This window comes from Notolepis coatsorum (genome assembly GCF_963971535.1).
Source record: "Notolepis coatsorum genome assembly, chromosome: 5".
Classification (NCBI taxonomy): Eukaryota; Metazoa; Chordata; class Actinopteri; order Aulopiformes; family Paralepididae; genus Notolepis; species Notolepis coatsorum.
In genome coordinates this window covers 159,423,701-159,567,879 of record NC_140169.1, presented here as the reverse complement: position 1 = coordinate 159,567,879, position 144,179 = coordinate 159,423,701, and the positions used below count along the sequence as shown (strand labels likewise).

General features: G+C 43.8%; 1 protein-coding gene across 1 annotated transcript; it reads left to right on the top strand.

Annotated features, from left to right (window-relative positions):
* The first annotated feature begins 38,114 nt into the window (after positions 1-38,114).
* Positions 38,115-115,847, top strand: hat1 (histone acetyltransferase 1). The gene is made up of 11 exons (XM_084315261.1): positions 38,115-38,175; positions 44,782-44,853; positions 44,997-45,072; positions 50,738-50,858; positions 82,174-82,350; positions 85,230-85,351; positions 85,931-86,035; positions 87,915-88,021; positions 110,825-110,976; positions 114,169-114,285; positions 115,675-115,847. The coding sequence occupies exons 1-11, from the start codon at positions 38,169-38,171 to the stop codon at positions 115,843-115,845; spliced, it is 1,227 nt and encodes a 408-aa protein (XP_084171387.1). The 5' UTR covers positions 38,115-38,168; the 3' UTR covers positions 115,846-115,847.
* Positions 115,848-144,179: the final 28,332 nt, after the last annotated feature.

Sequence of the window (144,179 nt, the reverse complement as noted above, 5' to 3'; positions counted from 1 at the left end):
GCTTCTGTCACGGGGAACCCGATTTATGACAGGGTATGAGTTCTCCATTCAGCAGAGAAAAAAACGCAAGGTCCCCCCCAAAAAAAAGGTGTGAACGTGTGTGTGTGTCTGTTTGGCTCAATGGTGATTAGAGCTGTGAAAAAGGTCTAATTCAAATGTTTTTTTTCAGAAACGGCACATTACTATCAGTGTTGGTACGTGCAGTTTGGGGATAAGCAGAGGTGTCAAAAGGAGGGTGCCTTCACAATTTAATATCACGGTGGAAAAAAAATAAAAGAGGAACTATGTCCTCACAGGCAGAGGTTACAATGGCTTTAGAAACCCCTACTATTATAGATTTCTCAGAGGATGATCAAAACAGTATTATTTCGATGGAGAGCTTTAATAGGCTACTAATAAGGGCTAGCATTGGTGGTATGTGTATAGGAGGCGTTATGGGGGTATGTTTTTGTCTTTGGAAGGTGTGCGATATTATCCATGATATAAATGGGGGCGTTGTATAGAAAAAAAAGCTATATATATGTTTCTGATTGTGACTGATAGATCCAAGAGCATAATGGCTGACAATATTTGTACACCGGTTATACACACAGCTGACAGACTTGCGCGTATTAGGGCACTCTTGAGGGCACGTGCAGATATGGACGGGGCATTTATAATGAAGTATGGCCTACATCCGATGGAATATTGAGTCTGGAATATGATGGCCGATTAGACAGAGTGGTGATATACAAACTGGGTCTAACTGACTTCGAAGGCATTGGAGAGAGGCCAGAGCTCTATTTAAGCGAAAGAGAGTTCTGGCAGATAAAAAAGAATTCTTTTGACGCGCTAGACGGTTTGGCCGTCAGAAAGCTCAAGGAGGGACAGATAGTCAAGCTGTTAACAGGCTCCAGTGACTTAGAAAGTTATTTTGTATATTACACAGCACGTATCTCTATACATAACAAGCCCGGCGTTAGTGGGGTGGGGGATATGACCATTTTCAAGAGGTATGCATTTGGGGCCGAGAGTGTTCTATTTACTGTTCCGGTGAACACGTGTTTAGAATGTCTTCACACATGTGGAGCTGTCACAAGCGAGATGTTAAAGGTGCAAGCAGATATGGATCATTTGAAAAGACGTCTCTTTCCATACAACGAATCAGAGGGAGACGATACCAAAGGTCCTGGCGAGGGTGTGAAGGAAGGGGCGTGTCAACCATAAAAGACCCTTTAAAAAAAAAAAAATTACAACTGACTTTAAAGACTGATCATGGCATCCTTCTACAATGGATACGAGTTCTACACTGGATACGAACTGGAGTCTGCTGAATCCGACTCACCGCTACTCTGCATTCCTCTAACGATGAATACCTGCGAAACACCTGATCTGTCATCACAAGACACCGTAGCCGATGGAGCGGCTGGGGACACACAGCCTAATGGCCAATGGCGGTCCCACACCCCCGAATCTGGTTTTCCGCAAGACATGCCTGTCACAGAGAGGAGACGACTTACAATACTCCCCGTTGTGGTTGACGAGAGAGCGGGATTCCTAGATCATTTAATGATTGCCAGCATTAAACTACTTCTGGCCGAAGTGTTGAAGTGCTGTGTCGATCAACATCTCATCGAACAGTGTTAGGGTTGTACCATTCAGCACCCGAGTCAGCGTCATCATGAATGCTTGTTTGAACCCGCCTTGTATTACATGGTCAACGAAGCGGCACTACTGACTATGTTATGGAGTGGTGAACTGATTCCTACCATTAGCGCCCTCCTGGGCCGGCTCTGTTTAGCCATTCCATCCCCACTAAGAATGCAAGGAATCTGCGAGGGGCTTCTCTACGAGTTTCAGTCATTTAAGAATAGCGAATGTCTGAAGGATTTGATTAAGGAAATACACATTGATTACCCTGAGATTGATACTGAGGCAGTCTATGATTCAATACTTCTCTTCATGTCCACTGTGCCAAAACTGGCAAAAGTCTATAGAGTGTGATTTGTTTATTTCTGAAAAAATTAAATGGTGTGTTTTAAAAAAAGAAATGTCTCTTGCCTAGTTATTCACTCATGTATTATAATCCCAGGGGTGAGGTGGTTTGAAAATATGGATGGCATACTAGCTAAAATATATTATGACCCTGCAAATCCAGGTTCGTTTGGGGGTGTCGAACGCTTGCGTAAGGCAGTGGAACTCTCTACAGGCAGTGATGCCACAGATTACTTGTAAAAGTAATCTGATTACTGATTACTGATTACTCCTTTAAAAAGTAATCTAAGTTACTTTACTGATTACTTGATTATCAGAGTAACTTAGTTACTTTGAAAGTAACTAGGTTACGAAGTCATCGTCGTTCCCCCAACAGTTTTTTTTAAACGCTTTATTGAAAGTGCATAAATTGTTTTTAACTTGTTTCTCTGCACATAACGTAAATTGTTAAACTAGTGCTTCAGCTTCTGTACCATCAAGTATGGTAAAGCAACAGTCTATGATGCTCACAGCATTAGAGCAGCCAGCCAGTGGTTTTACAAAACCAGTGTATCACATCTAACAAATGCAGGCTGAACTATTCAATTATATCAACTGTAACTATTAAATTGTTTTTATAAATGTCTCTTTATAAACATACAATCAGTCTCTCTTTAACATGTAAATTAACTGTAAATCTGGCAAATAAGAGCTTTTGCTCTGCCACCATCAAATATACATTAATCAAAAGGGAAAGAAACAATCTCTCTCTTTTTCTGCTTGGCTGGTGGACCTCTGAGTCCTCCTGTACCTAGTCGAAGCGTCGGCTAGTGTTGTGATTCCAGATGCTTTCAATGCAATTGGATGTGCTGTTTTTAGCGGTAGACAGTATTTTGTTTCCTCCGCATATGAATGTTTTTTTCACTCGGCTTAGCTGACACAAACGTGAAGTAGTGACTGAGGCTACGTTTAGACGAGCGTTTTGGGATGGAAGTCTGAACAGAAACCCCGTAATTTTGCGTTTAGACAAGCGTTTTGGGGTGGAATTCTCCGTGCAAACGAGGCTGTAACGACGGAGCCCTGTTGTCACACGATTGGCGCATATGTCACATGACGTGCTGTGAAGACCCGCCCTACTCTGCCTCTGATTCGCAGACTGTGGATGGGGAATGTGATTGGACCAAAGCAGAGTCACTCACAGACAGAGGGTCCAGTCACGCCGCGGGACACATTCTTGTGTAACCCTTTCACTGCCACACGACGTCACTCCCAAATAAGAAAAACAGCTCAAAATGTATTTTTGACTGTCGAAAACGAAATAAAATACTGCATTCCGCCTGCATTATGAATTTATGATGAGATAGTAACGAAATAGTAACGCACAGCCACTTGGACAAGTAACTGCAATCAGATTACTGGCTTTTAAAGATTAACGCGTTAGATTACTATTTTCGGGGAAAAGTAATCAGATTACAATAACGCGTTACTTAGTAACGCGTTACTGGCATCACTGTCTACAGGAGATAAAGTAGGAATAAATGATATTAAAACCTGGTTATCAAAACAGGATAGCTACACTCTACATAAGCCTGCTAGAATACATTTGAAGAGAAATAGAGTATTCGTACCACGGCCTCTTTATCAATTTCAAATTGATTTATGTGATATGCAAAGCTTAGCACAATACAACGATGGTTTTAAATATCTGATGACTGTAATTGATGTATTCTTTAAGATGGTTTATGTAAGGCCTTTAAAAAATAAGACAGGTTTAGCTGTTACAAAAGCCTTCGAAAGAGTTCTAGAGGAGAGTCAAATGGCAGTAAAAATACAAACGGACGAAGGTAAAGAAGTCTATAATAAACATTTCAAAGAATTGATGCATCGACATAACATACACCACTTCGCAACTGGAAGTGAATTGAAAGCAAGCGTTATCGAACGATTGAACCGTACATTGAAGGACAGGATGTGGAGATTTTTCACAGCTAAAAATACTTTTCGTTATATTGATATGCTGCCGGATATGGTACAGAGTTATAATAACACGTTTCACTCCAGTATTAAAATGAAGCCTACAGAGGTCTCTAAAGATAACATACTACAGGTATTTCAGAACCTGTACGGAACAGTACCTCTAACGCATAAAAAAAAATAGATTTAAATTTGATATAGGCACTACTGTGCGTATATCTCAATATAAGTCTGCCTTCGACAAGCGCTATGAGCAGATGTATACGTACGAGACGTTTATTATAGAGAAGCGTTTAGCCTGTCTCCCTGTTGTGTATGTCTTAAAAGATCAGGATGGTGAAAGGGTAAAAGGAGTTTTTTACGAATTGGAGCTGCAAAAGATTGTGGAAGGTACGAATAAAACATACAAGATAGAGAAATGTATTGAGAATAAAAGGATAAACGGCAAGATGTATACGCTGGTAAAATGGATAGGATGGCCTGCGAAATTTTATTCTTACATCTTAAAGAGTACTCTCAGAGCTGTATGAATAAGGTCCTTATATAATCCTATACTTTTTTAAGGACGGTAATCATAATTCAGCATATTAACACGATGGAGGGGTTCTACGTTACGCTCCCTTCCAACGCGTGCATGTCTGTGTTCCCCAATAATAAGGCTTCTAGTTTCAATATTAATCTGGCTAAGCCCCTCCAATTAAAAGGTGATTGGTTAGTTGGTCTGGCAGAGATAACATACCCTCATACATGGTATAATTTGCCCCCCGAGTCCGCATATTTTGAATGCAGACATCTAAAACATCATCCCGACATGTTGGTTGAAACAATAAGGATAGGCTCAGGGGGTTACTATAAAAATACTAAACAATTAATAAAACTAATCACAGATAGTTTACGCACGACAGGTGATAAAAAGGCGGGGCTCCTTTATAACGAGATTACTAATAGATGTGAGTTTACGGGGAATGGAGTGTACGAGGTGAGATTCTCTCCAAGGCTATCTTATGATATAGGATTGAAATCCGATAAATGGGATCTGGGTTCTGGTGTATATAATCTATTCATATATTCTAATCTGTCAGACTATCAACTCGTAGGGGATTCATACGTTCCTCTATTATCTACGGTACAAATCAAGGGAACATATGGAGATTTGATAAACATACGTTATGATCGTGTGCATTATTCTAGGGTATCAAAAACCGATATAAATACTATTCAAATAGAAATCAAGACAGACACAGACCAGTTAGTCAATTATACCTACGGGAAAGTGATAGTAAAATTACATTTTAAGCCCTTGGACATAAACGTGTAATAAAAAAAAAAGATATTATGGACCCACACATCCATCCTAACCGTTTCGTTAATTATTATGTAAATCAGGTGGGACACGGCTTAGCTGGATTTGCAGGGGCACCGGTGCAATACGGTCGTGGGATAGGTTCTATCTTCTCAAGATTATTCAAATTTGTTATGCCTTTTCTTAAAACAGGTATTAACATAGCTAAACCACACATCAAGACCGCGGCAAAAAATATAGGCAAAGAGGTTTTAGACGACGTCATCCAGAAGGTCACCACTAGGATGGGTGAGCAGAGAGGTGCCGGCTATGCTCAGAGGTCATCGAAAAGAAGGATACCTCCTGGGTGTAGAGTGACAGCTATAAAGAATAAGAGATCTTATAAGAAGAAGCAGGTTAAAAGAAGAGGTCTTAGTCAGAGAAGACGACCGACGAAGAAACGTGTAAAGGATATATTTTAAGTGAAACATGATCCATCAACGCTCCCAAGAGTGCTCTAGATCGGAGTTGGATATATTCACGGCCCCTTATACACAATTATCGATCGAGCAAAGTGATTATATTGAAATATCCCCCATAACAGCTCTAACTAGAGATTCCCCTATAGCAGTGGTTCTCAAACTTTTTACACCAAGTACCACCTGAGAACGTAGCTGGCTCTCCAAGTACCACCATATGACCGGCGTTAAAATACCGTCTATTCAGCTATGCACAGTTCACGCAGGAGGCAAATGTATTCCTAATACCATTATTTATTGTTAACTTTTGTCAGACACAGCCACAATGTACAAAGGGATAGTACTAGAACTAGCAAACGCTTCCACACAACTCATACAATGCAAGGGGCATTGAGAACATAATAACTAACATTCTCACATAGCAAGTGAGAAAATGAAGAACAACTGTATTTCAGCAAATGTACTTAATTCTCTCTCTATCTATCTCTCTCTCTCTTTCTCTCTCTCTCTCTCTCTCTCTCTCTCTCTCACTCTCTCTCTCCCTCTCTCTCTCCCTCTCTCACACAGCAAGCAATTGTCCGTCATTCTCTCTCACACTCACACACACACACACACACACACAGACACACAATTATTTTGTTACAAAAACTTAATTTCCTGCATCCTGGTGCAGGAATTTTTGAATTTTTACCCTTTAAATGCCAGTGTTTGTGATGGGCATCACAAATTATTGTAAAAAATAAAAGAAAACACATATTCAATACATTTTTGAATGTTTACCCTTTAAATGCCAGTTTGTGTGATGGCATCACAAATTATTGTTAAAAAAAAGACAAAAAGTAAAATATTTACAATATATCAAATGCAAAGTAAATTTTTCTGGGGGGGATTATTACAGGCTAGGCATGTGTCAATGATTAGCAGCAACACATATTTTGATGGATTTTTTGTAATGTCAGATTTAACACCAACTATTTTCAGAAAAGTGGGAGTATTTCATTTTTTATCTGACATTACAAGAAATCTAAAAATAAATGGTTATGATCAGGGCTGAAGTTGAATTAAAGATTTATGACTGTTTAGACTGCATTACTCTCTGTCACAGTGATCTTCTGGTTGTTCCCCACTTAGATTATCTAACTATCGTGCTGCCGCAACCAGAAACACTGGCCTGGCCTGCTTCTAAGTTCAGTGGCCTGACTGTAAAAAAAAAGAAAATAAATCTTTTTTTTAGCTTTTTTGGAAATGTTTTCAAGTACCACCAGCAGTACCACCAAGTACCACTAGTGGTACGCGTACCACAGTTTGAGAACCACTGCCCTATAGAATTTAATATACCAGGTCAAGGAGAGCGGTACTTGGATCTCAATAATACATTACTATATTTAAAGGCGAAGATCACCAATGGCGATCTAATTTGGCAGCCAATGCGGATGTCTCTATAATTAATTATCCATTAAACACAATCTTTAGCCAAGTAGATGTTACAGTCCAGGATCGTTTAATCAGTCAGTCTAGTTCTACACATCCTTATAGAGCTATGATTGAAACATTACTGAATTATTCTCCCGATAGTTTGAATAGTCAATTTACCGCTGGTTTATTCGCTAAAGATACAGGCGGGGCCATGGAAGATGTCCGTCTAGGAGTCGACGGGAGAAATAAAGGCTTAAAAACCAGGGGGCTGGAATGCACTCTATCGCGAGAGTTTCATCTACTGGGTGGAATCCATTCAGATATATTTTCTAGCGATCGTCTATTATTAAATAAAGTTGATTTAAAAATAAAACTAACTAGAGCTAAAGACGATTTCTGTATAATGTCTGCGATCGATGGCGGGTTCAGACTACATATTATTAATGCGACCTTATTCGTAAAAAAAGGTTGTCGTATCCCCTGCTGTACAGTTAGGCCACGCAACGGCGTTACAAAGGGGAAATGCACTATATCCATTAGCACGTATTAATGTAAAAACATTCTCTATCCCTATTAACTCGAGGGTTTCGACCCACGAAAACATCTTTCTGGGCTTGCTACCGAAATACGTTATACTCGGTTTAGTTGAACACGAGGCTTATAATGGTACCCCCAATAGAAATCCATTTAATTTTCAACATTTTGATTTAGAATATGCAGCCTTAAGTCAGGACGGTCGTCAGATCTCATCAAAAGCTTATCAGCCACAGTTTGCACAAGGAAACGCGGTGAGGGAATACTACAGTTTATTTACAGCCACAGGCCGTCATCTGAAGGATTCTGCTCTGATTTTTGATCGAAAGGATTTTCTAGAAGGATATGGCTTATATTATTTTAATCTCGACCCTGATGAGGACGGGTTGGCCTCATCCCCCGCTGCTACAGGGAATCTACTTCTGGAGATGAGATTTCAAGAGCCTCTACACACCACTGCGACTCTGATTGTATATGCTTGTTTTGACTCAATTCTCGAATACAAACGTTATGTTCATCCTTGTTGGGGTCTCGTTTTCAAGGTGTATGGGCCTGTGATGAGTTAAAAAGCTATTTACAGAATACACTGATTAGACCCATCTATTTTATTGTTAATACAGATCCTAGCAATAAACCCGGGGTGCATTGGCTCACTGTGAGTCTTGATAACGAACGAGAGGGTGTCTTTTTTTATTCCTTCGGGCTTAGTCCAAATTCTAAAGCATATCCTTCACACATCAGAGAATTTCTAGAACAAAATGTTACAGAATCCTATTATTATTCAACTCGTAGAGTGCAGAATGAACTCTCAGCCTATTGTGGACATCATTGTGTATATTTTCTATGTCAACGAGCAAGAGGATACAGTCTGAACGATATCATATTTAAACATTATACAGGGGACACTTTGAGAAATGCATTAATGTTTTGTATTTAAAAAATTAAATAAAAAACAACAACAAAGAAATACTTTCAACATGTGTGTTTTATTATATTTGTTACATACATTCATTTAACATTCTTAAACTACAACAATAATGAAATACTTTCAGAATGTGTGTTTTATTATATTTGTTACATACGTTCATTTAACATTCTTAAACTACAGCACGCTTGTCTATGGATACCTCTGCATTTTAATATACATTTCTTATATTTTAAGACAAATTTACTGACTAGGAGGTCATTTCTCAAAGTATCTCCTGTATAATGTTTAAATATGATATCGTTCAGACTGTATCCTCTTGCTCGTTGACATAGAAAATATACACAATGATGTCCACAATAGGCTGAGAGTTCATTCTGCACTCTACGAGTTGAATAATAATAGGATTCTGTAACATTTTGTTCTAGAAATTCTCTGATGTGTGAAGGATATGCTTTAGAATTTGGACTAAGCCCGAAGGAATAAAAAAAGACACCCTCTCGTTCGTTATCAAGACTCACAGCGAGCCAGTGCACCCCGGGTTTATTGCTAGGATCTGTATTAACAATAAAATAGATGGGTCTAATCAGTGTATTCTGTAAATTGCTTTTTAACTCATCACAGGCCCATACACCTTGAAAACGAGACCCCAACAAGGATGAACATAACGTCTGTTCAGATTAATATTGAAACTAGAAGCCTTATTATTGGGGAACACAGACATGCACGCGTTGGAAGGGAGCGTAACGTAGAACCCCTCCATCGTGTTAATATGCTGAATTATGATTACCTTCCTTAAAAAAGTATAGGATTATATAAGGACCTTATTCATACAGCTCTGAGAGTACTCTTTAAGATGTAAGAATTAAATTTCGCAGGCCATCCTATCCATTTTACTAGCGTATACATCTTGCCGTTTATCCTTTTATTCTCAATACATTTCTCTATCTTGTATGTTTTATTCGTACCTTCCACAATCTTTTGCAGCTCCAATTCGTAAAAAACTCCTTTTACCCTTTCACCATCCTGATCTTTTAAGACATACACAACAGGGAGACGGGCTAAACGCTTCTCTATAATAAATGTCTCGTACGTATACGTCTGCTCATAGCGCTTGTCGAAGGCAGACTTATATTGAGATATACGCACAGTAGTGCCTATATCAAATTTAAATCTATTTTTTTTATGCGTTAGAGGTACTGTTCCGTACAGGTTCTGAAATACCTGTAGTATGTTATCTTTAGAGACCTCTGTAGGCTTCATTTTAATACTGGAGTGAAACGTGTTATTATAACTCTGTACCATATCCGGCAGCATATCAATATAACGAAAAGTATTTTTAGCTGTGAAAAATCTCCACATCCTGTCCTTCAATGTACGGTTCAATTGTTCGATAACGCTCGCTTTCAATTCACTTCCAGTTGCGAAGTGGTGTATGTTATGTCGATGCATCAATTCTTTGAAATGTTTATTATAGAATTCTTTACCTTCGTCCGTTTGTATTTTTACTGGCGTTTGACTCTCCTCTAGAACTCTTTTGAAGGCTTTTGTAACAGCTAAACCTGTCTTATTTTTTAAAGGCCTTACATAAACCATCTTAGAGAATACATCAATTACAGTCATCAGATATTTAAAACCATCGTTGTATTGTGCTAAGCTTTGCATATCGCATAAATCAATTTGAAATTGATAAAGAGGCCATGGTACGAATACTCTATTTCTCTTAAAATGTATTCTAGCAGGCTTATGTAGAGTGTAGCTATCCTGTTTTGATAACCAGGTTTTAATAACATTTATTCCTACTTTATCTCCTGTAGAGAGTTCCACTGCCTTACGCAAGCGTTCGACACCCCCAAACGAACCTGGATTTGCAGGGTCATAATATATTTTAGCTAGTATGCCATCCATATTTTCAAACCACCTCACCCCTGGGATTATAATACATTAGTGAATAACTAGGCAAGAGACATTTCTTTTTTTTAAAACACACCATTTTATTTTTTCAGAAATAAACAAATCACACTCTATAGACTTTTGCCAGTTTTGGCACAGTGGACATGAAGAGAAGTATTGAATCATAGACTGCCTCAGTATCAATCTCAGGGTAATCAATGTGTATTTCCTTAATCAAATCCTTCAGACATTCGCTATTCTTAAATGACTGAAACTCGTAGAGAAGCCCCTCGCAGATTCCTTGCATTCTTAGTGGGGATGGAATGGCTAAACAGAGCCGGCCCAGGAGGGCGCTAATGGTAGGAATCAGTTCACCACTCCATAACATAGTCAGTAGTGCCGCTTCGTTGACCATGTAATACAAGGCGGGTTCAAACAAGCATTCATGATGACGCTGACTCGGGTGCTGAATGGTACAACCCTAACACTGTTCGATGAGATGTTGATCGACACAGCACTTCAACACTTCGGCCAGAAGTAGTTTAATGCTGGCAATCATTAAATGATCTAGGAATCCCACTCTCTCGTCAACCACAACGGGGAGTATTGTAAGTCATCTCCTCTCTGTGACAGGCATGTCTTGCGGAAAACCAGATTCGGGGGTGTGGGACCGCCATTGGCCATTAGGCTGTGTGTCCCCAGCCGCTCCATCGGCTACGGTGTCTTGTGATGACAGATCAGGTGTTTCGCAGGTATTCATCGTTAGAGGAATGCAGAGTAGCGGTGAGTCGGATTCAGCAGACTCCAGTTCGTATCCAGTGTAGAGCTCGTATCCATTGTAGAAGTATGCCATGATCAGTCTTTAAAGTCAGTTGTAATTTTTTTTTTTTAAAGGGTCTTTTATGGTTGACACGCCCCTTCCTTCACACCCTCGCCAGGACCTTTGGTATCGTCTCCCTCTGATTCGTTGTATGGAAAGAGACGTCTTTTCAAATGATCCATATCTGCTTGCACCTTTAACATCTCGCTCGTGACAGCTCCACATGTGTGAAGACATTCTAACCACGTGTTCACCGGAACAGTAAATAGAACACTCTCGGCCCCAAATGCATACCTCTTGAAAATGGTCATATCCCCCACCCCACTAACGCCGGGCTTGTTATGTATAGAGACGCGTGCTGTGTAATATACAAAATAACTTTCTAAGTCACTGGAGCCTGTTAACAGCTTGACTATCTGTCCCTCCTTGAGCTTTCTGACGGCCAAACCGTCTAGCACGTCAAAATAATTCTTTTTTATCTGCCAGAACTCTCTTTCGCTTAAATAGAGCTCTGGCCTCTCTCCAATGCCTTCGAAGTCAGTTAGACCCAGTTTGTATATCACCACTCTGTCTAATCGGCCATCATATTCCAGACTCAATATTCCATCGGATGTAGGCCATACTTCATTATAAATGCCCCGTCCATATCTGCACGGTGCCCTCAAGAGTGCCCTAATACGCGCAAGTCTGTCAGCTGTGTGTATAACCGGTGTACAAATATTGTCAGCCATTATGCTCTTGGATCTATCAGTCACAATCAGAAACATATATATAGCTTTTTTCTTCTTCTATACAACGCCCCCATTTATATCATGGATAATATCGCACACCTTCCAAAGACAAAAACATACCCCATAACGCCTCCTATACACATACCACCAATGCTAGCCCTTATTAGTAGCCTATTAAAGCTCTACATCGAAATAATACTGTTTTGATCATCCTCTGAGAAATCTATAATAGTAGGGGTTTCTAAAGCCATTGTAACCTCTGCCTGTGAGGACATAGTTCCTCTTTTATTTTTTTTTCACAGTGGTATTAAGTTGTGAAGGCACCCTCCTTTTGACACCTCTGCTTATCCCCAAACTGCACGTACCAACACTGATAGTAATGTGCCGTTTCTGAAAAAAAACATTTGAATTAGACCTTTTTCACAGCTCTAATCACCATTGAGCCAAACAGACACAGACACACACAGTCACACCTTTTCTTTTTGGGGGGACCTTGCGTTTTTTTTCCTGCTGAATGGAGAACTCATACCCTGTCATAAATCGGGTTCCCCGTGACAGAAGCTGAATCCAGTACTTTCAAGCCATCCCATTCGCTATCTTCATGCCCCCCTACTTGGTACCCAACTCCATCTTTAGACACCCCTTGCAGAATCGTGTGTTTTGCAGAATCGCATAGAACCAACAGTTTGACATTTCAGTCGCTTGAGCGAACACACACACACACACATTTTCTACACACACACACACACACACACCAGATTGACAGAGAGGGGGAGATATTCAGTCTACTGAGAGGTAGACAGAAACAGAGGGGAGAATGCTTTCTGCTCAAACCATATCACTTGTAAGAAAACATTCTCTACTTAAACAGATACATTGTATTTTCTTAATTCCTCCACACAAGTGTCTAAACACTCTCTTGCATTTATCCAAGAAAACACACACACACTTATTCTTAAGACTTTTGGAATACTTATTGTGAAACTATATTCTTAACACTTTGATCGCCATGGTTAAATTCATAATTTACCACCCCTCGCCATCTCTATTTGTCTATGGAGAAGTTCCCCTTCTTTGCAGGGCTATAACTTTTTAAATTGTATTGCTAAATTGACATTATTATGGCCCATTCAATGTCCTATATCTATTGTTCAGGGTGTAGCAACGTTATACTTTTTCATTCACATATTCATACTAAAATATGGTCTAAAATATAAGTATGTTTTTATCGTTTTCTGCAGCTTTCTCCAGAACGTGATTTATAGCTCCAAATGCATTATATTGATGATGAAATACAGTTTGATAGCAATCGGCGCGAGATAAAAAATTTCAACTGGACGTGGTTCTAGAAGTTACTACGTATCATCTGATGTTGACCGGATGGGCGGGGGGTCGTTTATAAAACGTTATATCATTCATCTAGTGTGGGTGATATGATCATCAGAGCAGTTAGTAAAGAACACGTTGGAAAATAACGCTGGATCTTACCGTATCTTCCTCGCGCCGTTGGGCGATGAGCGTGGAGCAGAGATATTCCTATTATGGGATGTCGAAATACCCGATCCATCTCCAGGTTGTATAATAGTATATACGTCCAAATCATGTTGTTTGTCGAGTTATTTGCACCGATCGGTGTTCACTGTGTCAAGATGGAGTCCTGCTAATGATAGCGAGTGCCCGGACGAAATATGGATGAGCACCACTTCATCCACATGACTTCCTGTTGGGCGATCTGCCGATCGGCCACCAGATGGCGCTCTTGAACCGTTAGAGAGTTGAGTGGAGCTCATCAGTATATCTCAGGTCCCCGGAGGAGAAATATGATTTCGATCACAGATTTTTGAAATATTGATATCAAAGACGTGTTACGCCGTCTTCGGCAGAATGAGCATGGCGGGCAATGACGAGTTTCGGCGTTTCCGGCGATTAAAGTGTTAAGATACACAAATACATATTCTTAAATGTTTAATCTGAAAACCTTGGAATACACAAATACATATTGTGAAAACCTTGGAATACACAAATACATATTGTGAAAACCTTGGAATACACAAATACAATCTGAAAATAAAAAAAAAAACGTTTATTTCTGAAAAACTTTTATTTTGAAAAAAAATCTGAAAACAGAAGTACCCGCCCTTATAACCCCTCCCCTTCCGTAACCAGATGTCCCTCCCCTCCTAAACCGGATGTCCCTCCCTTCGAAACCGGATGTCCCGCCTCCTTGAATCCTCGACCAATCAGAGGGCTCAAAAGTGCCGTATGCAGCTTCAATCAAACTAAAAGGGGCGTCGCTACAATCAATCAAACTTTCCTTATAAGGTTTGACAGAATGTGCATCTTTAATCTCTCTCTATCGTACTTGGCTTATCGCGTCCCGTTCTTAAGCCTATCGAGATACCTCATCTCATGTACCTATTGTACCTCCATCCACGAATAAAAAACAAATACACCCACACCTGCCGGGTCCCGCCCCTATGGAGGCGCAGCCTACAAGACAGCGGGCCTGGTCACCAAACACTCTTCCTCTATTTTCGTTCCCATCATAACGGATGCAGTGCACCTTATGTTAACTAGTTGTTATGAAAAGATTATGAGGAATTGCGTAATGTTGAAAGTTACCGGAGGTTTGCTTACCCCTGGCATCTTCGAGGCATGTTTTCAGCGACATGTCGGGCCTGTGTTGATGTTCCTCGTCTGATGGCAGCAGACCAAGGATCAGCTGTGCAAGGTTGGCTATCGGGCCAGCTTGTACACAGGTAGGCCCTGTGTCATCAGGCATGGGTATTAGTGTTAGTAATGCTGGGTTGTTTTGTTACACAACCATGTTGTGTGTCGGCGCCAGGGGCGGGATGGTTTGGTGAACGTTTCACTGCAGTGAACGGGTTCCAAACGATCCTGGAAGCGTGCTGTTAAACACCTAATGCTAATGCTGCATGCTGATGCTAATGCTACATGCTAACACTACTGCTACGCTGTTCTAATGTCTCCGCCGTGGGATGTTGTCGCTTTCCCTCCTCTTGCCCGTCAATGAAGGTCAGTCGGTAGCTGATGTGGGGGTTTTGCTGAGTCCTATTTACCTTTTTTACGGGTAAATGGGTTGAACAACAGGGTAGGCCGTGGCTAGGTAGCCTAGCTAGGTAGCGTTACCCCTGTGTCCCGGCGGGGTTGTTGAATGGTGTCCCCACCTGGGAGCCGATGCTTGAAGCTCGGCGGGTAGCAGTAGAGCTATACTACTGCAGGATGGGACTTAACGGCGGCCCGTGTTGTGGCTCAGCTGACTGTTTTCTGTCCATAGTAGCGTTGAACGCTATATGCTATAGTAGTGTAGTGGGCTACTGTTTTGTTCTGTCGCTCTGCTATGAGAAGGTCTGTCTTTGCTACAGCTTTCTCTCCTCTCAACCATTTCATGCTGACGGTCAATCGGTGTCTACTGGGGGAGTAGCGCGGGGGGGCTTTGTTTACCTTTTTTTTTTTTTTGGTAAATGGGCTAAGCCAGGGCTGGTGTGCTGTTGTGAATATTTTGAATGAATGCGGGACTGGTTAGCTCTGGTCCGCCTCCCCTTAACGTTGTGTATATGGGCTTGCTCATTCTACAGTATTTTGTGGTTTAGTTATTTTATTCATTTAACCCCTTCATGGTGCACACCACAGTGGAGGTTGCTGTTTGCAACCACCAATGGTGCTCCGTGTTAACATCAGTCCTTTGCTTTTGACATATTGAAACAGTGCCCCGCCCGGCCGACGCCATGGGTGGGTCGGCCTGGCGAGTGGCTGGTGGGCTGCTAAAGCCTGTACTGCCACGGTATGGAATTGGCAGCGATTAGAACTGTGTTCGAATTGCTGTTTTTTCGATCAAAAAAATGGTGTCTGGTGGCGGGGCCTTGAGGGCCAGCCGACGTCGACACATCGCGCGAGGTTGTTGACATTATTAGCTTTGACCTAGCCGCAAGCTATAACCGCTCAGGGTTCCCCTCTCCGCAGGGGTTTTTGGTCTTCTGCTGGAGAGCGGGCGGTATTGTCCTAGGCCCCACAAACGCCTCACACCGCGCAGCCAGAAGAAGAGAGAGCACGGCCTCGTCAGCGGCGATGACGAGGCCCTCGACAGGCGGCCATGTTTTCCCCCCGCCAGAGGTATCCTGGGCGTTGAATCGACAGGTGTCCACAAGGCCGACAGCCTTGGCGGCCGAGGGATCGGCCATGTTGGATGGGCTCGGCTTGAACAACAAGCCGTCACCGTCCTGCCGCATTTCATAATGACCGTTGTTCTTTAGCTTGATGCCCTTCTTCATTTCCGACATGAACCGTAGGTCCTCTTGAGATATAGGGTTGGCCTCTGCCGCTCTTTCCGAGAAGTCGGCCTCCAGCCTCTTTAGTACGTCTGTAGGTAGCACAACTTCTTTGATCTGGGTTCTATTGACATAGTGCACTTCCCTGGTGAGCCCTGCCGAGGCCGGTAACCCTGGCCTCACTTGCTTCACCCGGATGTGGTGACTGATTCCGATGGTATCTCCATAGTGGAGCCCCGGGGTTCCATACCCCACCACGCTCCAGCCTAAGTTTGTTTGCACTGCAAACGGCTGGTGGTCCTCCCCCGCCACCGTGACTAGTGGCCGGAGGGCTTGAGGGCAGTTGTAGCCAATTAGCAGGCCAACATCACAGCGTTGTTCCGGCGCGATATTCTCTGCTAGATGTGCCAGATGAGACCATGCCTTCGCTGTCCCTGGGGTGGGAATATGGCCTCTGTTTGCCGGGATAAAGTCTCTTGAGTAAGTCACTGGCAGCGGAATTAGCTTGGTTGACTGGAATCCTCTTACTTGTAGGCCAGTTAGTTTCCAACAGGGCACGACTGTGTTTCTGGAAGCCACGGCCAGCTGCAGCACCACCACGGCAACCCCAACTGCAAGCTGCACCACAAGCAAGGCAAGACCGGTACCAGGCGCCACTGCCAGCGGAAGCACAACCAAGGCAAAACCAGCAGCGGTCTCCACTGCTAGCTGTAGCAGAAACAAGGCAAGAAGACAGATGTATCGCACTCCTCGATACACAAAGTGACACAACCTCGATCCGCGAAATGACAGCAAAGGCTCTCAACACAAAGGGTGAACCAGGTCAGCTAAAGATCTCGACAATAAGTGAAGGGCACGATGTCGGTAGAACACCGATCAAGGAAGTTGTGTTACCTGCAGATGACATAAAGATGCTGGAGCCTGACATTGCTGAAAGAGCGTCAGAGGCCATCCCCATCCCCCAAGAGAATCTAAGGTTCCAGTCGAAAATGGAACACATCAAGCAAAGCACAGAGTCTACACAATGGAGGTATGTGGCGGCAGAAGAGAATCCAGCCGACCATGCCTCAAGAGGTCTCACAGCAGAGCCACTGATAGCCTCTAACTGGGTCACCGGCCCAGACTTGCTTTGGCAGAAAGGGTTACCAAGTGGAGAAGGCAAGGTGGGAGAGATAGCAAGCGATGACCCTGAACTTAGGAAGGCCCAGGTGCTCACCACACGGGTGAAAGAAGTCTGGCCGCTGCTAGCGCGCGTACACAAGTTCTCAGACTGGTCCAGACTGGTGAAAGCTATCGCCAGACTCCAGCGCCATGTGAAAGAAAGGAAAGGTCACCAGCCAAAGTCCTGTGAAGCCACCAGTCTAGAGGAAAGGAGAGAAGCGGAGCTAACCATAATCAAGATGGTGCAAGAAGCAACCTTTTCACAAGACATACAGTTACTCCAGAGTCACCAGGAGACACCAGTCAAAGGCAGAGCCACTAATCTGCACCGGTTAGGTCCATTCCTTGATGACCAAGGCATCCTCAGAGTTGGCGGCCGCCTAACGCACGCTGCCTTACAGCCACAGGGGAAGCATCCAGCGTGGGGTTTGCTGTAGACTGGAAGTAGAGTACTCCTCTTCCCAGTCAACGGTTGGAGGGCTATGGGCATCCCTCTCAGAGCGTGTTGTCAACACGCTCGGGAGGTTCCGTCCTAGGACGGTTACGGCGCTGTCTCACGTCATGTTTTTCACCGACGCCTCCCTCGCTGGTGACGCGTCGGGCCAACGCAGTAGGGGGCAGCTGGCAAACCATGCTGCCCGGTCTGCGCTACGTTCAATGTGTTGGTATTGAAAGCGGTCCTTCTGGTCCTCAAACGGTGTTGATCAGGACGGACAATACGACGTCAGTGTCGTATATCGACAGACAGGGAGGAGTACGCTCCCCCCGTCTGCACCAGGCGGCGGGCGGCTGGCTATGGGCGTTGAAGGGGATGTCTTGTTCAGCCACCCTCTTGTGAAGCGTTTCCTGCTTGGCGCTCGACGCGTTAAGCCGGTGCAACGCTCTTTGGCTCCGAGTTGGGATCTTCAATTGGTCCTCGGTCGGTTGTCCTTGGCCCCGTTTGAGCCTCTTGAGCAAGCGCCGTTGGAACAGCTGTCGTTCAAGACTGCGTTCTTGCTGGCCGTCACCTCCGCTGAACGCGTGGGTGTGCTTTGTGCTCTCTCGGTACGACCAGAGTGCCTGTCTTTCGTTCCGATTGCGGTGCCACTCTGCGGCCTAATCGCCTTCGTGCCTGTAAATATCCGGAGTTCTTCCGCTCCAGGGATATTGTGGTTCAGGCGTTTCATCCGCCTCCTCACGCTAGTGAGTTAGATGCGGGCCTTCACCTGTCATGTCCGGTCCGTGCTTGGGAATGACCTCAGCCGTACTCAGGACCTCGGGGTCACGATCAGCTTTTTGTCTGTCACGGTGGTTCTCAGGCCGGTAAGGCACTATCGAACAACGCCTGTCCCATTGGTTGTGCGAGGGCATTGCCCTCTGCTACACGTTGGCTGGGCTGAATCACCCTGGGGGCGTCAGGGCGCACTCCACTCGTGGGGTGGCTGCCTCTGCCGCTCTGCTGGGTGGGGCCTCGGTGGAGGACGTCTGTGCTGCAGCTTCATGATCCTCCCCGGGCCCCTTTGTAAGGTTTTACCTCATGGACATGACCGGGGGTTCTGTCTCCCAGGTGGTTCTGGGGTCTTTGGCCTTTCCTGCTTCCCGTCCGTTGGTAGGGTAGCAGGAGTGTGTGGGTATGGGCCACAGTGTGTTAGGTCAGACGTGGTTCCGCCTGTGCTGTGTGTTCAAGGGGTTCTAGTTCCTCCTTGCTCGCACTCCGGTGGAGTTGACTGCGCCCCCCCCCCCTTCATTAGGAAGGATGGGGTGACGGGACTCCCCAAACCCCTTGATGTGGGCTTACGGGTCCTCAGGGGGTACATTTGTTGGGCCTCGCGTCCGCTCTAACCCATATCTCGATAGGCTTAAGAGCGGGACGCGATAAGCCAAGTACGATATATAATGATAGGTTATGTATATAACCTAGTTATATGAGTACTGGCTGAGCGTCCCGCTCTTAAGCGGCCCTGAGTTCCCTTTGATGGATCTTTTACTGGGAACGGGATTTTTTGGCGAGGAAGAGTGTTTGTTGACCAGGCCCGCTCCGCTGTCTTGTAGGCAGGTGTGTGTGTATTTGTTTTTTATTCATTGATGGAGGTACAATAGGTACATGAGATGAGGTATCTCGATAGGCTTAAGAGCAGGACGCTCAGCCAGTACTCATATAACTAGGTTATATACATAACCTATCGTTCTCTCTCCTGATTGGATCAAGTGAGAACAGGATACCAGGAAAATAAATGTCAGTTTACTGCAGAGCAGAGAGACTGGGAAACCCATGTTACTGACCACACACTATGATGGCTGTCAGAATGTAGTGCTATTTTACACTTATTTTAGCAAATAAATACCACTTACAGCACCTTTAGATCTGAGAAATGATGTCAAGAAAAACATTAGGAAATTGTGTAAGGCTAATGACCTCACACTTATATCCCCAGAGCAGAAAATGAAAGAGGAAGTAAAATAATTTAAAAGCATGTTCTACTTTGAAGAGGAGCCAGATGTATTCTTTCTCGCTAATCACAAACAAAAACTCTCTAAAACAGCCGTAGATATTCCGTGAAGCTGTGATCTCTGAGGAGAAATTATTTGATGCGATATGACTTTCTTTTCAGAGATTATTAAGAAACCTTTGTTGGTGTCCATTAATTTCACATTTACTCAAAGGAAATTATCCCAAAACACAAAAGAACCCCCAAGGACAATACATTGACACTGTTGTGTTGTGATGCACATATTATTTAAAAATTTATTGCGCTAAGAATTAAAAAAAGGAGAAATGATCAAATAGGATTGTCATGGAATATATTATCATGTCCTTATAGATCTGTGTTGAGATATCATGTTATACAGCGTGACTTTCAGTGTGACCAGCTTGACTGGTTAATGTGTGTATGTCTCTTTAAGAAGACTCCAACATCTCCCCAGCCATAACTTCTTTGTTGTTGCTTCCAGTGACTGAGAACCATTTTTGTTTACCTTCATCATCATATCTGATATTATGTTATGTCTGACAACTGTGTATTTAACATATGTCTGAACAGCGCTCTGGGTCAGTCTATGGCCAGACGCTAATGTGTTAACATATTGTCTCTGACTATAGACTGTCCTTTCATTTGTGGCCACGGTGAAATAAACTTTCTTATTATTATTAATAATGACTCAGAATGATTTGTAAACGGCTCATCGTTTAGTCCTTTAATATTTCCCATTACAGATGGCGACGAGTGATGTTTATGGGATATATTTTTTTTAAAGCGATGGGTGTCGAGGTGGCCGCGGGACGGATTCTGCAGACAGGGTGAATCTTGGGATTCCAGGGAAGCGCTGCCCTGTCTCGACCTCCTCCGCGCACTGGGGGGGGGGAGAGGACCGTCTGCGCCGTCCGTTTGGCTGTCACCTCCGGCTTGAACCTTGGGAACGCGTGGGGAACATTCGGTGAGCTGTTGACATTCTGTTTAAAGCGTTTTTGTTTTTGAATCTATAAAGTAGTTATGTTACAATTAGATTAGGGTGTCTAGATTGACCAGACAGCGAATGACACAGAGTGGTGCATTGTCGACGAGCAATCCGGGGGGAGTACTATTTTTCCCTCGCCTCAAAACCTCAGTGAAAAGGACAGGAGAGAGAGGACCCCTGTCTACCGACTGTCTTGTCAACTCTGGCAGATTTTCTTGTGTGGATGCGTGCAGGAGTTTGATTTGGGCGGAGAGTTGTTGAGTTTCTGGGTCTAGATGGTGTCTAACACTAGAACATAGTATTGTTAGAGTTGTTGAGTCTCTGGGTCCAGGTGGGGATGAACACTAAAACATGGTGTTGTTTTTCTTTTTGTGTGTTACCCTCTCGGTTTTCCTCTGAACACTTGGGATTTAAAGGTACATTCCGAAAGTAACTGCGAGAATTACATTTGTATCCGAAATAATAGGCGTGTGCAAAGGGTACTATGAGTATGTTGGAAATTACTGCAATAGTCATGCAATAGTCCAGAAATTATGGGATGGGCTAGGTTTTAATATCTTTTAGACACTGATCTGTTTTTATTGATTTTTTCACAAGGAGGCAGGAAGGTGACCGTGCGTGTAGAATGCCATAGACAGAGGACAGTTGTTTTTCTTGTGTGACTTAGTTTCTAAACACCTTATCTGGTCAAACTGCAGTTGTTTCTAGATGAAACTAAGATAAGGGCGTCTGTGCGTGTACGCTGCTATAGAGCTTTTTTCCCCCAAGTGATTAGAGGAAACAATTTTTTGTTTACCACATATTTTATTTTATTTAGTTTTGTTTTTATCTGTTAAGAAAAAAGAAGCGTGTTAAAGAATGGAGGAGGTGGACAATTTAGAGGAGCAGGGAGCAGCCTGTATGTGGAAGAGGGGAATGAGGGAAGAATCTGACACTTTGTTTTCTTTCTCTTCCCCCACGGCGGTGTGTCCGGGGCTTGCAGTGGACTCTGGGCTCGGTGCCTTTCCGTGTGTGTCACCGGCAGTCCCGCCACGTCAACTGCCTCGCAGACGACCACTGACTCCGAAGCGAGGAGATTGGCCTTGCATACCACCACCACCATCCGCAACGGTCTGGCCTGTTTCAACGTCCACGCACGGGGCTGGCTCAATAGCAGCAGATGAGATGGCCAGGCAATTGGGGGGGCTGAGTCTGCATGCTCAACAGCTGATGGAGCGGTCACAATTGTCGCTGATAAAAACGGTCGGACAATCACAGTTAGCCCTGGTGAGAACTGTCTCACAGCTTGCAAAGGACTACTCAGTTGGGCAGAGCATCCAGAGGCGAAAGAGAAAGAGGCAGCGCAAACCTGCTGGTGTTTGTTTTGTATGCGGCCAGGACGGTCATTGGTATAAGGACTGTGCCTATAAAGAGGAGTTTGAGGGGAAAAAGGCAATGGAGGGCAGAGTTGCAAGGCGGGACGAAGCCATCAGCGCATTGACTGGACGGCACTGCGGGGAGGCATCGACCAGAGGACATGATGTAGCAGGCAGAGTATATGACACACACACATGTTTACATGCATGCACGCTATGAAAAGGGATAAACAATTCTAGTTATTTTATCTGCATCGTTTGTATATGATGACATTGGCATGGGTGAATTTACATCATTCTAGTATCTTGTCTGTCTTTGCTCATCATCACATTGTACCGGCCACCAAAATACTCATCAATATTTCTGTAGGAGTTCTTAGTGGGGGTGTAAGAAAGTACCCAGGAATTAGTGACGATGGACATTTCTCTTTACATAAATTAACACTTATGTCTGTGATCAATACATAGAACTATCCTACATGTCTGTGATCAATACATATAACTATCCTACATGTCTGTGATCAATACATAGAACTATCCTACATGTCTGTGATCAATACATAGAACTATCCTACATGTCTGTGATCAATTCATAGAACTATCCTACCTGGGGTGTAAAAAGTACCCAGAAATTATACTTACGTGAAAGTATGGGTACCGTCTCAAAATCTGAGAAAGCGGTCAAAATCCAATGTTACCATAATGGCATCACACCCAGAGTCCACAGTTAAAATAATGTCATTGAAACATGCACCCTCTAATATATAGACAGACAGGCAAACAGAAGGGAAGACCTGGGTGTAGGTTGGTGATATTAGATTAGATTCAAATGTATTGTCATTATACAGCACAAATACAGTACAGTGGGAATAAATGTGGCAAACAGAGTGTAGATGTAATAGTAAAGTGCAGTGTGTCAGAGTGAAAGGTAACAGTAAAGTACATTGACAATATACAGTGTAACAAGTGAGTAAATGGGGATATTATTATGTAAAAAAAAAGTGCAACAAGCTCCTCTACATTTAGGGCATTATACCCATTCACACTAGAAAGCACAAAGTCATTAAAAGCTGTGTGGAGATTCAGCGCAGTGTCTGTATTTAGAGCATGAAAACAGTGTGCAGGAGGACGAAATAGCAGCTACAGAGCATGGGACAACAGCAGAAAATAAAACAGGCATATGATCAGAGAGATACGAGCACATATCACATATTTCTTTTATACAGACACTCAAGCCATGAGACAACACTAGGTCTAAAAAGACCCACTGGATATGTACAGGATACTACTGAGTAATGGTGCTGGTCAGATGTATGTACAGAGTATAGTATTAACATGTACAGTGATACTGGCCAGTATAGCATAACTACTAGTAAGAGTAGGTAAAGGATATGTACAGGTATAGATATAGTATCTACAGATTTGTAAGGGAGAATTATGTGCGGGTGTGTACAGACGTTATTGTGCGTGCTATCATACAGGGGTATGCAGTGCAGGTGTATAAGTGGGTACAGGGTAGCTGGCCAAAAACACACTTATGAGTACAAATAAAAAAGTCCTACTTTTGAGTGTACTTAAGTACTGAAAAGTAAAAGTACATTGTTTTTTTTAAAGGGATAGACCAGGGGTCTCAAACTCATTCCATCATGGGCCAATGGTTCATTTTTGCTATACATTGAGACAGGTATAATGGGAGCAGACCAGGGGCCCTAATTGTTAGGAGTCTATTTTTGGGTATAATTAATTGAAAAACCAAATAATGATTTATGATTCTGAAGGGGGATTAGAATCAAGGGGGGAATCAGAGAGTTTTTCAATGTATATTTGGTTTATAAACTGATATAAAGAGACGCTTCACTATGGCAGTAAGTCATACTGGCCAGTATAGCATAACTAGTAAGACACACTTCTGAGTAAAAGTAAAAATGTCCTTGTGTAATAATCAGTGATTATGCTGCTGGTTTTGGGTTGATTGTCAAATTTATCCCACAAGATTGCACCTTTATTATCATGCTTTGTGTGTGCGCCAATAAAATTCTACATAGGGAGATCTGAAGACACACATGATAGCTCATACAGGAGAGAAACAATTTAGTTGTTCAGTTTGTGGGAAAGGGTTCAGTCATAAAAGAGATCTGAAGAAACACAGGAAAACTCATACATGAGAGGCATCATGTAGTTGTTCAGTTCAGAGAAGGGGGCTTGAAAAGAAGCGAGAAAGGGTCCTAAAATACAGGTTGCCGTATATTTAATAGTAACCCCATGTACTTATCCTAAGCAGTATGATTACCAGTACCAGTATCACCAGAATTGATATGAGCAGAATTAGCTGCTGTATTAGCGTGTTTAAAAGAAGTTGGGAAAATTCCTGAAACTTAAACAAGCATGTACCAAAACAAAAATAAAAGAGCCAGCTGACTTAAAATCAAAAACCTCTTTTAAAAAGGCGAGAGGGAACACTGACAAAGAAAGGCAGTTTGTGGGCCGGTGAAGAAAGGCAGTGTTTTAAGGGTTAAATTCTATTTTTCATTTGTTTAAGTGAGGGAGCCTATCTTATCAGACACAGGAATGAAAACAAGAAGCCACATAAATTACAGGACAATTTGCTTGTGTTATATCAATGGATTAAATAAGAATTACACAGAGAGGAGGTGCAGCTATTTGAATGGGTTAATTATGGAATAAGAGGGAGTTTGATCTCCAGTGGGGCCTTCTCACACCTGACAGGTAGGCAGGGTCTTCAGAAGACATGTCACCAGAAGAACTGGCGCGCGCTGGGGGTCAAACTGGGATGAAGATGAGAGCGCGAAGTGGGTATCGGTTAGCTGCTGGTGTCACGACGGAAGATAACAAACAGGGACAGTGCGAGAGCACAGACCATCTGCAACGACCGAGGGAACCATCAGACTGGATCGGCCCGGGGGTGTTTGGTGGCGGAGAGGGGGGGACCTACCTGGCCCGGCCTCTCATCTTGGATAGCTCCTCATAGAGGGGGTGGGAGGGGTTCTCATCATGGCTAGCTCATCATAGAGGGGGTGGGAGGGGTTCTCATCATGGCTAGCTCATCATAGAGGGGGTGGGAGGGGTTCTCATCTTGGCTAGCTCCTCATAGAGGGGGTGGGAAGGGTTCTCATTTTGGCTAGCTCCTCATAGAGGGGGTGGGAGGGGTTCTCATCTTGGCTAGCTCCTCATAGAGGGGGTGGGAGGAGTTCTCATCATGGATAGCTCCTCATAGAGGGGGTGGGAGGAGTTCTCATCTTGGCTAGCTCCTCATAGAGGGGGTGGGAGGGGTTCTCATCTTGGCTCGCTCCTCATAGAGGGGGTGGGAGGGGTTCTCATCCTGACTAGCTCCTCATAGAGGGGGTGGGAGGGGTTCTCATCCTGACTAGCTCCTCATAGAGGGGGTGGGAGGGGTTCTCATCTTGGCTAGCTCCTCATAGAGGGGGAGGGAGGGGTTCTCATCCTGACTAGCTCCTCATAGAGGGGGTGGGAGGGGTTCTCATCTTGGCTAGCTCCTCATAGAGGGGGTGGGAGGGGTTCTCATCTTGGCTAGCTCCTCATAGAGGGGGTGGGGGGGGGGTTCTCATCTTGGTTAGCTCCTCATAGAGGGGGTGGGAGGGGTTCTCATCGTGGCTAGCTCCTCATAGAGGGGGTGGGGGGGGTTCTCATCTTGGTTAGCTCCTCATAGGGGGGGACCTACCTGAGATTCAACAACTGATTAAGAGGCAAGTCTGACCCACATCACATTACATTATCTCAAAAATATTAGGTAATAATGTACTGAACTTTGTTCAGAATGGAGATGTTTTTGTAAATTGTAGTTTTGTTTTGTTTTAAGCTATCTCCCAGCCTCTGAGGGAATAGCCTTGAGCTTTTCCTCTGCTGGGAGATTCCAAGCACTGTGCAGTTTGCAGTCACGTGTTCTTGCTGTTAATCTGTTTTCGCTCTACTGAAAGAGTTTTGTAAGAATGTGTTTGTTTTGAATAAGTTTGTATGGGAAATGCTCTTTTTGGCGAGATACTCTCCTGGGTTTTTTTGTGATTCTATTTTTCAGCTTGGTGGTTAGAGAAAATATGGTGCAGCTGCTCCGGCCTTGACAAAACCAGAGATTGGACACTGTACTCTTTTGGTCCTTCGACCACCGTCTGGACATTTGCAAAGAGACACTAATGATGGTTGGCTGTTAATGGCAACTTCTCTTCTGCACGTGACACAGGGTCAATCCAGAGGACCTTTTGTTTTTAGATAATAAAAATAGTTTTTGCTGAGTTATTATAATTTGTGTTATTTTTGGTTTAAGGATGATAATATTTTTTGTTGTCTTTATGAAGTGATAATGATTGTGATTAATTATCAGATGGGGGAGTTGTCGTGGAATATATTATCATGTCCTTATAGATCTGTGTTGAGATATCATGTTATACAGCGTGACTTTCAGTGTGACCAGCTTGAAGACTCCAACATCTCCCCAGCCATAACTTCTTTGTTGTTGCTTCCAGTGACTGAGAACCATTTTTGTTTACCTTCATCATCATATCTGATATTATGTTATGTCTGACAACTGTGTATTTAACATATGTCTGAACAGCGCTCTGGGTCAGTCTATGGCCAGACGCTAATGTGTTAACATATTGTCTCTGACTATAGACTGTCCTTTCATTTGTGGCCACGGTGAAATAAACGTTCTTATTATTATTAATAATGACTCAGAATGATTTGTAAACGGCTCATCGTTTAGTCCTTTAATATTTCCCATTACAGGATCAAACAGGTTTTTATAAAAGGGAGATTCATAGGGGAGAACATTTGGCACCTTCTTGAAACTATCGAACATCATGAAAGGAAAAAAGAGCTTATGTCTTATAGCTGATTTTGAAAAAGGTTTCGATGGGATTTTATTCAGAAATGTCTTGTGTTTTTTGTCTTTTATTATTATTTCATTAATCTTTTATTTCAGTGAAATAATATTTTGGGTACCTATAATTCTATATCACCAACCAACCAGCAACATTCTAAATAACCTGTTCAGAGGCGTATGACATGGATATCCATTGTCTCCCTATTTCTTTTTATTAGCTATTGAAGTGTTGGCTATAGGAGTTAGAAATAACTCACACATAAAAGGGTTTGATAACAAATCATATAGAAACAAAAATATGAGAATACTTTTTCTGCAACCTCAGCAATCATCACTGGATGCCTTCATACCTACTTGGTTTAAATATTTTCTCCAAATAATGCGTTTTATATCCAAATTTCGGAAATGCAGCATTATGAGAATAGGAGCATTCTGAGGTTTTGAACTATATACTCTTCTACACCAGTGCAGTGGAGTAATGGTCCAGTGACCATTCTGGGAATACAAATTCCAGAAAATATGAAAGTTAGTGGAGTGTTGGAGGGGTTTGAGTCTGGCTGAACATGCTCCTCATCTTGGCTTGCTCCTCATAGAGGGGGTGGGGGGGGGTTCTCATCTTGGCTAGCTCCTCATAGAGGGGGTGGGGGGGGGGTTCTCATCTTGGATAGCTCCTCATAGAGGAGGTGGGAGGGGTTCTCATCATGGCTAGCTCATCATAGAGGGGGTGGGAGGGGTTCTCATCGTGGCTAGCTCATCATAGAGGGGGTGGGAGGGGTTCTCATCTTGGCTAGCTCCTCATAGAGGGGGTGGGAAGGGTTCTCATTTTGGCTAGCTCCTCATAGAGGGGGTGGGAGGGGTTCTCATCTTGGCTAGCTCCTCATAGAGGGGGTGGGAGGAGTTCTCATCTTGGATAGCTCCTCATTCATAGAGGGGGTGGGAGGAGTTCTCATCTTGGCTAGCTCCTCATAGAGGGGGTGGGAGGGGTTCTCATCTTGGCTCGCTCCTCATAGAGGGGGTGGGAGGGGTTCTCATCCTGACTAGCTCCTCATAGAGGGGGTGGGAGGGGTTCTCATCCTGACTAGCTCCTCATAGAGGGGGTGGGAGGGGGTCTCATCTTGGCTAGCTCCTCATAGAGGGGGAGGGAGGGGTTCTCATCCTGACTAGCTCCTCATAGAGGGGGTGGGAGGGGTTCTCATCTTGGCTAGCTCCTCATAGAGGGGGTGGGAGGGGTTCTCATCTTGGCTAGCTCCTCATAGAGGGGGTGGGGGGGGGTTCTCATCTTGGTTAGCTCCTCATAGAGGGGGTGGGAGGGGTTCTCATCGTGGCTAGCTCCTCATAGAGGGGGTGGGGGGGGGTTCTCATCTTGGTTAGCTCCTCATAGAGGGGGTGGGAGGGGTTCTCATCTTGGCTAGCTCCTCATAGAGGGGGTGGGAGGGGTTCTCATCTTGGCTAGCTCCTCATAGAGGGGGTGGGAGGGGTTCTCATCTTGGCTCGCTCCTCATAGAGGGGGTGGGAGGGGGGTTCTCATCTTGACTAGCTCCTCATAGAGGGGTGGGAGGGATTCTCATCTTGGCTATCTCCTCCTAGAGGGGGTGGGAGGGGTTCTATCATTCTCCTCTCTGCCATAATACAACCAGTTGTATTATACAGTATATAGTGTAATGTACTGTATAGGTACAACACAGGTAAAAAAAAACTTAACAATTTATCGGTTGTACAGCCTAGGCCTACAGCCCAAAGGATTATATATATTTTTTTTTCTACAACACTCTCTGTGAGTTATTCTGATGAAAGTGTTTGTGTGTGTGTGTGTGTGTATGTATGTATGTATGTATGTATGTATGTATGTATGTATGTATGTATGTATGTATGTATGTATGTATGTATGTATGTATGTATGTATGTATGTATGTATGTATGTATGTATGTATGTATGTATGTATGTATGTATGTATGTATGTATGTATGTATGTATGTATGTATGTATGTATGTATGTATGTATGTATGTATGTATGTATGTATGTATGTATGTATGTATGTATGTATGTATGTATGTATGTATGTATGTATGTATGTATGTATGTATGTATGTATGTATGTATGTATGTATGTGTGTGTACTTGTGTGTATGTGTGTGCCGTGTACTTGTGTGTATGTCTGTGTGTGCGTGAAAAGGTGAATGAATGAATGAATGAATGAAAGAAAACTTTATTTAACAGATTGCAGAATGGGTACAATAATACAGTACGGCTCAATACACACAATTGTTAAGGGGATGCAGACCAGAGAAAGACGTTTGTCTTGTTTACATCGGGGTCCCCCATTTTCAATTCATAGTGACATTTATGACATACACGAATGAATGAATGAAAACTTTATTTAACAGATTGCAGAATGGGTACAATACAGTACGGCTCAATACACACAATTGTTAAGGGGATGCAGACCTGAGAATGACGTTTGTCTTGTTTCCATCAGGGTCCCCCATTTTCAATTCATATAGACATTTATGACATACACAACATACATGACATTTATGGCATTGGGACATATAGGCATTTAGTACTGATACATTTGTGACATAAACGGTATTCAAATATACAGTACTGTTACCCCTAGATCCTGACAGAGTATATACATATGATGGGGAGGGGACGCGTGAATATTAAAGGCAACCAACTTGTGTTCAGCCTTTTGTTCAGCGTTTCTCTGATTGGCCACGTGACCGCGCTCCCGCGCGGCAGAGAGTTACGCCGCCCGCGGCAGCGGCCATCTTCCGTTGTAGAATTGTTTACATCAGGGTGAACGCTGTTGTATTCGCAAATATGAGAGCCAGCAATACGCAGCTCCAGTTAACCTAATTTATACCGTAATGAATCATTAAAGAAATATACCGTTAATATACCGTTAACTGGAATATGTTGTTTCTTTACACATATGTTGGGATTATGTAATTGGTTTGTCATGACAAAACAATAAAAATCGCTACTTTACATCAGGGTGAACGCTGTTACGCTGCCACCACCCACTTCAATGACAGAGCTCTCATATTTGCGAATGCATAAACTATATCTTAAATTATGGCTATGTGTCTAATATGGCTGTCGCGAAGTCATTGATAAGCGACAGCCATATTAGACACATAGCCATAATTTAAGATATAGTTTATGCATTCGCAAAATATGAGAGCTCTGTCATTGAAAGGGCTGGACCGAGTCAAGCCGGCGGCGGCGCACGGAAGCCGGCAAGAAACCACCGCATCGCCCCGCTGGCGCTTCAGCAGCCTCCACTGATGTACAGTGACGAGTGAATCTGGTAGTTGGTTTATGACGTTAAAAACGCGAAATAACATATAACATTACAGCGTACAGTTTCTAGTTAATCAGTCAGGCGTCAGCCTCCACACTGATGTACAGTGACACCCAGAGTTTCTAGTTACAGTAGTGACGCGTGAATCGAGATAGTCCTAACAGTGTTTATTATTAAGAGTCAGATAGTCCTAACAGTGTTTATAGTCCTAACAGTGTTTATTAGTAAGAGTCAGATAGTCCTAACAGTGTTTATTATTAAGAGTCAGATAGTCCTAACAGTGTTTATTATTAAGAGTCCTAACAGTGTTTATTATTAATTAAACCAATTACCAGCACCCGTCTTCAAGGCCTTCAGTAGATTTTCTGATCTGCACGGGTTCAGCCAGCTAATCACCCAACCCACAAGGGTATGTGATTCGACACAAACCACCATTGACCTCATTTTGACCTCTGACAAGTCCATGATCTCCAATAAAGGGGTGATAGCATGCGGGTTAAGTGATCATTATATGATTTTCTGTACCCGCAAAAAGCTAAAACAGAAGGCCGGCTGTCACAAAACAGTCACATCTAGAGACCTCAAAACTTACTAGAGAGGCCTTTAACCTAGAACTGGGGAGCTTGGACTGGTCAGATGAACTCAGTGGTACACAGGTTGAAGAAACATGGCTTGGATTCAAAACCAAATTCACAGCAATACTCAACAACATGGCACCCATAAGAACCACCAGGGTTAAAAATCGCGCTGAGCCATGGATGCACACTGAAATACTGGCCGCTATGAAAACCAGAGACAAAAAATGCTCTGAACTTCATAAAAGTCAGACAAAGCTTTCCAAAAGCTCAAACAGTGAACTCCAAGCCCACATGGTTGAACTAAAAATTCAAAGAAACAGACTAAGAAATGACGTAAACACCATGATCAGAACCGCAAAAAGAAATTTCATCAACGACAAAACTGAGGAAAACAAAAACAAACCCTGCGAACTTTGGAAATTACTCAATAATCAACTAGGCTGCAGTAAAAAACTTAAAACCAGATTCTCAAACATAAACATAAAGACGGACAACACGCTCATCACAGACAAGCTGGATGTAGCCAATTACTTAAACATCTTCTTCACAAACATAGCCACAACACTGGTAAACAAACTACCCTCCCACTCAGGGCATTATGGGGTAGAACACATAGTAGCATACTACAAAAACCTAGGGGTCCACAAAGACGACTTCAAACTTGAAATGGTAACAACCGATGAGGTACTCAAAAAATTGAGCGCCCTCCAACCTAACAAGGCCACTGGCCATGACAACATCCCCTCCAAATTCCTCAGAGACGCAGCAGCCGCCATCACCCCAGTCATCACACACATAATAAACCTCTCTATAAAACAGGGGCACGTCCCCAAGGACTTCAAAATTGCGAGAGTGACCCCTCTGCACAAAAAGGGCAGCAAATTAGACCCAGGCAACTACCGCCCTGTTTCTATTCTTACCTCCATCTCGAAAGTCATGGAGAAAATAGTCTACGAACAGGTCGAAAAGTACCTGGCGGAAAAATATCTAATCTACGAATTCCAATCTGGCTTCAGAACGTCCCACTCCACTGACACATGCCTCCTCTATTTGAACGACCACATCAAACAAGAGGTGGACGCGGGCAAATACTGCGGCATGGTCATGCTGGACCTACAAAAGGCCTTCGACACTGTCAATCACTCCATTCTGATGGACAAGCTAAAAGCAATTGGTTTTGATAGCTTATCAGTGAGCTGGATGCAATCCTACCTGGAGGGGAGAGAACAGATTGTAGAGGTAAACGGTACTCTATCCCCCCCCCCCCTCACAGTGAGCTGTGGTGTTCCACAAGGAAGCATACTAGGACCGCTACTATTCCTAATTTATGCAAATGACATGTCGTCAGCCTGTGACTGCAACTTGTTCCTGTTTGCGGACGACTCAGCCCTGCTGGTCTCTGACAAGAACAAGTTGCAGGTTGAAAAAACCCTCAGCTCGGAACTAGGCAAAATCTGCATATGGCTCGCTGATAACAAACTATCATTACACATGGGCAAAACAGAGTCCATTCTCTTCGGTTCAAATAACAAACTCAGCAAGACCGACGGCTTCTCAGTTACAGTGGGTGACAATATTGTCACAAGGAAAGACGAAATTACCTACCTGGGTTCCATCCTAGAGGCAAATCTTTCCTGTGACAAAATGGCATCCAATGTAATAAAAAAAAGTCAACCAACGAACTAGATTCTTGTACCGGATCTCCTCTCTGGTAAACAAGAATACCCTGAAGACTCTGGCAGGAGCACTCATTCAAGGGTACTATGACTATGCGTGCACCTCATGGTACCAAAGCACCTCAAAGGCGCTTAAAACTAAATTACAAACATCACAAAACAAACTGGTCAGACTACTACTTGACCTGAACCCCAGAACCCACCTCACCCCTGCCCACTTTGACAACCTAGGATGGCTTAGAGTAGACGACAGAGTACAGCAACTTGCAATGGGCCTGGTCTACAAGATACACTATACGACCGGGGTGCCCATGTACATGTCAAAATACTTCCCAAAGGTCAGTGAATACCACAACCACTACACCAGAGGAAGCTCAACAAATCATGTTAAACCCAGATTCGGCTCAAACAAGGGACTAAACACAATTATTGCAATTATGCCACAACAATGTGGAACGCCCTACCCAAAGCTGTAAAGGAATGTGAATCCCTGCCCACATTCAAAACCGCTCTTAAAGAGCACCTACGGGAGGCTGCAATTCGAAACTGGCCACCGTAAATGCCCAAACCCCCACCACCTCCTAATAGACAGTCTCCTCACCACCGCATGTATATATTCCCTCCCCGCCGTATGTATATTTCCCTCCCACCCACCCCCTCCTAATGTACAGTCCCCTCCCCATCATATGTATATACTCTGTCAGGATCTAGGGGTAACAGTACTGTATATTTGAATACCGTTATGTCACAAATGTATCAGTACTAAATACCTATATGTCCCTATGCCATAAATGTCATGTATGTTGTGTATGTCATAAATGTCTATATGAATTGAAAATGGGGGACCCTGATGGAAACAAGACAAACGTCTTTCTCAGGTCTGCATCCCCTTAACAATTGTAGGTATGAGCCGTACTGTATTGTACCCATTCTGCAATCTGTTAAATAAAGTTTTCATTCATTCATTCATTCACACTCAGTGGTGCGTTATTGAAATCATCTGGGGTGACACGCACCACGTGCACGCGCGCTCCCGGCGCGCGCGCGCTCCCGCGAATGCGCATTTAATGTCCCCTCGCTTGGGCACAGACTAAAGACAGTGCCTAATTGCCTCTACGAATGGAATGTAACACGTCTTCACAACAAGTTAGGTGTGAATGTGTCTGAGAACGTATTTAACACACCTGACGACCGGCGCTATTGATATGCAAATAGCGAGTGAGCTTGCACACCGTGCTACCCCGTCCGCGTGAATATTAAAGGCAACCAACTTGTGTTCAGCTTTTCGTTCAGCGTTTCCCTGATTGGCCACATGGCCACGTGACCGCCCTAGCACACGCCCTTATCCGCGTCGCGCCGCTCTGTGTGTTGTTTACGGCACGGGCACACTGCTGACGAATGATTATTGAAGGACGGACGGGCGGCTGCCTCTTCACTTCCGCTCCCATGTTAACGGACGGCCTCGCGAGCGGCTCCCGAGCGGCAAGCTATCTTTTCGCTTCAAACCTATTTGAGGCGGCGCGGGAGGCGTTCACCACGCGCATTGTCACAGAAATACAATTGAATATCTGCATTCTTACCACAGATATAGATGTTGTTCAACCAGCTGTGTCTGTATCTGCAAATAAACGCCTCGAATGTTTGTCTGTATGTTTGTTTATACCTATAACTATTACAATGTTGCATAATAATAATAATAATAATAATAATAATAATAATAATAATAATAATAATAATAATAATAATAATAATAATAATAATAAGCTCTTGCTGGGGCTACACGCTGCTCTTTCAGGAGTACAGTCACACTGATCATCATTCTAAAATGACTGACTTCGCATATAGACTAGGCATTTACAGCTGTCCCAATGTAAATGTGCCTTCCTCGGTGCGCTTCCGCGCGCGCGCTCAAGTCGTAGGTCCAGTGTGCCTGACCAGGCGCGCGATCTTACGAGGGAGCCGCGCGTGAAATTCATTCGTTAGCAGTGTCGAGTAGGGGGTATCTGCAGAGCCGCAGAGCCAGGCTGGACGGGTATAAGTGGTCTGGACAAGTATAAGTGGTCTGGACAAGTAGTTGCGAATGGGGGGGGGGGGGGGGGGGGGCGGGGTTCGTCTCGTTTACATAGGTACATTATACATAGACAGTAATGTTACATCTAGACATGTAATAATACAGTAAACTTGTACCCATACAGTGTTACATCTAGACATACCAGATCTAGTAATAATAGAGTAAACTTAATTTTCGTCTCAGTAACAATGTTCATAAAGTGTTGAGTGCTACAGTGTAGGTTAGTTTATTAGGACAATTCCACCATTGTGGGGCAAGGACTAAGAATAGGCGACTTCTCTTTGATGACCCGACTTCTCTTTGATGACCCTCCCGGAGCTTGGATAGGAGTAGGAATAAACTGTACATATACAGCACTGTTTGAACCTGGCACACAACATACTTCACATGTCATTTTTCTTTTTGTTATTCCACCATTGTGGGGCAAGGACTAAGAATAGGCGACTTCTCTTTGATGACCCGACTTCTCTTTGATGACCCTCCCGGAGCTTGGATAGGAGTAGGAATAAACTGTACATATACAGCACTGTTTGAACCTGGCACACAACATACTTCACATGTCATTTTTCTTTTTGTGGAGACGAACAACAACCAGAAAGGGGGTTGGGAATTGGCATAACGACTAACAGTGGGATGGGAGAAAATTCGTCTCCACAAAAAGAAAAATGACATGTGAAGTATGTTGTGTGCCAGGTTCAAACAGTGCTGTATATGTACAGTTTATTCCTACTCCTATCCAAGCTCCGGGAGGGTCATCAAAGAGAAGTCGGGTCATCAAAGAGAAGTCGCCTATTCTTAGTCCTTGCCCCACAATGGTGGAATAACAAAAAGAAAAATGACATGTGAAGTATGTTGTGTGCCAGGTTCAAACAGTGCTGTATATGTACAGTTTATTCCTACTCCTATCCAAGCTCCGGGAGGGTCATCAAAGAGAAGTCGGGTCATCAAAGAGAAGTCGCCTATTCTTAGTCCTTGCCCCACAATGGTGGAATAACAAAAAGAAAAATTACATGTGAAGTATGTTGTGTGCCAGGTTCAAACAGTGCTGTATATGTACAGTTTATTCCTACTCCTATCCAAGCTCCGGGAGGGTCATCAAAGAGAAGTCGGGTCATCAAAGAGAAGTCGCCTATTCTTAGTCCTTGCCCCACAATGGTGGAATTGTCCTAATAAACTAACCTACACTGTAGCACTCAACACTTTATGAACATTGTTACTGAGACGAAAGTTAAGTTTACTCTATTATTACTAGATCTGGTATGTCTAGATGTAACACTGTATGGGTACAAGTTTACTCTATTATTACATGTCTAGATGTAACATTACTGTCTATGTATAATGTACCTATTGTAACCCCGGGTTCAGATTCATAACTAGCATAGGAACATAAATAGTTAATGTTAGTAGGTAAGAACTTTCTAGACAGTAAAACATTCTAGGCCCAGACTCCCCAAAACCCCATAGGATTGTGATAATGTAGTCCTGGGATAATATGCACAGGGACGTGCATTAGGATAGAAGGGGAGAATGTAACCCCGGGTTCAGATTCATAATTATCAATTACATAAATAGTTCCTGTTTATCTCTGAGCTACCACTTCCTGTTTTACCATGAGGTCCCACTTCCGGTATATAGCGTATGATGTCATGATTTGAAGGTTCTGGAACCTTTGTGATGTCATCCTATGATGTCATATAGAACGTTCCGGAACATCTTGGTTTCCAATATATACAGCCAGCTCTCAAGCAGCCAGCTCTCTTTCTCCTCGACCACCGGACCAGCAACATCACCCAGACGGACCGGACTAACCAACCGACTGGAAGCCGCAAGTCTTCCAGTCTCCACCAGCATCCCGGAGCAGTCCAGACCACCCATCACCAAGCGTGCTCAGCTGGATAGATACCATTTGATAAGACTAATGCCAGCCTGATGTGAATCCCCATGATGCTCAACTAGTGCTCAACTATTGCTACACCACTAGTCCGGTAGGATTGAACTGAACAAGACTACAAGGACTTCCAAGGGAGGCAATCCCGTTCCTCTTATGTTATTTTGATATTGTATTTTGTATTTGAATTGATTTAACTGGATATATGGATACAGATATTCCCCTATAAGAGTTAGAGGGTAAATGCTACCATTGTATGATGTTATAATAGAACCTTCTAGAACATAGAATCTTCTACACCGTTTGTGGTGATGTCATAATAGACAATTCTAGATGACACATCGATTATCGCCGAATCACTTCCTGGTTTAAAGAGTTTAAAGGGCCAATTCACCTAATAAGGTATTTGCATTCCCTGATAAACTAATATAGAGTTACCGATGATAACCTCAGAGACGTCTGAACGAACCCCAATGTGTTGATCCAATCGACCTAGGCCTTGATATCGACCTAACCCTCCCGCAAGGAGAGGTTACTGACCTAATCTAAAAGGGATCCTTCAAAGCATAAGTTATACTTTACGTACGTATGTATTATTACTGTTTATCTAGCGCGCTTTTAATTAAAACACCGGTTATTGTTATAACTCTGCCTCTGGTCTACTATTCTTTTAATTGTGTATATTACTCCTTGTCGCATTCGGACCTAGAACTGTGCCCGTGGCAAACAGCTGTTACTGGTATTAACACAAGTGCTACACTATGTAAACGAGACGAACCCCGCCCCCCCCGCCCCATTCGCAACTACTTGTCCAGACCACTTATACTTGTCCAGACCACTTATACCCGTCCAGCCTGGCTCTGCGGCTCTGCAGATACCCCCTATTGGAATCCAGAGCGCTGCTGCTTCCGTGTCGATCACGTGTTTCCGCCGCTGACGTCACGTGTGCGGCGGAAGAAGAAGGGGACTTTATTAAAGGTGAATTCCACCGAAGTGTGTTATTCAATTTACCACAATATTAGACATTTTCAAATGAACGATTTACACACACAAGCACACACACACACATACACTCTCATACCACCGCCGTATGTATATTTCTCTCCCACCCACCCACCCCCTCCGGCTCCTAATCGCTGCAATATTAAAGGCAACCAACTTGTGTTCAGCTTTTCGTTCAGCGTTTGAAAAGCTGAACACAAGTTGGTTGCCTTTAATATTCACGCTTGCAGCGATTAGGAGCCGGAGGGGGTGGGTGGGTGGGAGAGAAATATACATACGGCGGTGGTATGAGAGTGTATGTGTGTGTGTGTGCTTGTGTGTGTAAATCGTTCATTTGAAAATGTCTAATATTGTGGTAAATTGAATAACACACTTCGGTGGAATTCACCTTTAATAAAGTCCCCTTCTTCTTCCGCCGCACACGTGACGTCAGCGGCGGAAACACGTGATCGACACGGAAGCAGCAGCGCTCTGGATTCCGCGGGTCTTTTAGGACAACAGAAGAGCCTGAACACAGACAGACAGACAGTGTGCAGAAATGGCGGGTAAGTGGACAAATACACAATTTGTGTTTGATATCTGTGTGTTTAGTGAACGACTAACGTGCCGTAGCCGCTGCTTCCGTTCCCACAGCGGTGTCGGTTCTACTACGTTAGATACCCCAGTGAAGATAGCTGCTTGTAGCCACAATGTGTAAACAAACAACAAGCTAAGCTAACAGCTAACGTTAGTGAACCTGCAGAGGCCCGACCCGTTGACCACAGCAGCAGCAGCATCTATAGTAGCTGGTTTACTGTGTAGATCTACACGACATGAGTGGTAATAATAACGTTGATTAATAAGAGCTCGTTGTGTGTAAACGCAACGTTATGTTGGACGGCTTTAGTACTAGTAGCAGCTTGCTGGCTTTGATTGATTGATTGAAAACTTTATTAACAGATTGCAGAATGGGTACAGTACAGTACGGCTCAATACACACAATTGTTAAGGGGATTCAGACCAGAGAAATACTTTCGTCTTGTTTACATCAGGGTCCCCCATTTGAGCTGGTATTGAGCTGTACTGTACTGTACCCATTCTGCAGTCTGTTAAATAAAGTTTTCAATCAATCAACATAAAGTCAGTGGCGCGACTATGTTTGGGTTTCTTTGCATAGATGCATTGCTCCAGTATCCATAGACGAGCCTCCGTAATCGACCTCGGCTGACCCTGTGTGTGTTCAGGGCCCTATTCCCTGTACCTGGCTAACTCAGTTAGCCGGATAATTTTCAGCATAGCTTGACTTAAGCCAGACATTTCCGTTCCCCGACGTCGGATTTTCTAAGTCGCTATGGCAACAGATCGAAAAGTTTGAACCTGCTCCAGAGCAGGTTTAGTTGAGTTAGCTGGATATAAGCTGGCCACTCCCTCGGAACAAAATGGCAGCTCCCTTCCTCAGAGATTGATTGGAAACTTTATTAACAGATTGCAGAATGGGGTACAATACAATACAGTACGGCTCAATACACACAATTGTTAAGGGGATGCAGACCCAGAGAAAGACTTTCGTCTTGTTTACATCAGGGTCCCCCATTTTCAATTCATAATGACATTTATGACATACATGACATACAGATAGGGCTGGGCGATATGGCCTAAATATGATATCACGATATTTTCTGACCTTTCGGCGATACACGATACGCATCACAATGTTTTTCTTTTTTTTCCCAAACAATTCATTATGAGGCTTACCAAGACAGTATTTGAGTTTGCAAGCTAACATTAAAGACAAAATAAAATACCCATGCATTTAGCATTTTTATATTATATATTAGATTTAGATTATTGGATTATTAGATTATATATTGCATATATTTAGCAATGAGATATTATATGATTTAGATATGAAATATGATGAATTGAAAATGGGGGACCCTGATGTAAACAAGACTAAAGTCTTTCTCTGGTCTGCAACTCTGCATCCTCCACTGTTGACTGTTGTTGTATTGAGCTGTACTGTATTGTACCCATGCTGCAATCTGTTAATAACGTTTTCATTCATTCAGTCGGCAAACAGAATCATTTTGATTGACAGTCGCGTCTGCCAATTACGTCACATCGCTTGCACCAGCCCTGCTGTTCTTAGCAACAATCGGCAAGCGCATATTCATTTTTTACTTCCGCCATTGGAGAGCTCAATGACAACAACAATGGCAGCGGTAGCTCGCCGCGGCCGACGTTTAGCTTTTAGCTCCGCAGAATGACTAAACGACTGGAGGCATAATGATTTTACTGCAACGGATGTTATAATAAAAGCCTTTCCATACATCTGTCTGATTGAAAACGTTATTAACAGACCGCAGAATGGGCACAACTGAGTCAGCACAGGCTGAGATATGAACGACTAATGCTTGCTATATCTAGGTCGACCTCGGTCGTTGCTATGTAAATACGCTGATGTTATTGAAAGTGTAACTATATAACGTTAATGCCACAAAACGAATGCCTTTGTTATCATAAGTAGTAACTTTTGATGCAGTAGTGTGTGTGGGGCGGCGCTGTTCAAAAGTGTCAACGTGTGGACCAGATTGACGCGACACAAGCCTCTTGGGCAAAACATCACGATATCCACGATACGTTTAAAAAGTGTATCGTTAATGAACTGTACCCGATATTTATATAATATCGTCATATCGCCCAGCCCTAATATATATCATGACATTTATGACATACAGATATACAGTACTGTTACATTTGTGACATACAAGATATGCAAATATACAGTACTGTTAAACAGAGATCCTAACAGAAAATATATATACGAGGGGGTAGGGCTGGGCGATATAACGATAACGATAAATATCGCGATATATTTTAATAATCGATATTAGGCCTGCCGCGATAAGCAATAAATCGATTAATTGCCGCGATAATTAAAATGAATGCAATGATTTTGACGGGGCGCGATTAATTGCTATTTGCGCGTTTGTTTTAATGAGGCGGAACCAGTGCCCCTTGTCAGTCTCTCTCCGTGTAGGGGGCCGCTGGCGTTACTACAGAGCACAGCACGGGAGCTCCGTGGGGCAGTAGCAACGCCACATATAGCTTAACTACATTTCTCAATAGTGTTGCTCCTTTTAACCAAGTAGCGTTATTTGTAGTGTAACGTTAGAATAACACACAATAACGTTAATACAATTACATGCATCATTGTTTACAATGAACGGGTGGGGCTAGTCAAAGGACTGGAGACGGGGACAAGTTAAACATGAATTAATTTATTATAACGGGTCGTTTTCGAGTCGTGCTGCAGTGCCTACGCACCACAGCTATTCTATTATATACTGCTTTGACGCTTCCTCCTCATCGTTGATTGCCTGTAGTAGCTGCATCTAACGTTAGTAGCTAACGTTAAAACTAAAAAACACAACCAGACGAGACAAGTTGTCGGCTAGGATAATCACAACTAGGCCTGCCACGATAACAAATTTTGCTGGGCGATTAATTGCCCCCGAAAATATCGCGATAAGCGATATTATTGCGACCGGTTAAAAAAAAAATTTGAGAAATTTATTTCCCAAAACTTTTATTTTGAAGCCCACCGCTCCGTCTTTTCCGGTTTAAGACTTTTATTTTGAAGCCCACCGACCGGACCGGAAGTATTGTTGCGATTATCCTAGCCGACAACTTGTCTCGTCTGGTTGTGTTTTTTAGTTTTAACGTTAGCTACTAACGTTAGATGCAGCTACTACAGGCAATCAACGATGAGGAGGACGCGTCAAAGCCGTATATAATAGAATAGCTGTGGTGCGTAGGCACTGCAGCACGACTCGAAAACGACCCGTTATAATAAATTAATTCATGTTTAACTTGTCCCCGTCTCCAGTGCTTTGACTAGCCCCACCCGTTCATTGTAAACAATGATGCATGTAATTGTATTAACGTTATTCTGTGTTATTCTAACGTTACACTACAAATAACGCTACTTGGTTAAAAGGAGCAACACTATTGAGAAATGTAGGTAAGCTAAATATGTGGCGTTGCTACTGCCCCACGGAGCTCCCGTGCTGTGCTCTGTAGTAACGCCAGCGGCCAACCCACACGGAGAGTGACTGACAAGGGGCACTGGTTCCGCCTCATTAAAACAAACGCGCAAATAGCAATTAATCGCGCCCGTCAAAATCATTGCATTCATTTTAATTATCGCGGCAATTAATCGATTTATTGCTTATCGCGGCAGGCCTAATCACAACAATACTTCCGGTCCGGTCGGTGGGCTTCAAAATAAAAGTCTTAAACACCGGAAAAGACGGAGCGGTGGGCTTCAAAATAAAAGTTTTGGGAAATAATTTCTCAAAAAAATTCTCTAACCGGTCGCAATAATATCGCTTATCGCGATATTTTCGGGGGCAATTAATCGCCCAGCAAAATGTGTTATCGTGGCAGGCCTAATCGATATCGAATATCGAAATAAAAAAAAAATCGAAAAATCGTTTTTTTTTTTTTTTTTTTTACCTGTAACAGGGCAGTTTTAAAACCAGAGACCGTGGACATACTTGTCTTTCTTGCCTGCAACTTAAAGTAATGGCTTTGCTTGTCCAAATGACAATACTGACCAAATTCAGATTTCTTTTTCTCTTGTCCATTTATTTTGTTTGCCTTCTAATTTAAAATACATTTTGAAACCGTCTGTACACAGTAGGCTATGTGTGCTAGCAGAACTAGACTCCAGTCACAGTGCACATGTGCGGTGGTTTGTCCACCAAAAAAGCGCCAAAAGATCGAAAATAAACTAGCAGAGCCAGAACTGTTCAACTCCTCTGGAGCCACAGCCAGCAGAGAAGCCGGTTTACTTTAGCTTTTAAACCAGCTGCAGCCTGAGAACTGGAGTGTGAGGGGATGTAACACTAAAGATGGCGGCAATGACAAAGAATTGCTGCAAAATAAACATACATCTGTTGTTAAAAAAAAAAAAAAAAAAAAATGTATACTTATAACAATTCGATAATTATCGATATCGAGAAATAAAATAAAATTATACGATATGATTTTTTTCCATATCGCCCAGCCCTACGAGGGGGAGTAAACTGTACATTGGGAGGGGGTGGGTGGGTGGGAGGGGGTGTTTGGACATTTACGGGGGCCAGTTTAGAATTGCAGCCTCCCGTAGGTGCTCTTTGATATGAATACGCACCGCACAGCTATACCTACCTATTCGAAAAAAACATTATCTGCACTGACTTATATAAAAAATAAGTACAGATCACGTCTGAATGAATGTGGAGGATGATCTCCGAGTCGCTGTCTCCAAAATTAAACTCAGACTATGCCCATCCATCTCATTAGGTGAGTTGAACATTATAGCCTTCTAAATGAAAGACGCTATATGTATTCATTTTATGGTTGTTTGATTATTGTGTTACTTTGTGTAGTTATTGTGCGTGTTAACACTTTGATTGCCTAAGGCTAAATTCATGATATACCATCCCTTGCCAGCTCTATTTGTCTATGGAGAAGTTCCCCTTCTTTGCAGGGCTATAACTTTTTAAATTCTATTGCTAAATTGCCATTATTAGGGCCCATTCAATGTCCTATATGTATTGTTCAGGGTGTATGAACGTTAAACTTTTTCATTCACATATTCATACTAAAATTGTATCTAAAGTATAAGTATGTTTTCATCTCTTTCTGCAGCTTTCTCCAGAACGTGATTTATAGCCCCAAATGCATTATATTGCTGATCAAATACAGTTTGATAGCAATCGGCGTGATATAAAAAAATCCAACTTGACCGACTTCTGGAAGTTACTACACGTCATCTGATGTTGACCGGATGGGCGAGGGGGCGTTTATAATTCCGTGGGCAGCGTTATACCATTCATCTAATGTGGGTCAAATGTTCATCATAGCAGTTAGTGTCGAACACGGTAATATTACACGCTAAAACTCACCCCAGTCTCCGCGGGCCGTTGGGCGATCAGCGTGGGGTAGACAGTTTTCCATTATGGGATGTCGAAATACCCGGTCCATTTCCAGGTTGTATAATACTATATACGTCCAAATCATGTTGTTTATCGAGTTATTTGCAACTGATCGATGTCCAGTGTATCCTGATGGAGTCCCGGGACCTATAGCGAGTGCCCGGAAGTAATATGGGTGATCAGCACTTCATCCACATAACTTCCTGTTTGGCGCTTCTGCCGATCGGCCACCATATGGCGCTCTTGAACTGCTAGAGGATTGAGAGGAGCTCAGAACTGTGTGTGAAGGCTGCGGATGGAAAATATGATTCCGATCACAGATTTTTGAAATATTGATATTAAAGACGAGTTACGGCGTCCTCGGCAACTTGAGCATGGCGGGGAAGGACGCCTAAACACGTTTTCGGCACTTAAAGTGTTAAAAGCCTCCATGTGTGCGTGTGAACGTTTGCATGTTTCAACCACCTCTATATAATAGTGGGGGTCGCGGCTCTCTGACACCGTTATTTTTTCGGGGGTCGCGGCCTGAAAACTTTAGGAACGATGTATTTATTATATTACATGATACCTAAGCGCATACAGTACAGATATCCTCATAAGTATCTATTAATTCGTATCAATTAGATATACTCTATCTTTGGGCTAGTTTTTGTATACTTATTCTGAAAGAGTTGAAATAATTATTTTCGCTAGCAAGATCTCATTTGATTATTCATTGCATTAAGCCTATTGCCAGCAGTTACATTTAAATAAATATAATCTGATTGATTGGGGTAATGAGGGACTTAAAATGTGCCTATAGATTATGCATTTAACTTGTCGGCGAGGCTATTGAGCCGTACTGTATTGTACCCATTCTGCAATCTTGTTAATAAAGTTTTAAATCAATCAATCAATGCCATTAGAAAATCAGGATTTCTGCGATCGACACCTGCTGTCTTTTCAACTGAAGCGGCCGCGCGCACTTATCCTGAGTATCAAGTCTGGTTTGAATGAACGAGACTGATTCAGCGTTAGAGGAACAGGGAAATCCCGGATTCAAACATCGGGTTAATTGAATCTGGATAATGGGACTTTTGATCGACTTAGTTGAACCAGGTACGGAGAATAGGGCCCAGGTAGGCATTGCTTGATATCTGCCAACAAGCTTAGGTTCCGTTGTTGTTTGTCCTTTTTGTGTTTCCTCAGCAGTGAACGCAATGGAGAAGAAACTGGCAGAGTACAAGTGTGACACCAATGAAGCCATATGCCTGAAGCTGGGTTAGTAATCATCATGTCTCGTTTGCCCCCCCCCCCCCCATAAAACTGTCCTTTAAAACCGCTGCTTCAAGATTGTTGTTGTTTATGTTGACTTTAAAAGGCTTCCTCCTCCTCCTCCTCCTCTCCCTCTCCCTCTCCCACAGTTCGCTTCCCAGAGGACGTGGACGATGATGGCACGACGTTTCACCCGGAGTTCAGCCACCAGCTTTATGGAGATGAGTGAGTGTCTCTCTGTTTGGCTCAGGGGTAGAGCGGGTCGTCCAATGATCGAAGGGTTGGTGGTTCGAATCCCGCTCAAGCCCATGTCCATCCCATCGCCGTTGTGTCCTTGGGCAAGACACTTACTTGCCTCGTATGAATGTGTATGCATGTGAATGAATGTTGGTGGTGGTCGGAGGGGCCGTAGGCGATGATTATTCGCCACGCTTCCGTGAGTCTGCCTCAGGGCAGCTCTGGCTGCAATTGTAGCTTACCACCACCGGTATGACTGTGTATGAACGAATAATGGACTCTGTGAAGCGCTCTGGGTGTCATGAAGAGCGCTATATAAATCCAAGCCATTATTATTTTATATATATATATATATATATATATATATTGGAGGTGGGCATAGATTACTTTTTTTTAATCTAGATTAATCTATCTGCAATCCTGGATTTAATCTAGATTAAAATGGCAAAAAAAAAAAAAAACCTGCCGAAGGCATTCAAAATATGTGTGTTCCTTATGTTTCTCAGGCCAGGTGGCCCATTACACCATGAGCCCATCTCCCGTTTCCAAAATGCATTACAGACTGTTTGAAAAAGCTGTTTTGCTATGATAATTGGTAATGAAATATCAAAATAATGTTCAATAAGATGTACTTGTGTTTAATAAGTTGTTTTATTCAGAAGTTAACACAAATAAATAATATTACCAGTACAGTATCTAGCACACAGTGTTGGGAAAGTTCACTTTCTACATGAACTAGTTCAGTTCACAGTTAATTTTTTTTTTAAATGAACTAGTTCAGTTCATAGTTCATAATTCAAAATGTTGAACTAAAGTTCATGGTTTCAAAAATGAACTAATTTAGTTATTTTTAGTTCTTTTAAAAAAAAATTTATTATAGATTTTTCACGTACAGTTACTTACATTACAAAAACACACATTGGGACAAGGGGGGGGGGGTCCTCCAGTTCATCTCTATGCCATCATCCACACCATAAGCAAGCAAAAACAAAACAAAAAGAAAAACAAGCAAAAAGGAAAGCAGACCAAGACAGGCACTGTACAGTATTGCACTTGCCTCGAGCGCATTCACATGTATTTATTTTTTCCTATCCTAGGTCTGTCCATACAATGGGGCACTGGGCCTTTAGAAGGATCCGATAATCCAAAAATAGTCTAATAGTGGGGCCCACACCTCCTGAAAGGAAGCGTCGTTGACTATGCATTGCACAGTGTCTTTCATGGGGTAGGAGCACACCGAAGATCTCTCTATACCACATTTGTAAAAATGGAGGCTTATCCATAATCCAGTTTATCAGAATGCATTTCCGGGCTGAAAGTAGAAGTTTATCAAATAGTTTGAATTGTAAACTCTTTTAAATGCATAAGCCGACGTGACGTCTAGAGGTAGAGTCTGACTCCGACTGAGCGAGCGCTGCTGCTGCTGCAGCTCTCGGCTTCTGCGGCTCTGCGCGCAGATTCCTGTTCCACTGCTTGTTGTGAGGAGGAGTCTGATGACGTAGCAGGGGGTGACAGGCTGGTTGCCAGATCGGGTGGTTTTACGCATAATTTGTAAGCCTGTTTACAGTGTTTTAACTGAGTTTTCGGCTGAAATGCATTATGAAATATGGCACATCTTTGAACTCCATTATAATAGAGTGCTGAGAATGAACGCACTTTTGAACTCTGTTACACAGGGCTGAGAATGAACGCGTTCTCAATTACGTTCATTTAGCGGATATACAGTACGTTCAGTTCAAGTTCGCCCAAAATACGAACGCGTTCATGAACGATCGTTCATTGAACGCGTTCAGGTACATCACTGCTAGCACACTCTCAGGAGCAAAACAGAAAGAATCATTTCAAACTTGAACTATGTGACATGGCTTGAATCAACTGCTCCAGTGGAGTTGCTCAGTGGCCAATGGTGTCAACTGTGGTTGTACTGGGCAGCTCCCAGGTGTGAATGGAACTGTGTGAATGTGAAGCAGGGCGTTCCTGAAAAAGAGCATCTGTGCTCAGCGAACCTACCCTGGGTAAATAAAGGTAATTTTAATTTTTTTTTTATATAGATTAATGCGTTAATTATATTATCGCGCGATACTAGTATAGCGTTAACGCAGCACGTTAACGGCCCAGCTCTAATATATATATATATATATATATATATATATGCGCAGTGTTTGATCTGCTGCAGTAGAGACTCTCTGGTGTCTTTGTCATCACGCCTTTCAATCACTTGTGACTTGGCACTATGCATTGTGTGTGTTTTATATTTAACGGTGAACTCACTGAACTGGCCTTCCTTGCGTGCGCCCATAGGCTCAGTTATCATCGGTATATATTCTGATCTGCATTCATCTCTTTTGAATTTGAACGATGGAAATTACAATCCATCGACAGTGGCTCAGGAGGTAGAGCAGTCGTCTGGTAGTTGGGAGGTGCCCGGGTTCGATTCCCGCTCCTCCTGGGCAGCGTGTCGAAGTGTCCTTGAGCAAGACACTTAAACCCCTAATTGCTCCCGATGTGTAGGTCGGCACCTTGCACGATCGCCTCTGCCGTCGGTGTGTGTGAGTGAATGTGAGGAACTAAAATTGTAACGCGCTTTGGATAAAAGCTGCTATAACAAAATCCACCATTTATTACCATCTCCGTTCGAAGGATTTTCTTGTTCCCGAAGTCCGAACAGAAATTGTAAAGAAAGCTTTTTTTTTTAGGTTTTCCTCACCTTACTGCTTGGACCGATCTTCAGCCTGGACTTAAAAAACTCAAAGCTTGGTAACCCTGAGTGTATTTAAGGCTACGGTGAAGCCTATTTTAACCAGGTTTTCTGTGCAAATGTTTTATCTGATCATTTTGTAACGTTTCATTTAACTGTAGTGTCCATGTGTTTTATTTTGAAACTCTGTGTTGCTGCTGTTCTTGACCAGGTCTCCCTCTCTCTGTAAAATAGATCCCAGGTCTCAATCTCAGTAGATGCTATATCTATATCTGTACATATCCCTTACCTACTCTTACTATTTACGCTGCTGGCCAGTATGACTTACTACCATAGTGTCTTTATACCTGTAACACTGTACATATTAATACTATATATATATCTGTACATATCCCTTACCTACTCTTACTAGTTACACTGCTGGCCATTATGACTTACTACCACAGTGTCTTTATACCTGTATCACTGTACATATTAATACTACAACTCTGTACATACATCTGATTAGCACTATTACTCAGTAGTACTAATTCATATATTTTATACCCAGTTTATTCACCTGTAAAAATATACCACTTACAGCACCTTTTACATTAGAAGTAGCTCTTGTGTTTGACTGCACACACGGCCTATGTCACCGTTCAGTTCTGTATCTAAGCTTGCCAGCGCCACACATGACCCACAAGCCTGTAGAAACTCCTGGGTGATCCATTCAACCACAGCAGCATTTCACTATACTCTCAATTGCTTTTTCTAAATTTAGCCAAAACTAGGCTCATCTATTTTTAGCCCTTACAGTGACCTTAATACGTAGGACATTGATTATTTCAGCCAGCCTAATTATTATGTATAAAGCTGCATCATCAATGAGACGGGGTCTTAAAAATCCGTCACAATTCTGTTTGTCACTGACGGGCTGTAACGGAACGAGATCGACGTACACGTGATTTCGGGGACCAAACGTAAATCTTACGACAGAGTGACGACGTACAGTGAACGTTTTTTATAACGGACATGCAGTACAATCTGTAATGTTGTCAAACGGCAACCTCTAGGCAAAAGAGCTCTGTTTGGTACTGCGTTTTTGTTGACTTTGTTTTGTTTTGGTCTGACGTGTGGGTTGGAGTCGAGTAACTCATTGTAGTGTGGATGTTTCCAGACCCCTCTTGGTGGAGCCCAACGTGAGGCCAGCACTATAGCACCCCCCCCCCCCCCCCCTATACCTACTGAAATCCAATCCGCACATCAGACAAAGACAAAAAGTGTAAACAAAACAAAGCGCAGTACCACCATGTTGTCATCTTTTGCCTAGAGGTCGCTGTTTGACGACGTCACAGATTCAAACTTTAAGTCTTATCATTTATACCTACCTACTGCTTTAACTGTCTAAACCAGGGGTCTCAAACTCGTGGGCCAATTGCGGCCCGCTGGATGATATTTTGCGGCCCCCTACTTGACATCAAAGTAAAAAAATAAACTTTTCTTATTCTTTTTTTTTTTTATTTTTTTTTTTAATGTTGTGGGACTTGTACAGCACTTTGTTCAACTTTGTCAGTGCTGTAACGTTTAAACCTTTTAAAATCTTAGACAAACAAAACACTTTTCTTTCATGAAATATTGTAAGCAGTCATTTGAGGCTTTATAAAAGCAGCACAATGAACACAAATCTGTCAGTGCCGAGTCCGACCTCATCTTAAATAACAAACAGCATTGCTTGTTGTAGTTAACAAAGAGAGGCAGAGTTGATTTAGAAAAAAAAAAAAAAAATCACATATATATAAATTTTGATGCGGCCCAGCCTCACCCAGACTCTACCTCCAGCGGCCCCCAGGTAAATTTAGTTTGAGATGAGACCACTGGTCTAAACCCTGCCCTACACTGTAATCATAGTAATCATAACTACCTACCTCATACTAGGGGTGGGCGATATATATATAGAGAGTATACTCGATGTATCGCGGCTTGTTCTACATGAGATGTAGTAAATTACTGATATCGTGAACATCGAGTATATGTTGTCACGCCGCGGCTGAGACGAGACTTGCTTTAGCCCAGCGCTTTCCTCATTTCATTATAGACACGGACCAGTTGGGACCTTCAATGACATGCAATTGAATTGAATTGACGCGAGCAACGGGCTAACCTGTATCACTGTACATATTAATATTACAACTCTGTACAAAGTATACGTCTGATTAGTTAGCACTATTACTCAGTAGTTGGTACTCATTTATATATCTTCTATAATCTATACCCAGTTTAAATCACCTATACATTGTATATTACTGTTGCACTTTCCTGTTACACTTGGACTCTGGTTGGCCGCCAAACCTCTTTTCGTTGTACTGTACTCGTGCTGCTGCATGATAACACATTTTAATCTAGTCTAATTAATTTATCTTATTCATAAAACATCCGATAATGCTTCCTCATGTTTCCATTGATCCCCCAGTGATTTTTAATCAGACCGCCTGTAGTGTGGTAGTGAAAGGTTAACCTTCTGTAGTGTGGTAGAGAAAGGGTTAACCTTCTGTAGTGTGGTAGTGAAAGGGTTAACCCTTTGTCGTGTGGCAGTGAAAGGGTTAATCAACCATGGGGCGACAGTGGCTCGGGAGGTAATATAATAATAAACTTTATTTGTATAGCACTTTTCATAGAGGTTGCAGTTCAAAGTGCAGTCGTCTGGCAATCCGGAGGTTCCCGGTTCGATTCCCGCTCCTCCCGGGCAGCGTGTCCTTGAACAAGACACTTAACCCTTAACTGTTCCCGATGAGCAGGTCGTCACCTCGCATGGTCGCCTCCGCTGTCGGTGTGTGAATGTGTGAGTGAATGGGTAAAATGTGAGGAACAAAGAGCACCCATTTACCATTTACCATCGGTAGTGAAAGGGTTAACGACGCTCCACTTCTCGGAGACGTACAGGGCTGCTCTCACAGACGTGTCTCTCTTCCACAGCGAGGTGGCGTTCGGCTACAAAGGCCTCCAGATCCAGCTGTATTACAGCGCAGGGAGCCTGAGCACCCTCTTCAAGGTCAAATATGCTTCCAAGGTCACCGAGAAGTTCGACTGTGTGGAGGTAACACTGTTATTATTATTTTGTGTGTAATTCTAAGAGGGACTTGGAAGGGCGATACCTGTGTTTTTGACATGTATGTTTATTAATGCCATATTATTTGTTGCTCTTGATTTGGACATGATGTGGATCTAATATCGGTGTTTTTCCTGGTTCAGTTACCAGGTGGAGGTAGTACCTCATAGGGATGGTACAAGTAATATCTTCTAGATAGAGTACTGTCTTCCAGATAGAGTAGTGTCTTCCAGAGAGAGTAGTGTCTTCCAGAGAGAGTAGTGTCTTCCAGATGGAGTAGTGTCTTCCAGATGGAGTAGTGTCTTCCAGATGGAGTAGTGTCTTCCAGATGGAGTAGTGTCTTCCAGATGGAGTAGTGTCTTCCAGAGAGAGTACTGTCTTCCAGAGAGTACTGTCTTCCAGAGAGAGTACTGTCTTCCAGAGAGAGTACTGTCTTCCAGAGAGAGTACTGTCTTCCAGAGAGAGTACTGTCTTCCAGAGAGAGTACTGTCTTCCAGAGAGAGTAGTGTCTAACAGAGAGAGTAGTGTCTTCCAGATAGAGTACGGTCTTCCAGAGAGAGTACTGTCTTCCAGAGAGTACTGTCTCCCAGATAGAGTAGTGTCTTCCAGATAGAGTAGTGTCTAGTGTCTTCCAGATAGAGTAGTGTCTTCCAGATAGAGTAGTGTCTTCCAGAGAGTACTGTCTTCCAGATAGAGTAGTGTCTTCCAGAGAGAGTACTGTCTTCCAGAGAGAGTACTGTCTTCCAGAGAGAGTACCGTCTTCCAGAGAGAGTACCGTCTTCCAGATAGAGTACCGTCTTTTTCTGCCTATTTATGAATCGTTTTCAAATAAACGCTAGATTATCGATAGTACCGTATATGTGTACCTATGCAAGCTATAGCGGGCTATCCATTTCCTGATCAGCACACGCACACACACGTTGATATCTCTGTGAAAAAAGCTCTGATTATTCCAAGACTGGTAAAATAGATTCCTTACCTCAGATCAGATGTTCTCCAAAAAGATTATTCCAATTCCTGATCGCCATTCCAAATATCGATCGCGATCACCCAAAGGGGTGCAGTACCACACGGAGAGACGATAGGGGGCGGTATTTTCCCAATGGAGCTCAGAGAGAGTTCCAGTGGTAACGGGAGGCTAGATTGATGAAATATGAATGGAAATCGCCAATAAAAAAAACGAGATCTCTCGTCGTTGGCACTGAACGGTTGGCATGAACTAACGAGAAATCTCGTCTTTGGCACTCAAATGAACTTCAGTTTCCACATCAATGTAAATGTGCCAGATTTTAGATAATGAGCTAGTTTCCATCTGTAGTCCCTGCCTAACATGCATGTCTTTATGGCGATGCAATAAGCCACATTCATTTTCATCTTCACTTCACGGAGAGAGCAGCATCATCTACTTTGGTCTCCTGGGTAATGAAGGCATCCCGGGCAAGAATGTGACGATGGGAAGTCCTATGTTTCTTTTTACAGTTTTAAAGTTCACCACAGTTTGATGAGCAATCTGACTTCGCTGCCAGAGTTGTACACAACTTGTAAGTCGCTTTGGATAAAAGCGTTCAGCTAAACGACTAAATGTAAATGTAGGGCTGGGCGATATGGCCAAATATTTTATCACGATAACGATATGATAATGTTATCATATCACTCGATAATATCGACAATTATCGATATTATCAGTATTAAAAAAATATATATATTTTTATAATTCTTTTTATTTAAACAACAAATATATGTTTATTTTGCAGCAATTCTTTGTCGTTGCCGCCATCTTTAGTGTTACAGACCCTCACACTGCAGTTCTCAGGCTGCAGCTGGTTTGAAAGCGAAAGTAAACCGGCTTCTCTGCTGGCTGTGGCCCCAGGGGAGTTGAACAGTTCTGGCTCTGCTCGTTTATTTTCTATCTTTTGGTGCTTTTTTGGTGGACAAACCACTGCACATGTGCACGTGACTCACGACTGGAGACTAGCTCTGCTAGCACACATAGCCTACTAGGGGTGTAACGGTACACAAAATCAACGGTTCGGTATGTACCTCGGTTTTGAAGTCACGGTTCGGTATTATTTTCGGTACAGTGGGGGGGGGGGGGGATTGCTTTTCATTTATCTATTTATTTATTTAACTATTAAACAATATAAAACGGATTGGCCATAATTTACTGAGCAAACTAATGCTTACTGCTGTAACCTACTATTAACACTTAAAGTAAATCTGAAGATTATTATATAGCAGATGCCTTGGATAAGTCGTGGACAACTGTAGCCTGTGCTTGTTTATACATAGCCCCTTTCATGACTGTGATGCAAGCCCTGCTTGAATACAGGGGCAGGGCTTGCATCACAGTCACGAAAGGGGCTTGTTTATACAGAGCTGGTATGACTTGCTGGCTGAAATACGGAGGAGAGGGAACTAGGTAGCGGGGCTCTATTACTTTTAACATGTGCTTAAACCCAGTGTTCTCGACAACGGAGTATGGTCGCAGATCTGCTGCTATAAAAACACCTATGGCGTTTGTTATGGCTTTGGCCCGGTCTGAATTAATAGCGAGATGCTGCTTGAATGCCACGGGGAGCTGGGTTTGCACTATGGTCTGTTTCTTCCTTGTACCAGTGATATTCACATTCGGGTGATGCCGTTTCAAATGCGTGATAAAGTTAGCAATAAAGTTGAACAATGCCGGCACGTAGCCCCTTTCGTGACTGTGATGCAAGGCTTGCATCACAAGTGTGCATCAGTCACGAAAGGGGCTAGCCGGCACTAGGGATGCACGATATTGATTTTTTGATACCGATAACTTTATGCTCCTCAAGCCGATAACCGATACCGATAACCGATATTTATTGTATTATAATATTTTTTTTTAAATGTATATATATATAGGTATATATATTTTTTTTGATTTTTTTTGAGTATTTATAAGCTCCGGCGTCATCGGTACTGCTATCGGTACTCGAGAAATTATGGAGTTTTTTTTTGAGGAATTTAAACGTCGCAAACTAATCTTGTTGGCCGTTGTCTATATCTCTCCTGCCTGGGTGTCTCTGCCTGCGCGGGGAGCAGGCTGTGCTGTGCTCTCTCCTCTCTTCCCCTCCCACACACAGACACTCACTCACACACACACACACACACACACACACACACACACACACACACACACACACGGGTGCTGCGCTGCAGAGTACAGACAGCTCTGCTCTCATAATGGCAGACAGAACGAACGTTCAAAAGTCTGGGTCTATTTTACTAAAGTCGATGCTGACAACGCTCGTTGCCACAAGTGCAACAAGACATTTGCCAGTAATGTATAAGCGCTGGTACTTGTCAATGTGGCTGGCAGGGAGATAACGTTAGCTCCGAGTAGAGTAATGGCTGACAATCCGGAGGTAAATAAACGAACGAGAGCTTCTGATTGGTGGTAAGAAGAAGAGGTGGGTGCAAGCGGTGGGACGTAATTGGCAGATCGACTGTCTGTCTCCGAATGTAACGTGACTACGTCACAGCCAAGAAAGGGAGCGCTGGATTTGTGAAAAACTCCCTGTTCCTGAACCACACGCTATCAGTTTTACCACAGTACTGGCAAAACGGGAGGAGGCTATTGTTACAAAGGATCAGATTAAACCGAATATATATATTTATTGATTGATATATATTGCATAGTATTTGTATATCGTTTGATATCCCTTGTATATTCCTTGTACATATACACGGAATATCCCTTTAGCCCAGACCATAATATTTCATTCTCCTATTGGACAGCGGTCCACAGGCGCCAGAGCCATGCCTCCGGAGTCAGGTTCAAAGTCACCGTCAAGACATGTCTGGACATGCCCGGCCTTGCCCAGGGCTACGAGACAGAGATGAGGTTGGCACTAGTTTGTTCGCCGTGCATATAAATATGGCGCAGGTGAATACAGAAGCACTTAGTCAGAAGTCAAGAGTTACCCAATAAGTTGAAGCCTCACCCACGATACTCCGTGCGGTGAAGTATGGCCTGTTTGGCCCCAAAATAGAGCATTGAGACCGCGTGCGAATTAATAACTGAATTGTCAGAGTTTGGCGCTATACCGTCGAGTGCGACATATTTCTATTAAGTCAGTAATAGTCTATTTGTGTATAGTGTATCGTGCGGCTAAAGTTCTACAGTGACCAGCATCACCAACGCTTCCTCGTATCAGCTAGAGTGCTTATCCAGGCTGGGCTGCTTTCATGGCGCTTTCACCCGAGGAGACCTAGACGAGAACCGTGTGGACATGTACACTGGATTAATCTACCCGATGACTACATAGCCCTTTGCGGCTGGATTATATTTGTTTTGGTCCTGTGATTTATGGAGCGGAGAATCGCCGACGCCTACACGTGTGGGATTTACCCTGTGAGGAGCCAAGTCGAGTCCGCGCCTCAGAGAGCCTGAGGCCGGCTAGCTTTCTTCACTGTGGAGCTACAGTCTACGGAGAACAGCTGTATTCGTCTGTGGATCAAGAGGCTATTGCACCGTCTCCTGTACTTGGAGTCTCCTTAGTCATCGTTGACCAGACTCTCTACTACCGACAGATCCTCTACCCCTGCTGGCTTACAACCGGGGGGACCCTTCCAGTATCTCCCGCTATATATTACTAGTGTACCATAGATATAATTCCCTAAGATTCAGGTTGTATAATTACCTCCTGCGTAACCAGAGAATGGACATTCATTATTGATTTGCCTACGCATATTCCTTTGCCTTATAAGCGCATCCAAAGTATAATAAGAGAAGTATATTATGTACCTTTTGCTGCAATAAATACTTGATTATACCTTTGTGTGGAACCGATTCAATGTGGGAAGTGTTCATCATATTTATATATCATGTACTGTATGGCCAGTAATTAAAGTACATAAAGCGGTAGTGGTTTAATGATACCATACTTATCAATACAGTCAGGGAATTGTACCCCTCAGTTACAGCTATAATAAAAACAAGCGCCCTTCATCCAAATCCACCCACACCGGATTTCTTTTAACCAAAAAATTTATTATAAATTATCGGAGCTATCAATAACGTTATCGGGTTTATCGGGATGACGTCATAATTGCTGATATCGGCCCGATAATTATCGTGCATCCCTAGCCGGCACGTAGCTTTAGTGCGATCCACCTGTCTTTGTCCATTGCTGTAGTTAACTGGGAATCCGAAATGATCCCAAACGGGAGACTTAAATGTTGTGGGAGCATCTTATAGCTCTTGCTTGTCAGTTAGTATTGCACTAGTCATACTAAGGCTAATATGCTATGCTGAATTACAGCTCTCGTTCAGCGTGGCTGCGTGGGATGAACAAACAACATCCTGTTAGTTGTGCACCTTATATTAGGGCTGGGGGGATTTAAGTTCTGCAAAAAAAGGTTCCATACCCAGGGTTCCCACGGTACCTGGAAAACATTGCAAACATGGGATTCATTTTTTCATTTTCCAGGTATGGAAAGGCATGGAAACTGAGAGAATTTTATTGGATGATGTGTAATAAAATGTAACTATTGAGCACAGAATTAACATGAGTTTATAAAAACCCTTTACATGTGAACAGCTTTTACTGTAGATAGAAATGGATGATCCCATGATGTAGAGCAGTGGTGCCCAACCAGTCGATCACGATCGACAGGTAGATCGCGGGCTGATTTCAAGTAGATCTTGATTAATAAAATTCGATTATTTAAAAAAAAAAAAAAAAAAAAAAAAAAAAAAAAAAAAATGCCAAATCAACTCTTCCTCTCCTTGTTAACTACAACAATCAATGCTGTTTGTTATTTAAGATGAGGTCGGACTCGGCACTGACAGATTTGTGTTCATTATGCTGCTTTTATAAAGACTCAAATGACTGCTTACAATATACAATTTTGGCTGGTAGCTCTCGGGCTAGGTGGTAAATAAAAAAGTAGATCTTGGTTCAAAAAAGGTTGGCCACCCCTGATGTAGAGCATGCTCTTGGCATCCTATATTGGATGTTGGAATTTGATGCAGGCAACTTGGTGAGCCAAGGGAGCCTTGGCATCTACAGTGAAACTTGAGTGAAACTTCTTATGCAAGTTTATCCTCAAATGTAAGTAGCTGTGTTTTAACTGTGTGGTAAACCTGGGTTTATCAACGTTAGTTAGTAAGCAGTGCAATCTTGCTAACTAGCTAGCCAACGTTAGCTCTCATAACGAGCCAGTTAGCCAGCGCCAGGTACAGTAGCTAGCCAATGTTAGCTCTCATAACGAGCCAGTTAGCCAGCGCCAGGTACAGTAGCTAGCCAACGTTAGCTCTCATAACGAGCCAGTTAGCCAGCGCCAGGTACAGTAGCTACCAACGTTAGCTCTCATAATGAGGCAGTTAGCCAGCGCCAGGTACACTAGCTACCAACATTAGCTCTCATAACGAGCCAGTTAGCCAGCGCCAGGTACAGTAGCTAGCCAATGTTAGCTCTCATAACGAGCCAGTTAGCCAGCGCCAGGTACAGTAGCTAGCCAACGTTAGCTCTCATAACGAGCCAGTTAGCCAGCGCCAGGTACAGTAGCTACCAACGTTAGCTCTCATAATGAGGCAGTTAGCCAGCGCCAGGTACACTAGCTACCAACATTAGCTTTCATAACGAGCCAGTTAGCCAGCGCCAGGTACAGTAGCTAGCCAACGTTAGCTCTCATAACAAGCCAGTTAGCCAGCGCCAGGTACAGTAGCTAGCCAACGTTAGCTCTCATAACGAGCCAGTTAGCCAGCGCCAGGTACAGTAGCTAGCCAACGTTAGCTCTCATAACGAGCCAGTTAGCCAGCGCCAGGTACAGTAGCTAGCCAACGTTAGCTCTCATAACGAGCCAGTTAGCCAGCGCCAGGTACAGTAGCTAGCCAACGTTAGCTCTCATAACGAGCCAGTTAGCCAGCGCCAGGTACAGTAGCTACCAACGTTAGCTCTCATAATGAGGCAGTTAGCCAGCGCCAGGTACAGTAGCTACCAACGTTAGCTCTCATAACGAGCCAGTTAGCCAGCGCCAGGTACAGTAGCTAGCCAACGTTAGCTCTCATAACGAGCCAGTTAGCCAGCGCCAGGTACAGTAGCTAGCCAACGTTAGCTCTCATAACGAGCCAGTTAGCCACCACCAGGTACAGTAGCTAGCCAACGTTAGCTTTCATAACGAGCCAGTTAGCCAGCGCCAGGTACAGTAGCTAGCCAACGTTAGCTCTCATAACGAGCCAGTCAGCCAGCGCCAGGTACAGTAGCTACCAACGTTAGCTCTCATAATGAGCCAGTTAGCCAGCGCCAGGTACAGTAGCTAGCCAACGTTAGCTCTCATAACGAGCCAGTTAGCCAGCGCCAGGTACAGTAGCTACCAACATTAGCTCTCATAACGAGCCAGTTAGCCAGCGCCAGGTACAGTAGCTAGCCAACGTTAGCTCTCATAACGAGCCAGTTAGCCAGCGCCAGGTACAGTAGCTACCAACGTTAGCTCTCATAACGATAGCCAGTTAGCCAGCGCCGGGTACAGTAGCTACCAACGTTAGCTCATAACGATAGCCAGCGCCAGGTACAGTAGCTACCAACGTTATCTCTCATAACGATAACCAGTTTGATTTACAAAAGCTTTTACAGAGTAAGAGTAGTAGGGGTGAAACGATGCAACCTCACAACGATTAATTTCGATTACGAGAGGAGTTGAGAAGAGTAGGAAGAGAAGACAGGAGCAGACACGAGGGGAGGTGTGGAGAGAAGAGGACAGGATGAGATAGGAGAGGAGTGGAAGAGAGAACGTATATCAATCCCAGTGCTCATGTGTTCCAGTTCAATAAATTGTTGTTCATCTACAGCTTGTTGCATTATTTCATGCATTGATATTATCAACAAGACCTAATCTCTAAGCATTTACAATGTAGTCTTGACTGGCACATCTTTTAAATCAAGTAAGTAGTCAGGTGTCCTAGGGGGTTGTGTGTGAGGGGAGGGGGGCGCGGATGGGGGCGGAAAACTTCAGGGGCCTATAGATCATCACTTAATATGGTACCTGGAAAATCAGGAGGTAGTATGTAAACAAATTTCAAGGCAAGCGTGGGAACCCTGATACCGTTGCAATCGTTCGGTGCACAGCGCGTACTGTACCGGAGGACCACATTGAGGCGGTACAGTACGTATTCGCGTACCGTTACACCCCTATAGCCTACTGTGTGTACAGACGGTTTCAAACTGTATTTTAAATTAGAAAGCAAATAAAATAAATGGACAAGAGAAAAGGAAATCTCAATTTGTCATTTGGACAGGCAAAGCCATTACTTTAAGTTGCAGGCAAGAAAGACAAGTGTCCACTGTCTCTGGTTTTAAAGCTGCCCTGTTGCAGGTAAAAATAAAAAAATTATCGCTTGATTATTAAAATATATCGCGATAATTATCGTTTTATCGCCCAGCCCTAGAGGAACTTGTAAGTCGCTTTGGATAAAAGCGTTCCGCTAAACGACTAAATGTAAATGTACCAACACTTGGGCCGCTGTGCGGTTACACAACAGATGCAACGTCACGTTCATAATAGCGGTTTGAAAACCAAGCGCAAGCCTATTTTTCCTGAGATGAAGAGAGGCAATGATTCATCCAACGGCAGCCACATCATGCCACCGCTGTCGGGGAGTTTGAAACCGAACTGGGCTGCAGAGAGAGTGATTTACACTCCAAACGATCTACAAAGCCCCGTTTGGACCAAGGCATCTGGACTCCTGGGTTGCCAGTGCATTGTGTGGTCTGTTGCACGATCCTGTAATTAATGCAAGGACCGATATCTATATATATATATATATATATATATATATATATATGGCAAAGGAGCAGTGCTCGGGTAATTGTTTAGGGAAATCTATTTTTAGAACGCATCTTAAATAACGATATTGCACGGAGTCGCCTTTTTTCTTTTTTTTTAATAATGTCTTGCTCTACAAACGTATCAATGCACTGCAATATACCAGATGCTTAATGCGTATCGTCAGTCAACACAGTCGGTTAACATTTGTAATAATTACATTACCTCCACTCTGTCTGCAGCAGGTCTCTCTCCGCTAATGGAACGGCGTGTCCGTATCGATAAGTCTATGAACACTACGCAAAGTGGGCGACACGTTGTTCGTTGGCACAATTTGGAAATGCACAAACGCAAACCGCTGTTATTATCTTTTAGATGCAACTGTCCAACAAACTTCTTGCGGTAACGTTACGCGTACAATCCATTCCACAGCTTCCAGCGTCCTGCAACAACTCACACCTTGCAGCAGCATTTTGGAGCGTTTGGTGGCATTTTGGTGGACATATTTTGGTGATAACCAGATAAAGAAAACGAGCACCAGCAAAGACCACTCAAGTTCAGTTGAAACGGCAAGGACTCCAGGGATGTGATCGATTACTCACGTGGCCCGTTCCTAGTAGTTAACCTATTAGTCACTGCCTGATTTAGACCCTTTTCATACGTGTCCCCACCCTCCAGCTGGTTGGTTTGTTCTGGTTGGTCGGTCTACAACCTAAGCTAAATCAATCTCTCTAGGATGGGCGTGAGTAATCGATTAATTGATTACTCGTAGCTATGGAAAAAGAAAAAAAAACATACATTACACATACATTTACATATCTTTTCACATGTATGTGTAAGATTATAACTGTTTGTTGGTTTCCTTAAACATATATACGTGAATGAACAAATAAGTATATATAAAAAAAAAAGTAATATATATATATTTAAAAAAAAAATCCCCCTTTTCGAGTAATACACGATCAATCGAGTATAGCATGTGATCAATCTATCTGGATTTTTCTTTAAAATGCCCATCCCTACTCTAGTGTCGTAAAAGTCACATGACTGTTCAGACTGAGGTCACATTGCAAAAAGATCAAGGCCCTCATTTATCAACAATGCGTAGAAAGTGTTCTATTTCCGTTCCTACGCACGGAATTTAGAATGTGTGTACGCACAGAAAAATCGGGATTTATCAAACGTGTGTACACAGGTCCTACGCACACTCCGTGTTGTTAAATACCATTTGTTCTACGCTCCGCGCTCGTGCACGATTTTAAGTATTTGCATATAGAACTGCCTGTAATTAACCATTATACGGTAATGAAACACCCCCATGAAATGGCGAAAAGTGGACTAAGCCGAGCGAAGCGTGTTATGGGAGAAATACGCGACAGGCTGACAGACGTGCACACGTACGGTGATGTCGGATATGATATCTATTAACTTCCTAAAGACCATTTCTGCCTGGGCAGCGCAAACACTAATGAAGACCGTTAACCACTGTTTGCCATTGGTGTCATTAATAACCATGCTGGAATATGACTGCCTTTTTTTCGTTTAGTTCGATTAACACCCAGGGATTAAAGTTATCAGTCAATTTGATTCCAAATCGTGACGGATTCTCCGTAAATTTTCGACCTGCATAGTTTAATATGATTTGTAGAGGCATACAATCTATTTTGATGTCGGTATTAGGTATAGCCTATATAAATGATATATGCATAGGCTACATTATGCAACAGTAATTTGCGCATAACGCAGCATGGCACAGACATGTCACACGGAGCCCCGTGAAGCCTGCATACAGTAAACTAACTTGATCGTTAATATAACTGTTGTCCTTGTATCTTTACGCTTATGAAAACATTTAATAATATTTATAGGCTATATGCCCTCGTTTGGCCATAATAGCCTATTCTCAAATGGCCAAATCTCCTCGCTGACGGACCCATGTATAGCCTATATCATATTCCTATATGTCTCCAAGGAATCGTGGGGCTCGGGGACGAAAGGGAACCCCTGCTATAGCCTATCCTTTATAATGTTATATGCTATTTTATTTACAGTAGTCTATTTATGATTTGTTTCCATAGCCGGTCTCAGTTATGCTGTGGCTGAGATGGGTCGGGATTAATGAAGCTGATAGGAGACTGCTTCTCGGCTATACGAATTAAAGCCACGATTGAAAATAATGTACTTCCTTCTTGACAATAGCATATACTATAACAATAATACGAGAGTACAAGAACAATGAATCTCACTGTGTGATCAATAAAAACGCGAACTTGAATTCCATCATCATATTTATATGTTGTGTCTGTCCACTATGTTTGTTACTTTGTTATTCCCCCCCCCCCCCTATGTAAAGCGACCTTGGGTCTCTTGAAAGGCGCTATATAAAATTAAGCTATTATTATTATTTATTATTATTATTATTATTATTATTATTATTATTATTATTATCACGTCTGTGCGGGAGCTCACAAATAGACTGTTAGTCTCAGTGAAGTTTCAACGGAGGTCATCTATTCTAACCAACAAATTGAAGTAGAAAGCATTTCGTTGTGACTAATCTTATTTGGAAACATGAGACACAAAATAATAGTATTTCGCTTTTTATTTAAAAAAATATTTAATCTCGTTTGGAGGTGGGTGTTCTGCGTCTGCCCCCCGTGCCAAACAAGCAGGCCAACCTCTTGTTCACGCGTGAGCCCGTTATAATTACACTACTGTTGCTATTTTACAATAATTAACTATAATGAATTACGGGTCATACAGGACATGCGCCAGTGTTGAAACTAATGCACGGAAGCTTATTTCCGCGTTGCAATATTCATATTCTACCGCTGGGCGCCAGTTACGCATGCTCTGAGCTGTGCGTAGATATACGCACAAAGTCAAGCACACGTCCCACACTTTGCTTAGAAATGGCACGGGTTATGCACATATCTGTGCGTACGCACCATTGACAAATGAGGGCCCAGACCTGTATCTCATTTAGGACCAACATATGAAAGTGGCCCCAAATCAGAATCGAAAGGATCAGAATCCATGTGATTTGTGCTGTTCACGCTGTCGTCAATAAATCTGATGGCTAAAACACACAAAGTGAAAATGTTTTACTTTTTTTTTGAGAAAACAAAAAAAATAAACGTGTTTTCTTGCAGAATGTAATTTCTTTTAAGGATACCCAATACAATACACTGCCTTTCCTACAGGTCGGTTGGGGGATGCCTGCACAGCAGAGACCGGAAATAGCGGGGGTAGTGTGAGCCTCCCACACGTTACACCTCGCCAATGAGAGTCCGCGCTGGCAGGTGAAAAGATGTGACAGGCTGCCTCCTCGTGTACCGGAGGGAACACGTGACGCAAGGCTTCTATCCTCCCTACAACCGACCAGTGGGGGGGCATATGCGAGGCAACGTTCAAGACAGGGGAGGGGAGAATTGGAAACACGAAATTGGGATGGGAGAAAAATAGAAAATAAGGAGAAAAAGTTGAGTAAAAATAAATATAACTATAATATAAATATACGCTGCTTTTGGAAAATATCTCGCAGGAGACTGAATAGGTGCAGATGGGAGGTTTCTCATCAGGGCTCTACGCTAACCTTTTTCACTAGGGGCACAGGTGCTCCTAAATGAAAAGTTAGGAGCACACAAAGAAATTTAGGAGCACCCAAAAATATTTAGGAGCACAGTGAAAATATTTCAAGTAAAAGAGTTTATTTAAATTTTTTTTAATGCATTTATATTTGTACTAAATTATGTGTGTAAATTAGCTCTTGCTACAACCCTGCATGTTTACATTTTGTACTTGATGTTCATTAACATGTGCTGTCCCTATCAAATAAACTATCAAATCAAACTACTGCTACAAAAGTTAGTCACTTAACTTTAGCTTTTGTCCCTTTTATGCATACAATGCCTATGTTTTGGCTGTGTTGCTCTTCTAGAGAAATAATCCTTTCAGGGTTGCCTATTGAAATACTGTACACCTCCAGTACAGAAACATTGTTTATGAGTTTGCGTGTCAGGTAGACCATTGATTGACAGTCGAGGCTGCCAATTACGTCACACCGCTTGCACTCCGGCCGTCCGGCGCTGCAGCTGGACCCTATTGCCCACCTCTGCTGTTCATAACGCTAGCCAAGTTAGCTGTACACACATACACAGTGGGCCAGTTACTTTGGTGTAGGGGTGTAACAATGCATCGATCCTAAGGGGAAAATTCAACTGCATCGATTTGAAAATGTTAGAATCGATTATCGCAATTTGAATGTGTACACAGTGTTATGTTGTTATCATGTCCGTTACAGTCAACACAACGGCATACGCTACTGCATCAACGTTATGATTAACAAAGCAAGGCATTCGTTTTGTTGCATTAACGTTATATTACTATTGCTATCGCTAAATCTAGGTGTTCTAAAATATATTGCTATTGGTAAGACTAGAAGTTACATGTCTCGGGAAACTCGCATATCGCAATGGTGGCGTTTCAGGAAGTAAACAAGCCAAATGAGAGCTTCCGATTGGTCATTTGCTTTCTTTCTCATGAAACCAGTCACGTCACTCTACTGTGATTGGACCGTTGGCTTGAGTGCAATGTGGGACTTGTAGTTTTTTAACGATCTCGCGGCGGAGGAAAAAAAAGACGAGAGGCTATAATCTGTACTCGCACAGCGTGCATGCAATAGATTTTTACGGTTCGCACACACATATTTTTAGGGGCATATGCGAGCAATTTGGTCGCACTGTAGAGCCCTGCTCATCATCCAAAGTGAAATCAAGAAAATCAGAAATTCTATCGATGAGCAAAATTTTTTTTTAAGATTTCTCCTGCGCTGTGAAAGTAGCCTTAGTTCCTCCGGTTTGCATATTTTCGAGCGAGCAAGAGAGAGAGAGAGCCGCCACCACCACCACTAACGTCGACCGGACCGTCCCAAACGCAGGACTGTAACACGCCGCGGTAATTCCTGGGTGTCCCCCCCCCCCCCCTTCCCCCGAGCCTTAATATTTACCTAAAGCCCCAGCAGAGAAGCGTCTCTCTCTCTCTCTGGGGGCTCCTCTCTTTGTGCTGCATGTTGTTCTCCTCCGGCTAAACGCCACAGAGTCGGGGGGGGGGGGCGGGGGGGGGACCTCTCGGAGTGCTGACATCACTCTCTGGTAAGAGATCTAATGTTTTTGGCCGACTAATCTCAGGCCCTCAGCACACAGGGGCCGCCGCTGCGCTCGGCTCGCTAATCTCAGCCGCAGCACAGGGGCAGCCTCGCTCGCTACACTAATCCTCCTCCTCTCTGTCGGAAGAGAAGGCTTTTAGAATGTTTTTGTGTGTGTGTGGGGGGGGGGGGGGGGGGTCTGTGTGTGTATGTGTGTAAATGGCTGCATTTGTGTGTGAACGAGGCATTGATTTTAGCGGTGCGTGTTTGTGTGTAGGGGGGGGGGGGTGTCTGAGAACGAGGCATTGATTTTAGTGGTGTTTGTGTGTGTGTGTGATTGAATCTGCCCGTAAAGAGACGTCCCCTGGATTTGAATCGTGAATCGGTGGCGATGGCCTTTTTTAATTTCAGTGATTTTTTTTTAGAGACGACCGTTTGGTCGACCGGTCTCATCGATGATTGAACGCATGAAATCTTTCGTGTTTCTTTCGTACTGCGACGGTCCGGTCCGGTTGATCGGTTCATTGTGGGAAAACGTGAATAGTTTGCGCGGGGAACAACTTGGACTCGTTCTGTTTTAGAGATGCATCATAAAGACGAGCTTTAAATATATATATACACGTTGTATACCCATTATTATCTACTGTAATCTTGCCTTTGTGCATGTTGGTTATTCGTTCAGACCGCCCACCAACTAGCTGACCATAAACGTTAACTTGTGCTGCACATCTCTCATCGTTTGAACCTTGGACTCTACTCCCCCTATGAGTGAGGGAACCTTGGACTCCCTACTCCCCCTATGAGTAAGGGAACCTTGGACTCTACTCCCCCTATGAGTGAGTGAACCTTGGACTCTACTCCCCCTATGAGTGAGGGAACCTTGGACTCCCTACTCCCCCTATGAGTGAGGGAACCTTGGACTCTACTCCCCCTATGAGTGAGTGAACCTTGGACTCTACTCTCCCTATGAGTAAGGGAACCTTGGACTCTACTCCCCCTATGAGTGAGGGAACCTTGGACTCTACTCCCCCTATGAGTGAGGGAACCTTGGACTCTACTCCCCCTATGAGTGAGGGAACCTTGGACTCTACTCCCCCTATGATTGAGGGAACCTTGGACTCTCTACTCCCCCTATGACCTTGTACTCTACTCCCCCTATGAGTGGGTGAACATTGGACTCTACTCCCCCTATGAGTGAGAGAACCTTGGACTCTACTCCCCCTATGAGTGAGAGAACCTTGGACTCTACTCCCCCTATGAGTGAGGGAACCTTGGACTCTACTCCCTATGAGTGAGAGAACCTTGGACTCTACTCCCCCTATGAGTGAGAGAACCTTGGACTCTACTCCCCCTATGAGTGAGTGAACCTTGGACTCTACTCCCCCTATGAGTGAGGGAACCTTGGACTCCCTACTCCCCCTATGAGTGAGGGAACCTTGGACTCTACTCCCCCTATGAGTGAGTGAACCTTGGACTCTACTCTCCCTATGAGTAAGGGAACCTTGGACTCTACTCCCCCTATGAGTGAGGGAACCTTGGACTCTACTCCCCCTATGAGTGAGGGAACCTTGGACTCTACTCCCCCTATGAGTGAGGGAACCTTGGACTCTACTCCCCCTATGATTGAGGGAACCTTGGACTCTACTCCCCCTATGACCTTGTACTCTACTCCCCCTATGAGTGGGTGAACATTGGACTCTACTCCCCCTATGAGTGAGAGAACCTTGGACTCTACTCCCCCTATGAGTGAGAGAACCTTGGACTCTACTCCCCCTATGAGTGAGGGAACCTTGGACTCTACTCCCTATGAGTGAGAGAACCTTGGACTCTACTCCCCCTATGAGTGAGTGAACCTTGGACTCTACTCCCCCTATGAGTGAGGGAACCTTGGACTCTCTCTATGGGTGATGAGGTCCTGGACTCTCTATGGGTGTTGATGTCCTGGACTCTCTCTCTATGGGTGATGAGGTCCTGGACTCTCTCTATGGGTGTAGAGGTCCTGGACTCTCTCTATGGGTGATGAGGTCCTGGACTCTCTCTCTATGGGTGATGAGGTCCTGGACTCTCTCTCTATGGGTGTTGAGGTCCTGGACTCTCTCTATGGGTGATGAGGTCCTGGACTCTCTCTATGGGTGTTGAGGTCCTGGACTCTCTCTCTATGGGTGTTGATGTCCTGGACTCTCTCTCTATGGGTGTTGATTTCCTGGACTCTCTCTCTCTATGGGTGATGAGGTCCTGGACTCTCTCTCTCTATGGGTGATTAGGTCCTGGACTCTCTCTCTATGGGTGATGAGGTCCTGGACTCTCTCTATGGGTGTTGAGGTCCTGGACTCTCTCTCTATGGGTGATGAGGTCCTGGACTCTCTCTCTATGGGTGATGAGGTCCTGGAGTCTCTCTCTATGGGTGTAGAGGCCCTGGACTCTCTCTCTATGGGTGTTGAGGTCCTGGACTCTCTCTCTATGGGTGATGAGGTCCTGGACTCTCTCTCTATGGGTGTTGAGGTCCTGGACTCTCTCTATGGGTGTAGAGGTCCTGGACTCTCTCTATGGGTGTAGAGGTCCTGGACTCTCTCTCTATGGGTGATGAGGTCCTGGACTCTCTCTCTATGGGTTATGGGGTCCTGGACTCTCTCTCTATGGGTGATGAGGTCCTGGACTCTCTCTATGGGTGATGAGGTCCTGGACTCTCTCTCTATGGGTGATGAGGTCCTGGAGTCTCTCTCTATGGGTGTAGAGGCCCTGGACTCTCTCTCTATGGGTGTTGAGGTCCTGGACTCTCTCTATGGGTGATGAGGTCCTGGACTCTCTCTCTATGGGTGTTGAGGTCCTGGACTCTCTCTCTATGGGTGTTGAGGTCCTGGACTCTCTCTATGGGTGTTGAGGTCCTGGACTCTCTCTCTATGGGTGTAGAGGTCCTGGACTCTCTCTATGGGTGTAGAGGTCCTGGACTCTCTCTCTATGGGTGATGAGGTCCTGGACTCTCTCTCTATGGGTGTTGAGGTCCTGGACTCTCTCTCTATGGGTGATGAGGTCCTGGATTCTCTCTCTATGGGTGTTGAGGTCCTGGACTCTCTCTCTATGGGTGATGGGGTCCTGGACTCTCTCTCTATGGGTGTTGAGGTCCTGGACTCTCTCTCTATGGGTGTTGAGGTCCTGGACTCTCTTTCTATGGGTGTTGAGGTCCTGGACTCTCTCTCTATGGGTGTTGAGGTCCTGGACTCTCTCTATGGGTGTAGAGGTCCTGGACTCTCTCTATGGGTGTAGAGGCCCTGGACTCTCTCTCTATGGGTGTAGAGGCCCTGGACTCTCTCTCTATGGGTGATGAGGTCCTGGACTCTCTCTCTATGGGTGTTGAGGTCCTGGACTCTCTCTCTATGGGTGTTGAGGTCCTGGACTCTCTCTCTCTAAGGGTGTTGAGGTCCTGGACTCTCTCTCTATGGGTGATGATGTCTTGGACTCTCTCTCTATGGGTGATGATGTCCTGGACTCTCTCTCTATGGGTGATGGGGTCCTGGACTCTCTCTCTATGGGTGTTGAGGTCCTGGACTCTCTCTCTCTATGGGTGTTGAGGTCCTGGACTCTCTCTCTATGGGTGTTGAGGTCCTGGACTCTCTCTATGGGTGTTGAGGCCCTGGACTCTCTCCCTATGGGTGTCTCTTTCTCTACCTTTTGTCTTTTTTTTTTTCTTTTTTTTTCTTGATACAGTAAACTTTATTTTTACTACAGTTATATATAGCAAATAAACTGTCTACCAATTGGGAGACCCTGCTGTTTTTTTTTTTTTTTTTTTTAATATTTTTGCACATCTTTCCAATATTCAAAATACATCTTTCCACAGCATAATATGCAACATCCAAGATTCGTCTTTTTCTTTTTTGTAACAACATACAAAACATGTAAGAGACTCATACAAACACATTAATAACTGACATGGAAATTAAAAAAGCACTTACAAAAACAAAACATTACTATACATTGTGCATATATATCCCTGATGCACATACGTTATATGTAGACCGATCTACCTGCAAGCAGGTATGTGCTGCATCTTCTATCGGGATGCCATCTTTCTCCATATTGCATGTGAGAGGATGCGTCTCAGATATATGTAGGTGTGCGTGAGAGCATGTATGAATGTGTCTCAGATATGTGTATGTGGGTACGTGTATCACGTAAGTATGTGTGTATGTCTCATACGTGTGTGTGTGTGCATCTCTCAGGTATGTGACTGTAATCCTACCTCTTGTGTGTGTCTCGTATCCATGTGTGTCTCTGCCCCCTGTGTGAGTGTGTATCTCGGGTATGTATATGCATGTGCGTCTCAGCTATGTATGTGTGTGTCCCCTATGTATGTGTATATCCCCTATATGTGTAAGTGAGAGCTTATGCTTCAACTATGTGTATAAGTACGTGTGTGTATGCCTGTTTCCTACAAGTGAGTATGTGCATGTATGTGTGCCTCTGGCATGTATATCTCAGCCTTGTGCATATGAGTGTGTGTAATTCTGTTATGTACACATACGAGTATGTGTGTCCTAGACATGCGTATGCAGCTAAATATGCGCATGTGAGAGTGTGATAGAGAAAGTGGCCATTCCATAGATACACCATCCGGACATACAATCTATGCATATACATACATAATACAATATAAAGTATAGGTACCCTCAGGTCAGATCCCCTTTTTCACATTCATCCATGATAACACTGTAACCCCACCTTAATCATTCGTCCCCAGACCGTTCAGTCAGGTGTAGAAAACTGTCTCATACCTCAGCAAAGATATCCTCTCTCCCTGCGACTCTATATGTCACCCTTTCATATGATGCTGTCCGGAACATTAGTTCCATCCATTCTTTAAAAGTAATATCAATGGGTGATTTCCAATGTCGTAATGCAATTCTACATCCTGATATCATGGCCATTCTATACCACATTCCCCGGTATTTAGGCAGTTTAATCCCTTTCGGTACTATACCCAACACACATGCCATTGGGGAGTTATTTACCTTTACATTCAGAACTTTACTTAGGAATATCACAATTTGATCCCACATTTTCCGGACTTTCTCACATTCGTATAACATATGTAGTAAAGTGCCTGTCTCCTTCTCACATCTCCAGCAGATGTCACTGTCCCTTAATTTTAGTCTGGCCAGTTTACTAGGCGTCCAATAGCTTCTGTTTAAAACTTTGTAAAAGATAAGTTGTGATTGTGCCTCCCTAGAGAATTTACCCCATTTGGACACCAGCTTCTCCCATATTTCCTCAGTAATATCCTCACGTACATCGTTCTCCCAGCTCAACCTCAGACCCGCCAACTTGGGTGCATTGTGTTCTCTTATAACATCATAGAATCTTGACGCACCGCCTTTCCTTTTTGTCTTTATTTATTAATAAAAACAAGTTCAAGTAATTTGGTGAATGTCAGTGATCTATTAGTGCCCTCGCTGCTAAGTAATATCTACACTACCCCTGTGATGAACACTTTGATCAAATAATGACAAAAAAACACACAATTCAACTTGTGCCAGGGCGGCGTAGTTTCATTGGCGATATGATCAAACCAGCACCGTGATTGGCCGGGTGCACGGCTGTCTGTCTGTCTGGCCCTCTCTCTCTGTGTCCCGCGTTGACCCCCTGAGTGGTCACCTCGTTAAGGGTTTGAGTGCAGCTGGTGTGGAGTTAGAGAGTTGGAGAGCGCCAGAGTTCAGACGTGCGTCTGAGGAGTGTTTGTTTCTGAGTGCATACTGCAGCGCTGACTGTCTGGCTTTAGTGCAGCTGGTGACGGAGAGGGCGAGAGAGAGAGGGAGGAGGGACAGAGATCATGCAGCTGCCCCTTTGATACGGGACTCGTCAGAGATCACCTTTGCCACCCTGAACCTGCCAAAGCGCTACAATATCGGACTTCTCACAGCCGACGTCGCTTGAGCGCGAGGGCTATTGTTAACCCGCGTGTCGGCGGAAACCACAGGGCGCTAAGAGAGGTGACCGATTTGTGATCTCGGTAAACACACTTGGAAATTGAGTTTTTGGAATTGCCTTTTTAAGGTCGATTTCACGTGTGACGAGACGTGCAATTAATCTGTTCGTGTTCATTGTAAATGATACAAGACAATTATTTAAATGTCTTATTTTTGGTACTTTTGAGAGGATTTCGTTTACATTTGGTCATTTAGCTGAACGCTTTTATCCAAAGTGACTTAAAAGTCGTGCACAACAAGTCGGCAGGAAGGAAGGGTACAACTCTGGCAGCTAAGGGTCAGTGAGATTGTTCGTCAAACGGTGTCGGACTTTGAGTGCTACAGTCTTGAGTGCATAGTAGTGTAGAGACATATTGGCATAGACAGTCTGGCTTTTGCAAAATGTGGATCTCATGCTGTTTTTTGTTCTGGATCTATTGTGATGTTTCTTATTGATATGTGAAGCCCATGGGGGGCAATTTGTTGTGATTTCAGGCTCTACAAATACATTTGATGTGATTTAGTACGTAGTATATTATAGCAGAGGTAGATTCCTTTAGTAGCAGCAGAGAGTGCATCATAGTAAAAGACGGTACGAAGGTAATATTTATTATTTTTATTTTCAACCTAAAACATCTCAAAACACAATGTTATCGGCTACTGTGTGTGCTCTGTTGTGAGTCCGTATTCAGAGATAATAAAAAATATATATATATAAAAATTGTGGCCAATAACCGATATTAATATTGCCATTCTGGCCGATACTGTCATTTACCGATGTCGATATCTCTATAGAAAACACTTTTTTTATGATAATCAAATAAAGAGCTATATTCCAAAATGCATTTTTTATTTTACTTTTGTAATTTATTTTCAGAAATGACTTGATAGTTTGAAACAATTTAAGACCAAAACTTGTTAAATAAAATATTAAAATAAAAATAAAATGTTCTATAAAGGATACAAGTGTGTCCTGAATACACACTGTGGATAAGCCAACCCTGAGTATTCTCAATAGACATCGAACTCACTTGACGCCAAGTCACTGTGTATTCTGTGCACATTGTACAACAGTTAAAAACTTTAAAGTACAGTAGTAGTAGGCCTTAAATGGCCAAAGCCAAAAAGTATTGGTATTATATCGGTGGCTGATATTATATTTTGACATCGGAACGATACCGATGAAAAAAAAAAAAAAAAGACTATCGGCCGATATATATTGTGCACCACTCATTTATATTTATGCCCCAAACGGGAGGCTTTTATTCTGGAAGGTTGCACAATTTAGTGTCTGGCATGAAGACGAGTGGCCGGGGGACAATGTCCCTTGTTCGCCCGTGTCCCCATTCCCTTTGTGCTCCACGTCCTCGTCCCTTTTTCAAGACATGTGAGTTGAACAATCACAATGGCTAAGTGGCATTCATCCGCAGGTGCATCACTTCCAGTTGGATATTAGCTGATGCCTGAAAAGGAGGGTGAATTAACTGCACGTTGTACCCCCCCCCCCCCGTCCTGAATGGCGGGGGGCGGCGGGCGGGCGAGGGTCTCGAACCCCCGGCGTCCATCGCGCATGCAAAGCGGTGTGAAAGGCCGCCGCTCATCAGCCAAGTGTTCCCGTGTCAATCCTCGTGGAAATGGATACAATGCAAACATCACAGCTGAACCAACCACACATTCTAGTGAGTAAAAAAGGGAGAAAAAGAAGTCCAAGGGTTGGGGGGGGGGCTCTCTTTTGTCTCTTTGGAAGCCCCCCCCCCCCCCCCCCCCCCCCACTGAAAAAAAAAAAGTGGGGGCATTTGATTGAGTTGGCTTGGCGGGGATTAGCGCGAGCTGCCATTATGGACGCTGTGCCTGCGGTTTGTTAAGTCGGCAGATCAATTCATTCGGTTTTATTGCTCCGGGAGAGGTCCGTCCGGGAATACGTTTTTATTGTGGACACTTCATCTCATATTCATGGTTTTTTCAACATAAGTAGTAAATGTATTGAGTTTAAGGGTTCTTTCACCGAGTGGGGGGGGGGGGCTCCTTTGGTCTCCGCTCCTCTCACTGACTGTTTTAATTGCCTAATGGGTTTTCCTTTTCACCGGCACGCAAATATGTATTCGCTCTACTTTCAGCCTGTGTGTTTTCTATCCGTCGAGGCTTGATGGCAGAAAGTGGATCTTTTGATTTCTTTATATATTGCATTGATTGCCCGCGGTTTAAATATAATCCTTTTACATATCTGTAGATAGTATACTAGTGTTAATTTCGTCAGCTATTTTTTAGTTTAGTCTTAGTCATGTCTCAAATGCTCTTTTTCGTTTTCATCATATTTTGTCACCTTTACTGTATCTATTTTTGGTTTAGTCAAGTTTTAGTCAACTACAGGTCTGAGCATTTTCGTTTTTTTGTCTTTTTGGTTAGTCTCACCAGTCGCCACTCAGTTACAGCCTCATCAGTTGGCGTGAGCTTTTTCTAAACAAAAAAAACCTAACGTTAGTGCTAGCTGGTTAGACTTATGTAAGCTATTTAATGTGTTCTATTGTGGTGGATCAACATAATGTAGCGATCCGTCATGCAGTAATGTAGGGACGAAAGAGGAGAGTTTCCTTTTCTTTATGGTGCTTTATTTCCAGCTCAATATGGGGTTTTACAGGTTGATACTTCCCTTCTAATACACAACACAGCTACCTGCTAATACGCTAGCTTCACAACAACAACGTAACATCCGGTCCGTCCTCCCATATCTCCCGGGGGGGAAACAACACCCACAGCATAACAGTGGTGCCCCTAAGACCATACAACTAGAGCGACACACAAAACCCCAGAACATTACAATAATTCACCCACGGAACGATGTGTTTGGGATAAGGGGTTCCACATGGACAATTATGTTTGTTACTTTCCTGTTGGCAAACAAGTTCCTGTTAGCTAGCAAGTAAACAGTTTTGACATTGAAGTTGATGTTGAATAAAAGTTTAGCAAGATTCAATTTAGTCAACGACATTGCATGAATAATTTCATCACGTTAGTGTCGCATGATCTCCATTAACGTGACTATTCGTCTCGTTGTCGTCAGGGGAAAAAGCTTCGTTGATGACCATATTTAGTCATAATTTTCGTTGACTAAATGAACACTGGTAGATACTATATCTATATTTGTACATTTCCCTTTTCTACTCTTACTAGTTACGCTGCTGGCCAGTACGACTTACTACCATAGTGTCTTTATACCTGTATCACTGGTATTATATATATTTACTGCATATATATATATATATCCATAATTCCATATCTGTCTGAATATACCTGCATATAATACTTCTATATAGGCCTACCTACTTATACACCTGCTTGTAACCCGTATAACTCTGTATGATGGCATGTACAGTAATACTCTATTTATATTTTTTTATTCTTACAGTACATATATCTCTCCAGACATACCTGCATATAATCCTTTTTACATATCTATATCTGTACATATCCCTTGCCTACTCTTACTGGTTACGCTGTAAGAGTAACTAGGATTTCAAGTATTGCACACATTTCAAGCACCAGTGATGTAACGTTCTGAATGAATGCTTTACGTTCACCTGCTCCACTAGCGTTAGCCGTTAGCAGTGACAGCAGCCAGCTAGCGTTAGCTGTTAGCAGTGACAGCAGCCAGCTAGCGTTAGCTGTTAGCAGTGACAGCAGCCAGCTAGCGTTAGCTGTTAGCAGTGACAGCAGCCAGCTAGCATTAGCTGTTAGCAGTGACAGCAGCCAGCTAGCGTTAGCAGTGACAGCAGCCAGCTAGCGTTAGCTGTTAGCAGTGACAGCAGCCAGCTAGCGTTAGCTGTTAGCAGTGACAGCAGCCAGCTAGCGTTAGCAGTGACAGCAGCCAGCTAGCGTTAGCTGTTAGCAGTGACAGCAGCCAGCTAGCTCGCTTGTTGGATTATTTATGTCAGCAGTTCTCAAACTACGGGTCGTGACCCAAAGTGGGGTCGTGGGTAGGTGACAGCGCATTAAAAAATAAAAAAAATAACCTATAATTTTTTTTATGTTCTGGCAACATTTTGGCTAAATATGCCTCGTTTTATAAATGTGTATTGATAACATAGTGCTGTAATACTGGGGCGCCCCGGTGGTGCACCACGTTAAGACGCATACTGCGCGATCGCAACGTCCTGGGGTTCTAATCCGCCCCAGGACATGTCTCTTCACCCAATTTCCTCTCTGACTGTCCTATCCACAATAAAGTAGAAATACCATAAAAAAAATATTAAATAGTGCTGTAATACAATTTTCTAATATATGCATGATTAAGTTCAACAACGTGTGCTTTTATTTTGATATTCCTTAATTCCACTTTGAAATTACGCGATACACATATTAAATGGGGGGTAGGGGTGGACGGTATGGTCTAAAATTTATATCATGGTATAATTTGAAGCATAGACGGTAACGGTATATATCACAGTATCAGTGTTTCCGTTAGAATAATTTTTTTTGCCTGATAGGCAGGCTATATAAAGAATGACATCCTCAAGGCATGTAGATTTATAATATTTTAACTTAAAACTAGGCTACTTTTGCGTATAAAGTCATTATATTCCAAATAAAATAAGTCCCGAGTCCGTGCTGCTCCCATTGCAAACAGCCGGGCTGGATGCTGGATTTTGCTAGAAGCATATGTAGCTGCAGAGCCGCAGAGCCAGCGGCGCTTTCAGGTCTGGTCACAGCTTTCAGCCGTTGGGTGGGGGGGGGGGCGCTGTTGAGCGGACCTGACCTGAAAGCGCCGCTGGCTCTGCGGCTCTGCAGCTGCATGCTATTCGCAAATCCACTGCTGCAGCCGTCCTCCCGGCTCCCGCTGCAGCCGTCGTTATCATAACACTACACGCATATCATAATGTTTACAGCAAACTGTAGTTGATCACCAGGTATGTTTTATTAACGTAGAATAATTCATATAAGAAAAACGATAGGGACATCTCTTACCTTTCGCCACTGGTTAAAAATGCCAGGAACTGAAATTGAAACTTGCTGTGCGCCGCGGTGATATGTGTTTATTATGAAATGACAATTGCGTGTTGACACGCCCACTGCGCGAAGCCTCCTAAATAACTTTTTCCAGTTTGCACATATCTATTATCTATGACTAATTCTATCTATTTTTAGGGGCAAATGCGAATGAAATAGTCGCGCTGTGGTTACATGACGTCATTGCTATTTTAGAGCTGCTCTACCGGTTACATGGTATAGTCAAAATCCATACCGTAGAGCAAATTAATACCGTTTATACCGTATACCGTTTATACCGTCCACCCCTAATGGGGGGTCACCAAAAATACATCTTAAATAAAATGGGGTTGTGGTATAAAAAAGTTTTTATTTTTATAAAATTGTTTTTGTTCTCACTTTTTCTGTATTTTTGCTCCCATCCCAATTGAGTCGTTATGCCAATTCCCTTCCTGGTCGTTGCGCGCATGTTAACGTAGGGCTGGGCGATATGGCCAAAAATGATATCGCGATAACGATATCGATATTAATATCCCATCACTCGATATTCGATATTATCGATATTGTTATAAGTATAAAAAAAATCTTTTTAACAACAGATGTATGTTTATTTTGCAGCAATTCTTTGTTGTTCAAAGAAGAGAGTCGATCCAGGCACTCAAAAAGATGTAAAATCCAGAGGGAGGAGAATGGTTAAAAAGCCTTTATTAAAGTGGCTAAATCATTAAAAACGAATCAACATGTTTCGACCATAGCGGTCTTCATCAGGATTGGAGTAACATGTACAAACACATTACCCCCTTAAATACCCACAGGTGAGTGTCGGGTGAAAATAATAAAGCAATAAACACCAAATTATTGAAACGAGTGATGATTGGAAGGCACACGCAAGGGCGGAGCCATCAATCAGTGACAGTGTAGAAAAAAAGAAAATAGAAAATATATATATCAAACCGGCTATAAGTAAAAGCATAGATAAATACTCAGTGAGCAATATACAGAAAATTATAATAGCCTAAGTAGCCTATGTAAGGTATAAAGAATACACACAATACAATGGCAATAAACATATAGGATAGAAATCAAAGAAAACACATGAAGTCAATATCCTCATTTAGCCCAGGGGCATTAAGAGCGTCAAGGCTATGAATCCAGAATGTTTCCCTCTGATTGAGTTTGCGGATACGGTCACCGCCCCTAATAAGAGGTTTGATATGTTCAATGCCCACAATTTTTAGTATAGAATCATTATTATTGTGTACTTCTGTGAAATGTCTGGCTATAGGATAAACATGATTTTTGGTTCTGATGGCGTATTTGTGTTCAGCTAAACGATCACGTAGACGCCGCTTGGTACGACCTACATAGAAGATGCCAGGACAAGTACATGACAAGCGATAAATGACATGAGTGGTATTACAGTTAATAAAGTCATTAATCTTGTATGATCGCTGAGATTTAAAGTCAGTAAATGTCTTGGTTTGTATGCCGTTGACACAGTGTGGACAATTCATACATTTGTAGGTTCCAATAGGTCTCCTAAGCCAAGACTCCTTAGTCGCGGGAGGAAGGTAGCTATGAACTAATTTGTCTCTTAATGTTGGAGCACGTCTGAAAGAAAAAAATTGAGGTTGAGGGAACACTTGTCTGAGAGTGGGGTCACTATCAATAATGGGCCAGTTCGCATTAATGATGCGTTTAACGTGTCCCGCTGCTGTGCTATATTGGGTCACAAAGAAAGGGCGGGACTGAGACTCGTTCCGTCGTCTATTTTTCTTGAGCAAATCAGATCTATTAAGTGTCTGTGCCTTATTACGTGCCCTTGCGACTACATCAGGATTATACGATCGATTTTCAAATCTGGTAGTCATATCAGCAGCCTGTTGATGAAACTCACTATCAATATCACAAATACGACGTAAACGTTGAAATTGACCAAAAGGAATGTTGTCGATCATGTGAGGGGGATGGAAAGAGTCAGCTCTCAAGAGTGTGTTACGTGAAGTTTTCTTTCTAAAAATGGTGGTGTGTAATTTACCAAATATATCTTTTGAGATAGTAAGATCTAGAAAGTCAATAGTTGTTAACAATATCCGTCTGTCCATAGAATATTCTTTATTTAAAGAGTTGAGATAACTATGAAAAGCCGATTCATTGCCATCAAAAATAAACAATAGATCGTCAATATACCGGCCATACCAGGTGATCTTGTGATACCAAGGATTGATAGGGTTGAGCACATACAACTTTTCCCAAAGGCCTAAAAAGAGACAAGCATAATTAGGAGAAAAACAAGAGCCCATAGGAACACCCATAACTTGTTTGTAAAACCCATCTGTGAACATAAACACATTGTTATGGATAATCCATCTGGTCAAGTCAACAAGAAACTTGGTAGGGGGCAAAGCATCTCCTCTATCAGATAAAAAGTGTGTCAATGCTGTAAGGCCTTCCTCATGATCTATGTTCGTATACAGACTTTCAACATCCATAGTTACTAAATAATGAGATTCTAATTTGGTAAGGTTAGCTAACCTATTGAGAACATCCGTAGTATCTTCAATAAAAGAGGGGAGTTGCTTAACATACGGTTTAATGAAGAAATCAATAAATTTAGAAGCTGGTTCTGTAAGAGTACCGTTACCAGATATAATAGGACGACCAGGAGGGTTGTCAAAGGGTTCCTTGTGTATTTTAGGAAGTAAATAGAAAGACGCTAAAGCAGGATGTTCGACCAATAAAAACTTGAGATCCTTATCAGAAATCCAATTAGCCTCCTTAGCATGGTTAAGTATTGTATGAAATTGTAATTTCATATCAGATAAGGGGCTCCTAGTAAGTTTGACATAATACTTAGAGTCTAATTGGCGTATGGCCTCTGAGATATATTGGTCTTTAGAAAGAACCACCGTAGCACCCCCTTTGTCAGCAGGTCGAATGATAATATCGTCACGTTTAGCAAGTTCATCAAGAGCAGTTCGTTCCTTATAAGTCAAATTACATTTGCGCACAGATTGCAGAGTGGTACTACTGAACAGTTTATTAATGTCATGGTCAACTTTCCTAGTAAAGGCTATGAGACTGGGGTTCGACACAATAGGAGCAAAATTAGACTTGGGTCTAAATAATGGAAGAGACTGAGAGTCAGACATAGTTTCAGAGTCACTGATAAGGGCCGGCACAGCGTCCGTTTCGAGATCCGGCTGGGAAGCAGTGCGGGGATACTCATGTGTGTGTCCAGATTGATGGTGATACCAGGTTTTAAGATGCAAGTTACGATAAAATCGAAATAAATCGACTCTGGTGTTGAACAGACTGGTGTTATATGTAGGAGCAAAAGATGTACCTTTGGACAGAACTGACAACTGTTCGTTACTGATGTTGTTACCGGAGAGGTTGACTACCGTGGATACCGTTTCCTCGGTTGGTTCCTCAGTGCCGACGGTCTGCGATGAGCGGGCTGAGTGCGCCGAGCGTCTTCCTCTTCCACGGCGTGTCTTCCGTAGTTGATGGTTCTGGTAGGTGGTAGAGGAGGGAAGTCGCCCCCTAAAAAATTGTCCTGTTCCGTGGAAATGCTGGAGCTCCTCTCATCCTCGCTGCTGGCAAGACCGAACGAGACCCTCCTGGGGCGCCGCTGTTGATCGGATAACCAGGGTCTGGGAGGACGGGGTGTGCGTGGAGGACGGTCCCAGCGATACACCTGACCTCGTTGGTAGTCCTCTAGATCCCTTTTGAATTTGCGCACCTTGAGTTCTTTGATGGTAACCTCAAGTTTGAGGATCTCGTCCTTGATCTTCTGTTGGAAAGGAATCTGTAGCTCAGGTGACATAGGGAGTTTAGATTCAATGTCCGTGATCTTGGTTCTGAGGTCATCTCGTTGTTTCTTGCCGTCCTCAATTAATAAAAGGATTAAGTCCATGGAACACTTGTTAAGGATAGCTTCCCATTTTTCTTTGAAAGCCACGTCGTCATTAGAAGAGGAAGGGAACTTGGCGATGCGTAATCCTCTCGGGATGCGTCCCTCCCTCCAATAGTCGGATAGCGACACAATGTGCCACTTTAACTTCATATCCTTCTCTAAAAGTTTGTGCAACTCGTATTCAGTCTTTTTAAAATCAATTGGTGTATCAGCATCACCGGGGTGTAAGAGAGAGTCAGTGACAATGATTTTCTTTCCCTCCTCATTGGAGTATGCATGGTATGCATAGAGCACCTTAACCTCTATTGAACTGAGCTAACCAAGTTCTCCCTTCTGAGCACCTGGTTGTTTTCTCTCCTGCTTGCTGCATATCGTGTGACAATTCTTTGTTGTTGCCGCCATCTTTAGTGTTACAGCCCCTCACACTCCAGTTCTCAGGCTGCAGCTGGTTTGAAAGCGAAAGTAAACAGGCTTCTCTGCTGGCTGTGGCTCCACGGGAGTTGAACACTTCTGGCTCTGCTAGTTTATTTTCTATCTTTTGGCGCTTTTTTGGTGGACAAACCACCGCACATGTGCACCGTGACTCGTGACTGGATCTGCTAGCACACATAGCCTACTGTGTACAGACGGTTTCAAACTATTTTAAATTAGAAAGCAAACAAAATAAATGGACAAGAGAGAAATAAATCTCAATTTGGTTGATTTTTTCCCCCCGATGTTTTTTCTATTATAAAAATATATCGCGATAATTATCGTTATATCGCCCAGCCCTATGTTAACGTGGAAAATCACATGTTCGATTTAGTATTGGAATAGTTCCCAGTGACTCTAACATTAGTTTAGTGAGTTTTGCCCGTCCCTACGTCGTAGTAAGATGCCATTAGTTTTGCCGTCCCTATCTTGCAGCATATTTTAAGTTTTTCTTTCTTATATTAAAATTAGTGCTGTCGATAGATAAAAATGTAACGAATTAATCTCTCAATTTTCTGTAATTAATCTAGATAAAAAATAGCATTTGTCTACTTAACCCTTTATCTGCCAGAGATTATTCTGATTCTAATCCACTCTCTGCCACCACTGTAAGTCTATGGAGATGTTCCCCTTCTTTGCAGGGCTATAACATTTTAAATTGTATTGCTAAATTGACATTACTATGGCCCATTCAACATCAAGTATCTATCGTTTAGGATGTAGCAACGTTCTACTTTTTCATTCACACATTCATACTAAAATATGGTCTAAAGTATAAATATGTTTTTATCGTTTTCTGCAGCATTCCATAGAACGTGAGTTATAGCCATGAATACATATATTAGATCATCGAATGTAGTTTGATACCGATTGACGTCAGATTAAAAATTTCAATTGTACAAGGTCCTAAACATCATGCCTCATCATCTGCTGGTGACCGGAGGGGGGGGGGGGTTTATAAGTCCGTGGCCGACGTTAAATCATTTATGTAGTATGGGTGATATGTTGATCGGAGCAGTTTGTATGTATTATAATAATCAAACACGCTGAAACTCACCGCAGCTTCCTCGTAGCGTTGGGCGATCAGCGTGGAGCAGAAAGTTCGCTATTATGGGATGTCGATCATGTTGGTCCAGTTCCAGGTTGTATAATACTATATACGTCCAAATCATGTTGTTTATCGAGTTATTGGCAACGGATCGCTATCCAGTGTATCAAGCTGGAGTCCCGCGAGCGATAGCGAGTGGCCGGACGAAATATGGGTGATCACCACTTCCGGCCGCTCACTTCCGATTTTGGCACCTCGCCGATCGGCCACCAGATGGTGGTCTTGCACCGTTGGAGAGTTGAGAGGAGCTCTACAGCACCCGTCAAGTCTCTGTGGGTGAAATATGATTGCCATGACAGATTTTTGAAATATTGATCTCAAAGACGCTGTACGACGTCATTGGCAGATTACGCATGGCGAGGAATGACGTCTAAACACGCCATTGGCGATTAAAGGGTTAAGACCGAAGCTTGTGACAGATATGAGTAAAATCATGGAATTAATGTAAAATCAACACAAAGAAAGTATATTTAGATTCATAGACTATTTTGATTGTATTCGCTCCTGTGAAATACAAATGTTCAACAAAACCATCAACATTGACCCCTTTCTTATATCCGCGTTGCTAAGATTGAAGATTTTTCACTCCATAGATGAATCTAGATTCATTTATTTTAATGCTTTAAATAATTTAAATTAATCTCAAGTTAAAGCAATAACTTTGACGGCCCTAATTAAAATATATTTAGCTTTTAAGAATTTGTAAAGGATGGGCAAAAATAAGCATGTGCTTCAGCCTATTCCTTTTTTTCGGCCGTTGATTTTGGATTTTGTGTGTGAGCTTGCCTTGAATATGTACATTTGTGATAAAAAAAAGTCCACACGGGTGTGTTTGATTTGTCTGTAAATAAGACCAAAAAATAATAATAAAAATAAACTTCATTCATTCACGTGGTGGTAACAACATGTGGTCCCTGCAGCCTGATGACGTGGAGGGGAAGATCAGGGAGATCATCCCGGCCGGCTTCAACTGCAACACGGACGACTTCATCTCACTGCTGGAGAAGGAGGCCAACTTCAAGCCCTTCGGCACCTTGCTGCACTCCTACCAGGTCCACAACGAGGAGGCCGGGGAGCTCTCCTACCAGATCCACAAGGTAAACCTGCTGCACTCCTACAAGGTCCACAACGAGGAGGCCGGCGAGCTCTCCTACCAGATCCACAAGGTAAACCTGCTGCACTCCTACAAGGTCCACAACGAGGAGGCCGGCGAGCTCTCCTACCAGATCCACAAGGTAAAGATATATTTAACACAAGGAGGCAGGGGAGCTCTCATACCAGATCCACAAGGTAAAGATATATTTAACACAGGGAGGCAGGAGAACTCTCATACAAGATTCACAAGGTAAAGATATATTTAACACAAGGAGGCAGGAGAACTCTCATACCAGATCCACAAGGTAAAGTAGAGCCATATGAAATCCGTTTAATTTTTTTCCAAATTCCATAATATTTTTTTCCAAATTCCGTTTTTCCGTTTTAATACTTCAGAATTCTCTATTTTGCTTTGTACGCGCATTTTACCATCAGAAATAGTGTCTAATAAGTGGGAATTAATAAATGTCCACAATTTAATAAGATATAACGTCCATTTAATAGGGCTGTCTTAAATACTTCGAAGCTTCGTTCGATGGGCATGGGATTCGAATATGAAAATAAAATTCGATTATTAAAAAAAATAAATGATATATATATATTTCTTTTTCAAAAACAACTCTGCCTCTCTTTGTTAACTACAACAAGCAATGCTGTTTATTTAAGATGAGGTCGGACTCGGCACCGACAGATTTGTGTTCATTGTGCTGCTTTTATAAAGCCTCAAATGACGGCTTACAATATTTCATGAAAGCAAAGTGTTTAGTTTGTCTAAGATTTTAAAAGGTTTAAACTTTACAGCACTGACAACGTTGAACAAAGTGATGTACAAGTCCCACAACATTATATATATATATATTTTTTTTGTACAGTTGGTTCCATTTTTATTGCTCAATTCTGCGATTCCGTGAACGCGGATTTCATATGGCTCTAGGTAAAGACACGATTAACACAAGGAGGCAGGGGAGCTCTCCTACCAGATTCACAAGGTAAAGATAATTAAATAACTGCTTTTTCCTTTGATGCTTCCAACACCTGGAATGTCCTTCCTTCCTTTGCTGCATTTAAAAGTATGACCTCCGACCACCGTGTGTCGACTTGTAACAGATGTTCTATTGGTCATTCTTATTTATTGTGTCTATTTATGAAATAAACTGATATGTCTTGTTTGATATGTGTGTCGTCGTGTGTCGTCGCTGTAAAAAGAGGGTAACCGGGGGGCCGCCCTCGTGGCGCACCGCATAGTGCCTCACACACCTGCGCGGCCATCCCGGGTTCGCCCCTCCCGCTCCCGGGGGATCATTTGTCGCATGTCCACAGTCCTCCTGACTTATTCTCTCGTTCTCCCTCTCCTCTGTCGGTCATGTCTGACCATGAAAAATGCTGGAAAAACGCTAAAAATGTATCTAAAAAAAGAGGGTAACCTCAAGTGTCTCACGAGTTGAAATAAAGGTTTGAAATTAAATTAAACTGTCTCAGTTTAGTTATATTCATCCCAAACTGAAGAGCCATCGTCCCAAATCCAAAGAATGTGGTTACATACCGGTATGAATATAGGCTTTTCTCCATCTGCCATCCCACGGCCGTACCTAGATCTGTTTTGGTGCTAGTTTTTGTACCGTTCCAAACCTGTTTCTTCGTTCCCATGATGCCCTTAATTTCAAACCCTTACATGGGTTTCCTGGTGCAGACGTTCATGTGACAAGGAGGACCCTGAAATAAAGTTGAATCAGATTTGTCCCCCGGGACACTGGTCTGAGGAGATTTCTGTAGTTTAAAATGATTCTAAAATGTAACTCTATAACAGATTACACTGTAGGTGGGATATAATTAAAATGTGTGTATATTGTCGCTGTTGGATATTCTTCTTTCATATTCTTTTGTTGGGCAAAAATCTAGTGCATTTAATAATTGATTTCTTAGAAGCAATTTGCGCGTGTGGAGTGTGCTCAGTTTTTGGAATTTGATTAGTCTTGTCCAACGTGCATGCAGCCCAAAAATCCTTTACTTAGACATTGTTTCATGGTGTATCTATCTACCTAATAAAACGTACTTAGACGTTGATTCATGGTGTATCAATCTACCGGATAAACGTACTTAGATAATGTTTCATGGCTTTTCTATCTACCTAATAAACGTACTTAGATAATGTTTCATTGCGTATCAATCTACCTAATACATTTAACTTAGATATCGTTTCATGGCGTCTTACTAAGATATCGTTTCACGGCGTCTTACTAAGATATCGTTTCATGGCGTCTTACTAAGATATCGTTTCAAAGATATCGTTTCACGGCGTCTTACTAAGATATCGTTTCACGGCGTCTTACTAAGATATCGTTTCACGGCGTCTTACTAAGATAGCGTTTCATGGTGTCTTACTAAGATATCGTTTCATGGCGTCTTACTAAGATATCGTTTCACGGCGTCTTACTAAGATATCGTTTCACGGCATCTTACTAAGATATCGTTTCATGGCGTCTTACTAAGATATCGTTTCACGGCGTCTTACTAGGATATCGTTTCACGGCGTCTTACTAAGATATCGTTTCATGGTGTCTTACTAAGATATCGTTTCATGGCGTCTTACTAAGATATCGTTTCACGGCGTCTTACTAAGATATCGTTTCACGGCATCTTACTAAGATATCGTTTCATGGCGTCTTACTAAGATATCGTTTCACGGCGTCTTACTAAGATATCGTTTCACGGCGTCTCACTAAGATATCGTTTCACGGCGTCTTACTAGGATATCGTTTCATGGCGAGCCATAAAAAAAAACATCTAAGCTTATTAGGTAAAGATAACGTCACAAACGTCTAACTAATAATCGGAGATTGTCTTATAGCACAACATCTATATATACCGTGTCTGTCTTCAGGTGGAGATGTCCTGTCCAGGATTCCACGACTACCACGAGCGCCTGCAGACCTTCCTCATGTGGTTCATAGAGACGGCCAACTTCATCGACGCAGACGACGATCGCTGGGACTTCTTTCTAGTGTGAGTGCCCCCTCCTCCCCCACCCCCAAAGCCTTTTTTTGTGCGTGTGTGTCATTGAAAGACAAAGCCCTCCTTTGAGGCGCTTGTGACCAATTACCAGGCCAGTTTGATTATATTCCCCCCCCCCCCCATAGGAGAATTGTTGATCTGGCGAGAGTCTCCCCTTTTGTGGCTGAAAGCCCTTTTCATTTCTTCCATGGCAAAGAGCTGAATTGAAACACTGTTGTCTTTTGAAACGCCGAACAATGTCCACAACAGTAAAGAGAGCCTCTACCACTGTTGTCTTTAGCCGGGCACCTATTAACGCTGACAACGGGCCAAAAGGACTGAAGTAATCTGGAGGGGCTCAGTCCCTCCTCCAGCCCTCTTCTCCACCTCTAAGTTGCAGTGCTCCAATTAATTGCATCATTTATTCAGGTCTGTAGCAGGTGTACCGAATTTGGGGGGGGGGGGGGGCCTGGCTGCTCCAGCATGCCGGACCCCAAAGGGGGGGCGGTGGGTGCGCCCTGCATGGGAGTGTGCCTGTAATTGACCTGCTTGCCTTTGTGTGTTTTTTTTTTCTTTTTTTTTTATCTGCAGATTCGAGAAGTACAATAAAGACGGGGAGACCCTCTTCGCGACCGTTGGCTACATGACTGTTTATAATTACTACGTGTATCCAGACAAGACGCGGCCACGTGTCAGGTAATTGCCTGGGGGGAATTGCCGCGTGTCTTCCCGCTCTTTTGTACGGGGGGGAAGAGAAAAGAGGAGAGGGGGAAATTATCCATTTCTTTCTCCCTTTCGACTAAAAAGCCCAAATTGCCGGCTTGTACAGCCTCCCCTCCTCAGTCCGTGTTGTTTGGTTTACGAAGCCATCTTTATCTCGTACTACCCATATAACTCTGTACATATATACATCTATATATTTATGTTTACCGCACATGTATATATATATATATATTAGAGATGCACCGAATGGAAAATTCTTGGCCGAAACCGATACCGAAAATAGGAAACAGTTGGCCGAATGCCGAAAGGCCGAAAATGATTAATATAAATATATATATAATGTATTTTTTTTTTTCAGCTACCTGATTATGGCAAAAGACATGATTATGGCAAAACTTAACTTAAATTATATTAATAATCACTTATGGGCCCATAAAACATTTATTCAGCACTTTTGAATGCATACATTAATTCCAGACTGACTGCTGAAAGATTGTACAATTTAAACATTTTCTCTTTGCATACAACAAAATGTGCATTAAAGTCAAGTGCATTTTCTTTTCTCTGTAGGATAACTACAACAAAGTGCATTCAGAACAAAGCCAAGGTGCTTTAAAACTGCATAACGATCTGCATAAAGACACACACAGGACTGTTGTATTTACTACATCTCCCATGACTCTTAGCGGGGGATGACGTAGCTTACGAGAGACGGGTCGAAGAGGAATGGAAGCGTTAGCTAGCTTAACGCTAACGTTAGTTCAAAATGTTTTAACCGCGACGGGCATATAGTAATGGCGAGGATATAAAGCATGTTAAAGACGCATTTATTGGATGCGTTGCTCGCGGTCGTGGAGTTTACATAGAAACAGCGCGACTCCCAAGAGGAGTTAGTTATCACAGGCTGCAGAAATCAGGAAGAGCTGCTAAGCTGCTCACGTTACACGTTGCACGTTTTGATTACGTCATCACAACAACACTTTCGGTAACGAACGTTACGTATCCCTGTTCTTTGACATTCTGTGATATATTTTCGGTGCTAAAACCCTTTCGGCCGAAAGAGTCTTTTTAACCATTTTCGGCCGATAATTTTCGGTGGCCGAATTTTCGGTGCATCCCTAATATATATATCCATATCTGTCTGAAATATACCGGCATATAATGCTTCTATATACCTACTTATACACCTGCCTATAACCCATATAACTCTGTATATACAGCATAAACATTTATATATATATACCACATATATATATATCTGTCTGAATATACCGGCATATAATCCTTCTATATACCTACACAACGCAGAGACGGCCAGGAGAGGCAATGAAGGCTGATCACGATCAACCACAGGCTGAAAACGAGGCCTATTAATATCACTATCAATAGTGTCTTTATATCACTTGTGTACATATTAATACTACAACTCCGTACATCTGATTAGCACTATTACTCAGTAGTACTAATTCATACATATTATACCCAGTTTATATTACTATTGCATTTTACTGTACATTTTCACTCTGGTTGGATGCCGAACCTCTTTTCGTCGTACTGTACACTTGTGCCGTATATAAAATTCTAAGTCTAATCTAAAAAAAACTGCTTCGTAGGTAATTTAGTTTGACGTACCGACGGGACACGACGCTACAATCGATCCATTTATTATTATATCTTTTTACCATCGCTGGATGTGTCTCGTTCTTTGGCACGGGTTCCACGAAGATGATCAGTGAGCGAGGTGCTAATCGTGAATAAAAAAAAAACATCGTTCTCATAATTAGTTCTATTCTCGCCGTCGGTCACTTGTATGGTCTCTCTCTCTCTCTCTCTCTCTCTCTCCGCTCGACAGCCAGATGCTGATCCTGCCACCGTTCCAGGGAGAAGGTCACGGAGCTCAGCTGCTGGAGGCCGTGCATCGGTTCTACTGCACGCTGCCCAAAGTACAAGACATTACAGGTGGGTGTTCTACTGCATGCTGTCCATAATACAAGACATTACAGGTGGGTGTTCTACTGCACGCTGCCCAAAGTACAAGACATTACAGGTGGGTGTTCTACTTAGGGATGCACCGATATGAACATTTGCGGCCGATACCGATTGTTCAAATAACACAATCGGCCGATACCGATATTTGTGCCCTGGCAATTATTTAATTATTTTTTTTAAATAAAAAAATATATATAATAATTAAACCAATGGGGTTTTTCTTCACAGTAGCAGATAAAGATTCGCTACACCAATATTATAGTATTATACTATTATAGTATATGACTCGTCATAAAAATGTAAATAAAACATTTATCATAAATTATGTAGCCTAGCTGCATCCGCTCGGCGCTCCATCAAGACGCCACCATCACTTTCGTACCAACCGTGTGCCCTCATTGGATTATTTATGTTGACGAAACTGACGAGTTATATTCATTAAAGAAAGTTGATTTAATTTTTTTTAAGACTCATTTAATCAGATTAACACTTTGAGCGCCGGCCAGAAATCCGGAAATGACTGTGCATTGCCAGGATTCCTGGGCGATTTTAGCATATCTCATGTTCTTAGCGGAGCTATTTCTATATTTTATATTATAACTATGGGGAAATGGTTTGGCTCATTTGACGACGACGAGTTGATGTACACAATGAAAAAAAACGTTTGTTTCTGCATGTCTTCGTTTGTTCACAATTACAAGTTAAAAAAAGGTAAACACAGGTAAAAATCCAGGTGGATTCTTTAGAAAAGGAGTTACAGGCCTTTTTATGAACGGTGCGCCGCCCGGGTGATAATAGGTACTGAACGTGTTATAAAGCAATTTAGACTGGGATGGATTGATGGATGGATGGTTTGTTTGATAGATTGTTTTATTGTTTGATTGATTGTTTGATTGATAGATTGTTGTTAGATTGTTTTATTGTTTGATTGATAGATTGTTTTGTTGGTTGTTTGATTGATAGATTGTTTTATTGTTTGATTGATTGATAGATTGTTTTATTGGTTGTTTGATTGATAGATTGTTTTGTTGGTTGTTTGATTGATAGATTGTTTTATTGTTTGATTGATTGATAGATTGTTTTATTGGTTGTTTGATTGATAGATTGTTTTGTTGGTTGTTTGATTGATAGATTGTTTTATTGTTTGATTGATAGATTGTTTGATTGATAGATTGTTTTGTTGGTTGTTTGATTGATAGATTGTGTTATTGTTTGATTGATAGATTGTTTTATTGGTTGTTTGATTGATAGATTGTTTTATTGGTTGTTTGATTGATAGATTGTTTTGTTGGTTGTTTGATTGATAGATTGTTTTGTTGGTTGTTTGATTGATAGATTGTTTTGTTGGTTGTTTGATTGATAGATTGTTTTTGATTGATTGATTGTTTGATTGATAGATTGTTTTATTGGTTGTTTGATTGATTGATTGATTGATAGATTGTTTTATTGGTTGTTTGAATAATAGATTGTTTTGTTGGTTGTTTGATTGATAGATTGTTTTGTTGGTTGTTTGATTGATAGATTGATTTATTGTTTGATTGATAGATTGTTTTGTTGGTTGTTTGATTGATAGATTGTTTTGTTGGTTGTTTGATTGATAGATTGTTTTATTGTTTGATTGATAGATTGTTTTATTGTTTGATTGATAGATTGTTTTGTTGGTTGTTTGATTGATAGATTGTTTGAATGATAGATTGTTTTGTTGGTTGTTTGATTTATTTATTGTTTGATTGACAGTCCGACTGACTGGCTGACAAACTTGACATGCAGTAATACTATTATATCGATCAGGTGGGAATATATTGTATTAATCAGGTTAGTAGATATTGTAGGGCTGGGCGATAAAACGATAACGATAAATATCGCGATACATTATTTCCTTGAAATAAACATGAAACGTGGTCGCAAAGTTTCGATATATCGATTTTCCAAGTTTGGCTCCGTTCAGCCTCGGCTCAGCTCACTCACTAACAACCAACGTTACGTGATGACGTCCTTACGCACCACAGCTCAGGACTCAAGGCTGCTAGGATACTTAGCTTGCACGGCGCTATTTAATATATTTACGTGCCGAGTATGTGTGTGGCGAGAATTCTGATGCCACGGTTATAGTAGTGTGTGATATACGGTGGACGTCGTTGCAATGTATTGTGGCGGAACAGAGTATTTTAGGGATATTTACTAGTACATTGTCATGGAATACATCGCTTGTAAACGAAGCTGGCTAGGTTAACTAGCTTGCACGGCGCTGTTTTTATATATTTACGTGCCGAGTATGTGTGTGGCGAGAATTCTGATGCCACGGTTATAGTAGTGTGTGATATACGGTGGACGTCGTTGCAATGTATTGTGGCGGAACAGAGTATTTTAGGGATATTTACTAGTACATTGTCATGGAATACATCGCTTGTAAACGAAGCTGGCTAGGTTAACTAGCTTGCACGGCGCTGTTTTTATATATTTACGTGCCGAGTATGTGTGTGGCGAGAATTCTGATGCCACGGTTAGAGTAGTGTGTGATATACGGTGGACGTCGTTGCAATGTATTGTGGCGGAACAGAGTATTTTAGGGATATTTACTAGTACATTGTCATGGGATACACAGTACTGCTCGCTCTGGCTAACGTGCGCGGACTGATGACGACATCAACTCGAGACATTCACAGCAGAAAAATAAGTCTATTAATAGCCCGTCCATCGGCGCCGGGCATAAAAAGTTAATTGAACTTGACAGACATTATATCGACGATAATTATCGATATCGAGTTATATGAAAATAATTTTATAATTTTATCGCGATAACGTTTTTGGTCATATCGCCCAGCCCTAAGATATTGTACTGATCAGGTATTATAGATCATGTGCATGCAATAAACAAAAAAAAAAACATTTTAACTGTTTCTCATTCATGTACTGTGCATAATCTGCTCCCGTGTTGTAGACACTGTGTTGCTCTGTACCTACCTGTTTTCCAATTTATTCGTCCATACATGATAAACACATTCATAAAGTAATAATAGCTTGTATTGATAATATATCAATTAGTTTCACTTGGAAATACTACTACCTTATCAACCACCATGCCTGGCGCTAACGAACAAGTAAGTTATAACTACTGGTGTAGGTCCAGAAAACATTATTATAAAATACAGAATACTTTACAATGCAGAAAACTTTGATGAAATGAACATTTTTATTTCAAAATATGTTCAATAAACTGGGTGACAAGTCATCAGTACCAACCATTGTTGCTGTGCATTAGACACATATGCTGGTAACATTCACAGTATACAATTATGGTAATTTACCAAGACAATACCTTATAAAAAGTGAACACTGGCTGATGATAACCAACCATTGTTTCAGTGCATTTAGGAGTTTGCTGGTAACATTCACAGTATAGGATTATGGTAATTTACCAAGACAATACCTTATAAAAAGTGAACACTGGAGGATAATCAACCATTGTTTCAGTGCATTTAGAAGTTTGCTGGTAACATTCACAGTATAGGATTATGGTAATTTACCAAGACAATACCTTATAAAAAGTTAACACTGGAGGATAATCAACCATTGTTTCAGTGCATTTAGAAGTTTGCTGGTAACATTCACAGTATAGGATTATGGTAATTTACCAAGACAATACCTTATAAAAAGTGAACACTGGCTGATGATAACCAACCATTGTTTCAGTGCATTTAGGAGTTTGCTGGTAACATTCACAGTATAGGATTATGGTAATTTACCAAGACAATACCTTATAAAAAGTGAACACTGGAGGATAATCAACCATTGTTTCAGTGCATTTAGAAGTTTGCTGGTAACATTCACAGTATAGGATTATGGTAATTTACCAAGACAATACCTTATGAAAAGTGAACACTGGAGGATAACCAACCATTGTTTCAGTGCATTTAGAAGTTTGCTGGTAACATTCACAGTACAGGCACGTCACATGATCAACTACAGGGCATATCTTACTTGGTCTCTCGCATCGATGACTGCATTGTCCATTGATAAATGGATGAAGCGCCAGATGATCTGTGGACCAAAAAATATCCAATACATGCTTCCAAAGTATATAAATAAGAGGCCAATGGACTGCATTAGAAAAGTGTTGTATGATATCTACAGTATATACTTTTATAAACTGGGTGACTGTCAGCAACCATTGGTTCTGTGCAAACGGTAAAAATGAGGGGGGAAAAAGATAAATAAAAAAATAAACTATATACACACACACAATGCAAATGATGAATGGAGTCGACACAGCTAGATCGCTAACATAACGTCTCATCTGCAAGTGGTCCAAACATGCCTATGCAATATCGACAACCGTGGCCCAAATACATGTGTTCAATGCATTTGTCTTGTACAGAAAACAGTGCAACTACCCATACACTATACTATACTATACTATACTATACTATACTATACTATACTATACTATACTATACTATACTATACTATACTATACTACTCTCAGCTAGCTATACTATGTACCGGTACACATGGTTCTGTCTGTATCACACAATGATGGATTATTTAGAAGTAATCTGTACTTCTGTGTGCCGGATTATTTAGAAGTAGTCTGTACTTCTGTATGACAACTAATAAAGAAACTATTTAGAGAAATCCCTCTTTGTGTGGTACAGAGCGAAGCATTTGTCACGATGCAGGGGGACTTTGCACGATGTGCAAAAATATCTGGTCTCACTCCTGAGGCCACGCCTACTGCAGACCCGACATTTCCTACACGGTAGCTTTTGCTTGGGGGTGGCTTTGTATGCATCCATTACATGCTTCACAAAGCCACCCACTAATCTGCTCTGCGGGTCCCCCGGTGGGGCCCTAGGGTCGCGCTGCCCGTCACGCCCCACCTGCTCAGCCCCTGCCTCCTCCTCATCCCCACCCCCTGCCTCCTCCTCACCCCCACCCCCTGCCTCCGCCTCCATCTCCGCTGTCACCCCAGGAATCTTCTTCTCCTGACCCCCTGTGTAGGTCCGCGCCACAGCCCTGGTGAACCGGAAGAGGTTGTAATAATAGCCTTGTGGGTGCCTGCTTTTGTACAAGACAAAAGCGTTGAACATACATATTTGGATCAGATGCATCACAAACTTTTTGGTCCACTTTCCAGTCTTACGTGTAACCGGATAGTACGAGATGTTTTGATCCAGCTGGTCGACGCCGTTCATGAATTTATTGTACGACATGATGGATGCCGGCTTGAGCATCTCCACCCTCAGCGCTTTGCCCTTCTTCTGCTTCTTCCACACCTTCGCCATTTCCATGGTGTCCTCGTGGTAGCTGCTGATGGTCTTCACGATCCTCTTATCGCGCCATGCCACGATCAGGACCTGCTTATTGTTGACCGCAATGCGCTCCCCCACACGGATGTCAGCTTTGGTCACGTTCTTGATGATGGCTGGCTCCCCCCGGTGCTTCCTGAGGGTATCACAGACGTCGGTCCTCAACTGTCGGAGCCTGGCGGAGATTCTCACCGAGTTGTAGAAATTATCCATATAGAGCGTATAACCGGCGCCAGACAAACGTCCAAGCAGACCGACGACCGTGTCCCCCAGGTTCGAGCCATCCCGGCAATATGGCTTGAATGCAAAGCAATATCCTGTGTGATTCGCACAGGAAGTACGACTTGATGCCATACCGGGTTGGCTTGTTGGGGTTGTAGACACGGAAGGTCAGGCGGCCTCGCCATGCCATCACCCCCTCGTCAATGGCGAGCTCACGTTCGGGCTGGTACAGTTCCTTGCACCTCACGTTGACATGGTCGACTACAGGGCGTACCTTACACAATTTGTCTCTAACATCCAGGGATGTATTGTCCGCAAAGTGGAGGAATCGCCAGATCAATTGATACCGATTGCGTGGCATGGTCTCCGAGTAGTATGGTGTGTACATCATATCGTCAGTGGTCCACATGTCCACGCGAGGCTTCCGAAGGACACTGCTCAGGAAATTGAGTCCAAGGAACTTCTTCAGCTTCTTCAATGTGAGGGCCTTCCAAAGCAGTGCCCTGCTACTGGTTAGCGTGGGGTCCAGCCGGGCAATGCACTAATCGGCGTAGAGGTTGGTCTGGGCAACAATGGGATTGAGAAAAGCATCCGTCAGGAACAGATCTAGCCATTTTGCAGGCCGGTACGATTTCAGTGCCGCGGCGTCCTGGAGCAACCCCGGTTGGGCTGTGAAGGGGATCCTGTGAGGCACCCAGCCCTCACGAGACCAGGCATTCTCCTCTTCCTGACGGATCGCAGACCTGCTCTTCGCTCCACGACCTGTCAATTATACAAATATACTATAACACCCCTACTGTAGACAAACATTCATAGAATCAGTTCTAGAATCACATGATGTAATACATTACACTAGGGCAACGTATTGTCATTTTATTTACATGATATATATATATATAGCATTATGTGTTATATTTTATGTACAATTACCTGCAGGAGTAGAATGTGATCCTGTGTCACTCTCTGCGGAGTCTGCGCCAGAATCTGAATTGGATTAAATTCATTCAGTAAGTAAGTCTCATAAAACACAATAGTAATACATTTACATACATGAATGTAGTTGGTACATACCCAAGCATGTTGGACAACATCTGATGCTAGAACACCTCTGCACTCACTGTGTGTATAGCATTTAGCACAGTCCCAATAGCATTGATTACAGCACACACACACAGACCACACAAGATCAAAGGCATGAACCCTCTCCAACACCTTTGAACTTCGCAGCACATTGCGAGGCCTCTATGCATTATCCAATAATGTAGCTTTAGCATGCAACTATCGATTTGAACATGCATGACATCCAAATCAAATATAAGCAGATCACTGCATCAATGCCTGCATATCACACACCACACGCACACACACACACACAAGCCCTTGTAAAAAAAAAAAAAAAGGGAGGCCCTCCTCCATCTCACACTTCAAACAGGCCTACAGACATCTGATGCTAGAACACCTCTGCACTCACTGTGTATAGCATTTAGCACAGTCCCAATAGCATTGATTACAGCACACACACACACACACCACACAAGATCAAAGGCATGAACCCTCTCCAACACCTTTGAACTTCGCAGCACATGGCGAGGCCTCTATGCATTATCCAATAATGTAGCTTTAGCATGCAACTATCGATTTGAACATTCATGTAAACACACAATATTCACATTGCATTCGTCAACATGACTTACCCTTCTCCCCTCGACCACCACGACCACCGCGTCCCCCGTCGGACTCGTGAGATGAATCAGATCCATAGTACCTCCGACCCAGATCAATAACCTCGTCAGATGACTCCCGAGCTATAATAAATGCATACCGGCATTGGTTGGCGAACTAACGTTACATATTCACAGTATACAATGAATCAATTAGCGTTAGGTAAATCATCATCAAATATACACGTTTCACACACACACAATCACATATATACGACCTTACCTGGTGGTTCCCAATCGGTGCTCTCATCAGATTCATGGACTGTTGAATCGCTGTCCGATGATGCTGAAGAAGAGATCAGCACAGCGGCCACCTTCCTCTTCCTCGAACTACGACAGGGAGAGCCGGTCCCGGGGCGAGACACGTCGCTGGGACCAGCGACGGTCTCACGGCTCTCTCCGGTCGTCGGTGCTGCTGCTGCTGCAACCGCGGGTCCGGCGACGGTCTCACGGCTCTCTCCGGTTGTCGGTGCTGCTGCAACCGCGGGTCCGGCGACGGTCTCACGGCTCTCTCCGGTCGTCGGTGCTGCTGCTGCTGCAACCGCGGGTCCGGCGACGGTCTCACGGCTCTCTCCGGTCGTCGGTGCTGCTGCTGCTGCAACCGCGGGTCCGAATGCCAGCTTCGTTTGAACAAACCGATCCGCTGTCGGTCTGTCGCCTCGCTTACCTACACTACGTCTCCTCATACTGATCTAAATGGAACTACTAACTGATCAAACTACTATTACTACTACTGAAATATACTACCTAGACTACACACTAATCCCTCACAATAGTACTACTAGTTAGCACGACTAAGTACTTCTAAAGCACAGCTGAAACCTTACAATTATTCTGATACTACCACTATACTGTATAAATCTATAAATATAGACTATAGGCTGATCACAATACAAATATCTGTCTCTCAATCTCTCTCTCTCTCTATCGCTCTATCTATCTCTCTCTCTCTCTCCCCTACAAAACCTCGTCGATTCTGGGATGCCGCAAACTTTTATACCTGTGGTCAGGTATGCTGGCCAATCAAATGCCAGCTTCATTGTGGGGTGCAATATTCATTCTCTTGTGATACATTGTTAGAAAATAGGGGGACACTGCCACCTAGTGTAATTTGAGAGGAAATGCAGTTTCCGGTTCAAACTCTCTGCCAAAAGCTCCGCGGTGAAGTTCAGACTGGGAAAATCGAAAAAAGATGTAAACAGATCAAAGACTAGTTACGGCGTCCTCGGCAACTTGAGCATGGCGGGGAATGACGAGGTCCGGCGTTTTCGGCAGTTAGTGTTAATCACTATTCAAATTGAGGATTTAGTTTGAGGATATTTATATAAAAAAAAAGTTTAATCTTTTTTTATAATTATCGGCCATTGCCATCGGTAAATTTGATCTTATAGGCCGATTGCAGTCAACAAGGCACATATCGGCCGATACCGATATTCGGCCGATATATCGGTGCACCCCTAGTTCTATTGCACGCTGCCCAAAGTCCGAGTCATCAGTGCTCAAGTCGAGTCACGAGTCCTGAAAATCAGTCCTGGACTTGAGTACTACAACACTGGCTTTTGCATAGCAGCAGCTATTCTTCCTTGGCTGACTTCGGTAGGTTTGAGATCAGGCGGGCCACTGCGTTCTGAATGAGTTGAAGAGGTTTGGTGGCAGTGGCCGGGAGGCCAGCGAGCAGTGCGTTCCAGTAGTCGAGGCGGGAGATGACTGTTGATTGGACGAGGAGTTGGGTGGCTTCTTTTGTCAGGAAGGGGCGGATCCTTCTGACGTTGCTGAGGAGGAATCTGCAGGTTCTGGTTGTCGCTGCGATGTGAGCGGAGAAGTTCAACTGGTCGTCAAGGACAACACCAAGGTTCTTTTTTTTAAACTCTTTATTTGCATTTTTGGATTGCAAGCATACAAACATCATCTTTGAATATTATTTTCATATCAGTCGGTCTTCCAGGTACATAATACATAGACATAATGTACAACACCGTTAAACAGACATAAACAATAAAGAAAAGATTTTAATACCCAATAACAGAAATAAAAAATACCGACTTACTGTTCCCCCCCACGGGGTCGGTACCGACCCCTTTTGACATTATTATCATATATTAATATTTTTATGAGTGATGCAATAAATTAGCGTTTTTAAAATCAAACGTTTTCAAGTATTAATATCACTACTATGTTACAAATGCATGTAGAATGTAAAACGTTAGGTTGGCAATAGTTTAGCAATAGGTTAAAAGTGTACTTATATCGTTTTAAGTTTTCTATTTGCAATCGTTTTTTGAACCGGAAATGGAAATGTTGAACCATGGGAATTGGAATCTTTTTGCGGCCATTTTGTAGAGGGGATTCGTAGCTATCGTTCAGCGTTGGAATTTCTCCGTTCTCCACTTCCTGTGGTCCACTATGGTGGTTCAAAGTTCAGCGTTCTGAATGAATCATATCAATAATTGTTATGATTCGCGATAATAAGCTACAAAAGGTAACGTTTTATATTGAAACGCAGTCAGTTTCTCCACACTATTGTTATCATGTAGGAAGAATTAGATCTGAAATTAGTTACAAAATGGTTATACTGTGGGGGAAATAAAATAGTACAGTCGATTACAGTAAATATCAGTATCTGTTATTATGCAAGCCTGGTGATACTATATCCAAATTGAACTCGGCCATTTGAAAGATACTATATGTATATATATATAAATGTGCGAATTGGCTATAATAAGGTAATGTATAAGCATATATTCTATATTCTATAATAATATTTCAAATTACATTGGTCCGGATGGGAGAATTCAGTACTGTATATACAGAACCTTCAGTTTGATCATCTTCCCTTTATTAATTTCCTTAGATCCTTTGTACACATGATCTCAAGAGGGTACTGAATGGTCATTTGGTTTGGTCATTATTATCATGGTTTTATTCACTGTCAAAGATGAAAAGAAAAATCATAATTCATATTTTCCTTTGTTTCATCACAATTTAAGCAAGCCTAGTAATAGACACAATATTTCTGACACTGAGAATACATTTATTGAGGTCCATAGATGTTCCTAGATACCAAGAATATGCAAATAGCCCTTGTAGAAGTGGAGCAATATTCCATTTACCTAGGTATACATTTTATGCAGATTTTCACCTGGGGTGGAACAGGTTAAGCAAAAGTTCCACAGACATAAATAATAAATTGAAAAAACATAAAACAATTGTCATACCCAAATAATAGAAATAGAAAATACTAACTAAAGCAAAAATGTGCGACATGGGTTCAGAGACCCTCCTTGAACCTCTTTCCTCCTTTACCCTTCGCCCTCTTGTGTTGCATTTGTTTCTTCCTCTGTGATGTCGTTTTCGTTCCCCTTTATAATCCTCCCACTTTCCCCATATTTCCCCAAATTTCTCTTCCTGTAGCCTCAGCATGTGTGTTATCCTCTCCATATCCTGTATCTCCTCTACTATTCCTACCCATTGTGCTATTGTCGGTGGATCTTCTTTGTACCACAGTCTCGTTATTGCTTTTCTGGCCGATATCAACATTATCTTTATTAAATACTTGTCCCCCCCTTGTATTCCCTCGTGCGTCAGGTCCCCTAAGTAAAGCACCAGTCCCGTTTGTGGTAACCCATATCCTAATATTCTGATCATTGCCTCCCCTATCTCCTCCCAATACCCCTTCAGCTTCTGACATCCCCAGAATATGTGTGTGTGATTTGCCCCCTCCTTCCCACACATCCTCCAGCATGTCCTTTGTGTTGGTGCATACTTTCCCTTCAACTCTGGGGTTATAAAGAATCTGATTATGTTTTTCCATCCAAATTCTTTCCATACCCTTGATCCTGTTGTTGAGTGTTGTACCTCGCATATGCTACCCCATTCCTTCTCTGTTATTTCTATCTCTAATTCTCTCTCCCATTTCTCCCTTATATAATCGGTCGTGTGTCCCTTGCTGTTCATTATAGCCTGGTACAGTGCTGAAATTACCCTTCCTTTCCCCCCTTCGTATGCCCACACTATCATCTCGATTATTCCATTCTGTTCTTCGTCCTTGTCTCCTCTTATTTCTTTATTGTAGTAATCTCTAACCTGTAGATATCTGAAGTCCCTGTTTTCTAGTCCAAATTTCTCCTTTAATTTTTGTAGGGTTTGCATTTCCCCGCTTCTCTATCATTTTGCATATCGCTGTTGCCCCCCCCCCCCCCTCTCCCACCTTCTGAACACCAAGGTTCTTGGCGGTCGGGGACGCGGTCACAGCTGCATTCTCGACTGTGATGGAAAGGTCGGTCAGGGGGGAGGATTTGGCCGGCAGGTGGAGCAATTCTGTTTTGCTTAGGTTCAGTTTGAGGTGGTTGGTCGTCATCCAGGCGAAGATGTCGGACAGACAGGCCAAAATCCGCTCAGAGACGTGGATATCTGAGGGAGGAAAGGAGAGGAATAGTTGAGTATCATCGGCATAACAATGATACGAGAAGGCATGAGACGTGATCATGTTACCCAGTGATTTAGTGTAGAGGGAGAAGAGAAGGGGTCCTAGGACAGAGCCCTGACCTTATGTCATTTAAACAGGTTATTACCTCGGATGTCAGCGTTATCAGCAATTTGTTGCTTTGTTAACTAGCTGGCCGGGAGGATGCAATCCCCTCTACGCACCCCCCCCCCCCCCCATAACTCCGTCATCTGGATCTGGATCCGTCATCAGCTCTATTTTCAATCTTTCAAAATTCTCTATACCCTAGTTGCTATTGCATGCACTTATCTGTGTTTCATTACACATATGAGTGCATGCTTACCAACTGTTTCACCTGTTTTATTGCAACACTACTATCACCGACATCTAAGAAGGGAGATTCCCCCTTGAGCCTTCTAAGGTTTCTCTCCTCCACATTGCCTGTGGTGCATTTTTTTTTTGGCCGAAACAGTTGGCCGAATGCCGAAAGGCCGAAAATGATTAATATAAATATATATATAATGTTTATTTTTTTTATTTTTTAGCTACCGGATTATGGCAAAAGACATGATTATGGCAAAACTTAACTTAAATAATATTAATAATCACTATTATGGGCCCATAAAACATTTATTCAGCACTTTTGAATGCATACATTAATTCCAGACTGACTGCTGAAAGATTGTACAATTTAAACATTTTCTCTTTGCATACAACAAAATGTGCATTAAAGTCAAGTGCATTTTCTTTTCTCTGTAGGATAACTACAACAAAGTACATTCAGAACAAAGCCAAGGTGCTTTAAAACTGCATAACAATCTGCATAAAGACACACACAGGACTGTTGTATTTACTACATCTCCCATGACTCTTAGCAGGGGATGACGTAGCTTACGAGAGACTGGTCAAAGAGGAATGGAAGCGTTAGCTAGCTTAACGCTAACGTTTAACCGCGACGGGCATATAGTAATGGCGAGCATGTTAAAGATGCATTTATTGGATGCGTTGCTCGCAGAGTTTATAGAAACAGCGCAGCTCCCAAGAGGAGTTAGTTATCACAGGCTGCAGAATGCAGGAAGAGCTGCCAAACAGCTCACGGTACACATTGCGTGTTTTTGATTACGTCAGCACAACAACACTTTAGGTTATGAACGTTACGTAACCCTGTTCTTTGACATTCGGTGATATATTTTCGGTGCTAAAACCCTTTCGGCCGAAAGAGCCTTTTTGACCATTTTCATTAGCATCAGGTGGCTTCTTCGTTCCGAAGGTTGCCCATCACTCTCCAACCCACTCTGTCCCACTTCTTCTCTCCAACTCCGTGACTCCGCCTCACACTCCGCTCCAATCACAGACGTCGTCTACTCAGCCTCTTCTTGGTCTTCCACTTCCTCTCTTTCCATCCACCTTCCCCATCACCACTAGGCTTGGGCGGTATGACGTATTACGGTATACCAGGGTATTTAGAAATCCCGACGGTATTGAAAATCAATACCGTCTAAACAGAGTTTTGTTGTAGTGCACACACGCGCCAGCAGAGGGCGAGACCAGTCCTCACTAATGGAGTGAGCCATGCAGAGCTGGTTGTCTACACACAGGAGGAGGAGGAGGAGGGGAACCCCGCTTCAGTGGGTGAAATTAAATGAGACACGCTTACCGTTGCTGGTGCTGCGGGCTAACTGGCTATTCTGAGAGCTAACTGTAGTGTTGTGTACGATCACAACGGTGTTCACGCTTTACGGTAATGTTGCGACAGTGCTGTGAAAATACCGTAAAGCGTTGTGGTAACGAGAGTGTGTGTTGTTGTTGTGTGTAGGATGCTGCGGGCGAGCTGCTACCATTCTGAGAGCTTAACGTTAGCACTAGAGCTGCGGGCGAGCTGCTACCATTCTGAGAGCTTAACGTTAGCACTAAATGCTGCGGGCGAGCTGCTACCATTCTGAGAGCTTAACGTTAGCACTAGAGCTGTGGGCGAGCTGCTACCATTCTGAGAGCTTAACGTTAGCACTAGAGCTGCGGGCGAGCTGCTACCATTCTGAGAGCTTAACGTTAGCACTAGAGCTGCGGGCGAGCTGCTACCATTCTGAGAGCTTAACGTTAGCACTAGAGCTGCGGGCGAACTGCTACCATTCTGAGAGCTTAACGTTAGCACTAGATGCTTGGGCGAGCTGCTACCATTCTGAGAGCTTAACGTTAGCACTAGAGCTGCGGGCGAGCTGCTACCATTCTGAGAGCTTAACGTTAGCACTAGAGCTGCGGGTGAACTGCTACCATTCTGAGAGCTTAACGTTAGCACTAGATGCTGCGGGCGAGCTGTTACCGTTCTGAGAGCTTAACGTTAGCACTAGATGCTGCGGGAGAACTGCTACCATTCTGAGAGCTTAACGTTAGCACTAGAGCTGCGGGCGAGCTGCTACCATTCTGAGAGCTTAACGTTAGCACTAGACGTTAGCACTAGATGCTGCGGGAGAACTGCTACCATTCTGAGAGCTTAACGTTAGCACTAGATTGCTGCGGGCGAACTGGCCATCTCCGTGATTTGTTTACTTGGTAACACCCCCCCCCCCCCCCCCCGCTGATGATAATGAAAGTCATACCGTCATATACCGTATACCGGGGTATTAGGTAATCAAGGTATAACGGTATGAAAAAAGTCATACCGCCCAAGCCTAATCACCACCTTCTTGGAACATCTAGGTGCAAAACATTGCTAGGTTTTAATGAGTTTTTCCTTACCTTCATGTGGGGTATGTCTGGGAGTTCTTCGTGGTGTTTTTGTTTTGTTCTTGATTTATTGTGATGTTTCTTCTTGACTTGTTTAAAGAAGACGTGTCCGGCCCCATGGGGACATTAACGTGTGTTGTCGGGGCCTTACAAATACATTTGATTTGATTTTAAATCTGGCAACAAGCAGAGCATAGAATGCTGGTATTCTGACTTGATGATCCTTTTTTCTTTTATAGTTTCCTTCCAATAACTTACATGGTGACGCCACAAAAATATACATTCACACTCATCCCAATATATGGACAAAACGCATAAAAAAGTTAAAACAATAAATAAAACACCTAAACAAAACGAACACACTGCAATTAGACTGAATCCATCATGATATCATTTAACATGGATAGTCCATGTGACCTTACTCCCCAATGCTGACGTCACAGCAAACATTCAAAACACCCGCATTTGAAAACCTGTGCGCGTCTAAATTGGTTGTTTCTTAGGGCATCAAAATATCATATCACATTATTGGGTCTTTTTTTTGCGACCGCATAATGATATTTGATTGTATCATCTGGTTATTCCAGTAGAAATTGCCTCTCGAATGTCATTTTGATATATTTTTTTCATGTCATCTTGCTCCAGCACTCTGTGACTGAGCTCCAGGTCACCCTGCTCCCTCTCAGTGTTCCCCATGCGTAGAGATCTGTTTGAGAGCGCGCACAACGATATCAAACCACAAGTCCCATCTCTCCCCAACTAATAGGTTTCCACATCAATAATGAAGTACTTTGCACACAGTCCTTCCCACTGCGCAGATGTTACCTCTTAGAAATACCACTTCTTGCACTCTTGGGTTAAGTGTAGAATAACGTTTATTGTTGAAACTGTTTTGAGGGTCCGTTTATATTTTCCATGCTCTTATCTAGCTTTCTTAAGATAAGATATTCTTTTATTGATCCCCTTGGGGGAAATTCGGGCTTCATAGCAGCATGGGGTAGGGGGGAGGTGGGGTACAGGTATGGGCAGCGCCGTCTAGTTTTTTACCAACCCAGTTCCGCGTTCGCGTTCTGTGATCTGATTGGCCACTGACGTTTCTGGTGCGATCTGATTGGCCACTGACGTTTCTGGTCATGTGACATGTGCGCCCAATCGCGTGACGCCTGTGTCTTTGCCTATTTCCGCCTCGAACAGCATGCAAACGACCTAACGCCTAGTTTATCACTGGTTAAGCTTAGGCGACTCTTTCGAAGTTGGTTAAGGTTAGAGTTTGGAATCAGGGCTGGCGTTCTATCGCCCTGCTCTAAGACAATGGGCAGGGTAATAGTCATCATTTGGTCGTCCTCAGACGAGCTTGACAACGGAGTCTCCGGTCTTCTCGGTCGTCCGCACACGCAGCGAGCTCCACAGAATTCTCCACTCCGGCATCTCTCCTCGGCACGTCCACGTATGTCGGCGTGGGACGTGATCGACGCCCGTGTGATGGATCCCACAGCATCATCCTGCTGGCTGGAAGCTCTATGTCTGTGGTAGGGATGTCCCGATCCGATCACGTGATTTTCAGAAGATCGGGATACATTTTTTCTTTTTTTTTATTATTCAGCAAACATGCCCATGTTCACGTCTTAGACTCATACTGAGGCCTTAGTTTTGATTTTAAATTGCATATCATCATTAATTTATTTATTGTCACACAGAGCAGAAGAATTTTGCCAAAACAAACACATTTTCTTTTATTTAATTATACATCAAATGATTTATGTCAAGGATGAGGGACATCCACTAGTTGCAGAACTTGCAGTCACCTGATTTTTACAGACGATGGCGCCATTGCTCTCATGAAGCAGCAGGTTGGAGGCGGAGTTTTTAGATTACTCCGGTTGCAATGCCTCGCTTGAATGAAGTTAACCTTTCACCTGGATAACGTCAACATTCAGGGTGAATGTAATGTGAGAATTTTTTTTTGTTGTTGATCGGATCGGGAAAGATCGGTATCGGTAGATACTCAAAATCACATGATCGGGATCGGATCGGGAGCAAAAAAATGTGATCGGGACATCCCTAGTCTGTGGCAATGGCTGGCCAGTTTCATCCTCCTGGCGGCCACTTTCTCACTCGGCCTTGGTAGCCCCCCAGACAGCTGCTTGTTGGTAACATGCTCGTTCTGGCCGATGTTTAGCACGGCACACGCAGCATTCTGGTGTATCCAGAGACTTCTGCAGGGTGGGCTTCAGGGTCCAGCTTTCACAGCCATCATAGAGGAGCACCGACTCCACAGTCTCATGGGAAAAGTTCAGCTTGATGTGTCGGGGGAGATTGTAGTTCCACACACACTAGTCATGCCATGCAGGGCCCTCCATGCCAGTGCTTTCCTCACCTTGAGGTCCTGTTCTGTAATAGTAGAGCGACATAAATATAGGCAATACGATTTTGATCTGAATAGGAGAAGAAAATAAACGGTGTAAACAATATAATTAACGCTGAAATATTAAAATATGAGAAAAATAACCGGTGTAAACAAAGGTGCAGGTGGTCTGTACCCTAACTGGCATGATATATACTAGGGATGCACGATATTGCTTTTTTGACACCGATACCAATAACTTTATGCTCCTCAAGCCGATAACCGATATCGATAACCGATATTTATTGTATTATAAAAAAAATTTTTAATGCGTGTATTTTTTTTATCAATTTTTTTTTCCAACATGAAACAAAACATATCACAATACAATAATAATACATAAAAAGACTTCCCAGGACAATAACTTAACACCAACTTAAATGTGACCTAACCAGACAACAGAAACAAAAGCCAAGACAACAGTTTTGACTGATAAAGTGACCATATTTATTTTTCCAAATGAAAATTCACAATCCGTCAACAGCTTGTGCTGCATCCAACCTAAGATGCTCGAAGCTTTTTGTTCTTCTTTTTTCAAAGCGGAGCCTTGAAAAAGAGGCTTTGAGTGGACACATCACCACCTCACATCACCACCATGCTTGTACCTATTGACGAGTCGTTTGCTAAATTAAATACGTTTGACAGAAATGACCCAAGGGCTCAAGCCGCTAGCTTTTAAGCAGTCCTTGGTGGTGCAGATTAACCTGGCTACTACGGAGCAATAAGTGACTGCGTATTCAACCAAGGGTTTCATCACAGCCACGAAAGGGGCTAGCTTTGCTTAGCTCCTCGCGTCGTCGTGGGCTTCTAAGTTAACACAATAACACACCGTCGTGGCGGTGGTGATGACCCGTCGGGCTGGATGTATTGCCCTTTTCCCTCCTTGTGGAACTTCTGCATTGCATTTATTACAAATAGCAAGCGATCTTTTTCCTCTGAAACTCCGAGTTCCGATGCGGCCATCTTTGTTGTTAACGTTAACTTGCGTGGCTACGTCACAGCCAAGAAAGGGAGCGCTGGATTTGTGTAAAACGCCCTGTTCCTAAACCACACGCTGTCAGTCGTAGCACAGTACTGACAAAACGGGAGGAGCCTACAGTCAAAACAAACGCACTTCATTCCAATTCACCCACACTGCATTTTTTTTTAACCAAAAAATATATTATATTATCGGAGCTATTAATAACGTTATCGGGTTTATCGGGATGACGTCATAATTGCTGATATCGGCCCGATAATTATCGTGCATCCCTAATATATACGTGGCGTCATGCATGGCGTCTCCCAAAGCAATGAGCGGTAACGTTAGTAGAATAAACACTGCAGCCATACGTGTAGAGATATACTCTATAACGACAATTAAACGAGAACAGGGGCGTACACTCGACGTTCTTCCGACTGGACTACTTTTGTTAGGCTGACTGGTGGAAGGGTTTTATCTGTCGAGGCAGGTACTCCGCCCACTGACAAACATGGGCGACAGTGGCTCAGGAGTTAGAGCAGTCGTCTGGCAATCCGGAGGTTCCCGGTTCGATTCCCGTTCCTCCCGGGCAGCATGTCGATGTGTCCTTGAGCAAGACACTTAACCCCGAATTGCTCCCGATGAGCAGGTTGGCACCTTGCATGGTTGCCTCCGCCGTCGGTGTGTGAGTGAATGGGTAAAATGTGAGTAACAAAATTGTAAAGCGCTTTGGATAAACGCGATATATAAAAAAGCAGCCATTTACCATTTACCATGGGTCTAGGTGGCTAGCAGTCTCCAGGCTCAGTTTGCCGTAGAAACAGGGTTTCCATTGGTCCACGTGTTCTGGTCTTGGAATAATGGGAGGAATTCTGGTCAAATATTATCCGTGCTTTATTGCAATACCGTTCTACCCGATGCTTGAACAGCCACAGTTACCGTTTGTAATAATTGACGTTACTTTACCTCCACTCTGTCGGCACTGCAGCAGCTCTCTTCACTCGTGGAATGGCACATTTCTCGAGAGAAAAGTGTTTTTGGTACAGGATGCCTAGAGTGTTGGGGTCTGTGTAGCAGCACAACTAACGGTGAGCTAGCCACAACTTCAGCCTGTCTAGGGATGGGTACCGTTCACATTTGAACCGATACGGTACCGGTACCTGTGAATCGATACCGGTACCCATCGGTACCTTTTTTCTGTACTTTAGTCTAAAAAAATGTAATCTACCTACCTCAGTTGTAAAAAAAAAAAAAAAAAAAATCCAAACTTCAAGTAACCACATTTTCGGCTTGCCATTGCCCCGACTGCTTTGTTGTTGAATCAAGTCAAATCCTAGGTAAGCGTATATTGTGCATGTGAATGTTGACATGAAAAGAAAAGAGTAAAAAAAAACAGTATCTCACGTGAATCAATACTCGGTAGTACCGACGTGTTTCGGTAAGTACCTTTTAAAAGTACAGAATTCGTCCAAACTATATATAAACCTCACCGTCCAAACTCATGCCTCACGGGATTTCAGAGAGAGACTTCTGTTCAACAGACTTCCAGTGGACACATGTTATTTGGTAACCAAATAAAAAGAATAGGGTATTATTATCCCCAGACATATTGACCGCCGGAGAGATTTAAATATGTCAAGACTTGCAACAGATTCTGGTAAACTGCCAGTAATTACCGGATAACGGAAACCCTGGGTAGCAAATGAGCCTGGCTAAGCTTTCTCTGCACCCTGGGAGTTTTTAACAAAGCGCTACCGGAGGTTTTGCTACACAACTGAGCATCTCACCAACACAACCACACATTTCAAATCCTCCAGTCGCCACAGGTACACGCCAAAAAAGCACATTACTATCACCGTTAACCTGTCTGGTCACGGTGCTGATCTTATTGACGACCAGCGGTGGCAGCACTGAGCGTTCGTCCACTGGAGGATTTGAAAGGAGACTTTGGAGAGAAAAGGGTCGTTTCTATGCTGTATTTCGGCAGCAGCTTGTGTTTTCACTCCACTGGTCTTGGTCTCACACAATGATTAGTTAGGACGGGTTTTGACTTAACCTGTCGGAATCTGCGGCGATTCGTTCTAGACCTTTGTATATACGTACAGAGCTAACCTCTGGTGAACTGCAGACACTATTTCCTCAACTGTACTAGACCCAACTCGAGGACAGAAGAAACTGTTTAAATATGATATTTCTATCGAATATCCCTTTAACACATTGACTGCCGTTCACGTAGATCTACGTTTCTGTCACGGTATTTCTTTTATTATCTATTGCCATTCATAATTCAGCGGGGCACCTTGTGCATACTGTTCTGAGTGTGTCTGAGCTGGCAGACGGTATTATACCGCCCTCTAACGCCCTCGGCTAGGAATGCACCCCGTTAGAAACGGGTTGGGGTCTTTTCTCTACCGAGCTGTGGCATGGGGGCGGGTCCTAAACACTCCGGCAAAACACACGCTTGTAGGGATGCTTTGGACTACTGACCCCGCCCGCTCGTTGAAGTGCAATGTCCAACAACGTCGGAGGCACGATCGCTGTGGATAACTGGAATGGCGATGAGATTATTGGTTTATTTTTTCCCCACTACTTCAGAGACCAGGTAAGGACACCATATATGAAAGCTTGTGTTGATCTTATATTTATTTCTACTGCGATTGAAGCTATCTGTGTTTTACTTGTGTGGCTGTCTGCCGTTGGGTTGCAGGAGGGTCAACACTGGTGTCTTTGAGCACTGCTGTAAATGTGTGCAACGGGATGTCGTGGCATCTCATCTCGTGCTGAATTCATTAGATGAGTGAGGCGATATTTCTAAAAGCCCCAACATAGAACTGTACTGAATTCTTTTACAAAAGATTATCTGAATTTGATTACTCATAGACTACTATATAAAAACATAATGGACATATATATAAAAAAGAGGCCTATCAAAGAGGTCAAAGCACAATAACTAGAATGGGCACTAGTTGGAGCACAAATGTCTGCGGTTTGCTATAGTTGGTCATAAATATGTATATAAAAAAGAGGCCTATCAAAGAGGTCAAAGCACAATAACTAGAATGGACGCTAGTTGGAGCACAAATGTCTGCGGTTTGCTATAGTTGGTCATAAATGTGTCTCCCCCCCCCCCCCCCCCCCAATGAACCTTATGTTCTAGCACACTCTCAGGAGCTAAACAGAGAAGCATTTCATACAAAAGTAGAAGTAGTAGTAAGAACTTGAACCTTATGTCGTCTCTTGTGGCCTCTTCAGGATGTGTGTGTGTGAGTCACAAGTGCTTTCATGCAGATTGTGGTTGTCATTGAGATTGATGTGCCTTTAGCAACACACAAGTCGTTTCCAATAGAAAACGCTAGCGTTTACATTAGCTGGTCCACAATTCGAAACCAAAACTCTTGTACTGCCCAACCAGAAGTCTGCAAATCATGTAGTAACTATGTATTGTGAGTGTATGTTTGTCTTTTAACCTTTTAACCATTTAAATGAAGTTCTGAAAGGAAAACAAAGTAATTTGAAGTTGAAATAGCTGGTTACTATATTGTAATTTTCAAAATGATAATCATTGCCCCAAGCTGTTGCCAGGTAAAAACAATTCGGCTGTTCAATGCCTTTATTGGACGATATTGGCTATGGGCTGTTGATGAGATCGCTTTGCTGTGTGAGGCTCAGCCATTTGCTCTTGGGTCGCACTGACCCCTGTGAACGCCTCGCCCTCTTGTCAGTAAAAAGCTGGACCATAAACTCTCCACGGAAAAGGACTACACGAAAGTCGTCGGAGAACGCTGGAATTATTGAATTCCCCCCAAAAACACTTGCCGTTGCGTGACGTGAAACATGATGTTCCCACGCGCTCGTCCTTGTGCCTCTGTGACGCTCTGCGCCGGAGCGCGGGCCGATCGGCTCTATATTTAGACGCCGTGCGGATTCACACACCCACCCGCCCCCGGCCGGCCTCCCACAGACTCTACCGAACGCATCGTGTCCTCGGGAGAGTCTCCGCCCACCGCGCGGGTCGGACATAATAACATGCATTACGGAGAGAGGACGCTGTAATGGAATGCCGTGCAAAAAAAACCAAGTAATGCAGCAGAACCTTTTATAGAGTAGCGACGCAGTGTTCCTATTTAGACACGCTCTAGAAAAACTCAGAAGTTATATAAAATAATGAAAAGGGGGACTAGCCTCGTTTACGCCTGGACCGTTTAAGTTTATTTGGATCCCCATTCGTTGTGTGTGTGTGTGTGTCCCCCTCCTCTTGCATTTTTGGTATGACCTCTGCGGCGTGAGTCTGGGCTGTCGTTGCCACAGCCCTGTGATGCAGTGCCATGTGGAGAGGCCCGCCATCGGTCCTGAGGGCGTGTTCCCGTTCAGCCCTGCGCTGCAGAAACCAGCCACATATTTCAAGTCCTATAAATAAAATGTACGTTGCGTCGCAAATAGCCCGGCGAGCTTCCTCCGGGGGCGTCGAGGCGTCCTTTTGACCGAACGCGCCGTCTCTCTGTCGATGTTTTTTTTTTTTTTTTTTTTTTTTTTTTTTGATGGCTGCGAGAGCCACATCAGAATGTGCCGGTGGGTTTCGGGAACCAATCGGTGGGTTTCCAGAGGGGGGGGGGGGGGGGGGTAGGCGCCTCGTCTTCCTCACCAGGCTGGCGGCGCCTCCTCTTCCTCGTTGTCGGAAATTGGTTTTAAGCCATAAATATTGGATCAGACTTTAAAAAAAGAAAATTGTGAATTTGATCCTTTTAAATGCCCCTTTTTAAAAATGAAAAATTGTGCTTGGAAAAGTACTTGAAAATCCTTGAATTTCATTTTGCAATGTCTGTGGCGAACCCTGGGGTACAACTACATCGCCACATGGCAGACGGGTCCATCCTGACGGTGTTGTTGTTGTTGTTGTGCAGCCGAGGACCCGCCCTGACGGTGTTGTTGTTGTGTTTGTGCAGCCGAGGACCCGTCCTGACGCTGTTGTTGTTGTTGTTGTTCTGCAGCCGAGGACCCGTCGGAGAGCTACGTGAAGCTGCGCGACTACGTGTTGGGGAAGCTCTGCCAGGCGCTGCCGGCCTTCTCCTCCGACAAGCTGCCGCTCGGCTTCTCCTCCGACATGGTGGCAGAGGCGCGGGACAAGCTGAAGATAAACAAGGTAACATGTGTAACAGCTTACAGTTTACATTTAGTAAGGCTGGGATGATAAATTGGGACACAATTATTGATAAATATCAATTTTTATTAGTATTTAAAAAAGATTTATTTAAAAAGAATTAAAAATTATTTTATTATTATTTAAACAACAACTTTGTGTTTATTTTGCAGCAATTCTTTGTCGTTGCCGCCATCTTTGGTGTTACAGATTTCCCCATTCAAAACGATCACAGTGATCCTTCTCATTTTATAGTCGGTGGTCTCTGGATGTGATGGAGGAGTGCGCTGCATATTGAACGCACAGTGCAGAGTTGCAATTTGACTGAATTTACATGAAATGGGGATGTTTTAACTAAAACATGCCACAAGACCTAGTATAGTAGTAGCTTGGTGTGCTAGCGTTGGCTGTTAGCAATTTCGATTAGTAATCGAATTAAAATGCATATAAAGGCCTTGTCCTGTCTACGACCATAAGATGTGATGTTACTTAGGGCGGGATCCACAAAGGATGGATTGCACGGTGCTAATTGCACCCTTACTTACAAATTCATTATGAATTGAAAATGGGGGACCCTGATGTAAACGAGACGAAAGTCTTTCTCTGGTCTGCATCCCCTTAACAATTGTGTGTATTGAGCCGTACTGTATTGTACCCATTCTGCAATCTGTTAATAACATTTTCAATCAATCACCGCCTAGAAGCGTGGCTAACGCTAATGGCACGCATACCAGAGGCTAACTGCCTAAGAAAACGGGCAGAGAGGCACTGAAAGAGGATTTCACCTCATCTAATGAACACACTGACTAGACAAATATCAAGATGTATCCATCAGTAGAGCTGCCGCGGTATTGATATTTTCCTTACCGCACGAATTTGCGAAATATTTCCTACCGCCGCGGTAATAACCGCACAGTGCGCACAAAAAAAAAGTTTGAATGCATTTTTTATTTTTTTTTAGTAGTCTACTCTTATAGCCTGCCTCTAGTCTAATGGCGCTTTTCCACTGCATAGTACCTACTCCACTCGACCCGCTTTAGGCACCTGGTACTTCGTTCCTTTTCCACTGCAGCCAGGTACTACTCCGTTTGTCTGAAAGCTCCGTGGGCATAGATGTCCGAGGGCTTGCAGCAAGCCAGAGTTTAACACAGTTTCAATCAATCAATCAATCAATAACGACATTAACCAGACTCTCGTTGCGTCTATTCTGCCAAAGCTAACGTTACCTCTCATTGTGTATTCTACCAAGCAAACCCGGGTTTAACGTTACCTCTCGTGTATATCGGCTGACGGTAGTATTAGGCTAATAATAACAACAACAAACTTAACACATCAGCGATCTTGTTGTGACACTAAACTCTCCGCTCGGTGGTAAATTGGGTTGATGTCGGTTTTGTTTCATCAATAAATAAGGCAGAATACACAGTGAATCCATTCTTTTTTGTTTATTGCTTGGTTCTGTCGCAAACAAATCCTGAATGAAATGCATCCTTAGCGAGGCAGTAAAGATGGCGGCGTTCTGTTTTCGTTCAGAGGCTACAAAGTGTGACGCGTCTCTCTTCTGACCAGTCAGTGGTCTGCAATGTTTCACATGTCTTTTCTGGTACCACTTCTACCCAATAGGGTTGCTTGGAACCGAGTAGGGTATATCTGCAGAGCCGCAAGCCGCAAGCCAACTTTATTATTATGATAAAAAAAACAGCGGTGACGCGGTATTCAGCCTAACTCTGCGGTGAGCGTGATGCAACAGCGATACCGCGGTAATGCGGTTATCGTGGCAGCTCTATCCATCAGTGGACCAATTGCATGCTTTCCCAGAAGAAGCCTTCAGTCGACTCCTTCAGACATTAACACATCCTACGCCAAAAACGAGTTTACTCGTTATTGCCCGCCAATCTAATAACGCCAACAACGAGTTTACTCGTTTTTATGATCGTTATTTCCTTTATTCGCTATTGGCATACATAATTCATCCAGGAAGGCTCCGGGAGCCAGCTGGACTCTGTCTGATATTTAAATACCCTCAATACCGCCGCCTGGTGGATTTCGGGCGAGTTGCACTCCACTCTAAACCGGATGTGGCGCTCTGTGCATCGGGGAAAACGCATGATGGAGCATAATGTATACCGAGCATATGCATTTGAATTTTTTAATATAGCGTGTATAGGAACGAAACGCCAATCGATTATGTGTAATATGCGTCGGGGCCTATAACTCGCATTCTAGGAATTACTGCTATACACTCCAAAAACATACTTATATTCACGACGGTACTAACACGAAAATGTATGAATGGAAAAATATAACGTTCCCACATCCTGAACGATAGATACCCGATGTTGAACGGGCCATAGTAATGTTGATATAGCTATCATATTTAAAAAGTTATAGCCCTGCAAAGAAGGTGAGCGACTCCATAGGGTTACAGCACTGGCAGAGAGTGGTATAAGATGGGCAAAGTGCATGGCACAGAATGTGTTAAGCACCCCCCACAGCCCACAGGGAATGATCTGAAAGAAAAAAAGAATTGTACTTTTTTTTTTTATTAAATGTTGATACCGTAATTGCTCTAATAGTAACCGGTATTCAATTAAAAACCGGGTCTCTATTAATGACCGGGTGCGCTGTTGAGCTAAGCAATTATAAGCCGGCCTCCTAATACAAGCCGGGTATATTTTGTTATTGTTGTTATATGCTGGCCTGGCTGTGCAGTAAATACCATATAATGGTATGGTGTTAATGTTTACCAAGAGAGTAAGCCTACCTCAGAATTGTATAAAATGAAGTTATTATTATTATTATACCAGTATTGTGATTGCACTATTTTACTTTATTTTACTTTTTTTGACCACCTGTAATTGCACTGTTTACTACCGTATTTCATACAGTACTTGGTTTCAATAAATGAACCCAGTACATTTTACTGGGTTCAAACTGACACAAAATGTTGATTTATTCATTATGATCTGTTTGAAAATTAGAAATATAGGCCTCTCTCTTATACATGCCTCCTCCTAATACAAGCCTGGTATCCGCTACAGTTGAAACAAATACAAGCCGGGGTTACTATTAGAGGAATTACGGTAGTCTACTATCGGCAAATTTTGGCCAATCAAAGTCGACTATACTACAAATCCTTAGTCGGGGACAGGCCTAACCATCGGACGTCATTCCTTCACCCACTCTCTTCTGCAGAAACACGCCAGACGGGTCTACGAGATCCTGCGTCTGAGAGTCACGGACATGAGCGACGAGGCACAAGCCAGAGAATACCGCCTGGACGTCAAGAGGAGGCTGTTCGGACCCTACAAGGTGCGTCCTTCCTGGGAAACCTTTTTACTGTGCGTTTGTTTCCTGTGCGGACTGTCCCTGTTTCCTGTGCGGACTGTCCCTGTTTCCTGTGTGGACTGTCCCTGTTTCCTGTGCGGACTGTCCCCGGTGTGGAGAAAGTCTGAATGTCCAAACGGTCACTGGGTAATGTTCATCCATATGTTAAAGGTTTTAAGTGGCATTTTATTGTTAAAATAAGTGTTATATAGCTCTACATTCCAACAGCCATCACTGATAAGTGTCTGGTCAGTAACATGGGTCTCCCAGTCCCTCCACTCTGCAGTAAACAGCCATCACTGATATAGAGTGTCTGGTCAGTAACATGGGTCTCCCAGTCCCTCTACTCTGCAGTAAACAGCCATCACTGATATAGAATGTCTGGTCAGTAACATGGGTCTCCCAGTCCCTCCACTCTGCAGTAAACAGCCATCACTGATATATAGTGTCTGGTCAGTAACATGGGTCTCCCAGTCCCTCTGCTCTGCAGTAAACAGCCATCACTGATATAGAGTGTCTGGTCAGTAACATGGGTCTCCCAGTCCCTCCACTCTGCAGTAAACAGCCATCACTGATATATAGTGTCTGGTCAGTAACATGGGTCTCTCAGTCCCTCCTGCTCTGCAGTAAACAGCCATCACTGATATAGAGTGTCTGGTCAGTAACATGGGTCTCCCAGTCTTTCCGCTCTGCAGTAAACAGCCATCACTGATATAGAGTGTCTGGTCAGTAACATGGGTCTCCCAGTCCCTCCACTCTGCAGTAAACAGCCATCACTGATATATAGTGTCTGGTCAGTAACATGGGTCTCCCAGTCCCTCCACTCTGCAGTAAACAGTCATCACTGATGGCTGATGGGGGGGGGGGGGGGGGGGGGGGGGGGGTTGTTGCTACAATAGGGCACATTGTAGATTCTGTTGTTGCTACAATAGGGCACATCATAGGACATAGGGTGTTGTTGCTACAACAGGGCACATCATAGGGTGTTGTTGCTACAATAGGGCACATCGTAGGGTGTGTTGTTGCTACAATAGGGCACATCGTAGAGTTTCTCATATTTTTATATTCAGAGTTAATTCTATTGTTTACACCGTTTATTTTCTCATATTTCAGAAATGACCACTAAGGCTTGCAGTGTGAACAAGAGGGTGAACATTAACATCTCTCGCTCTCTCTCTCGCTCTCTCTCTCGCTCTCTCTCTCTCTGTACCCGTCTTGCTTACTTGTCCTACAGAACTTGTACGTCGCTTTGGATAAAAGCATCAGCTAAATTACTAAATGTCCCTCCCTCCCTCCCTCCCTCCCTCCCTCCCTCCCTCCCTCCCTCCCTCCCTCCCTCCCTCCCTCCCTCCCTCCCTCTCCTCTCGTCTCCAGAAGAACCAGAGGGAGCTCACCAAGATGATGAAGTGCTTGCGGCCGGAGGAGCTGGTGTCTCAGATCCGCGTCATGGACACCCAGCTGCAGCACGAGGAGCTGGAGAAGAGCTTCCAGGACGTGGTGGCGGAGTACAGGAGGATCATGGAGAGGCTCGCCTCGCAGGCCTGAGTCCGTCTGTATGTCTGTCTGTCTGTCTGTCTGTCTGTCTCTCTGCCCGCTGGCCCCAGACCTGGACCAAAGTAGTATTTGTTGAAAACTTCATAAAGTCCAGTGTTGGCCTATTATTATTATTATTATTATTATTATTATTATTATTATTATTATTATTATTATTATTATTATTATTATTATTATTATTATTATTATTATTATTATTATTATGTACATTTGAATTGAAAGCTGGTGTGGTCTCTTATGGGGTCAGGAGTGTGTCGTCTTGACCCCTAGGGGTCACAGCACAGGGGGGGAACCCGTTTAAGCACCATTGTAGAATTTCACACACTCAACACGTCGCCCCCAAGAAATCAAGGTCTTATTTCCTGAAAGGTTGCCATTTTGGAGGTATGAGTTTTTTTTCCTTCTTTGTACGACATTGACGATTGACTTTTTACGATGTGTTTTAATTTTTTTTTGCCTACGTAACGGTAGCCAGATCAGGGGGGGTTTATATAACGACAGAAACAGTACCCGGGGGAAGTTCTAAAGACAAATCACGGGAAAGTATTTGAAAGTGGATGTAATATATTTCTTTCTGCGATTGACACCCGAATCGTACCCCAGCAGCCTATTCTTTAATCCCAGCCCAAGAGTGCTGCCGAGTGCTTCCACATTTTCCCTGATTGGCCGTGACACGCCCTGCGGCAGAGCGGAGCGGCAGAGCGAGTTTGCCGCGGCATTATGCAGCCGTAATATGCAGCCGTAATCCCCGCTGTTTTAACATCGACGGTTAGCTCAACTCGTTCGCCGCCTTGCTCTGGAGCCTGCGGGGCGTTTGTGACAAGTTCGAATCACTTCAATTTTTTATTTTTATTTTGTTTACGTTTAATTAATTTATCATCTCTCTATATAAACGTGCATTCTTTCGCCGGTTAAGTTTAGGCATTTCGGAGTTGGTTAAGGTTAGGGTTAAGTTTAGGCATTCTTTCGGAGTTTGTTAAGGTTAGGGTTAAGTTAAGGTTAGGGTTAAGTTTAGGCATTCTTTCGGAGTTGGTTAAGGTTAGAGTTTGTTGCAGAGCATGGCAATAGAATGCCTGTCTGTCTTTCTTGACGCGGAGGCAGCAGCCTATTTCCGCTCTACCGCGCGCTAGGGTCACATGGGCGTCGTGGCCAATCAGAGAAACGCGAAGCACTCTTGGGCTGGGATTAATATAGACGCACCCCGGCAGGGGCTAAACCCCGCCCGCCCCGGTTAAACTCCACCCATCCGGGTAAACCCCGCCCACTCTGTTTTATTATAGCCCGCCTATCCGGTTTTGAAAAACAAAACAAAATGCTAGCTGTCGTTTTGCAACTGCTGTTTGACCCAGGTCTGCTTCTGGTCTGTCCCAGTGTTGAAGGCTCTGCCCCTGTGTTGAAGGCTCTGTCCCAGTGTTGAAGGCTCTGCCCCTGTGTTGAAGGCTCTGCCCCTGTGTTGAAGGCTCTGCCCCCTGTGTTGAAGGCTCTGCCCCTGTGTTGAAGGCTCTGCCCCAGCCTGAAGGCTCTGCCCCAGCGTTGAAGGCTCTGCCCCAGCAGCGTTGAAGGCTCTGCCCCAGCGTTGAAGGCTCTGCCCCAGCGTTGAAGGCTCTGTCCCAGCGTTGAAGGCTCTGTCCCAGCGGTGAAGCCTCTGTCCCAGCGTTGAAGGCTCTGCCCCAGCGTTGAAGGCTCTGCCCCAGCGTTGAAGGCTCTGCCCCAGCGTTGAAGGCTCTGCCCCAGCGTTGAAGGCTCTGCCCCAGCGTTGAAGGCTCTGTCCCAGTGTTGAAGGCTCTGCCCCCGTCTGAAGGCTCTGCCCCAGTGTTGAAGGCTCTGCCCCAGCGTTGAAGGCTCTGTCCCAGTGTTGAAGGCTCTGCCCCAGCGTTGAAGGCTCTGCCCCAGCGTTGAAGGCTCTGTCCCAGCGTTGAAGGCTCTGTCCCAGCCTGAAGGCTCTGCCCCAGTGTTGAAGGCTCTGCCCCAGTGTTGAAGGCTCTGCCCCAGCGTTGAAGGCTCTGTCCCAGCGTTGAAGGCTCTGTCCCAGCGTTGAAGGCTCTGTCCCAGCGTTGAAGGCTCTGTCCCAGCGTTGAAGGCTCTGTCCCAGCGTTGAAGGCTCTGTCCCAGCGTTGAAGGCTCTGTCCCAGCGTTGAAGGCTCTGTCCCAGCGTTGAAGGCTCTGTCCCAGCGTTGAAGGATCTGTCCCAGCGTTGGAGGCTCTGCCCCAGCGTGAAGGCTCTGCCCCAGTGTTGAAGGCTCTGCCCCAGCGTTGGAGGCTCTGTCCCAGCGTTGGAGGCTCTGTCCCAGCGTTGAAGGCTCTGTCCCAGCGTTGAAGGCTCTGTCCCAGCGTTGAAGGTTCTGTCCCAGCGTTGAAGGCTCTGTCCCAGCGTTGAAGGCTCTGTCCCAGCGTTGAAGGCTCTGTCCCAGCCTGAAGGCTCTGCCCCAGCGTTGAAGGCTCTGTCCCAGCCCGAAGGCTCTGCCCCAGTGTTGAAGGCTCTGCCCCAGCGTTGAAGGCTCTGTCCCAGCGTTGAAGGCTCTGCCCCCGTCTGTACAAAGCCTCCGTAGCCATGGATCTTGAATCCAAATAAAGAAAAACTCTCCCGGTGTGACTATCCGTAGCTTTGAGTTGAAGAGCGTTAGGGGGGTTGGTTTCCCAACAGTCGAGCGGGGAGGACCGACCTCGGGGGGGGGGGGGGGGGGGGCTGGACGACTACATCGATTCTCATTCGATAACTTCAAATGTGTAAATAGAAACAGATTCCTTCAAGAGTGTTTCAATATCACCCTCTCTTGACAAAATATTTTAAATATTTCAATGCTTTTTTTTTCTTCTTTTTTTTGGAAAATCGGCTTTCTTGTCAGTCGAGGAAAGTATAAAAGAAGGATGGGTCATTTTGTCACTGTGCCAAGCGTGGAAACCTTCCGTTCAGGGATCAGCCGTCTCCTCGTTTATGAACCAACGTTAAACCGGTTATTACCTCAGATGTCAGCATCATTGGCCATTTGTTGCGTTGTTTACTAGCTAATGTTTGATAATTGGTTGATGTATATTTCCTCAGATAGCTTGTTTATTATAATTTTAATACAGGCTTCAATAGAACTGGCACCAAAAGTCTTGACACCAAGCAGAGCATAGAACACTGGTATTCTGATGTGATGACCCTTCCTCCTTTTTATAGTATCCTCTGTCGGTTGAACCCAAGTCCTGGTGCCGGTGGTAGGTTGGGGAAACCCGGATTGGCCGACCAGGTTGCTACTGAAAACTGTGGCGTATTTTAAGTAGCAGGATTACTCTGTTACCCAGGCAACATGAACCGTTGTTCATGAGCTAGTTTCAGTTCAGACAACATAGTGTTTGTAACGCTGATAGATACTGATGGAGATACTGACAGAAAGACATTATTTTGGACTTCGGAGAGAAAACGAGTTATTTTGCTAAATGAAAATCTTTAAAGGCACAATGAGCAACGTTGGCATTTGTCGTTGTAATAAACACGACATTCCAAGTCGGAATTCGGATCAAATATGAATTAAGATCCAGCAATTGCATATCCCATTTCTCGCCTAAAATGTTTTCAGAAACACATTTTAGTGAACCGTTTAGGTGAAAACGGAGAGAGAGAGAGAGTTTTACAAGGGAGCAGTCATCAAACTGTCAAAAACTAGGCGTCGCTGATCAAATGTGAATTAAGACCCAGGAATTGCATATCCCATTTCTTGCCTAGAAAGGTTGGCAGAAACATATTTTAGTGAAGCGTTTAGGTGGAAACAGAGTTTACAGGCACACGCAGGTGGGCACCACCCGTACGTAGACATCCCAACGCATTAACTACACACCCACTGCCAAAAGGAACGCCGGGAAGCCCATGAACGCGGCAAAATAAGATGCAGGCAGGGGGAGGGGGTCTCTGCAGATAAAGACACCAACGCACTCGTTGTGATGACGGAGGGATTGTTTTTCTATGCATTGTTTTGTTTATTTTGTAAAATACTACTCATTGTGCCTTTAACCTCTTAACTGGCGCCCAGAAAAGTGGCAATTTTTAAACTTGAACTTGAAGACTGCATACTTTATACTTATAGCACATGCATGAGCCTGGTCTCTTTTGAAAGATAGCATTCTGAAGTGTCTGATACAATAAAGAAAGATCACTTTTAGTGCTAATGAAATAGAGTAACATAGGTCTGAACTTGAGTTGAAAGTTTTTCTGTAGTAGGGGCAAAATCCAAAACTATATTTCCAAAAATATTTGTATGGCTGAAGATATACCCTGGGTCCATAGCCAAGTCTTGTGTAGTACATGTCCAAATTTAATAAAAATCTGTTCAGAAATTAGTGATTAGGAGCGATTTTGGTTAAAAATAAATGTACTCTGCAGGTTTCCATTTTCTCATAGACTCCAATGCATTCGGCACATTTTTTTACTTCCCATTTTCGCTTGTGACTTTTCACCTAGATCCCTGATTCGCTCATCCCCAGGTGGGGTATCATTGGAAAGCCACACTCATTGGTTCCATCTAGGTATGTCCGATATTATCGGCCTACCGATATTATCGGCCGATATCGGCATTAAAATGTGATATCGGTTGATATCGGTATCGGAAATTAAGAGTTGGACAATATCGGTATATCGGTATCGGTAGAAAAGCCAATATCCAGCATCCCTAGTTCCAACCCTTCCAATAATTTTCGAGATTGCCAAATGATTGACTGAGCTAGAGCTCCGGGAGTCGCGGGTGGTATTCGGAAAAAAATTTAACGGTGCCATGTACTTTGGCGCACGCCTCACATATCGGCATGTAACTCGAGAACCGCTGAACCGGATTTTGTCACCTGAAACGGCAATCGACAGGCAACAATTATTTAATTCGATATATATATATTGTATAAAAAAAATAGGCACACCCGAGCCTCTAGAGGTCGCCAAAGTGGCGTGTCGCGCCGGTCGGCAAATCGGCCTCAAGAGAGGCCATTGCACGTTAAGGTGGGAGCTTTTTTTAAGCTAAAACATAAGGAAGTCTGCTGTAACTGTTCCCATAGAGACAATCCAAACATTCCACTGAGACTGCGTACGTGTGCAGTTTAACCAAGCCAAGTCTCTTTCTCTCGTCGCGAAGTCTAAAATAATATTCTCTCAACGCTTCGATCGGCAGCAGGATGTCGGGTCGTCAGGATGTCAGGTCATCAGGATGTCAGGTCGTCAGGATGTCAGGTTGTCAGGATGTGAGGTCATCAGGATGTCCGGATGTGAGGTCATCAGGATGTCAGGTCATCAGGATGTCAGGTCAACATGATGTGAGGTCATCAGGATGTCAGGATGTCTGGTCAACAGGATGTGAGGTCATCAGGATGTCAGGTTTACAGTCTTTATTATTATTAAAAAAAAAATTGTCTAGCTAACTGGGTAATTCTGCCTCTTTTGATACACGTCCTTCGTGGTTCTGACGGGTCAGCCTACCTGACGGGTCACCCTCCAGGCTCCGCCCCTCCCCCCCCCCACTGTCAAAGGGCCGTTCCGACACGTCTCCGGCCACGCGGCTGCATTCGCTTAACGTCCCCGTGTAGAGAAGCTGCAGACGCTCCCCTGCACGGGCCCTTTAGACGTACCTGGTGACGCTGGCTGGGGAGCGACCTTGCTCTATCTGTCCTGCGTGTGTGTGTGTGTGTTTGTGTGTGTGTGAGTGAGAGTGAGTGAGTGATTGGATGATCTGCTCAGCGACAGAAGTCCATCCACGCCCCCACGAGGAGTAAATGCTCCATGATAGTTGAGACGGGCTTGATTTTTTTTTTTTTTTATAAATATCTTTTGTCAAAAGTTTTCTTGGAGATATGTTGGTTATAAAGCACTTCATATTGAAATAATAATAATAAAAAAAAAAGTTTTTCTAAATCTCTCGTGTTGCCTTTTTATTGCTCGAGTCACTGCTTTTGTGGGTCTGATGTGGTTTGTTTCTACACGGCACGTTATAACGAGATATTTTCACGTTATAACGAGATATTTTCATGTTATAAGAAGATATTCTCATGTTATAAGAAGATATTTCATGTTATAACTAGATATTTTCATGTTATAAGAAGATATTCTCATGTTATAATGAGATATTTTCATGTTATAAGAAGATATTCTCATGTTATAACGAGATATTTTCATGTTATAAGAAGATATTCTCATGTTATAACGAGATATTTTCATGTTATGAGATATTTTCATGTTATAAGATATTCTCATGATGTTACAAGAAGATATTTTCATGTTATAATGACATATTTTCATGTTATAACAACATATTTTTATGTTATAACATAAGATATTATCATGTTATAACGAGATATTTTCACGTTATAACTAGATATTTTCATGTTATAAGAAGACATTTTCACGTTATAACTAGATATTCTCATGTTATAAGAAGATATTTTCATGTTATAAGAAGATATTTTCACGTTATGAGATATTCTCATGTTATAAGAAGATATTTTCATGTTATAAGAAGATATTCTCATGTTATAATGAGATATTTTCATGTTATAAGAAGATATTCTCATGTTATAAGAAGATATTTTCATGTTATAATGAGATCTTTTCATGTTATAAGAAGATATTTTCACGTTATAATGAGATATTTTCATGTTATAAGAAGATATTTTCATGTTATAAGAAGATATTCTCATGTTATAATGAGATATTTTCATGTTTATAAGAAGATATTCTCATGTTATAAGAAGATATTTTCATGTTATAATGAGATATTCTCATGTTATGTAAGGGATAATGTATAGCTACGAGGTCATTGTCGCAAAATAATTGACCGACACGTAGTTTAAAATACCGAGCCGCTTCGGCGAGGTGTTTTAAACGTCAGTGAAGGTCAATTATTTTGCGACAATGACCGAGTAAAGCTATACATTATCCCGCTTATTACATGGCTAACTTACTAACAATATACCTAATTCATTTGACAAACGCAGTTGTTCTGTGGCTCTGTCAGCCCAAATAAAGTGATTATTATTATCGCGGGCAGCCTCTGTTCTGGCTCCGCTGTAATACACACACTCCGCTGTCAGTGCAGTCGCGGCAGGTGTGTCTGATTTGCTGCACTATACATTATCCCGCTTATTACATGGCTAACTTACTAACAATATACCTAATTAATTTTACATCGACTCGCAACACTGGTTCTGGCTGCGTTCTGGCTCCGCTCGTCGCTCCGCCCCCTGTCATCGCCGGCAGCAGAACACCGGCAGTGTCTAATTGCACTGAAACAGTGTGTGTCAGTGGGCTTGATTGCGAACAGCTGCGCACAGCGGTCATTATTGAAAAAACAGCGGTCATTATTGAAAAATAATGACCGCTGTCGGGGGGCTATTGACCAATCACAAGCAAGCATTTCGGCGAATGTGAAAACGCCATGTAATAAAAGAAGATATTCTCATGTTATAATGAGATATTCTCATGATGTTACAAGAAGATATTTTCATGTTATAACGAGATATTTTCATGTTATAAGAAGATATTCTCATGTTAGAAGATATTTTCATGTTATAATGAGATATTTTCATTAGTGCTGTCAGGCGATTAAAAAAATTTATCTAATTAATTACAGGATTTGTAATTAATTAATCTAATTAATCGCATTTTAATCGCATAACCATTTTATGCCTGATATTCTATATTATATAATCATATTTCAAATTGCATGTGTCCGGATGGCAGAATTCAGTACTGTATCTACAAAACCTTCTGTTTAATCATCTTCCATTTATTAATTTGCTTAGATTTTTCAGGTCTGGTCAATTTGAGCATGGTGTTATTCACAGTCAAAGATACAAAAAAATTTATTGATATTCTCATTTGGTTCATTACAATTTACTCAAAATAAAATTTTCATTCAATCAATCACAGCGCAGATTGATTGATTGAATGAAAATGTTATTAACAGATTGCAGAATGGGTACAATACAGTACGGCACACAATTGTTAAGGGGATGCAGACCAGGGTGCAACTTGCACCGTGCAATCCATTCTTTGTGGATCTAGCCCACAGTATTTCTGACACTGGGAATACATTCCCTGAGATTCATAGATGTCCCTAGAATCAGATACCAAGAACATGCAAATGGACCATATTAAAAAATAAAAAAGTCTGTAAATGTGTATTCTACATTCTTTTTGTATTTTATTTTTTTATTCTTTTTTAAAACAAACATATAAACAAACATGACAACACACGATAAGATATACAAGCATTAATTGTCAGGGCACATCCAATGGGATCACCTTTTGGTTAGTTGTTTTATATAAGATATACCCATAATACCTGTTATCTAAAAAAAAAAAACCTACATACATATGCTCAGCTCGAACCCCCCCCCTCCCGGACCCCACCTTGAGAAGTACCTCCACTATCCCTCGCACCTAACCAGACACTACCATTATAAGCTAGCTTTTATTCTCTCCACCACTTCTAACCACATTGACATTTTGGATTCATTGAGACCCAGAATTCTTGCTGTAGATATTTCATGGTAAATTACATCGAGATATGTAAGAAACCAAACTTTACGGCACATTTTTTCCGGTTGAAACCAGCGTGATGCGATCAGCTTTTTGGCTACTGTGATACCCGATAAAACCAATCTCTTTAGCTGTGGATTCACTGCAAACTCAAAAACATCATTCAACAGCAATACCGAGGGGTGTACAGGTATATTCCAAGATACGAGTTTTGATATTTGTTGGGTCACATCTTTCCAGAATGCCTTAACTGGTGAGCAGTCCCAATACATGTGCATAAATGTCCCTTCGTCCCCATTTGTACATTGGGTGCATTTGTATTCTACATTCTTATGGAATGAATGAGATACAAAAAAAAATTATTAAAAAAAAAAAAAAAATTGTAATTAATTTTGAGTTAATTTTCATAACGCGATAATTTGCTGTGTAATTAATTAATCTAATTAACGCGATAAACTGACAGCCCTAATTTTCATGTTATAAGAAGATATTCTCATGTTATAAGAAGATAGTTTCATGTTATAATGAGATATTTTCATGTTATAAGAAGATATTCTCATGTTATAAGAAGATATTTTCATGTTAAAAGAAGATATTCTCATGTTATGAGATATTTTCATGTTATAAGAAGATATTTTCATGTTATAATGAGATATTTTCATGTTATAAGAAGATATTCTCATGATGTTACAAGAAGATATTTTCATGTTATAACGACATATTTTCATGTTATAACAACATATTTTTATGTTATAACATATTTTATAACAATAAAGTTTTCATGTTATAATGTGATACTGATGCAATATGCTTCCCTGCCAGCCTGTGTTTCTGTAAACCTGAACTCAGCATTTGTATTTAAATGCTCCAGGATATTAATTATTTTAAATTCATTATATTAGTATAAATATTAGTAACCCATGGTAGTCTTACTAATAATAATAATTTAAAAAACTACCAATAATGCATATTTCTTTTTCATGAGTAATATACTGGGAGAGTTTCGTATCTCAAGATGAGGTAAAAAAAATACAAGAAGTTTATAAAAAAAAAAGTTGTTGTTAAACTTAAAGGTGCTGTAAGTGGTATTTTGTTTGTTAAAATAATAGCTCTACATTCCAACAGCCATCACTGATACAGAGTGTCTGGTCAGTAACATGGGTCTCTCAGTCCCTCCACTCTGCAGTAAACAGACATCACTGATATAGAGCGTCTGGTCAGTAACATGGGTCTCCCAGTTCCTCCACTCTGCAGTAAACCGACATCACTGATATAGAGCGTCTGGTCAGTAACATGGGTCTCCCAGTCCCTCCACTCTGCAGTAAACAGACATCACTGATATAGAGTGTCTGGTCAGTAACATGGGTCTCCCAGTCCCTCTGCTCTGCAGTAAACAGCCATCACTGATATAGAGTATCTGGTCAGTAACATGGGTCTCCCAGTCCCTCCACTCTGCAGTAAACAGCCATCACTGATATAGAGTGTCTGGTCAGTAACATGGGTCTCTCAGTCCCTCCACTCTGCAGTAAACAGTCATCACTGATATAAAGTGTCTGGTCAGTAACATGGGTCTCCCAGTCCCTCCACTCTGCAGTAAACAGCCATCACTGATATAGTGTCTGGTCAGTAACATGGGTCTCTCAGTCCCTCCACTCTGCAGTAAACAGACATCACTGATATAGAGTGTATGGTCAGTAACATGGGTCTCCCAGTCCCTCCGCTCTGCAGTAAACAGCCATCACTGATATAGAGTGTCTGGTCAGTAACATGGGTCTCCCAGTCCCTCCACTCTGCAGTAAATAGCCATCACTGATATAGAGTGTCTGGTCAGTAACATGGGTCTCCCAGTCCCTCTGCTCTGCAGTAAACAGCCATCACTGATATAGTGTCTGGTCAGTAACATGGGTCTCCCATTCCCTCCGCTCTGCAGTAAACAGCCATCACTGATATAGAGTGTCTGGTCAGTAACATGGGTCTCTCAGTCCCTCCACTCTGCAGTAAACAGACATCACTGATATAGAGTGTCTGGTCAGTAACATGGGTCTCCCAGTCCCTCTACTCTGCAGTAAACAGTCATCACTGATATAAAGTGTCTGGTCAGTAACATGGGTCTCCCAGTCCCTCCACTCTGCAGTAAACAGCCATCACTGATATAGTGTCTGGTCAGTAACATGGGTCTCTCAGTCCCTCCACTCTGCAGTAAACAGACATCACTGATATAGAGTGTCTGGTCAGTAACATGGGTCTCCCAGTCCCTCCGCTCTGCAGTAAACAGCCATCACTGATATAGAGTGTCTGGTCAGTAACATGGGTCTCCCAGTCCCTCCACTCTGCAGTAAACAGCCATCACTGATATAGAGTGTCTGGTCAGTAACATGGGTCTCCCAGTCCCTCTGCTCTGCAGTAAACAGCCATCACTGATATAGAGTGTCTGGTCAGTAACATGGGTCTCCCAGTCCCTCCACTCTGCAGTAAACAGCCATCACTGATATAGAGTGTCTGGTCAGTAACATGGGTCTCCCAGTCCCTCTGCTCTGCAGTAAACAAAATAAATTCCCTGGTATCCTGTTCCCAATCAGGAGAGATAACTCACTGACAAAAATAAGAAATAAAAACAAATGTGTGCTTGAAACAAGTCAAATAATCTGCCAGCAAATTTGGCTCAGCAAGATTTCGTGAAATATGTAAAAAAAAAAAAAAAAAAAAAAAAAAAATATATATATATATATATATATATATATATATATATATATATATATATATATATATATATATATATATATATATATCTAGTCTAGTGTTATCAGTGATGGCTGTTTACTGCAGAGTGGAGGGACTGGGAGACCCATGTTACTGACCAGACACTCTATATCAGTGATGGCTGTTTACTGCAGTGTGGAGGGACTGGGAGACCCATGTTACTGACCAGACACTCTATATCAGTGATGGCTGTTTACTGCAGAGTGGAGGGACTGGGAGACCCATGTTACTGACCAGACACTGTCAGAAAGTAGAGCAACTTAACACTTATTTTAACAAAATACCACCAAATAGTATATCCCAAGAAATTGGGATATGGAAAACACACTGGGTCCATAGCCTGAAATGTCATAAAAATCCATTCAGAAATGAGTGATTAGGAGTGATTTTGGTCAACTGTGTACCAAAAGAAAAAGCTCTCCAGGATTCCATTTCCTCATTGACTTCAATTCATTCTGCGTTTTTTTTTCCGGTTTTCCCTTGTGACTTTTCACCTAGATCCCTGACTCGCACATCCCGCGTGGGGTATCATTGGAAAGCCACACTCATTGGCTACAACCCTGTCCAATAATTTCTCGAGATCGCCAAATGACTGACGGAGCTAGAGCCTCGGGAGTCGGGGTGGTAATCTGACTGCCATGTACAATGGCACACGCCTCAAATATCGGCATGTAACTCGAGAACCGCTGAACGGATTTTGTCGCCTCAGGTGGCAATCGACAGGCAACAAATATGGCTTTAATTCTATATATATATTGCATTAAATAAATGCGTGTGGCGTGTCGCGCCGGTGGGCAAATCATCCTGTTGCCTGTTAAGAGGTTAAGAAGTAGCTCAGTGTTGTAAAGTACAGTACAGTGCAGAGCACTACACCTTATAAAACTAGATTAGATTAAAATGTATTGTTATCATGCAGCACAAGTACAGTACAACTAAAATAAGTTTGGCATCCAACCAGAGTGCAAATGTAACAGTAAAGTGCAGTAGTACTATCCAATGTACAGGTGATTAAACTGGGTATACATTTACATTTAGTCATTTAGCTGACGCTTTTATCCAAAGCGACTTACAAGTTCTGTACGACAAGTCATCAACAATATATAAATGAGTAATAGTGCGAATCAGATGTATGTATAGAGTTGTAGTATTAATATGTATATACAGGTACAAAGGCACTAAGGTATAAATCAACTAGGGTTTAGATTTATTCTAACTAGATTTTTTTTTTACACTCAAAAGAGAGTGAGGTTTTAATTTGGTCTGAATCACACTTTTCTCCACACAATAGTTTTTGCTGTATTTAGTTTTTCTCCCTCGTCGTTCCGCAGATGTAATTTAGTTCAGGGCACCCTCTCGTGGCTTTAATGCGACTTCTTCTGATTGCCATTGATGTGTTGGAGTGTCGCGGCTTAATGAGCGTTATGGTTTTCAATTTAAAACCTTTGTGCCGCCGTGTCGCCCCCACTTGTACCGATCAGCGTGATGAGTAGCCATCTCACGGGACACTTTAGCGCATTGTCGCTAAATGAAGGCTGGCAGGTTAATTTTCAATTCCCCCTCTCCCTCCCTCTCTCTCTTCTCTCTTGTTCTCTCTTTCTCTCTCTTCACTCGAGAGAAGACAAAAACCTTGGAGCCCTTCACCAGCTCTCTGATTCGGATTGATTGAATCCACTCCATGACCACGAGGGGAGTCATGATCTCACTCTGGGTGGACCCCCCCCCCTCTCCTCTCTATATTTTATACGGTGTCTAAGTAGCACTTTGCATGGCGCTGTACTCTAAGCTCTGTGGACTGACATGGAGTTGTCGTCGCTGGTTGTCACCTTTGTTGTCATAAATTCATCAAACAACTATGAATAATTGTTTTTTTATACGGAAGTTGCATTGTTCATTTCAATACCTGTAATAGTACAGTAGTCCACACAAACACACACGCACGCACACGTGTGCATTCAGTTAAGTTGGAATATGACTGTAACTGTAATACAAACAGTTCAGTTTGTCAGGTACATGCAACACAGATTACAGTGTTGACATCTGTCTGCTTGAGAAAATCCCATTTGCTGCAATAAAATGATTGAAGTGAGATGAACGGACTGAAAACTTTATTTTATTAGATAAAACATGTTGACAAAGTTTTACTTTGCAGTTGAAAAAAGGTAATGAATCGCAATATATATCGCAATATTAATATCGCAATACTCAGCATATCGCAATATATTTTGAATCGCAATACTATCGTATCGTGATAATATCGTATCGTGAGGCCTCTGGTGATTCCCACCCCTACTATGTTGGTATTAACTCATCTTTAATGTCAAAGTCACGAGATGAATCGTCCCCACACTGGGCGTGTACAGTAGGTTACAGTGGGCCTGGGGTGCAGTGGTTCTCGTGGTGGTTGATAGTGTCAATCACATGCCCTTTTTATGTAGCGGGACACTGGAGACTCTTAGGAGGCTTAACACTCTGCGTTCGAGCAGACAAAAAGACCGACGGAGCAGCTGGGCCCATGGTGTCTACGTGTCCTCCTCCCAATGTATATAGAACACAAGATAGGGCAGATGTATGTTTAGATAGAGCAGACGTATGTTTAGATAGGGCAGAAGTGTGTTTAGATAGGGCAGACGTATGTTTAGATAGGGCAGACGTATGTTTAGATAGAGCAGACGTATGTTTAGATAGGGCAGAAGTGTGTTTAGATAGGGCAGACGTATGTTTAGATAGGGCAGACGTATGTGCAGACGTATGTTTAGATAGGGCAGACGTATGTTTAGATAGGGCAGACGTATGTTTAGATAGGGCAGACGTATGTTTAGATAGAGCAGAAGTATAGTATGTTTAGATAGAGCAGAAGTATAGTATGTTTAGATAGAGCAGAAGTATAGTATGTTTAGATAGAGCAGAAGTATTGTATGTTTAGATAGAGCAGAAGTATTGTATGTTTAGATAGAGCAGAAGTGTGTTTATGTAGCAACCTGAAAATATGCCTATTATTCAGATGTGCTGACTTGCCTTTTATCTCCCCTTTGTGCACAAAGACATGTTGACTAGTTTCCATTGATATTCTCACGAACAATGACGCAAGCTTCTCTTTCTTCTATCGGCTGGAATATGGATTATACGCAGTATCTCTGGACCATATTCATCATCCTTTTCCCTGTGTGACTAGTAGGCGGTACCAGCAGGGGGCGGTGGCAGGCAGAGAGTGTACGGAAGAGAGGCAGGCAACGAGGAGGGAAGAGTCACCTGGAGGAAGGAAGAACCGGCAGCTCTCTTCTGCTTGGGATGTTGCTGTGAACGGTCGCAGCTGCAACGGGAGGTGCTTTGGAATAGCCCCGTTAAAGAACCCCCAGAGAGCCCCGCCGGAGCGAGCGACGGGTTATCATAGGAGTATCCGTGATAGTGCGTGAGTAAGAGAGACTGAGCCACAGGACTGACATCCATAGTTATCGGGTTACAGTAGCAGTGTGACGGTATAATTAGCATGCGGCTAACGGCTATATCGCCTCCAGTGCAACCCTAGCGCGAGACGCTGAAGACGACCGGTGGTATAGTCAACCACGTTGCGCCACAGTATAATCGTGTAGCAGGTGGGCTGTTTGGGACCCAGAGTGTAGCTTCAGTGTGAGTGAGGGCAAGCTTATGGATGCGTGCCGTCGAGTCTGCTCCGGCTGTCTACAACCGTTCTGCACCGGCTGACTTCAGGCCAACACGGGAGATCGTCCCGACCGGCAGAGGTCGCCAACACCCAGCACACGCTCTCAGCTCACTACTGCCCCTGCTCCAGCCCCGCTTGCTAGCACCTGCGACGAGAGCGTTCGACGCCATCTTGCCACCCGGACGGTGGTGGTGCGGCGCGGCCGCCATTTTGGGTTGAGTACAATTGAGCATCAATGCTCCGGAGCTATTACACAGTACACAGTGTGGTGCAGCCTGCGGGCGAAGCTAATGGTTGCTAACTACAGTTCATAGAGGGGTACCCCAAACATTACATGCCGGCATTAGCATAGGACTTTTGTTCTGGTACAGTGGGCCCACATTTTTGGTTTCCTTTTAAGTGTGATAACGTGTTTGTTCTTTAATAATATTTTCCCATCTAATTAACCCTTTCCCTGTGGGGAGGTTACAGACCTGGTGCATTATAAATAAAGCCTAGACTTTGACTTGTCCCCATGTGCCTATTTACTTAATGAATTACCAGAAATCCAGATGGATCCAAAAAAATATAGACTGCTGATTGTCATAACATACTTTGCCAAGAAATGTATTCTCCTGTTTTGGAAAAATGACTCTTCGCCCACTTTTGAGATGTTTCAAGATCAGATATCCCAGCTTCTTCCATTGGAGAGATTGACCTTGGAGGAGCGCGGCCGGGGGTGGATGTTCCGGGACCTTTGGTCTCCGCTGTTTTCTCGATTGAGCAGAGGGGCTGTTGATTGATACGGCTAGTGGCGGTATGTGAATATATCCGCATGCTGTCGCTGGCCGTGTCAATTGGTGGTTTTGCTGTTTGGTTGGGGGAGGGGTGGGGGCCGGGGGTCTTGGGATGTCTATCCCCGGTTGTGTATTTTTTGGAGGTGGGTTTCCCTAGTGGAAGAAGTTGTACAACAGACGCGTAAGAGGCCTGTCTGTTGTATAACAATGATGTTGTTGTTGTCATTGTTGTTATTATTTATTATTGTTTATTTAAAAATACGTATGAGAAAAAATGAACAGTGTAAACAATATCATTAACTCTGAATATAAAAATATGAGAAAAGCAAACAAGACGCGGTCTCGGACTGGTGGGGGCCTCTGATTCGAGGTCTTGGTGAGTCGGAGTGTTAAAGAGGCATGATGCTCTGGCTCGCTGGGGCGCCGGATTTGGGGTCCTCACGGGGTAGGGACCTTGGTTGGAGATGACTGGTGCTCAAGTAATCTCGCCTTATGGTACATACATGTGGGTATATGCATGTATATATGTATATATATGTATGTGTGTATGTATATGTATATATATATATTCTTATTAATTTATATATTTAATTTATACATGACTATTTTATTTTTCATTATTCTGATTCAACTGATGGTCTTGTCATTGTCGTTATTATTATTATTATTATTATTATTATTATTATTATTATTATTATTATTATTATTATTATTATTATTATTATTATTATTATTATTATTATTATTATTATTATTATTATTATTATTATTATTATTATTATTATTATTATTATTATTATTATTATTATTATTATTATTATTATTATTATTATTATTATTATTATTATTATTATTACTGTTATTGTCCTGTGATGTCTTGTTTATTAGTATTGTTATTGTATTGTCTTGTTTCATGTTGAAAAGGGAAAATAAAGAAACTGTGAAAAAAATTAAAAATAAAATAAAGCCTAGAGAGGTATTATTCTTGCCGTATAATTAAAGCCTGTCAGAGGTATTATACAGGGTGCTGTTATCCCGGATACTAACCCAGAGGTGGGTGTATAATATACGTGTTTATGAGGTATTGAGTTACGAACGGAACTATAGTGGGACTTCAGTCCGTTTGATCACTCTCATTAAATCATTGTAATTAACCAGTACAATTAGCATTAAAGAATTAGATGGGAGTTCTGTGTGCGTGTCCATTCATGAGCCGTTTAACAACTCTTTTGGTGTGGGTAACGTTAATACAATTAACCCCTTCCTACCCAACTCTCCCCTTTTCATTGTAAGGTTTCTAGTGGTCATCAAGGGAGGGTAATGCTTGCGGGAGGGACGAATCTATTTAGGCATATCAGTCACTAGGTGTGGGAGGGCCCAAGGAGGTAATCAGGGAAGTGAGAGCGAGTTGGGGAGTACTGCTGACCGCCCCGGAGAGGCTAGGAGGACCAGAGTACCAAACCAGGTTGGTAAATCCCGGGCCCCATTCACTCCCACTACCGGGTCCCAGGTTGACGCTCCAGGCCCAAAGACGAGGGTGCAGTCAGACGGAGCTCTACTGTGTCCAGCTACCTTGTGACTGCCAGCAACCGTTCCCACGAAGCAGGGATAATCCACCCTGCTACATTTGGCGTCACGAACAGGATCAACATCCTAACTTACTCCCTTGACCGAGACCCGTAGAGAGACCCACGATGTCCGGGGAGGAGACCCAAGCCGAGCAGGAGATGGCGGCGAATTTTGAGGAGCTGCAGGAGGAGTGTCAGACTCGGGCGGCACTAATAAAGCTGCAAGTCGCAGCGATGAAGGAGTCGACCGACCGGGCACTCCAAGAGAAACGCGACGCTCAGGCGGCCCTACAAGAGCTACGAGAGGGCCGGGACGCGAAGTTTGAGGAGCTACAGGAGGAGTGTCAGACGCAGGCGGTACTACTGTTGCGGCAATCCGAAGCGATGAAGGAGATGGCCAAACAGGCATTCCAAGAGAAGCGCTACACTCAGGCGGACCTACGGGAGCAACGAGACGGCCAAGACGCCGCCACCGAGGTACGGAAGGAGGAGGCCGAAACCATGGAGGAATTGACCGCACAGGTGAAGGCCCTGACGATCAAAGCCCATTGGCAGGCAGGTCTCCTAGACCGACAGGCGCTGGCCCTGGAAAAGACCCAAGCTGCCCTCGACAGGGAAGACCGCGAACCCCGCGCGGGCCCCTCGACCGTGTATGTCCAACGGGACCGAAAGTGCAGCGAGTTCGGAGGGGGAAAAGAGAGAGGAGAGCCGCTGGTGGAGGACTGGATCCAGGACATGAAAGCGCATTTCCGGATCAGCAGAGTGCCCGGCGACGAACAGGCGGAGTTCATACAACAGCATCTAAAAGGCGAGGCTAAACGGACGGTGCGCTTCGTGATAAAAGGGGCCGCCCCAGAGCCGGACGCCGTGTTCCGATTGTTGCAGGAGACGTACGGAGACAAGACCCCGGTCAGTGTCCGCCTGGGAGAGTTCCTCGACCGCCGACAACTAGATGGCGAGACCGTGAGAGAGTTTGCTTACGACCTACAGGAGCAGATGCATCGCATACAGAGCCGAGACCCCCAACGAGTCGCGGATCCTACCGCCCAGCTGCAGGAGCAGTTCGTGCTAGACCTGAGGGATGGGATGCTGCGACGGGAGATGAGGAAGTACGTAAAGAAGGACGGGGAGCGGACGTTTCTCGAATTGATGATGGCGGCGATAGACTGGTCCGAAGAGGAGATGGTCCTGCCCCCCACAAGGGGTGCCGGCAGGGGCATGATACGCGGCGTCACCGTGGAGAGACGCGAGCCACCTTTGGACATAGCCGCACTCCAGGAGTCCATCCGACAGCTCTTCGCCGGCCAGGAGCGGTTGGGCGGGTGCATGGAACAGCTCTTCCAGGCGTTTCAACAGGAGCGAGACACGACCCCGAGAGGCTTCGCCGGAAGCCGACGGAGGGGAGACGGGCCCTCTACCCCGCGCAGACTGCCCCGCCGGAGCGAGGATGGGAGACTGATCTGCTACACCTGTCAACAGCCCGGCCATATCGGCCGCGAGTGCCCCCGCGTGATGGGAGAATCACGCCCGACGGAAGCACCGGGCGGTGAGGTTCCTCTCCCACCAGTACAGGACGCCACTCACACAGCAGCAGGCGGGTCGTCCGACCTGGCGACAGCCAGACCATGGTCTGGAGGGGGAGGTGTGGTAGTGTGCCGTAGGATTCGATACCACTGCGGCCGGCCAGACGAAAGCGCTGGCGCCCGGCCGCGCATCCCGATGCGGTCAGAACCAGAGGCTGTACCCAGGAGACAGAACTATTACGGAGGCTTCCGACCAAGGGGTTTCCCCCGTCCCAGGCTGGTGCGAGACAGAGAGGAGAACAAGGGGAACAGGTCGGAAGGAGGTCAAGGGGGCGAGGACGGCCCGGACCAGGGGCCTCGTCGGCGCCGCTACCGCCGCCACTTCAACTACCGCCGCAGACGCTCACCGGCCGGCGACAAGCCGGGCCCAGAGGGCGGCGATGGAAACGTCAAGGGGACGTCAGTGTTCACGGTTCGTCCCGAAAGAGGGGGCCCCGAAAGGACCGTACATAGAGATCAGAGCAAGATCTGCTCCTTCCCGGCCTCCGACCTGGAAGAGCGGACGAGAGCTCCCCGAAGGATCCCGATGAGAGCGCGGAGCTCATCCGAAGCAGACGTGGGGGGTGCCTTCGTTTACCCTCGGGAACCGCACCCTAGGGCGTGTAGCCCACCCAGGGCCCCGCGGGTCGTCGCTGAAGCAGCGCCGAACGAGAGAGGAGAGGTAGAGTTGGTCCCCTCAGACGAGGACGGCGAAGACGGCGGAGACAGGGGCGAGGAGGGCGCCGCGAGCGGCCCGTCAGAGGCCTCGGAGGGCGAAGCCGTGGCCGAGGACCTGCCAACAGAGACGGACGAATCTGACACAGAGTCAGACGCAAGGGGGGTCGAACGAACCCGGCCCCAGCTGAATGACAGAGGTCAGCCACTCGTTCGGTATTTCCAGGACTATGCGCTAAGGTGTGTTAATGAGACAAGGTGTGTGAAACTGTTAGCATAATGTGTGATTGTCGATCTATGTGTGAAACTGTTGGTCTCAGGACCGTTTTAATGCATGCATTGGTTGGTGTTTCGTTGAGTTAACTTGCAGAGGACATAGCAAGTTCAAAGTGGGGGGAAATGTAGCAACCTGAAAATATGCCTATTATTCAGATGTGCTGACTTGCCTTTTATCTCCCCTTTGTGCACAAAGACATGTTGACTAGTTTCCATTGATATTCTCACGAACAATGACGCAAGCTTCTCTTTCTTCTATCGGCTGGAATATGGATTATACGCAGTATCTCTGGACCATATTCATCATCCTTTTCCCTGTGTGACTAGTAGGCGGTACCAGCAGGGGGCGGTGGCAGGCAGAGAGTGTACGGAAGAGAGGCAGGCAACGAGGAGGGAAGAGTCACCTGGAGGAAGGAAGAACCGGCAGCTCTCTTCTGCTTGGGATGTTGCTGTGAACGGTCGCAGCTGCAACGGGAGGTGCTTTGGAATAGCCCCGTTAAAGAACCCCCAGAGAGCCCCGCCGGAGCGAGCGACGGGTTATCATAGGAGTATCCGTGATAGTGCGTGAGTAAGAGAGACTGAGCCACAGGACTGACGTCCATAGTTATCGGGTTAGAGTAGCAGTGTGACGGTATAATTAGCATGCGGCTAACGGCTATATCGACTCCAGTGCACCCCTAGCGCGAGGCGCTGATGGCGACCGGTGGTATAGTCAACCACGTTGCGCCACAGTATAATCGTGTAGCAGGTGGGCTGTTTGGGACCCAGAGCGTAGCTTCAGTGTGAGTGAGGGCAAGCTTATGGATGCGCGCCGTCGAGTCTGCTCCGGCTGTCTACAACCGGTCTGCACCGGCTGACTTCAGGCCAACACGGGAGATCGTCCCGACCGGCAGAGGTCGCCAACACCCAGCACACGCTCTCAGCTCACTACTGCCCCTGCTCCAGCCCCGCTTGCTAGCACCTGCGACGAGAGCGTTCGACGCCATCTTGCCACCCGGACGGTGGTGGTGCGGCGCGGCCGCCATTTTGGGTTGAGTACAATTGAGCATCAATGCTCCGGAGCTATTACACAGTACACAGTGTGGTGCAGCCTGCGGGGGAAGCTAATGGTTGCTAACTACAGTTCATAGAGGGGTACCCCAAACATTACATGCCGGCATTAGCATAGGACTTTTGTTCTGGTACAGTGGGCCCACATTTTTGGTTTCCTTTTAAGTGTGATAACGTGTTTGTTCTAATAATATTTTCCCATCTAATTAACCCTTTCCCTGTGGGGAGGTTACAGACCTGGTGCATTATAAATAAAGCCTAGAGAGGTATTATTCTTGCCGTATAATTAAAGCCTGTCAGAGGTATTTTACAGGGTGCTGACCCAGACGTGGGTGATGAGTCAAACACGTTGAGGTATATTATCCCGGATACTAACCCAGAGGTGGGTGTATAATATACGTGTTTATGAGGTATTGAGTTACGAACGGAACTATAGTGGGACTTCAGTCCGTTTGATCACTCTCATTAAATCATTGTAATTAACCAGTACAATTAGCATTAAAGAATTAGATGGGAGTTCTGTGTGCGTGTCCATTCATGAGCCGTTTAACAACTCTTTTGGTGTGGGTAACGTTAATACAATTAACCCCTTCCTACCCAACTCTCCCCTTTTCATTGTAAGGTTTCTAGTGGTCATCAAGGGAGGGTACTGCTTGCGGGAGGGACGAATCTATTTAGGCATATCAGTCACTAGGTGTGGGAGGGCCCAAGGAGGTAATCAGGGAAGTGAGAGCGAGTTGGGGAGTACTGCTGACCGCCCCGGAGAGGCTAGGAGGACCAGAGTACCAAACCAGGTTGGTAAATCCCGGGCCCCATTCACTCCCACTACCGGGTCCCAGGTTGACGCTCCAGGCCCAAAGACGAGGGTGCAGTCAGACGGAGCTCTACTGTCTCCAGCTACCGTTCCCACGAAGCAGGGATAATCCACCCTGCTACATTTAGATAGAGCAGAAGTATTGTATGTTTAGATAGAGCAGAAGTATTGTATGTTTAGATAGAGCAGACATATGTTTAGATAGGGCAGAAGTATGTTTAGATAGGGCAGAAGTATCTTGTGTTTAGATAGGGCAGAAGTATGTTTAGATAGGGCAGAAGTATCTTGTGTTTAGATAGGGCAGACATATGTTTAGATAGGGCAGAAGTATCTAGTGTTTAGATAGGGCAGACGTATCTTGTGTTTAGATAGGGCAGAAGTATCTAGTGTTTAGGGCAGACATATGTTTAGATAGGGCAGAAGTATCTAGTGTTTAGATAGGGCAGAAGTATCTTGTGTTTAGATAGGGCAGAAGTATCTTGTGTTTAGATAGGGCAGACATATGTTTAGATAGGGCAGAAGTATCTTGTGTTTAGCTAGGGCAGAAGTATCTAGTGTTTAGATAGGGCAGACGTATCTTGTGTTTAGATAGGGCAGATGTATAGTATGTTTAGATAGGGCAGACGTATAGTATGTTTAGATAGGGCAGATGTATCTTGTTGTATTTAATTTTTTTATTATTTTTTAAACAAACATATAAACAAACATGACAACACACGATAAGATATACAAGCATTAATTAACAGTGCATATCCAATGAAATCACCATTTAGTTAAATGTCTTATACAGCAGGGGTTCTCAACCTTTCTGCTGCCAAGGCACCCCTGTGTCCAATAAAATATTCCAGGGCACCCCTACTGTCAGAAATGGAGGTAGGTGAGTTCCAATGGGTGAAGGCAATCACAGAGACGGAGAGTGTTTACTCTTGAACAGGTTCGACTTTAATAGTAAGAACACAAGAGTAATTTCTAAGAGAGATAAATGCTAAATAGCACAGGCAGGAAATAAGGTAAATAGGAGCTTATTGGAGGTCCAGAGTTGAACCGTCCGCGTTTTCCCCGAACGCAATTAGTGAAGACCTGACAATGAACAAACAGAAGACAGGTAGGTTACATAGACACCAAATACCAACATTCCACACACACCCCTGTGACAGCCAATCAGGAACCACCCCTAAGTGACAGCACTAATTGACAGGGAAAGGACAGGTGACAAGCCCAGTGACATATGCCAGGAATGTGGGTGGTCACCGACCTCAGTCGGTGTCCAGAACGTAACAGTACCCTCCCCCGACGAACGGCACCAGACGTTCACCTAGGGGCCTCGGGATTCAGCCGCCGGAAATCAACGATCAGGCTGGGATCTAAAATATCCCTTTGAGGCACCCAAGAACGCTCTTCTATCCCGTACCCCTCCCAATCCACCAAGAACTGAAACCCCCTACCCCTCCGCCTACAACCCAGTATCCTCCGCACCGTGTAAATGGGTTGACCGCCAATAAACCAAGGCGGAGGAACCACAGGCAGTGGCGGGGCCAAGGGCGATGAGAGGAATGGCTTCAACAAGGACACAGGAAACGTCGGATGAACCCTCATAGAGCTCGGAAGTCGTAGCTTGTAAGCCACTGGATTAACCCGATGAATCACTTTAAATGGTCCTATAAAGCGAGGAGCCAGCTTCTTGGATTCCACCCGGAGAGGGAGATCCCGGGTGGAAAGCCAAACCCACTGCCCTGGACGGTAAACTGGAGCCGGACGACGCTTACGGTTAGCTTGCCGTTGGGTACTAACTGAAACCTTCTGTAGCGCCTTCCGAACCTGTTTCCACGTCCTGCGACAGCGAGCCACATGTGCCTGGGCCGAGGGCACCTCCGCCTCCTGCTCCTGCTCGGGAAACAGAGGAGGTTGAAAACCATACTGGCACTGAAAGGGAGACATACCGGTAGAAGAGGAGAGAAGGGTATTATGCGCGTACTCAGCCCAAGCCAACCTCCTACTCCACGTTGCCGGACTACCGGCAACGTAACATCTCAAGACCCCCTCCAAATCCTGGTTGACCCGCTCCGTCTGCCCGTTCGACTGCGGATGGAACCCAGACTACAGACTGACAGAGGCGCCGAGGCCGGCGGCAAACGCCTTCCAGAACCTGGAGGCGAACTGAGGACCCCGGTCCGACACGATATCCACTGGCAGCCCGTGGACCCGAAAGACATGCTGTATAACAAAATCAGCAGGCTCCCGGGCCGATGGAAGCTTGGGGAGAGGGACAAAGTGAGCCGCCTTAGAGAACCGATCCACCACCACCAAAATGGTGGTGAACCCGTCCGAAAGGGGAAGACCAGAAATAAAGTCCAGAGATATGTGTGACCAGGGTCGTTTAGGAATAGGAAGTGGTCGGAGGAGACCCGCCGGTGCCCGTCGAGAGGTCTTACTACGTGCGCACACCGGACAGGCCACCACAAAGGAACGCATATCCCCCTCCAATGTCGGCCACCAGAACCTCCTACGGATAAATTCCAGGGTCCTGGTTGCCCCTGGGTGGCTGGTGAGGGATGACGCATGTGCCCACTGTAGCAAGCGTGAGCGCGCCGCCTTGGGAACATACGACCGTCCCGGAGGACCCCCACCCGGATCGGGCTCCCGCGTCAGCGCCGACCTTACCACCCTCTCTATGCCCCAAGACACGGGTGCCAAAATCAAGGCCGGTGGAATAATGGGATGGGGCTGCTCCTCCCGACCAGGAAGATCAAACTGGCGCGACAAAGCGTCAGGTTTGATATTCTTGGAGCCGGGTCTATAGGAGATGGTAAATCGAAATCGTGTGAAGAACAACGTCCACCTGGCCTGGCGAGCGTTAAGGCGTTTAGCCCCTTGGATGTAAGCCAAGTTCTTATGATCAGTCCAAACAATGAAAGGATGTGTCGCCCCCTCTAACCAATGTCTCCACTCCTCCAGTGCCAATTTGATCGTCAATAACTCCCGATTACCCACGTCGTAATTACGCTCGGCTGGTGACAGACGGCGAGAGAGAAAAGCACACGGGTGCACTTTCCCATCCTTTAAGCATCTCTGAGAGAGCACCCCCCCCACCGCGATGTCAGAGGCATCCACCTCCACAATGAACGGAACCTCTGCATCATGGCGGATCAATACAGGAGCGGATGTAAATCGACGTTTAAGATCGCAGAAGGCCGACTCTGCCCTAGGCGACCATTCAAAGCCAGGGAGAGAGGACTTAGTGAGAGCTGTTAATGGATTGGCTAAGGCGCTAAAGTTGCGAATAAAGCGCCTGTAAAAATTTGCAAAGCCCAAAAACCGTTGTAACCCCTTGAGCGACGAAGGCCGTGGCCAGGCCAAAACTGCACTCACCTTGGCTGGATCCATGCGCAGATCGCCCTTTGTCAACACAAAGCCCAGGAAGGACACGGTGTCAGTGTGAAACACACACTTCTCAGCCTTAACGAATAGTTGATGCTTGAGGAGACGGTCTAGCACCTCCCGAACGTGCAGTTGGTGTTGCACCATATCGCGAGAAAAAATCTGAATATCATCTAAGTAAACAAACACCGACACCCCAATCAAGTCTCGCAGCACGTCGTTAACTAGGGCTTGGAAGACTGCCGGAGCATTAGCCAAAACAAAGGGCATGACCAAATACTCATAGTGCCCATTGGGTGTGTTAAATGCAGTCTTCCACTCGTCTCCTTCTCTAATCCTGACCAGATTGTATGCATTACGTAAAATCAAGTTTAGAAAAGACCTGTGCCCCCTGTAAGCACTCAAAGGCCGTGTCCATGAGAGGTAAAGGATATCGGTTCTTGATGGAAACGTCATTCAATCCCCTATAATCAATGCACAGGCACTGATCCCCATCTTTCTTATCAACAAAGAAGAAGCCAGCGCCGGCAGGGGAAGTGGACGGGCGTATGTGCCCCGCAAGCAATACCTCCTCTATGTAGGTGTTCATGGCCAAGGTTTCGGGGCGTGAGAGAGAGAACATTCGCCCGCGAGGCGGGGAGGTACCGGGTAGAAGATTAATGGGACAGTCGTATGATCTATGAGGCGGAAGTGCTTTAGCATGCGTTTTGCTAAAAACGTCCGCCAGGTCCCAATAGATCTCAGGCACCCCTATCAAATCGGGATTAGAGGGTAGATCAGAATCTGCCACGCTCCCCACTATCCTGGAGAAAGAGGGAGGAGACAAAAGGGAAGAGGGGGGGGAAGACAAGGGTTTGGGCAAACTCCCGCTGACGATCGACTTGACGTCGGCCGCCGTTGAGAGTTCGCCCGTGCTCCAATTAATAATATGAACACGTGACGACAACCAGGGATGACCCAACACCATGACAGAATAGGGGGAAGGGATGACAAAAAATTTAACCCATTCCCACTCCCCACCCGCCACCCGGATGTGTAATGGAACCGTGCGCTGGGTGACGCTCCCACTGCCCCGGGGCCGACCGTCCAGGGCGTAAACCGGTAAGGGAACCCCTAAATCCTCCACTGGGGTTCCCCACTCCTTCACCAATCCCACGTGAATAAAATTGCCTGCCGCCCCTGAGTCAATGAGAGCCATAGTTCCCCTAATGTCACCCCCACAGTTGATCGCCACCTCAAAAAATGTACGTGAATCAGTGGGCTTGGCAGGAATGAGCCCACCTGCTGGCGCTTTCTCGAAGCCTGACGGCGCACCTTCTATTCCCGACTGGCGCCGAGCTGATACAGCCTGGACCCGACAGCTGCCGAAGCGGTGACCGGTGCGACCGCACCGGAAACAGCGTCGCTCTTTGATGAAGCGCTGCCTCTCGTCGTCCGAGAGCGACAGCGCTCCAAGCTGCATGGATTCATCACCCAGTGGCCCACTCGTATAATGCATGGATGTATCAACACCAGGAGAAGAAGGAAAACATACCTGGGTGTTGTTGACACGCTCCTTCTCCCTCTCCTGGTGCCGATTGTCCATCTTGATGGCGGTGTTGATCAGCACTTCCAGCTGCTCGGGGATCTCACGCGCGGAGAGCGCATCTCGCATCCGCGCTGAGAGTCCCCTGATGAACAGAACCACGCAGACATTCTCCGACCAAGCTGTCTCCCGAGCCAAGATCCGAAAATTGATAGCGTAAGCTGCGACCGTGCAGAGGCCCTGCCGGCAGTCGAGAAGACGACCGCCAGCCTCGAAGATCGAGAGTACCCGGGAAGTATCGAATACTCTTCTCAACTCTCGGGTAAAGGCGTCCAGACTGTCCCAGATTATCGCTCCCGCCTCTAATTCCGCCGTAGCCCAGGAGAGAGCTTGACTGGTGAGTAGCGTGATAATATACGCTACCTGTGCTATCTCCGATGGAAATGATCGTGGTTGCAGCCGGAAAACGAGTAGACACTGGGTGATGAATTCCCGACATCCATCCGGTGATCCATCATAGCGAGCGGGCGCCTGCAGTCGTGGCTCGTGGGACCGTTCCTGGACCCCGAACACCCCCCGACTCTCCTCTGCGTGGACCGCTGCTTCTCCCGTCGCCGACTGAACTCCAGCCACTCCTTCTTGGGATTGTCGGGCTGTGGCCAACGCCGACTGCGCCACCGCTTGGGATGAGCCGACGATCCCGTTGAGTCGGACTAACTCGGCGCTGACCAGCTGTTGATGTTCTTCCATCCGCTCCTGGGCCGCCCTCTGCGCCTGGAGCATCTCCATGATTGCCTCCATGGAACTCTGATGGTCAGGTCTTCTGTCAGGAATGGAGGTAGGTGAGTTCCAATGGGTGAAGGCAATCACAGAGACGGAGAGTGTTTACTCTTGAACAGGTTCGACTTTAATAGTAAGAACACAAGAGTAATTTCTAAGAGAGATAAATGCTAAATAGCACAGGCAGGAAATAAGGTAAATAGGAGCTTATTGGAGGTCCAGAGTTGAACCGTCCGCGTTTTCCCCGAACGCAATTAGTGAAGACCTGACAATGAACAAGCAGAAGACAGGTAGGTTACATAGACACCAAATACCAACATTCCACACACACCCCCGTGACAGCCAATCAGGAACCACCCCTAAGTGACAGCACTAATTGACAGGGAAAGGACAGGTGACAAGCCCAGTGACATATGCCAGGAATGTGGGTGGTCACCGACCTCAGTCGGTGTCCAGAACGTAACACCCTACATACGATAAAGACTTTTCCGGTCCTGTCTTTTTTGCTACAATGATGACAAAAGTGCTTGCTTTCAAAATAACGTTTATTTAACCCATTGAAACCGGGAAACACATTTGTGTGTATATGCAGGCTATATAATGCATTATTAGCAGGCGTTTCAGGTCTAAATGTATAAATAAATATAGCTGTTACAAAGGGTCAGATTAAACCGAATATATGTATTTATTGATTGATATATATTGCATAGTATTTGTATATCGTCTGATATCCCTTGTGTATTCTTTGTACATATACACGGAATATCCCTTTAACCTAGTACAGACCATAATATTTCGTTCTCCTATTGGACAGCGCCCCCTAGGCGCCAGCGGCCATGCCCCCAATGCCGTGTTCAAAGCCACCGTCAAGACATGTCTGTACATGCCCGGCTTTGCCCAGGAATACGAGACAGAAATAAGGTTGGCACTAGATTATTCCCCGTACATATAAATATGGCGCAGGTGAATACAGAAGTAGTTCAGTTGAAGTAGTTCGAGT

Bases quoted from the DNA above. Each gene is read 5' to 3' on its own strand.
- hat1 (XM_084315261.1), top strand. The intron at 82,351-85,229 runs GTAAACCTGCTG...GTCTGTCTTCAG, and splicing joins TCTCCTACCAGATCCACAAG to GTGGAGATGTCCTGTCCAGG. The intron at 86,036-87,914 runs GTAATTGCCTGG...TCCGCTCGACAG, and splicing joins AAGACGCGGCCACGTGTCAG to CCAGATGCTGATCCTGCCAC.